General features: G+C 50.8%; 4 protein-coding genes and 1 long non-coding RNA gene across 5 annotated transcripts; all 5 read left to right on the top strand.

Moving 5' to 3' along the window:
• Positions 1-1,315: 1,315 nt before the first annotated feature.
• Positions 1,316-9,050, top strand: LOC137161241 (adhesion G protein-coupled receptor E1-like). Its single transcript, XM_067560344.1, has 5 exons — positions 1,316-1,409; positions 4,691-4,741; positions 5,033-5,176; positions 8,702-8,845; positions 8,992-9,050. The coding sequence occupies exons 1-5, from the start codon at positions 1,379-1,381 to the stop codon at positions 9,048-9,050; spliced, it is 429 nt and encodes a 142-aa protein (XP_067416445.1). The 5' UTR covers positions 1,316-1,378.
• A 49-nt stretch (positions 9,051-9,099) lies between these two features.
• Positions 9,100-30,821, top strand: LOC137161240 (adhesion G protein-coupled receptor E1-like). The gene is made up of 26 exons (XM_067560343.1): positions 9,100-9,234; positions 10,095-10,241; positions 10,411-10,548; positions 11,229-11,366; positions 12,202-12,354; positions 13,387-13,533; positions 13,702-13,839; positions 14,672-14,824; positions 15,782-15,928; positions 16,097-16,234; positions 17,068-17,220; positions 18,164-18,310; positions 18,480-18,617; positions 20,017-20,120; positions 21,042-21,125; positions 21,691-21,868; positions 22,695-22,814; positions 24,066-24,256; positions 25,282-25,452; positions 25,886-26,080; positions 26,755-26,990; positions 27,171-27,237; positions 27,642-27,733; positions 28,626-28,794; positions 29,548-29,640; positions 30,266-30,821. Exons 1-26 carry the CDS (start codon positions 9,213-9,215, stop codon positions 30,269-30,271), a joined length of 3,465 nt encoding a protein of 1,154 aa, XP_067416444.1. The 5' UTR covers positions 9,100-9,212; the 3' UTR covers positions 30,272-30,821.
• Positions 30,822-36,311: 5,490 nt separating this feature from the next.
• Positions 36,312-51,892, top strand: LOC137161239 (adhesion G protein-coupled receptor E1-like). Its single transcript, XM_067560342.1, has 17 exons — positions 36,312-36,411; positions 37,753-37,803; positions 39,275-39,421; positions 39,591-39,728; positions 40,520-40,623; positions 41,538-41,621; positions 42,040-42,217; positions 42,977-43,096; positions 44,344-44,534; positions 45,562-45,732; positions 46,178-46,372; positions 46,621-46,856; positions 47,816-47,882; positions 48,287-48,378; positions 49,281-49,449; positions 49,937-50,029; positions 50,660-51,892. The coding sequence occupies exons 1-17, from the start codon at positions 36,312-36,314 to the stop codon at positions 50,663-50,665; spliced, it is 2,142 nt and encodes a 713-aa protein (XP_067416443.1). The 3' UTR covers positions 50,666-51,892.
• Positions 51,893-68,510: 16,618 nt separating this feature from the next.
• Positions 68,511-95,103, top strand: LOC137161238 (adhesion G protein-coupled receptor E3-like). The gene is made up of 17 exons (XM_067560341.1): positions 68,511-68,616; positions 69,019-69,112; positions 73,615-73,670; positions 74,355-74,510; positions 75,203-75,279; positions 75,671-75,775; positions 76,306-76,480; positions 77,022-77,138; positions 78,090-78,283; positions 81,956-82,126; positions 82,622-82,816; positions 84,639-84,874; positions 86,298-86,364; positions 87,175-87,266; positions 90,712-90,880; positions 91,647-91,769; positions 92,920-95,103. The coding sequence occupies exons 1-17, from the start codon at positions 68,511-68,513 to the stop codon at positions 92,938-92,940; spliced, it is 2,154 nt and encodes a 717-aa protein (XP_067416442.1). The 3' UTR covers positions 92,941-95,103.
• Positions 69,883-72,228, top strand: LOC137161282 (uncharacterized). Its single transcript, XR_010922058.1, has 3 exons — positions 69,883-70,008; positions 71,271-71,420; positions 72,105-72,228. It is a non-coding gene; the product is annotated as an uncharacterized lncRNA (long non-coding RNA).
• Positions 95,104-101,938: the final 6,835 nt, after the last annotated feature.

Genomic DNA, 101,938 nt, shown 5'->3' with positions numbered 1-101,938 from the left:
GCCACTCTGAGGCACAGCGTGTCACAGCTGGTGCTTCTCATCCAAAGATATCAAAGCACTTTTAAAAAGCAGCATCGCCCCATTTCACAGCTGGGGAAACTGAGGTACGGCGCAGCAGTGACTTGCCCAAGTCACACAGCAAGAGATGGGAATAACGAGCAAATCACAGGATTCCCAGTCTAGTACTCAGACCTAGCCCATGCTCTCAAAGTTAATAACAAGCCCCAAGAGACTTAGAATTATAGAATATTAGGGTTGGAAGGGACCTCAGGAGATCACCTAGTCCAACCCCCTGCTCAAAGCAGGACCAACTCAGATAACTAGAGTATAGTGTCAGCAAAGGGCTTTTGGGTTCCTTTCCTTGAGTCCCAGTCGTGCTCTGATCACTAGGTAATACTCTCCTCCTATAACTGGGAAGATATCCCAGGAGTTCTAACTCCTAGCCGCCCTCCCTCAGCTGGGGATACAACCCAAGAGAAGAACTGAATGGATAAACTCCAGTGGAAAATGGTTCCGCTGTTCTTTCTAAATGGAAACTTTTGGATTCTGCTGAAATTTTGTCTTGGAACTAAAGCAAAAAAAAGACCTAACAATGTTTCGTGTTAACATTTTTGGAACCAAAAGTTTCCAGTTTTCTTTTCAAAATGACTTTGCTTTTAGACGTTTTTATTTTGTGTTACGGTGCGTATCGCAATGCAACATGACATTTTAAAAGAAGCATGCCAAACAAAACCCTGTGTCGAAATGAAATATTTTGATCAACCCCCACCCCCCAAATGATTTTTTTTCCCAATTTTTTTTTTCACAGAGAATTCAGAAAGCTTTGGGTTTCATTCCTAGGTGGAATGAAAACGAATTTTGAACTCATCACCTCCTCCATTAAATGGAATGTTCCTTCTCCACAATGCGCTGCCAGGAAGCTTGACTCCCACTCACGTGCTCTAACCACTAGAGAGCATTGCCCTGGGAAGAGAACCCAGGTGTCCCTATTCCAGTTTCCTGCTCTACCCATTAGATCACATGCCCTTTCCAGAGCTCGGAAGAGAACCAGGAGTCCAGTCTCCTAGGTCCATACAGGTCCAAACCCCCCATATCCCACTTTCAGTTCCTGAACAGACAAGATCGCAACTTCCCCTGTTGTTTCCTGTCAACTGCAGGGGGTGATATTCGGGAACAATTAATAAACTTATGTTAGCTATCCAGAGACCAGCTTGGGCAAAGGGAACGGCTCTGTTGCAAGAGAAACAGCGCTCAAATAAAGATCTGTGATAAGAAGACCCAACAAGAACTGTCACCCTGTAAACTTCCTCTGAGCAAGATCACAACGGTATTAAGTAGCTGCAGTTCCCTTGCCTGGTAGGAGAAGGCAGTTGCCATAATGGGGAAGCAGCTTATTATCCACTTTGTAGGTAAGTTTGCAAGGAATTGGATTATTTTCTTTCAATGGGGGCTTGGCAAAAAAAAAAATCTTAAGCTCTTTGGACCACGGACTGTCTTTTTGTTCTGAATTTGTACAGCACCTAGCACAGCAGGGCCCAATCCATGATTGAGGCTCTTGGGTGCAATAAAATTGCATTAGGGGTTGAGTTAAAAATCTCATGGAAACTGAGGTGTGAACACGCTCTTCACTTAACCTAATTGTAAAACAAGTTTAGGGGGTGCCGCCTAAAACAAGGCAAGCTGGAATCTGCCCAAAAACTAGCACCATGTGGGCACAGGTTGCCACCTGGGTATTATTCTGACCTGGTGTGTGTGTGTGTGTGTGTGTGTGTCAGGTGTGAAAGTAGTCTAGCTGCAGGAAGGGTTCAGAGAAGAGCCACAGAGGATTGGAAGACTTGCCGTAGAATGAAAGACTCCAGGAGCTTGATCTATCAAAGAGAAGGTGAAATGGCGACCTGATCTTTTCAGTCTAGCAGCCAAAGGTCTAACAAGATCCAACGGCTGGAAGTTGAAGCTGGGTACATGCAGGCTGGAAATGAGGTGCACATTCTAGAAGTGAGGGCAATTAACCACTGGAAGAACTTACCAAGGGTTATGGTGGATTCTCCAACACTAGAAATCTTGAAATCAAGGTTGGATGTTTTTCTAAAAGATCTGCTCTTCTTCAAACACGAATTCGTTCAGGGACGTTCTGTAGCCAGCATGACGCAGGAAGTCAGACTAGATGCTCACAGGCGCCTCAAAATCTATTCATACACCAGCGACTAGCTACCCTGGCTATCCCTAGTGTATTTTTGTTACTCACAAATGACTAATAATGCAGGATTTTTGTAGTGAAGGTGTTCGTAGCGGGCTGACTTGATTATTAGTTTATTATTCATGGTTGCATGTTGATTATGAATGGTTTGTATCGGATAGCTGCCAATCAGAACGTTATTAAGGTTATTGTCACGGCTTTACCTAGCCGATCAGGCCCTGTTAGGCTAGGTGCTGTGTAGCGAAATAGCAAAAGACACTTCCTGCCCAAAAATCTTGCACTCTTTAAACCCTGATTCTCCATTCCCAGTCCCACTGACTTCAACAGGCATTGGGGGGGGGGTGGGGGGGGGGGAGGTAGGGGTCTGCTTGCATGAAGATTACTGGAGGATCGGGGCCTCAGTTTAAGAGAAGGAGGGTAAAGAGAACTGAGCACAAGGGTGGGGATAAGAGTGACACAAGCACGCTGAGTTGTGTGCCCGCTTTCTGGGAACAGGGTATTGGTTTGTTAATGGGGGAGGAGAAAATCTCCAGTCTCAGCTCAACACCTGCTTCGCCCTTAGCTGCTGGAAGCGTCATCAGTCCTGGGTCCCCAGTGCTGCTGAGCAGGCGTTGGGTGGATTGCAGCACCCCTTTGTTGATCTGGGCTCCTACCAGACTCTCTGTTCTTCTCAGTGCCGTGATTATAGATGTGTACATAAGAATGGCCACACTGGGTCAGTCCAATGGTCCAGTTAGCCCAGTGTCCTGGCTTCTGACAGTGCCAGGTGCTTCTGAGGGAATGAACAGAGCAGGCAATTGTCAAGTGATCCACCCCGTCCCCCATTCCCAGCTTCTGGCAAAGAGACTCAGGACACTTCAGGGCATGGTTTTGCATCCCTGCCCATCCTGGCTAAGAGCCATTGATGGACCTATCCTCCATGAACTTCTCTAGTTCTTCTTTGAACCCTGTTATAGTTTTGGCCTTCGCAACATCCTGTGGCGAGGAGTTCCACAGGTTGACTGTGCATTGTGTGAAGAAATACTTCCTTCTGTTTTGTTTTAAACCTGCTGCCAATTAATTTCATCAGTGACCTCTAGTTCTTGTGTTATGAGAAGGAGTAAATAACACTTCCTTATTTACCTTTTTCACATCAGTCATGATTGTATAGACCTCTCTCATCTCCCCTCTTAGTCGGCTCTTTTCCAAGCCAAAAAGTCCCAGTCTTATTAATCTCTTCTCTTATGGAAGCTGTTCCATACCCCTGGTCATTTTTGTTGCCTTTTTCTGTCCTGGGGTGCCTGAGAGCAGACTCTCCCGCAGAGCCTCGTGGTAACTTAGGATGCTACTTGAAGCAACCACTTAATGAATAGAAGGTCAGGTGAGTACAGGCGTGTGTAGATGCAGCGCTGCAGCAGTGCCAATGCAGCATGTCTGGTGGAGAGGCTCTTTAATAAAACCACCTCCAGGAACGGCAGAAGCTGCGTCGGCTGGAGAAGCGACATGGCACTGCGCACCCAAGCGCTTATGTCGGTGTAAATTATGTGGCTCTACATTCCTGAGCGACGTTAAGTTATGCCGCCGTAGGCCACAGTGTAGAGAGAGCCTCAGATTGTCTTGGGACATAGGAGTGGAAGGGATTCCCAGGTAACCCAGTCCAGGCCCGGGGCATAGCCCCACCCCACCCAGGTCTGAGTCTGTGTGAATGCAGAAGCTGATATTGGCATGGGAGTGGATCAGGAATTCCTGGCTGAAGACCAGGGCCGGTCCCAAACAAACGGGGGGGACCCCATGCAAATTTCTACTCTGTGTTTTGTCCCACAAATGGGCAAAGATTTTCTCCACAGCCCGAGGAACGCCATGGCCAGCTGGGAGCAGTAAATTTATCCTGCAGCTCAGCCAGTCCCAAACTCCCTCTGCCCAGCACTGGGGCTGGATCCTGAGCGAAATGCCTGGGGTTTGGCCCACAGAAGATTCATTTATCTGATTATCTGTAGGTTCTGGTCCAGTAGTTCTTAGGGGTCTCAGCCAGAGCCAATACGTGGGGGGAGGGCATGCAGGGTCATGTGCCTCTCACCTCACATTTCTGTCTCCCATTTAGCCCAGAGACTTTCAAACTGTGGGGTGCATCCCAGTTTGAGACCCGTCGTGTCCTGCCAGGCACCGGGGGATGGGAAGCTGGTGCAAGCCGCCGAGCCTGTTTGGGCCCCTGGCTCTCTGCACCGTCCAGCAGCCCTCCCTGCCCTGCTCCCCCACCTGCAAGATCAGCTGTATGGACACACAGTCTGCTCCGACCAGCGTATCATCTCAATGGAAAAGCTGGACCAAGGGGAAACAGAGAGCGGGGGGTGGTGTGTGTGACTTGGCCAAGGTCAACTAGCAAAGCCAGGAATAGAACCCACATCTCCTGAGGCTGAGCAATGCTCCACCCACTAGGTTACACAGCCACCTACAGGGTAACCACACTAAAACCCAGTGCAGTAAGAGAATCCTTCATTGTTTCTTCTCTTTCAGGCTTTTGCTGGCTCACTGGCTTCAAGGGGACTTGTCAGCTCTCCAGTGCTTGTAAGTTGGTGCCTAGAAATGTGGACAAAATCCCCAGATCGGAACCCCGGTGTGTCCTGTCGCTGGAAGGGGGCTTTGACTGGCCAAAGAACTGCTCATCCTTTTTCCTCCTCCTGTTCCCCCTTGTTTCTGGTGATTTTCTCTCTTATTTCTCATTCTCTTCTGCTCTTTTTGCTCCATGTCTCTGCCCCCCTCTTCCCCACTTGCCAGAAAGCCACTGGCAGCGTGTGAAGCTAAGTAGGGTGGTGTTTTTATTAAATGATCAGAGCTGGTTCCGGCTTCATTTCACAGATAGCAGGTGTGACAATCCATTGTTGTGCCCCGAGCATGCAACGTGCACCAATACCGGCCAGGACTACTACTGCACCTGCCGACCTGGGTTCCTATCCACTTCAGGGGACACAAACTTCACCGATCCAACCATCCGCTGCAATGGTGAGAGTGACTCTGGAGCTAAGCTAAGGGAGGGGAAGCTTTGGGCTTTGTCGTGCCGTAGCTCTGGGGCATGTGATGACGTCATACAGCAAGTACTAGAGAAAAGAGTATTAAGAACAGGAAAGTGGGAGGCAGCCGACTTTCCTCCTCCATGTGTCCAGAGAGATCTTTGGCAAGTGCAGAGGGGAGGAGCATACTAAGGCCCCGCCCCTTTCCGTGCACCGTGAACCACTGGGAGAAGCACAGAGGAAGCAATGATGAGCCTCATACAGCTTGTGGGGAGACATAGGGGACACTCTGCTCCCCCAGTCACAATCCAGCCCCTAAAATGGAAATTCTTATGTTTTATGGAGTGCAGTGTTAACCTGTGGAATTCACTGCTGGAGACTGAGACCTGGGGAAGGGTGTGTGTGTGTGTGTGTGTGTACACTAAGCACCGGGTGTTGGTGGAAGAGACTGGAATTGGGGTGAGAAACCTGAGGATGGCAGATTGAGAAGGGGGACAAGGAGCCGGAGCCAGGGAAAGACATCACTGGGACAGGGAGAGATTGGATGGGGTCGGGCGGAAGTAGACAGGCTTGGGGAGAATGGGCAGAAGGGTCTGCACCCACTAGATCATGCTTCCTCTGGAGCCTGAAATGGAAGCCAAGCTTCCAGCGTCTCCCCATTCCCCTGCTATCCGCAGGTATCTGTGGAACTCCCTGGCAAAGTGCCTCATCCCTCACACAGATATTGACAAGTGACTGCCGCTCTCAGTTCCTCCCTCCGCTCCAGTGGCCGAGGTCTGTGTGCTGGATAGAATCATAGGGCTGGAAGGGACCTCGAGAGTTTGTCTAGTCCAGTCCCCTGCACTCAAGACAGGACTAAGTAATATCTAGACCATCCCTGCCAGGTGTTTGTCTAACCTGCTCTTAAAAATCTCCAATGATGGAGATTCCACAACCTTCTTAGGCAATTTATTCAGTGGTTAGGAAAAGCTTCCTGTCAGGGCGGTTAAAGTCCAACCTAAACCTTCCTTGCTGCAGTTTAAGCCCATTGCTTCTCGTCCTGTCCTCAGAGGTTAAGAAGAACAATTTTTCTCCCTCCTCCTTGTAACAACCTTTTATGTATTTGGAAGCTGTTATCATGTCCCCCTCGGTCTTCTCTTCTCCAGGCTAAACAAACCCAGTTCTTTCAGTCTTGCCGCATAGATCATGTTTCCTAGACCTTTCATCATTTTTGTTGCTCTTCTCTGGACTTTCTCCAATTTGTCCCCATCTTCCCTGAAATGTGACACCAAGACCTGGACACAATCCTCCAGCTGAGGCCTAATCAGTGTGGCGTAGAGCGGGAAGAATTACTTCACATGTGTTGCTTACAACGCTCCTGCTAATACAGCCCAGAATCATGTTTGCTTTTTTTGCAACAGCATTAACGGTTGACTCATGTTTAGCTTGTGATCCACTGTGACCCTCTGATCCCATTCCACAGTCATTGTCCATTGTGTATGTGTGCAACTGATTGTTCCTTCCTAAGAGGAGCACTCTGCATTTGTCCTTATTGAATTTCATCCTATTTACCTAGGGCTTGTTACCCTGCCAAAGAAAGCTCTCAGCTTGGTCTGACGTGATTTGTTCTTGACAAATCCGTGCTGACTGTTACGTATTACTTTGTCATCTTCTAGGTGTTTGCAAATTGATTGTTTAATTATTTGCTCCATTATCTTTCCGGGTACAGACATTAAGCTGCCTGGTCTGTAATTCCCCGGATCGTCCGTATTTCTCTTTTTGTAGATGGGCACAATATTTGCCCTTTTCCAATCCTCTGGAATCTCTCCCGTCTTTCAAGACTTTTCAAAGATAATCGCTACTGGCTCAGATATCTCCTCAGTCAGCTCCTTGAATATTCCAGGATGCATTTCATCAGGCCCTGGTGACTTGAAGACATCAAATTTGTCTAAGTAGTTTTTAACTTCTTCTTTCCCTATTTTAGCTTCTGATCCTGCCTCAGTTTCACTGGCATTCACTGTTAGATCACCAATTGCACCAACTTCGTTTCTTGGTGAAAACAAAACAAAGAAGTCGTTTAGCACCACTGCATTTTCTGTTGGTGTTTTTCCCCCCTTATTGAGTAATGGGCCTACCCTGTCCTTGGTTTTCCTCTTGCTTCTAATGTATTTGTAGAATATTTTCTTCTTACGCTTTATGTCTCTAGCTAGTTTAATCTTGTTTTGTGCCTTGGCCTTTCTAATTTTGTCCCTGCAAACTTGTGTTGTTTGTTTATATTTGTCCTTTGTAATTTGACCTAGTTCCCACTTTTTGTAGGACTCTTTTTTGACTTTTAGATCACTTAAGATCTCCTGGGTAAGCCAGGGTGGTCTCTTGCCATACTGCCTATGCGAAGGTTCAAACCCGATTGCTGACCTGTGTGAATGTTCATATGGCGCCGCGTGATGGAGTTTCTGCTTCCCTCTCCCCTCCTCCCCCAGTTTGCTTTTCAAAAAACCTAGGAAAATACCCGCACAAAAAACCACTGTGTGAAAAGAACATTGCAACCTTTAGAAAGTCGAGCACTCGGAAGCTAGGAAGCGCCAGAATTTGGGTGGGCCGTGCCCCCTTGTGTGTGCGCATTATGCTACAGTCTTTCATTACACGATCACATGCTATTTTCCCAGGGGTCCCCTGCCTCATTCAGTGCGCAGCCTCAATCTGCTCTGGGCCTGAATCAGGGTCACGGAGTGAAGGAAACTGCTGTCGGTGGGGCCCCTGCCTCGTTTGTGTTGCAATAGTTGGAAGGCGTGTAGAGAATGAGGCAGGGGCTTTGAGGAAGAGCAAGGATGATCTGACGGTTAAGGCAGTTGAGTGCTGCCTGGTGAACTGGATTCTACCCCTGCCTCTGCCACTGACTGGCCATGTGGTGCTGGACAAGTCGCTTACACCAGTTTTTTTCAGAGGCGGTCACTAGCTGTGTGGTGCTTATTTTCTGGGTCCCTGACTTGAGACCCTGAGTCCTGATCTGCAGAAGCGCTGAGTGCTCACAGCTGTCTGTGAGGTCGCTGGGAGCTGTGCTCTGAATATAGAAGGTGCTCTATAATGCTAAGTACTCGGGGGGGGGAAATCAGGTCCTGGGTGTCCCAAACGAGCGACCCCAAATTAATGCATTTGACCTAATCTCTCTGTGCCTCCATTTCCCATCAGCAAAACAGGGAAATAGCCCGATACTTCACAGAGCTACTTCACAGGATTGAAACACCCACACTCATCCTTCATTCCCCCTCTCTGCGCCTCCGGCTTTTCCTTTCTTGGCTTCAGAGGTGGGGGATGGAGGCCTTTTCTTGCTTCTTCACTTGATGCTTTCAGAAAAGTGGCCATCTGCCTTGATCCCCTCTCCCCGCCCAGTCACCGAGGCCAGCCACTCTTCCTCACTCGCTATGGAGTTGATAGGGTTAATGAATGAATTTGAAGAACATTGAAGACATAAGACCAAAGGTGCAAAGGGTTAAGTGCTGTGTTATTTTAATGACATTCTTCCCTCTTTGTTTCACAGAGGACGTATGTACAGATGCATCCTCCTGTCCTGCTTTTTCAGACTGTAAAAACATCCCTGGGGGCTACCACTGCACCTGCAAAAGCGGGTTTGTGTCTAGCTCTGGGGAGCAACACTTCCGTGATCGAACAGTGAAGTGCAACGGTGAGTGTGAGCGCCTGAGCCTGGCAAGAAGCAATGTGTGGTGGCAATTGTTCTGTAGCTTGCACTAATGTCACGGGGAGAGGCACTGACCAGGGCTGTATAGCCAGGGGTTATATAACTGCGTGTCCTCTTGCCTTCTGGCACAGAGGGGGACCATCACACCCATCCTCCAGTGGGTAACACAAGCAGCTCCCGGAGTGACTGAATGGTGACAGCTTCTGTCTTCTCTTGTCTAGATGTGGATGAATGCAAGCAGGACCCCACGCTCTGCGGCCCGAACGCCAGCTGCTCAAACATCAAAAGAAGTTTTCTCTGCAAGTGTTTCAATGGGTACAAGCCGCTCACCGGAGACTCAGGGCAACGTGGCATGGCCCATCTGAACTGCACAGGTAACCGCTGCTGTGAATGCTCAGGCCAGGACCACTCCTGTGCATGTGACGATGCAGTAACTCCTGGTTTACACCAGAATCTAGGGCAGGCTTTGAGACCAGTATCCCCTGGGGATTGCGGCTGTATCAGCACGTTGGGTTTACTGGCACTTCTCCCAGCCTTTCCTCTCAGGAGTGCCCGTTGGCAAGGCACCAGGGCGATTCGCTGTTCATCACCAGGTACTTTAACGCCCTGGAGTATAGGTTAACACACATGGGGCCGGATCCTCGGCTAGGGTAAAGGGGCAGAGTCAAGGGGGCCAGATGCCCAGCTGCTGTCAATGGGTCAGATTCCCAGAAGGTGGAAATCCGCACTGCTCCTTGAACGTCAATGAAACAACACCAGTTTGACATAAGCTGGGGAAACTGAGGCATTTGGAAGGGAAATTTGTAGCAGAGCTGGGGATAGAAAGGCTTCTGCTTTAACTACTAGTTCTCACTCCCCTTCTGGAGCTGGGACTAGAACCCAGCAGTCCTGCCTGTATCCCTCTCCAGCTACGAGCAGTACACCACCTCCCTGTACTCCAGCCATCAGTGGAACCCAGGAGTCCTGATTCCTCCCTGCTCCAACTACCAGACCTCACTCTCCTCACAAAGCTGAGAAGAGAACCCAGGAGTCCTGGCTCCCACTTCTCAGGCCACGAGCACCCACAGCCTCTTGGAGATGGGCAGCATATTGCACACCCGCTGGGAACCCTATTCCTGGCATGGTGCCCCTCCAAGACCTGCTGGTGGGACCTGCCTTCTCCCCACCCATCCCCCCATCAAGGGAAAGCGCCGCAGTGCAGAGCTGGGCCCATCGCTCCTTCCCCCTGTCACAGATATCGACGAGTGTCTGAATCCGACAACGTGTCCGGCATATGCCACCTGCACCAACACCCCAGGAGGCTACTACTGCAGCTGCAATGAAGGCCTTGCATCCAGTTCTGGGGAGCAACACTTCACTGACCCAGCAGCGCAGTGCACCGGTGAGTGCTGGTTCCGGCACGGAGCCGAGCAACTGATCCAAAAGGCCACTGAGTCTGGAAAGATTCCCCCTGACTCGGATGGGCTTTGGATGGGGGCGTGCGTGGCCTGTGGCAGTAAAACACCGGTGTGCTAGCACCATGCTTAGCCACCCTGGATTCTCCCCCTTAGATATTGACGAATGCTCCCGGGATTCATCGCTCTGTGGTAACAATTCCAACTGCACCAACACGCTGGGCAGTTACATCTGCACCTGCCACTCAGGCTACCTTCCCCGCAGCCGGCCCGGTGTCCCGTTTAACTGCACAGGTGAGCATCCCGCGCGGGGGCTGCGGGTGGGGCTCTGCATGTGAGGGGCTCTCTCAGTCGCCCTGCAGATGAGAGCACGCGTACAAGGGGCTCCGCCTGCACATCCCGGATTCTGACCGTCTGTAAAGCTCTGGGAGCTGCCACTGCAGCCAGAGAGGTTTCCTGGGGATGGTGCCGGGGAGGAGGTAGGGGGGGAGTCTCTTCCCAGCCTGCCTGAATAGGTCCAGGATTAGCTGCCACTCAGCCATCATCCTCTGGCGCTCTGCCCACTAACCCTCACTGCCACCTTGTCCGCGGAGCCCCCTCCCCTCCATTAGAGCCTCGTCCCACAATCAGAGGATGCACTGCGCTGGGGTCAGTCAGACTCCAAAGTGCATGCCCGCGGGTACTGAAGAACCCATGTGTGGGAGTCTAACCCGGGTCCTTCCGGCCTGGCATTGTGACGTTTCTGACTTTTTCTAAATGAAACATTTTGGCTTTTAGTTTCCAAGTGAGGTTTCCTTTTGAAATTCAACTGATTTTAGCCCACAGGGAACTGAGCAACTGATCCCAAAGGCCAGTGAGTCTGGAAAGATTCCCCCTGACTCCGATGGGCTTTGGATGGGGGCGTGCGTGGCCTGTGGCAGTAAAAGACCAGTGTGACAGCACCACGTTTAGCCACCCTGGATTCTCCCCCTTAGATATTGACGAATGCTCCCAGGACCCATCGCCCTGTGGTAACAGCTCCCACTGCATCAACACGCCGGGCAGTTACACCTGCACCTGCCACTCGGGCTACCTTCCCCCCAGCCAGGCTGGCGTCCCGTTCAACTGCACAGGTGAGCGTCCCACGCGGGGGCTGTGGGTGGGGCTCTGTCTGCGAGAGGCTAACGCCGGCTCCCCTGATCGCCACGCAGACGAGAGCGAGGGGCCCTGCCTGCCCGTTCCGGATTCTGAGTGTGTCCAGAGCCCTGCGAGCCGGGACAAGCTGGCCGCCTCTTCGCTGGCAGCTCAAGAGTGCAGCTCAGTGGGCAGGGCAAGCGCCTGGGAATGACGAGATGGGCGTTATCGTGCCAGTGCTGGCGCTGACCTACTGAGTCTCTGCCCCTCTCCTGGCCTCTGGCCTTCTCCCACCATTTGCCTTGTTAGGCTCTCATCTCCCTTTGTCTGTGCAGCGCCTAGCGCAATGGGCCCTCTAGGTGCGACCGTAATGCATGTAATAAACACACAACCCAATTCCAACATCTGAAATGCTGTTAGCGAGAAAAAGATCCTCTGAAGCGTGTAGCACCAGCTGCCGTTGAAAGCCGGAGTCTGGGCTAGATGGGCCACTCGGCTGAACCAGCTTGTACATCCCTGTGTTCCTAAATGAGAGAGGGTTTCAGACGTGAATGCTAAACGTTCCATTCATGATTTCCGTGCACTAACCTGCAATAAATGTGGTTCATGAACCATCTCCCCCAGTGTGACAGCCACTGTCCGGCTCCTTCCCAAACGGGGGATCTCTGCAGCTTCAGCTAAAGACGTGGGGCTGTATAGCCAGGGCTTGTAACAACTGCGTGTCCTCTTGCCGTCTGGCACAGAGGGGCACCTGTCACACCCGCCCTCCAGTGGGTCACACAAGCCGCTCCCGGAGTGACTGAATGGCGACAGCTTCTGTCTTCTCCTGTCTAGATATCGATGAATGCACGCAGGACCCCACGCTCTGCGGCCCGAACGCCAGCTGCTCAAACACCGTAGGGAGTTTTGTCTGCAAGTGTTTCAATGGGTACAAGCCGTTCACTGGAGCCTCAGGGCAACGTGGCACGGCCCATCTGAACTGCACAGGTAACCGCTGCTGTGAATTCTCAGGCCAGGACCGCTCCTGCACACGCGACTGTTAACACATACGGGGCCGGATCCTCAGATAGGGTGAAGGGGCAGAGTCAAGGGGGCCAGATGCCCAGCTGGTGTCAATTGGCATAGTCCTTTTGGAGTCAATGGGCCAGATTCCCAGAAGGTGGAAATCTGCACTGTTCCTTCAATGTCAATGAAACGACACCAGTTTGACATTAGCAGGGGCCGTGGCCAGGGATGTGGACTCCCGTTAGACGTAGAGGGGCTGGGTCTTGCACTGGGGTTGGGACGTTTAATTACCCAATGAATTAAAACTCCTGAAGCACATGGGAAATCTTAGGAAAAAAGGTGAACCAGATGCACCTGTGGATGTGTTGATGGAGACCAATGCCTGAGAGGTGCTGAGTCACAACTGAGCAGCTTCCATGGAAGGCAGCGGGGTTGTGGGGGCTCCGCCCATCCTGATGTGGCCCTACAATAATAGGAAAGCAGATCTGGAGAGAGACAATGGTGTTGTCTCCATTGTACGTCTGGGGAGACTGAGGCATTTGGAAGGGAAAAGACTTGGTGAAGGTCACCCGGGGAGTCTGTAGCAGAGCTGGGGATAGAAATGCCTCTGCTTTAACTACTAGACATCACTCCCCTTCTGAAGCTGGGGCTAGAACCCAGGAGTCCTGCCTGTATCGCTATCCTGCTATGTGCAGTACACCACCTCCCTGTACTACAGCCATCAGTGGAACCCAGGAGTCCTGACTCCTCCTCCCTGCTCCAACTACCAGACCTCACTCTCCTCACAAAGCTGAGAAGAGAACCCAGGAGTCCTGGCTCCCACTTCTCAGGCCATGAGCACCAGCAGCCTCTTGGAGATGGGCAGCATATTGCACACCCGCTGGGAACCCTATTCCTGGCATGGTGCCCCTCCAAGACCTGCTGGTGGGACCTGCCTTCTCCCCACCCATCCTCCCATCAAGGGAAAGCGCCGCGGTGCAGAGCCGGGCCCATCGCTCCTTCCCCCTGTCACAGATATCGATGAGTGTCTGAATTCGACAACGTGTCCGATGCATGCCACCTGCACCAACACCCCAGGAGGCTACTACTGCAGCTGCAATGATGGCCTTGCATCCAGTTCTGGGGAGCAACACTTCACTGACCCAGCAGCGCAGTGCACCGGTGAGTGCTGGTTCCGGCACGGAGCCGAGCGACTGATCCAAAAGGCCACTGAGTCTGGAAAGATTCCCTCTGACTCCGATGGGCTTTGGATGGGGGCCTGTGTGGCCTGTGGCAGTAAAAGACCTTGTGATGGCACCACGCTTAGCCACCCTGGATTGTCCCCCTTAGATATTGACGAATGCTCCCGGGACCCATCGCCCTGTGGCAACAACTCCCACTGCATCAACACGCCGGGCAGTTACACCTGTAAGTGCTTCCCAGGCTTCCTTCCCCGCAGCCAGCCCGGCGTCCCGTTCAGCTGCGCAGGTGAGTGTCCCACGCGGGGGCTGTGGGTGGGGCTCTGTCTGCGAGAGGCTAACGCCGGCTCCCCTGATCGCCCTACAAACGAGAGCGAGGGGCCCTGCCTGCCCGTTCCGGATTCTCAGTTTGCCCAGAGCCTGCGAGCCAGGACAAGCTGGCCGCCTCTTCGCTGGCAGCTGAAAAGTGCAGCTCATGGGCAGGGCAAGCGCCTGGGAATGACGAGACGGGCGTTATCGTGCCAGTGCTGGCGCTGACCTACTGAGTCTCTGCCCCTCTCCTGGCCTCTGGCCTCCTCCCACCATTTGCCTTGTTAGGCTCTCATCTCCCTTTGTCTGTGCAGCGCCTAGCGCAATGGGCCCTCTAGGTGCGACCATAATGCATGTAATAAACACACAACCTAATTCCAACATCTGAAATGCTGTTAGAGAGAAAAAGATCCTCTGAAGCATGTAGCACCAGCTGCCGTTGAAAGCCGGAGTCTGGGCTAGATGGGCCACTCGGCTGAACCAGCTTGTACATCCCTGTGTTCCTAAATGAGAGAGGGTTTCAGACGTGAATGCTAAACGTTCCATTCATGATTTCTGTGCACTAACCTGCAATAAATGTGGTTCATGAACCATCTCCCCCAGTGTGACAGCCACTGTCCGGCTCCTTCCCAAACGGGGGATCTCTGCAGCTTCAGCTAAAGACGTGGGGCTGTTAGCCAGGGCTTGTAACAACTGCGTGTCCTCTTGCCGTCTGGCACAGAGGGGCACCTGTCACACCCGCCCTCCAGTGGGTCACACAAGCCGCTCCCGGAGTAACTGAATGGCGACAGCTTCTGTCTTCTCCTGTCTAGATATCGATGAATGCACGCAGGACCCCACGCTCTGCGGCCCGAACGCCAGCTGCTCAAACACCGTAGGGAGTTTTGTCTGCAAGTGTTTCAATGGGTACAAGCCGTTCACTGGAGCCTCAGGGCAACGTGGCACGGCCCATCTGAACTGCACAGGTAACCGCTGCTGTGAATTCTCAGGCCAGGACCGCTCCTGCACACGCGACTGTTAACACATACGGGGCCGGATCCTCAGATAGGGTGAAGGGGCAGAGTCAAGGGGGCCAGATGCCCAGCTGGTGTCAATTGGCATAGCCCCTTTGGAGTCAATGGGCCAGATTCCCAGAAGGTGGAAATCTGCACTGCTCCTTCAATGTCAATGAAACGACACCAGTTTGACATTAGCAGGGGCCGTGGCCAGGGATGTGGACTCCCGTTAGACGTAGAGGGGCTGGGTCTTGCTCTGGGGTTGGGACATTTAATTACCCAATGAATTAAAACTCCTGAAGCACATGGGAAATCTTAGGAAAAAAGGTGAACCAGATGCACCTGTGGATGTGTTGATGGAGACCAACGCCTGAGAGGTGCTGAGTCACAACTGAGCAGCTTCCATGGAAGGCAGCAGGGTTGTGGGGGCTCCGCCCATCCTGATGTGGCCCTACAATAATAGGAAAGCAGATCTGGAGAGAGACAATGGTGTTGTCTCCATTGTACGTCTGGGGAGACTGAGGCATTTGGAAGGGAAAAGACTTGGTGAAGGTCACCCGGGGAGTCTGTAGCAGAGTTGGGGATAGAAATGCCTCTGCTTTAACTACTAGACCTCATTCCCCTTCTGAAGCTGGGGCTAGAACCCAGGAGTCCTGACTCCTCCTCCCTGCTCCAACTACCAGACCTCACTCTCCTCACAAAGCTGACAAGAGAACCCAGGAGTCCTGGCTCCCACTTCTCAGGCCATGAGCACCAGCAGCCTCTTGGAGATGGGCAGCATATTGCACACCCGCTGGGAACCCTATTCCTGGCATGGTGCCCCTCCAAGACCTGCTGGTGGGACCTGCCTTCTCCCCACCCATCCTCCCATCAAGGGAAAGCGCCGCGGTGCAGAGCCGGGCCCATCACTCCTTCCCCCTGTCACAGATATCGACGAGTGTCTGAATTCGACAACGTGTCCGATGCATGCCACCTGCACCAACACCCCAGGAGGCTACTACTGCAGCTGCAATGATGGCCTTGCATCCAGTTCTGGGGAGCAACACTTCACTGACCCAGCAGCGCAGTGCACCGGTGAGTGCTGGTTCCGGCACGGAGCCGAGCGACTGATCCAAAAGGCCACTGAGTCTGGAAAGATTCCCTCTGACTCCGATGGGCTTTGGATGGGGGCCTGTGTGGCCTGTGGCAGTAAAAGACCTTGTGATGGCACCACGCTTAGCCACCCTGGATTGTCCCCCTTAGATATTGACGAATGCTCCCGGGACCCATCGCCCTGTGGCAACAACTCCCACTGCATCAACACGCCGGGCAGTTACACCTGCACCTGCCACTCGGGCTACCTTCCCCCCAGCCAGCCCGGCGTCCCGTTCAACTGCACAGGTGAGCGTCCCACGCGGGGGCTGTGGGTGGGGCTCTGTCTGCGAGAGGCTAACGCCGGCTCCCCTGATCGCCCTACAAACGAGAGCGAGGGGCCCTGCCTGCCCGTTCCGGATTCTCAGTTTGCCCAGAGCCTGCGAGCCAGGACAAGCTGGCCGCCTCTTCGCTGGCAGCTGAAAAGTGCAGCTCATGGGCAGGGCAAGCGCCTGGGAATGACGAGACGGGCGTTATCGTGCCAGTGCTGGCGCTGACCTACTGAGTCTCTGCCCCTCTCCTGGCCTCTGGCCTCCTCCCACCATTTGCCTTGTTAGGCTCTCATCTCCCTTTGTCTGTGCAGCGCCTAGCGCAATGGGCCCTCTAGGTGCGACCATAATGCATGTAATAAACACACAACCTAATTCCAACATCTGAAATGCTGTTAGAGAGAAAAAGATCCTCTGAAGCGTGTAGCACCAGCTGCCGTTGAAAGCCGGAGTCTGGGCTAGATGGGCCACTCGGCTGAACCAGCTTGTACATCCCTGTGTTCCTAAATGAGAGAGGGTTTCAGACGTGAATGCTAAACGTTCCATTCATGATTTCCGTGCACTAACCTGCAATAAATGTGGTTCATGAACCATCTCCCCCAGTGTGACAGCCACTGTCCGGCTCCTTCCCAAACGGGGGATCTCTGCAGCTTCAGCTAAAGACGTGGGGCTGTATAGCCAGGGCTTGTAACAACTGCGTGTCCTCTTGCCGTCTGGCACAGAGGGGCACCTGTCACACCCGCCCTCCAGTGGGTCACACAAGCCGCTCCCGGAGTAACTGAATGGCGACAGCTTCTGTCTTCTCCTGTCTAGATATCGATGAATGCACGCAGGACCCCACGCTCTGCGGCCCGAACGCCAGCTGCTCAAACACCGTAGGGAGTTTTGTCTGCAAGTGTTTCAATGGGTACAAGCCGTTCACTGGAGCCTCAGGGCAACGTGGCACGGCCCATCTGAACTGCACAGGTAACCGCTGCTGTGAATTCTCAGGCCAGGACCGCTCCTGCACACGCGACTGTTAACACATACGGGGCCGGATCCTCAGATAGGGTGAAGGGGCAGAGTCAAGGGGGCCAGATGCCCAGCTGGTGTCAATTGGCATAGCCCCTTTGGAGTCAATGGGCCAGATTCCCAGAAGGTGGAAATCTGCACTGCTCCTTCAATGTCAATGAAACGACACCAGTTTGACATTAGCAGGGGCCGTGGCCAGGGATGTGGACTCCCGTTAGACGTAGAGGGGCTGGGTCTTGCTCTGGGGTTGGGACATTTAATTACCCAATGAATTAAAACTCCTGAAGCACATGGGAAATCTTAGGAAAAAAGGTGAACCAGATGCACCTGTGGATGTGTTGATGGAGACCAACGCCTGAGAGGTGCTGAGTCACAACTGAGCAGCTTCCATGGAAGGCAGCAGGGTTGTGGGGGCTCCGCCCATCCTGATGTGGCCCTACAATAATAGGAAAGCAGATCTGGAGAGAGACAATGGTGTTGTCTCCATTGTACGTCTGGGGAGACTGAGGCATTTGGAAGGGAAAAGACTTGGTGAAGGTCACCCGGGGAGTCTGTAGCAGAGTTGGGGATAGAAATGCCTCTGCTTTAACTACTAGACCTCATTCCCCTTCTGAAGCTGGGGCTAGAACCCAGGAGTCCTGACTCCTCCTCCCTGCTCCAACTACCAGACCTCACTCTCCTCACAAAGCTGACAAGAGAACCCAGGAGTCCTGGCTCCCACTTCTCAGGCCATGAGCACCAGCAGCCTCTTGGAGATGGGCAGCATATTGCACACCCGCTGGGAACCCTATTCCTGGCATGGTGCCCCTCCAAGACCTGCTTTCTCCCCACCCATCCCCCCATCAAGGGAAAGCGCCGCGGTGCAGAGCCGGGCCCATCGCTCCTTCCCCCGTCACAGATATCGACGAGTGTCTGAATTCGACAACGTGTCCGATGCATGCCACCTGCACCAACACCCCGGGAGGCTACTACTGCAGCTGCAATGATGGCCTTGCATCCAGTTCTGGGGAGCAACACTTCACTGACCCAGCAGGGCAGTGCACCGGTGAGTGCTGGTTCTGGCACGGAGCCGAGCAACTGATCCAAAAGGCCACTGAGTCTGGAAATATTCCCCCTGACTCTGATGGGCTTTGGATGGGAGCGTGCGTGGCCTGTGGCAGTAAAACACCGGTGTGATAGCACCACGCTTAGCCGCCCTGGATTCTCCCCCTTAGATATTGACGAATGCTCCCAGGACCCATCGCCCTGTGGCAACAACTCCGACTGCACCAACACGCTGGGCAGTTACGCCTGCACCTGCCACTCAGGCTACCTTCCCCGCAGCCAGCCCGGCGTCCCATTCAGCTGCACAGGTGAGCGTCCCACGCAGGGGCTGTGGGTGGGGCTCTGTCTGCGAGAGGCTAACGCCGGCTTCCCTGATCGCCCCGCAGACAAGTGTGAGGAGCTGAGGGGCCCTGCCTGCCCGTTTCCGGAGCTGCGAGCTGGGACAAACTGGCTGCCTCTTCGCTGGCAGTTCAACAGTGCAGCTCAGTGGGCAGGGCAAGCGCCTGGGAATGACGAGACGGGCGTTATCGTGCCAGTGCTGGCGCTGACCTAATGAGTCTCTGCCCCTCTCCTGGCCTCTGTCCTTCTCCCACCCTTTGTCTTGTTAGGCTCTCATCTCGCTCTGTCTGTACAGCGCCTAGCGCAATGGGCCCTCTAGGTGCAACCGTAATGCATGTAATAAATACACAAGACAACTCCAAGTCTTCTCCTGAATGTGCCCTTACCTCTGCCAGCTGCCAGCCCACTGCCTCCTGCATCAACATACCTGGGAATGGCACCTGCCAGGGCTCCCCAGGGCTCTTTCCCTCCACACCAGGGCTTTGGGTACCGAGAATAACACGCTGCACAGTAACCGTCGAAGCAAGCTTCCCTGGCCTCTCCCCGTAGCCCTTGCTCACAAGAAGGACAAAATCTGAGCCTGCAGCCAGGTTTTAAACAGCCTCTTCAACCTGGAAGGGTGGGATTCACTAGGGGACTTGGCCTGGAATATTTCTTAGGCCAGCGAGTGACTCTGTATAGTGGCCCGGTGAACGCTAAACGGTAAGATAACGTTTAGCCACGAGGCGGCGCCACGTGTAACAGCTGTAGCTGGCTCTGTATTAAAATACCTTGGGAACACAGCTGAGGGCCTCTCTCTGTAATGGAGCCCATCCGTAGCTGTTTCGGGAGCCTGGCCTGCGCGCAGAAGCCCTGCAACCTACCCGGGTGACCCAGGTTCCCAGTCCCCCGGTTCTACTGACTGGAAGCACGTTCCGCCCAAGGGTGACAGCTTGAGAGAGAGCGCAGCTTTGTAGCTGAGCGGTCCCGGAGCTCTCCTGCGAGGTTGGAGACCCAGGGCTTCCCAGCAGGCAGAGGTGGGAATTAACCCACGTCTCCGATGAGTGCTCCAACCACTAGGCTACTGGTTAGAAGGGTTTTTTGGGGGGGAAGCTGGCACCCCCCCACTCCAGTTCTTGAAAAGGGGTGCCGTGACTCTAGGAGACAGTTCACGGCCGTGACTCTAGGAGTGGAAATAGGCCCCTCCCTCCGACCCAGTGGGACTGGCATAGATAGTAACCCCTAGGTCTGGTAGTCATTGGTTTTACAAGCAGGGTTTTTTAACCCTTCGAATCCCAGATGGGAAAGCCCAGGGATATGTTAATTTCCCAGACCACTTTGCTTATTAAGTCTGTGCATTTGATTTTTTTTGGGTTCATTTCCTCCTAGAGGTCACTATGAAGTGTCCGTCCGATTTCTCACGAGAGAACAATCTGGTGAGGAAATGCCAGGACCCGGCGCTAGACGCGGCTCATGGATCATCCACAAACGACGTAGGTACCCCAGCATGCTTGACACAGCCCAATGACCTCAGGATGCTCACAGCAGAGGCAATGTGGGGAAACCTCCATGGCTGAAATTCTTGAAAGCGACTCAGTGATTTTATGGGGGGGGGTTGCCTGACCTGAGATGCCTTCTTAGGGGCCTGAGTTTGCAGAGGGCGGGTGCTCGCTGCTTCCTGGCATCTTTAAGAGACTTCCCATTAGGGTGGCCAAAATTGAGTTGCTTTGGAGAATTTCAGTCCAGGTCAATTTCATCTGCAGTGTAGCCCTCAGCCGCCACAGGAAAACCACTCGCAGCTAGCATTTTTGGCACTGGAGGTTTTAATCCCTGGGGGGAAACGTTGCCATTCAAACCCGCAAACCAGCAGGAAAGTGCAGGTTGCTGGAAGTTGGCAAAAATCCTCAAATCTTTAGTGGGTGGAAAATCCCTGTGTAGGAAGCCATAGCTCCCGTGCCCTCCCCGCAGTGCCGGTCTCGATCCCCCCTGGTACCATCAGCAGAACGTCTGGCACCCCAAACCTCCCTTGTTCCTTCCTGCCACCCACAATCCTTTGCAATAGCACTCCATCTCCAATCAGGGTGTTGCAGAGACACTCCCTCCCTGGACCAAGACTGGGGCCCCCTTTGTGCCAGCTGCTGCATTGACACATAGTAAGAGATGGTCCATGCCCCCAGGATTACAGTCTAAGCAGACAAGGCAGGATTATTATCCCCACTGTGCAGATGGGGACCTGAAGGCACGAGCAATAAAGTGACTTCCCCACGGGACCCGGTGGCCATATGGCAATTTGAACCCCGCTCTGTTGGGTCCCAGCCCCGTGCCTTATCCGCAAGACCAACCTTCCTCTGTACGACTGCACGTGTGTTGTACTCAGCGTTTCCTTCTGCTCCGGCTCCTTCCACTCTGCACAGGCCACCTTCTGCACTTTACTGAACTCCACCTTCAGCGTCTTTGCAGACCCCTGCGAGAGGAAGAACTCCACCGTCTCTCTGCAGGTAAGACACACCTGGGTGTTTTATCTCTGCTTTTAGTCTTAGACCCTCCTGCATCCCGCTGGCCACAGAATCCCACACACTGACCCCTGCATCCAGCCCTATAAGGTGTGTGTGGGGGACGGGGGGCGTGTGACTTAGAAATCCTTGGAGGAGGACAGGGCTGATGGCCGTCCGCAGCAGGGTGTCATTTTACAGCCAGCGCTTGGGCCAACTTCCCCCTTCTGAAGGGCACAGATGGCCTCTGACTTCGGACCTTACCCCGAGCTGTGTTTTCGTTTCTCCTTTTCTATCCCTTTGCACAGTCTGAGAGCTCTTTGGTGCAGGGGGGGATGGGACGCCCTTCGGAGCCCATCAATGCAGCTGCAGAAGGGCTCGGGCCACCAATCCTCTGCCGAGGCCTGTTGCCTCCCACCCCCTGCTCTTGGCTCACCAGGATCTTGCTATAGAGAGAGGGAACCTGTGCCACCCAGGCCTTCCCCCCTGCCTGGCAGCTCTTGAGACAGCCCAGCAATGGTTGGCCAAACGCAGTACAGCCGCTTGGAGCTCTCTCCGTTGTCTCCTGTAGAATGTCAGTGAGGGAATTACCTCCATCCTAGAGCAGACGCGCTCATGGTCCGACCTGAGCCCGGAGCAGCTTGCCACCACAGCCACTGTCTTCCTGCAGAGTGTGGAGAGCATCGTGCTGGCTGCCTTCGCCAACCCCGCTGGGAACAAGAGCAAGACGATCCAGACGGAGCGCTTGGGTAGGGGGGCTGGGGTGGGGGGGATAAGACTGAGCACCAGAGGAGGGAGGAGCTACACATAACAAGCAGCGTGACTCTACCCCATGGAGGTGAAGTCTACCTGGTGACTGATCAACTGGTGCTACATCTAGTTAGTTCATTTCTCCATGACCTCCCTATTATGAACATTACGGTAGCACCAATTTCTCTATGGCCTCCCTATTATGAACATTACGGTAGCAACTAGAAACCCCCCGCCCCCACTGAGGTGGTTGCCCTCGGCACAGATCTAGACCCCACAGACACGAAGCAAGAGGCAGTCACTGCCGCGAAGAGCTTATAATCTAGACAGACAAAGGGAGGATCATTATCCTTATTTTACATATGAGGGAAACTGAGGCAGGGAGCTGCAGTGACTTGCCCAAGGTGTCACAGGGAGTCGGTGGCAGAACTGGGAATTCAGCTCGGATCTTCCGAGTCCCAGGTGATTGCTTTAACCACAGGGCCATACCCCTAGATCCTAGCTCTCGGGTTCCGGCTAGCATGGGCCGAAGGCTGCAATTCATATTCTCAAGCAAGGCCACATCCTCCCACCCCATCTATAGCTCCCCAGGCCCCCCCTTGTTCTTAAACCCCTCGAGGGAGGCTTGTTTCAATGGCCTCATGAATTTCCTGCATTTCTCTTTACTGTGGGCACAAAAGACTCTTCCCCTCTCGGCTGTGAACGACTCTCCATTTCCACCCCTCTCTGCCGTCACCCATGGCTCGGCTCTGCAGAGCGAGTGACGGCCCCTGCCCGAGGAGCCGCTGTGCTGTATCACACTGTGCTCTTTCCCCCTCTCCTTAGAGATCCAGACCAAAGTTGTCAAGGATGGCTGCAACGTGGAGGATGCTGTCTTCAGCCTGGCGGCCATAGGCGAGACCATGGAGATTAGTTGCAGAACGATCCAGGGATCAATGGCACAAGGTACGTCACCACCACCCAAGGGTGTTTGCTGGGGGGAGACAGACTCCCAAGGCTTGCTTCTCAGCTCCCCCATTCGGGCTCCCCTAGCCCTCGCCACTAAGGGGCAGTATTGTGCGCACAAAGTACGGGAGGTTTTATACCCCTTGGAGCATCTCTGACAAGAGCAGGAGATACCAGCTTAAATGGACCATTGGTCTATGCTGAGACAGAGAGTTGGGCAACTGAACTAGCTGGCCCACTGATCTGATTTGGAATGGGTGTTATGGGGCTCACGGAACAGGGCTCGGTGGTGGAGTGGCAAATCCTGCATTCTTAAGTCCTAGAAATATCAATTCCTTCTGTGCTGGCCACGTTTGCTTGAATAAAGGGACCTAGAAAACGAAAGAATTGAGGGCTGATTGAAACTTCCATCTAAACTGTTCTGCAGTGGAAAATTGGGTCCTTGGAAAATGCAACTTTTCACAGTGTTTGATTTCTGTAGAAAACTTAGATTGTGTCAAAAACTGACAGCCCGAAATGCCCCAAACTGGAACATTTTTCTGCTTTTGGCTGGAGAGCTAAAATATTTTGATTCTGAACTCATGTTCCTGGGGCCTCATCTTCCCATTCCCCTCAATGAGCCTGGCTCCTCAGCCAGACTTCATCTCCCACAATGCACTATGGATATATGGTCACCATGGTGCATCATGGGAGATGTAGTCCAGCCCCGAAGTCTGGAGGAGACACACAAACCACAACTCCCATGAGGCATTGCGGTAGTATTTAAAAAAAAAATTGGTTTCAATTGTTTTTGCCAAAAACTGAAGATTTTCAGCAGGGGAAAAAGCATTTTCCAACTAGCTCCGTTAGTAGCAGTTGTTTTGAGAAAACAGCCCTTAGGGGTGATTCAAAAACTGTCACAGTTTGGAGGGATTCTCAAAATCCACCTACCCCTTGTAACACTTTGCAGCACTGGAGCAAACACATACAATTATGCCTCCTAATGCGCTCCATAATTTATGGACAGCCCCTTCACCTTGTTGCCAGTGCCACCCGAGCTGCGGTTCTGGGTAGAAGTCTGGATATCAGGAGACCTGGGTTCTCTTACTTTTCTGCGCCTCGTTGTACCTATCTGGGGGTCTGAAGCAATATGTTACTCAGCCTCTGGAGTGTGGCTGTGGGGCCTGGGTTGTACAGAGATTTGCGAGTCCCTGGGTGGCATGGAGTAAAGAAGCCACTAACCACGTGATTGCTCCTCGGGCATACTTGCAGGCCTGGCTGGAGTGGCTTTTGCCTCCTACGTGGGTATGGAATCCATCCTGAACAGCAACTTCTTCCAAGGCCAAAACGCCACCTCGAACTCGACCACCCAGATGAATTCCCGGGTGGTGGGTGCTTTCCTGACCACCCAGACCAGGACCAATTTCACCGATCCAGTCAACTACACCTTCAAGAACACCCTGGTAAGGCTGGCTTGCCCACCCTGGCCCTGCTGTAAGGCATCAGCTGGTGGGGTGTCTATGGGACAGGGCTTCTCCCCTCCTATGGTGGGTGCTGCAACAAGTTAACTCTTGTGGGGGGGAGGGGAAGAATTCTTGTGTTCTCCCCCAACGTGGGAGTGCCCTGGCGGGGGGATTGAACTCAGGATCTCTTGAGCTAGAAGCTTGAATCTCTTCTCCTGCAGCTAAAGGACCAACTCCATTAACACAGAGTCAGTGCAAGACTCATAAATCTCCAGCCACTGGGGCTGGGGAGCAGGGGAAGAGGGCAAAGAGGAACACAGGGGGGCGGTGTGTCCTGGTGGATAAAGCAGCAGTGGGGGAGCTGCGTTCTTCCCCTGGTTCTGCCACTGGTCTGCTGGCTGACCTTGACCTTTTCCTCTCGCTCTGTGCCTCAGTTTCCCCATTTGTAAAATGGGGATAATGATACTGCCCTCCTTTGTAAAGCGCTTAGATTTGCTGGTGGAAAGCACTGAAGAGGAGCTAGGTATTAAGACAAGCAGCAGGGACAGGTCTGTTTCCATTTTATTAAGGCAGATGCACAGGCTGGAAGCACTTCAGAACTCTCCTGTGTGTGCTCTCTGGCCCACTTTCTGTGCGGGGTGGTCAAAGGTGTTTTTAACATCTCTGCCTTGCTATTAAGTATTTGTGCTAATGCACGGGCTGAAATCAGCACCTCCTTTATGGCAGGCTGGGTCCATAGCATGAGATGGTCCTTGTCCCCAAGAGCTTAGTCCGGCTAGACAAAGGGTGGGAGGGGAAACTAAGGCACAGAGCAGGAGCGTGACTAAGTCAAGGTCACACATCAGCCAGGACTTAAAAGTCAGGTCTCCTGAGTCCTGCTCTAATACCCCATCCACTGAACCACACGGTCTCTGCTGGGCTGCCTCTCAAGCTCTCACCTGGGGTCCCTGGCCTGCTCCCCTGGCATCATGTTTTTTCCTTCCCACGTTATTCCTTCCTCCTTTGATGTATTTATTCTTTTGCAGCCCGTCAACAACCCTAATAAGCTCATCTGCGTCTCGTGGGAAGCCAAGGCCCAGCACAGCAGCTGGTCTGGGGAAGGGTGCAGCGTCCTGCGTGCCAACACCACGCACACAAAGTGTAGCTGCAATCACGTCTCCAACCTGGCCGTCCTCCTGGCGTTGGGGGAGATAACGGTAACGGGGCTGTGTCCGCGCTCAGCCCGGGGCTTGCAGGACCCGGCTGGGCGGGTGGGAGCCGGGCATCCTTTCGGCAAAGGGGAGAAGGAAGAAAGAGAAGGAGGCAACTCTGGGGATGTGTATGGGGAGCCTCTCCCAGAGCCGGCGGGCTGCACTTTAGAAACACAGAGTCTTGTGTGGAAATGTAGCGAGTGGGCAATGGAGGCAGGCGGCCGGGGTTCTCCAGGCCATGGTTCCCTCCAGGCGCTCAGAGGAGGTGGAGGGCTGTATGGTTAAAATACAGACCGCTGTACAGTTCAGTTCGCCTCTGTCCAGGCTCCCATGTAACCGGTCACTGGTCCATGATCCTTCAGCCGATCAGCTGTGTTAACTGCCCCGCATGGGACAACTCGCGGCCTCCAAGGTGCCATCTGCCCTTCCTCTCCGACAGGCAGATTTCCCGCTGTTCCTCCTCTCCCACATCGGGCTGACCCTATCTCTGCTGTGCCTCTTCCTCGCCATCCTCACCTTCCTGCTGTGCCGCTCCATCCACAACGTCAGCACCTCCATCCACCTGCAGCTCTGCCTCTGCCTCTTCCTGGCCGACCTGCTCTTCCTCACCGGGATGAACAGCACCAGCCACGAGGTAAAGCACTCCCTACCCCTAGCAGCGCGGGCATTATGGTAGACAGATGGAGCCCTGTTGGGGGGGACTCTGGAGTCCTGAGTTCTAGTCCCGGCTCTGCTGGTGATTTCGGACAAGTCGCTGCCCTGTGCCGCAGTTTCCCTGTCTCTAAAATGGAGATCATGAGACTGACCTACTTTGAAGAGTGAGGGATTACTGGGCCTGTGGTACTGGTTCCCCTTTAGGGCAGAGATGAGACCCTGGGGCAAACACTTTCTTTCAATTGCAACTCCTGGGGGATGTTTGACGTGGGTAGTGGACCAAGCCCAGGGATGCTCAGTAGAGGCTGTCAAATGACAGAAGTGCCCCCAGCATCCCTGTTCAGACAGCTGAAGGCCCCTGACTTTGAGCCGGCAGGAAAAGGTGGGGTGCTTTCAAATGCCCCCGTGAGTCGGGGTTTATGGGGCAGAAGATGTTGGTGGCTACAGTGCCCCTAGTGGTCAGGTGAAGGCAACGCACAAATGTTCTTTAGCCAGGCTGCTGGACGCAGACCCCGTGGTTCTCTCTGGCTCGCCAGCTCCTGCCCTTGCTGTGTTAGTGTCACCGCTGGGGGTTGCCCTTCGTGCTGGCCTGCCCCAAGCAACCAAGCAGAGCCTTGGATCTCTGCGCCCATCCGGGCGTTCTTCCCTCTCCAGCTGGGGTGCGCCGTCATTGCTGGCCTGCTGCACTACCTCTTCCTGGCCTGCTTCGCCTGGATGTTCCTGGAGGCCGTGGTCCTCTTCCTCACCGTCCGGAACCTCGGCGTCGTCAACTACTTCAGCACCCGCAGCCTCAAGACTTGGCAGCTGAGCCTCTTCGGCTACGGATTCCCCGCCTTGGTGGTGGCCGTCTCGGCGGCGGTTGTGCCCGAGGGCTACGGCAGGCAGGAGAAGTGAGCGCTGGCGCTGGGGAACCGGCCTTCTGTCCGTCGGTGGCTGTGCACAGGGGGAGCCTGGTGTCCGGGAGGGGGCGGGGGCGAGACTCTTAGGCTAGCACTAATATCAATGCTGAGCATCGCGGCACCAGGCTGCTGCTGACCAGTGAATGTTGCACTAACCTTTTGTTCTCGTAGCTGCTGGCTCAGCGTGGAGAGGGGCTTCATCTGGAGTTTCCTGGGGCCGGTGTGTGCCATCATCGGGGTAGGTATCCCCTGCAGCTTGACATCCGCCTGGCTTCCCTTGTTACTGACCGCGGAGGAGCATACGCCAAGGAGGGTTCTGGCCCAATGCGGGAGTGAGGTGATAAGACCCACCGGATTGATTCTGCGAAAGCCCCTTTGTGCGATGAGGCGTCGTAGACGTCCGGGTGGGACTTTAAATCCTGGGGCCAGATCCTCAGCTGGTGTCAATCAGTATTGCTCAGTTGATTTCAATGAGGCCGTGCCGATTTGCACTAGCCAAATAACCGTACCGAATAGCAGTACGCTTGGTTGGACGGTGACCATGTCTGCATCCTGTCCTATAGAGACCCACCTGCCCGTCCCATCCGCTCCCTGGAGCCCGAGGTAGATCGGGGTCAGTGACCCTCTCTGCTTTGATTCCAGATTAATTCCATCCTTTTCGCCTTAACCCTCTGGATGCTGCAGAGAAAGCTTGCCAGCCTCAATGCTGAAGTGTCCACCCTCAAAGACACCAGGTAAAGGCGTGTTAAAAGCAGGGTCGGAAAGTGGAATTTAATGGTAAGGGGGCGGGGGCAGGGTCGGAGTCAGGACTCCTGGGTCCTATCCCAGCTCTGGGAGTGGTGTGGGGTCTAGTGGCTAGAACTGGGAGTCAGGACTCCTGGGCTTCTATTCCCAGCTCTGCTACTCTCACGGTAACTTTGGACACGTCACTATGCCTCAGTTTCCCTCTCTTTAAAACGGGGACGGTACCGGCCTCCCTGAAACGGGAGCTGTGAGCTTTCCTGAGTGCCGAGACAGCCCTTGGAGATCCTCAGTCTGGCAGACGGTCCCCCAAGGGCAGTGCTGGACGCCCCGCTGTTTGTGTCCCTCAGCTGTGGAGCAGCCAAGGCGCTAGAACGCACCCTGTGCGGACGTGATGCCTAGATAGACAGATCCTCGCCTGGCGGGTGCTGGTCTCTCTCTGTGGGACTCTGCCGATTGAAACCAGCTGGAAACTTTGCTTCCTCCCCCGTCTCCAACACCCCTGATTTACAAACCGGCTCTGCTCCTTGCCATGCAGCTCCCACTGCCGCCTTCCTCGCCCCGTCCCCACCTGCCCTGCGCACGGATGGGAGAAACCCCGAAAGCCGGGTCACCTAGACGCAGAGACCTCTCTGTGTCTATCGGTGTCTACCGCCACCACCCCCGGGGAGCGTATTACAGGGCTCCCTTGGCCTGCTCCACAGAGGATCTGAATCCATCACAGCCCCTCTTTAGCTCAGGCTGTAGCAGCTTTGGCACTATAGAGGGCGATGATGGACAGCGGTTACCTGGAGGTATTGGCCATTTCAGTCCCAGCCCCTCTCCTGACGCAGCCACCCTCCAGAGGGCTGTTATCATGGGATCCCCCTTCTGCCTTTCTTCCAGGCTATTGACTTTTAAAGCCATCGCCCAGGTCTTCATTCTGGGCTGCACGTGGATTTTCGGTCTCTTCCAATTCGGCCCGGCGGCCGCGGTCATGGCGTATTTGTTCACCATCGTCAACAGCCTGCAGGGATCCTTCATCTTCCTGGTGCATTGTCTCCTCAATCGCCAGGTACCGCCCGGGCCCTTCGTCCCCAGATGGGCTACGCGGCTCCTCCCCCCCCCCTGCTGGAGGGGAGCAGGGTGGGCGAATGATGCTTCACTGAACATGCTGGGCAATAGCCCCCAGCTTTTCACCCAGGGCGTCCCCCAATAACAGAGCAATGGAGCAGCCCCTCGTTTAGAGAGGAAGGCTGGAGCCCAAGCTTAGCATTTAGGAGACCTGGGTGTAAGGCCATGCTGTGCTGTAGTGTAGACCCCTTGGGCAAGTCACTCAGCCTCTGAGTTCCCCCGAGACCTTTCTTAAAAGAATCCATCTGGCACCCCACAGGGCTGTTAAAGTGGGTGGAAATGGCCTCCTGAGAATCCCCTTCCATGCATAGCTCCCGCAAAAGGCTCCGCCTCCGGTGCAGGGGGGTGGGATGCGTGTAGGGCTAGGGTGCACTGCACTATGGGTATTCTCAGCTGCCACAGGAGTGTTAGAGCAGCCCTGAGGTTACTCTAACTTGTTACCGGGGCACAGAGTCGGGGGAGCATAAATAGCTTTAAGTCTCCCCATGGGTAACTGAGAACGAGCCCAATGACTGCTTCAGGGGCTCAGGTCCTCTTTATCAGGCAGAATTAGGTGCGTCTCATTTATTTGCATAACACCCAGACGCTGAAGCTGAGGGGCACTTTAGAGACAGAGATAAGAGAGCACAGAGATGAGAGATCTTCTCCTGTGTGTTAGCAGCGTGGCACCACCGATCTCTCTCTGCATCTCCAGGTGCGGAAGGAGTACAAGAGATGGTTCACCTGGAAACGCAAGTTCTACATTTCCGAGGTCTCCATGTCTACGTTAGCCACCAGCAGCAAAGCGGTAAGAGGGCCAATGGTGCTGAGCCATCACCAGATGCGTCCAGAACGCAGGTTGGATCTGGGCAGGGTCTCAACACTGGACTTGGGCGTCAGTGTTGAATAGAACTCCTGGGTCCGACTCCTGGCTCTGGAAGTGGGGTGGGGCGGGCTAGTGGTTAGAGCAAAGGGGCCTGGGAGTCGGGACTCCCCGGCACAGGGAGGGCGTGGGGGGTCTAGGCTGTTGTAGCTAAATTGTATAAAAGCTGTGTGCAGACCAGCCCTCAGGGACTTAGGAGCACAAGCCATTGGAAGTCTGAGATGCCTGCTCTTAACTCATGTCACTGTTCTGGAAAGCCCCATCCCTTGTCTGTATTTGGGCTTAGCCTGGATTCAGCTGTTGCAGACAGAAGAGACCTCGACTGGCACGGGTGCAACTGGCTGCAGGGTTTGACACGGGGGGTGGGCGGGGAAGCTCCAGCGACACAAATAGACATGGAAATCTGCTACACCAGGTGCTCGAAGTCACGGTTACATTTGAGTGTACAGAAGGCCTGAGTCCAGCCCACCTGGTATCAAAACGCTCCTGGAAGCTTGTGTTTTCCCTTCTGCCCCTCCGGAACCATCCCGGTATCTCTCGTTCCTTGCAGGGATGACGTTCTGGCCAGGACACAGGAGACACCATTGCCCCGCAGGACAAGGAAGAGCTTGAATCCGCCTTCATTTAAAGCGCTTGCAGGATCAGAACTTCGAAACCAACCTCCCAGCTGTTTTTGGGGGCAGAGTGATGTGGGGGGTTAAATCAGTGGGCTGGGGAGGGGTGATTAGAGTTGAGGGTGGTGGCAGTCAGGACTCCTGGGTTCTTCTCTCCCTGGCTGTAGGAAAGGAGCGGGACCTAGTGGTGCCGACAGTTACACTCCTGCCACGTTTTCAGGTTTACTCTTTGCACCCACAAGAACGAGAGCCATTTTTAAAAAAACATGAGATCTGAGCTTCCGATCTCGCGCTGGGATCCAAGAGCCGGAGACAGAACTCCAGGGAGGGGCCGGTAGCACCTATTGCTTCATCCAGCCCCACTGTGCTGCTGCTTTTCTGAGATGCCTTTTCTCCATATTTATAATTTTTTCTTGCCAATCCTTCCTTTCCCCTGAAATCCAAGCCGGTTTTGCAGGCCTGTTGTATTTTAACAAGGACTTTTATTTTGAACGTGCGACTTCGTGGTGTCTTTTAAAACTCCTTCTCGGGTGGTTTTGGTTCTACTGGCCAAATGGTTTCTCCCTCAGGAGATCACCTAGTCCAACCCCCTGCTCAAAGCAGGACCAACTCAGGACTTACTCAGATAACTAGAGTATAGTGTCAGCAAAGGGCTTTTGGGTTCCTTTCCTTGAGTCCCAATCATGTGCTCTGATCACTAGGTAATACTCTTCTCCTAGAACTGGGAAGATATCCCAGGAGTTCTAACTCCTAGCCTCCCTCCCTCAGCTGGGGATACAACCCAAGAGACGAACTGAATGGATAAACTCCAGTGGAAAATGGTTCCGCTGTTCTTTCTAAATGGAAACTTTTGGATTCTGCTGAAATTTTGTCTTAGAACTAAAGCAAAAAAAAGACCTAACAATGTTAAATGGAATGTTCCTTCTCCACAATGCGCTGCCAGGAAGCTTGACTCCCACTCACGTGCTCTAACCACTAGAGAGCATTGCCCTGGGAGGAGAACCCAGGTGTCCCTATTCCAGTTTTCTGCTCTACCCATTAGATCACACGCCCACTTCCAGAGCTCGGAAGAGAACCAGGAGTCCAGTCTCCTAGGCCCATACAGGTCCAAACCCCCCATATCCCACTTTCAGTTCCTGAACAGACAAGATCACGACTTCCCCTGTTGTTTCCTGTCAACTGCAGGGGGTGATATTCGGGAACAATTAATAAACATATGTTAGCTATCCAGAGACCAGCTTGGGCAAAGGGAACGGCTCTGTTGCAAGAGAAACAGCGCTCAGATAAAGATCTGTGATAAGAAGATCCAACAAGAACTGTCACCCTGTAAACTTCCTCTGAGCAAGATCACAACGGTATAAAGTAGCTGCAGTTCCCTTGCCTGGTAGCAGAAGGCAGTTGCCATAATGGGGAAGCAGCTTATTATCCACTTTGTAGGTAAGTTTGCAAGGAATTGGATTATTTTCTTTCAATGGGGGCTTGGCAAAAAAAAAAAAAAAATCTTAAGCTCTTTGGACCACGGGCTGTCTTTTTGTTCTGAATTTGTACAGCACCTAGCACAGCAGGGCCCAATCCATGATTGAGGCTCTTGGGTGCAATAAAATTGCATTAGGGGTTGAGTTAAAAATCTCATGGAAACTGAGGTGTGAACACGCTCTTCACTTAAGATAATTGTAACACAGTTTAGGGGGTGCCGCCTAAAACAAGGCATGCTGGAATCTGCCCGAAAACTAGCACTGTGTGTGTGTGTGTGTGTGTGTGTGTCAGGTGTGAAAGTAGTCTAGCTGCAGGGGGACTGGCAGACAAGAGACTGGGGGAGACTCAGAGACAGAGGAAGAAAGCCAAACCGGAGCTGCATAGGCATGGTTTGAATGATCCTGGCAGAAGACGAGAGAGAGAGCTTTTGAGTCAGGTGCTGGCTAAGGAGGCTTGGGACTGTAAGCAAAGAAGTTTTCCCTGGTTTTTGGTCCCTCTTGCATTTGGAGAGCAGGACTTGTAAATAAACCAGATTGGATCAAAGAAAATACCAGACGCCAGCATCCGTTTCTACTCCCAGTTGGAACTTTTCCCAGGCCAAGACTTTTGACTAGCTGCTCAGGTTACAAAGGGGCAATAATAATAATAATAATAATAATAATTGTGCGGACTTTTGAACTAAGTATTTATTTTATTAATGACCGGGACACGCACACAGAATCATTACTGAGAAAGTGTGCAGAAGACCTGCAGATTGGGGAAGTGGCTGTAAGGAAGAGGCCAGGTCATGCACACAGAGCAATCTGGATCCCTTGGTGAGCTGGGTGCAATCAAACTCGAAGCACTGCAGTGTGGTCAAATATGCGGATATACGTCTATGAACAAGGAATGTCGGCCGTACTTACAAGATGCGGGGGGCTCCGTCCTGGGGGATAATCAGCTGCACGTGAGCTCTCAGTGCGACGCTGTGACTAAGGGTAGGTCTACACTAGAAACGTACGTCGATGTATATGAGCCACCGCAGCGATTCTGCAGAGATTCATATCCATATTGCCCTCCTTATGTCAGTGGTGTGTGCCCTCGCCCACGTAAGAGGCGCAGTGGAGAGCCTGGTCTCCCAGCTTTCCTGGCAGCTCCCTGCCAGGAACCAGGCTGCCCGCCCCTTCATTTCGTGCAGGGAGCTGAGGAAGTTGCCGGGGCTTCTCTCTTCCCTCTTCCTTGCCAGGAACTGGGGGAAGCCCCTGGGGCCTTCTCAACCCCCTGGGGAGCCGGATCCAGCTGCCCCAGCTTCTTGCCCCCTCCGCACGCTCCCCGCCGGGAACCAGGCAGCATTGTCAATTTCACGGTTCACTAAGTGTGGTCCAAAGCTGCCAAGCTGGGAGCGGGGTCCAGCCGCCCAGTTCTCTATGGGACCATGGGGCAGCTGGGCTCTAGCTGCCTGTCTTTCTTGTCTGTTTCACGGCTTCTGCTATGAGATTGACAAGACAACCAACAGCTGACATAAGGGAGGCGGTGTCTACATCTTAAAAACACCACATAAGCCTTACGCCTCTCATGGAGGCAGTGTTACTATGTTGGTGTAGTAGGGCGCTTACCTCAGGGGGAGGAAGGCTGTAGTGTAGACACTGCTACTGTTAGGTCAATGTCAGCTGCCTGGTGTGGACCTCACTGTGTAGGGCTGACCAGCCCCAAAAGGGGGAATGCGATCCTGGGATGCACGAACAAGGGGAACCTCGAGTAAGAACAGAGAGGGCATTTTTCCGGTGTATTTGGCACTGGTACAACCGCTGCTGGAATCCTGTGCCCACTTCGGGGGCCCCCAGGTCAAGAAGGGTTCAGAGAAGAGCCACAGAGGATTGGAAGACTTGCCGTAGAGTGAAAGACTCCAGGAGCTTGGTCTAACAAAGAGAAGGTGAAATGACGACCTGATCTTTTCAGTCTAGCAGCCAAAGGTCTAACAAGATCCAGCGGCTGGAAGTTGAAGCTGGGTACATTCAGGCTGGAAATGAGGTGCACATTCTAGAAGTGAGGGCAATTAACCACTGGAAGAACTTACCAAGGGTTATGGTGGATTCTCCAATACTAGAAATCTTGAAATCAAGGTTGGATGTTTTTCTAAAAGATCTGCTCTTCTTCAAACACGAATTCGTTCAGGGACGTTCTGTAGCCAGCATGACGCAGGAAGTCAGACTAGATGCTCACAGGCGCCTCAAAATCTATTCATACACCAGCGACTAGCTACCCTGGCTATCCCTAGTGTATTTTTGTTACTCACAAATGACTAATAATGCAGGATTTTTGTAGTGAAGGTGTTCGTAGCGGGCTGACTTGATTATTAGTTTATTATTCATTGTTGCATGTTGATTATGAATGGTTTGTATCGGATGGCTGCCAATCAGAACGTTATTAAGGTTATTGTCACGGCATTACCTAGCCGATCAGGCCCTGTTAGGCTAGGTGCTGTGTAGCGAAATAGCAAAAGACACTTCCTGCCCTAAAACGCTTGCACTCTTTAAGCCCCGATTCTCCACTCCCAGTCCCACTGACTTCAACAGGCGTGGGGGGGGGGAGGGGAGTCTGCTTGCATGAAGGTTACTGGAGGATCGGGGCCTCAGCTTAAGAGAAGGAGGGTAAAGAGAACTGAGCACAAGGGTGGGGATAAGAGTGACACAAGCACGCTGAGTTGTGTGCCCGCTTTCTGGGAACAGGGTATTGGTTTGTTAATGGGGGGAGGAGAAAATCTCCAGTCTCAGCTCAACACCTGCTTCGCCCTTAGCTGCTGGAAGCGTCAGCAATCCTGGGTCCCCAGTGCTGCTGAGCAGGCGTTGGGTGGATTGCAGCACCCCTTTGTTGATCTGGGCTCCTGCCAGACCCCCTGTTCTTCTCAGTGCCATGATTATAGATGCGTACATAAGAACGGCCACACTGGGTCAGACCAATGGTCCAGTTAGCCCAGTGTCCTGGCTTCCGACAATGGCCAAAGCCAGTTGCTTCCGAGGGAATGAACAGAGCAGGCAATCGTCAAGTGATCCACCCCGTCCCCCATTACCAGCTTCTGGCAAAGAGACTCAGGACACTTCAGGGCATGGCTTTGCATCCCTGCCCATCCTAGCTAATAGCCATTGATGGGCCTATCCTCTATGAACTTCTCTAGTTCTTCTTTGAACCCTGTTATAGTTTTGGCCTTCGCAACATCCTGTGGCGAGGAGTTCCACAGGTTGACTGTGCAATGTCGGAAGAAACACTTCCTTCTGTTTTGTTTTAAACCTGCTGCCAATTAATTTAATCAGTGACCCCTAGTTCTTGTGTTATGAGAAGGAGTAAATAACACTTCCTTATTTACCACCTTCACACCAGTCATGACTGTATAGACCTCTCTCATCTCCCCTCTTAGTTGGCTCTTTTCCAAACTGAAAAGTCCCAGTCTTATTAATCTCTTCTCATATGGAAGCTGTTCCATACTCCTGGTCATTTTTGTTGCCCTTTTCTATTCTGGGGTGCCTGAGAGCAGACTCTCCCGCAGAGCCTCGTGGTAACTTAGGATGCTACTTGAAGCAACCACTTAATGAATAGAAGGTCAGGTGAGTACAGGCGTGTGTAGATGCAGCGCTGCAGCAGTGCCACTGCAGCATGTCTGGTGAAGAGGCTCTTTAATAAAACCACCTCCAGGAACGGCAGAAGCTGCGTCGGCTGGAGAAGCGACATGGCACTGCACACCCAAGCGCTTATGTCGGTGTAAATTATGTGGCTCTACATTCCTGAGCGATGTTAAGTTATGCCACCGTAGGCCACAGTGTAGAGAGAGCCTCAGACTGTCTTGGGACATAGGAGTGGAAGGGATTCCCAGGTCACCCAGTCCAGGCCCGGGGCATAGCCCCACCCCACCCAGGTCTGAGTCTGTGTGAATGCAGTAGCTGATATTGGCATGGGAGTGGATCAGGAATTCCTGGCTGAAGACCGGGGCCGGTCTAGGAACGCCATGGCCAGCTGTGAACAGAGCAGCTCGGCCAGTCCCAAACTCCCTCTGCCCAGCACTGTAAATTTATCCTGGGCCCCGTGCAGATGCCAATTAGCCCCCTTGGGTTAACCTGTGCTTGCCTGTGGGGTTGTGGGGATGGACCCCTCCACTGGCCAGCCCAGCCCCCCAGCTCCGTGCACTCGGCTACCCAGCCCCCCCTTCCAATCCTGCCCCAGCAATCAAATATAACATGCAAGAATATAACAACAGGCAATATAAAGGATTTACTGTGACCTCAGACCTTTGGTCATTGCCCATCCACCACAAACGGGGGACCCCACACAAATTTCTACTCTGTGTTTTGTCTCCACAAACGGGCAAAGATTTTCTCCACAGCACCGAGGGGTGGGGGGAACAGAGGCAGGGGGTGCCTGTCCTGTGTGAGAGAGGGAAAGGCCTTTCCCAGCAATCAGGTGTAGAAGATAAAGATGGAAGGGGAGAGAGCCTCACCTGTGACTGATCAGCTGCCGCCCAGCTGAAACTGAGCAATGGGGGGAGGGGATCAGGTGATTATAAAAGCCGGCCAGCAGCTCAGCTGGGGCTGGCTGGAGAATTGCAGGAGCCAGGAGGTCGGGGGAGCCATAGACAGTAGGTTGGTTCCTGAGTTAGGCTTTTGTAGCAGGGGGATTGGAGATCTGCTCGGCGCAGGGAAAGTGTGTTAAGGGAACCCCCTGGGTCAGGAGAAAAGGAGGGGCTTGAGGGGGGGGTCCTGTCCCCTGCTACTGCACAGAACCTTGCCATATAACCCCCTTTATAAACATTTCCTGCTCTACCTTAAACCTAGCTCGGTTGTTCGCCCCCCACTAGTCCTTAAATAACTGATGGGAACTGGGGTAATGAGGGCTCAGCCTGATATTTTTTTGATTCAACACAGTTGGCTCCCTGGCTTTTTAAATCCGACATCCCTGGTGCTGCAGCCTCTCTTAGTTCTCGCTGAGTGTGGAGGAGGCAGCCCCAAAACAGTCACTCTGTGGCCGGAGCTGCAGGGCAAATAACAGCAGAAGCCTTTGGAGGCGTTCACCTCCCTTCCCAGCGTCAAAGGGGTTTAGACGCAGCAGCTGTGCTGTGGGTTGGCTCAGCCAAGCCATGCTTTTCAGGCTCCGCTGTCCCTGGAGTTGGCTGACTGGGTTAACGCGCACAGCTTTCTGGGTGACAAAGGGACCGGTTTGATCACTGTGCGGTGCTGCCACTGAGGCAGAGAACGTCTCCCTTGCGAAGGGGCCAACAGAAATACCTCATCTCACGTGTCCTTTCCTGGCGTTTGCTCGGGATAAACTCCTGCTGGGTTTTAAGGGCTTTAAGGGCATCCTCAGCCGCTGTAACACCACTGAAGTCAAAAGTGCCTCGCTGATTTACACAGCCTGGGGCTGGATCCTGAGCGAAATGCCTGGGGTTTGGCCCACAGAAGATTCATTTCTCTGATTATCTGTAGGTTCTGGTCCAATAGTGCTTAGGGGTCTCAGCCAGAGCCAATACGTAGGGGGAGGGCATGCAGGGTCATGTGCCTCCCACCCCGCATTTCTGTCTCCCATTTAGCCCAGAGACTTTCAAACTGTGGGGTGCATCCCAGTTTGAGACCCGTCGTGTCCTGCCAGGCACCGGGGGATGGGAAGCTGCTGCAAGCCGCTGAGCCTGTTTGGGCCCCTGGCTCTCTGCGCTGTCCAGCCGCCCTCCCTGCCCTGCTCCCCCACCCGCAAGATCAGCTGTATGGACACACAGTCTGCTCCGACCAGCGTATCATCTCAAGGGAAAAGCTGGACCAAGGGGAAACAGAGACTTGGCCCAAGTCAACTAGCAAAGCTAGGAATAGAACCTACATCTTCTGAGGCCTAGTAATGCTCTACCCACTAGGTTACACAGCCGCCTTCAGGGTAACCGCACTAAAACCCAGTGCAGTAAAAGAATCCTTCGTTGTTTCTTCTCTTTCAGGCTTTTGCTGGCTCATCGGCTTCAAGGGGACTTGTCAGTTCTCCAGTGCTCGTAAGTTGGTGCCTAGAAATGTGGACAAAATCCCCAGATCGGAACCCCGGTGTGTCCTGTCGCTGGAAGGGGGCTTTGACTGGCCAAAGAACTGCTCATCCGTTTTCCTCCTCCCTTTCCCCCTCGTTTCTGGGGATTTTCTCTCTTATTTCTCATTCTCTTCTGCTCTTTTTGCTCCATGTCTCTGCCCCCCTCTTCCCCACTTGCCAGAAAACTTCACACGCTGCCGGTGGCTAAGTAGGGTGGTGTTTTTATTAAATGATCAGAGCTGGTTCCGGCTTCATTTCACAGATAGCAGGTGTGACAATCCATTGTCGTGCCCCGAGCATGCAACGTGCACCGATACCGGCCAGGACTACTACTGCACCTGCCGACCTGGGTTCCTATCCACTTCAGGGGACACAAACTTCACCGATCCAACCATCCGCTGAGTGACTCTGGAGCTAAGCTAAGGGAGGGGAAGCTTTGGGCTTTGTCATGCCCTAGCTCTGGGGCATGTGATGATGTCATACAGCAAGTACTAGAGAAAAGAGTATTAAGAACAGGAAAGTGGGAGGCAGCCGACTTTCCTCCTCCATGTGGCCAGAGGATTGAAACACCCACACTCATCCTTCATTCCTCCTCTCTGCGCCTCTGACTTTTCCTTTCCTGGCTTCAGGGGTGGGGGATGGAGGTCTTTTCTTGCTTCTTCACTTGATGCTTTCAGAAAAGTGGCCATCTGCCTTGATTCCTGCTCTCCCCGCCCAGTCACCGAGGCCAGCCACTCTTCCTCACTTGCTATGGAGTTGGTAGGGTTAATGAATGAATATGAAGCACATTGAAGACATAAGACCAAAGGTGCAAAGGGTTATTTGCTGTTTTATTTTAATTACATTCTTCCCTCTTTGTTTCACAGCGGACACGTGACGGTTAAAACATACGGGGCCAGATCCTCAGGGTAAAGGGGCGGAGTCAAGGGGGCCAGATGCCCAGCTGGTGTCAATGGAAACTGAGGCATTTGGAAGGGAAAAGACTTGGTGAAGGTCACCCGGGGAGTCTGTAGCAGAGCTGGGGATAGAAAGACCGCTGCTTTAACACTAGACCTCACTCCCCTTCTGGAGCTGGAACTAGAACCCAGCAGTCCTGCCTGTATCCCTCTCCGGCTACGTGCAGTACACCACCTCCCTGTCCTCCAGCCATCAGTGGAACCCAGGAGTCCTGACTCCTCCTCCCTGCTCCAACTACCAGACCTCACTCTCGTCACAAAGCTGAGAAGAGAACCCAGGAGTCCTGGCTCCCATTTCTCAGGCCATGAGCACCAGCAGCCTCTTGGAGATGGGCAGCATATTGCACACCCGCTGGGAACCCTATTCCTGGCATGGTGCCCCTCCAAGACCTGCTGGTGGGACCTGCCTTCTCCCCACCCATCCCCCCATCAAGGGAAAGCGCCGTGGTGCAGAGCCGGGCCCATCACTCCTTCTCCCTGTCACAGATATCGACGAGTGTCTGAATCCGACAACGTGTCCGGCGTATGCCACCTGGATCAACATCACGGGAGGCTACTACTGCAGCTGCAATGATGGCCTTGCATCCAGTTCTGGGGAGCAACACTTCACTGACCTAGCAGGGCAGTGCACCGGTGAGTGCTGGTTCTGGCACGGAGCCGAGCGACTGATCCAAAAGGCCACTGAGTCTGGAAAGATTCCCCCTGACTCTGATGGGCTTTGGATGGGGGCGTGCGTGGCCTGTGGCAGTAAAACACCGGTGTGAATGCACCACGCTTAGCCACCCTGGATTCTCCCCCTTAGATGTTGACGAATGCTCCCGGGACATATCGCCGTGTGGCAACAACTCCCACTGCATCAACACGCCGGGCAGTTACACCTGTAAGTGCTTCCCAGGCTTCCTTCCCCGCAGCTGGCCCGACGTCCCGTTCAGCTGCGCAGGTGAGCGTCCCACAGCCTCTTCGCCCTGGAAGGGTGGGATTCACTAGGGGACTTGGACTGGAATATTTCTTAGGCCAGCGAGTGACTCTGTATAGTGGCCCGGTGAACGCTAAACGGTAAGATAACGTTTAGCCATGAGGCGGCGCCCCGCATAACAGCTGTAGCTGGCTCTGTATTAAAATACCTTGGGAACACAGCTGAGGGCCTCTCTCTGTGATGGAGCCCATCCGTAGCTGTTTCGGGAGCTTGGCCTGCGCACAGAAGCCCTGCAACCTTACCCGGGTGACCCAGGTTCCCAGTCCCCCGGTTCTAATGACTGGAAGTACGTTCCCCCCAAGGGTAATAGCTTCGACAGGACAGCTTGAGAGAGAGCGCAGCTTTGTAGCTGAGTGGTCCCGGAGCTCTCCTGCGAGGTTGTAGATCCAGGGCTTCCCAGCAGGCAGAGGTGGGAATTAACCCATGTCTCCGATGAGTGCTCCAACCACTAGCTACTGGTTAGAAGGGTTTTTTTGGGGGGAAGCTGGCACCCCCCCACTCCAGTTCTTGAAAAGGGGTGCCATGACTCCTGGAGACGGTTCACGGATGTGACTCCTGAGTGGAAATAGGCCCCTCCCTCCGACCCAGTGGGACTTACTTAGATAGTAACCCCTAGGTCTGGAAGTCACTGGTTTTACAAGCAGGGTTTTTTAACCCTTCGAATCCCAGATGGGAAAGCCCAGGGATATGTGAATTTCCCAGATCACTTTGTTTATTAAATGCATTTGATTTTTTGGGGGTTCATTTCCTCCTAGAGGTCACTATGAAGTGTCCGTCCGATTTCTCACGAGAGAACGAACTGGTGAGGAAATGCCAGGAACCGGGGCTAGACGCGGCTAATGAATCATCCACAAACGACGTAGGTATCCCAGCATGCTTGACACAGCCCGATGACCTCAGGATGCTCACAGCAGAGGCAGTGTGGGGAACCTCCATGGCTGAAATTCTTGAAAGCGACTCAGTGATTTTATGGGGGGGTTGCCTGACCTGAGATGCCTTCTTAGGGGCCTGAGTTTGCAGAGGGCGGGTGCTCGCTGCTTCCTGGCATCTTTAAGAGACTTCCCATTAGGGCGGCCAAAATTGAGGTGCTTTGGGGAATTTCAGTCCAGGTCAATTTCATCTGCAGTGTAGCCCTCAGTCACCACAGGAAAACCACCCGGAACTTTTTGGCACTGGAGGTTTTAATCCCTGGGGGGAAACGTTGCCATTCAAACCCGCAAACCAGCAGGAAAGTGCAGGTTGCTGGAAGTTGGCAAAAATCTTCAAATCTTTAGTGGGTGGAAAATCCCTGTGTAGGAAGCCACAGCTCCCGTGCCCTCCCCGCAGTGCCAGTCTCGATCCCCCCCTGGTACCATCAGCAGAACGTCTGGCACCCCAAACCTCCCTTGTTCCTTTCTGCCACCCACAATCCTTTGCAATAGCACTCGGTCTCCAATCAGGGTGTTGCAGAGACACTCCCTCCCTGGACCAAGATTGGGGCCCCCTTTGTGCCAGCTGCTGCATTGACACATAGTAAGAGATGGTCCATGCCCCCAGGATTACAGTCTAAGCAGACAAGGCAGGATTATTATCCCCACTGTGCAGATGGGGACCTGAAGGCACGAGCAATAAAGTGACTTCCCCACGGGACCCGGTGGCCATATGGCAATTTGAACCCCGCTCTGTTGGGTCCCAGCCCCGTGCCTTACCCGCAAGACCAACCTTCCTCTGTACGACTGCACGTGTGTTGTACTCAGCGTTTCCTTCTGCTCCGGGTCCTTCCACTCTGCACAGGCCACCTTCTGCACTTTACTGAACTCCACCTTCAGCGTCTTTGCAGACCCCTGCGAGAGGAAGAACTCCACCGTCTCTCTGCAGGTAAGAGACACCTGGGTGTTTTATCTCTGCTTTTAGTCTTAGACCCTCCTGCATCCCGCTGGCCACAGAATCCCACACACTGACCCCTGCATCCAGCCCTATAAGGTGTGTGTCGGGGGTGGGGGGTGTGTCTTAGAATTCCTTGGAGGAGAACAGGGCTGATGGCCGTCCGTAGCAGGGTGTCATTTTACAGCCAGCGCTTGGGCCAACTTCCCCCTTCTGAAGGACACAGATGGCCTCTGACTTCGGACCTTACCCCGAGCTGTGATTTCGCTTCTCCTTTTCTATCCCTTTCTACAGTCTGAGAGCTCTTTGGTGCAGGGGGGATGGGACGCCCTTCAGAGCTCATCAATGCAGCCCAGCAACGGTCGGCCAAATGCAGCACAGTGGTTGGAGCTCTCTCCGTTTTCTCCCGTAGAATGTGACTGAGGGAATTACCTCCATCCTAGAGCAGACGCGCTCATGGTCCGACCTGAGCCCGGAGCAGCTTGCCACCACAGCCACCGTCTTCCTGCAGAGCGTGGAGAGCATCGTGCTGGCCGCCTTCGCCAACCCTGCTGGGAACAGGAGCCAGACGATCCAGACGAAGCGCCTGGGTAGGGGGGATAAGACCGAGTACCAGAGGAGGGAGGAGCTGCACATCACAAGCAGCATGACTCAACCCCATGGGGGGGAAGCCTGCCTGGTGACTGATCAGCTGGTGCTATATCTAGTTAGGTCATTTCTCCATGACCGCCCTATTATAAACATTACGGTAGCACCTAGAAACCCCCCCTACTGAGGTGGTTGCCCTCAGCACAGATCTGGACCCCACAGACACGAAGCAAGAGGCAGTCACTGCTGCGAAGAGCTTATAATCTAGACAGACAAAGGGAGGATCATTATCTTTATTTTACATATGAGGGACACTGAGGCAGGGAGCTGCAGTGACTTGCCCAAGGTGTCACAGGGGGCAGAGCTGGGAATTCAGCTCGAATCTTCCGAGTCCCAGGTGATTGCCTTAACCACAGGGCCATACCCCTAGATCCTAGCTCTCGGGTTCCAGCTAGCATGGGCCGAAGGCTGCAATTCATATTCTCAAGCAAGGCCACGTCCTCCCCTCCCCATCTATAGCTCCCCATTGTCCTCCTTGCTCTTAAACCCCTCGGGGGAGGCTTGTTTCAATGGCCTCATGAATTTCCTGCATTTCTCTTTACTGTGGGCACAAAAGACTCTTCCCCTCTCGGCTGCAAGTGACTCTGCATTTCCACCCCTCTCTGCCGTCACCCATGGCTCGGCTCTGCAGAGCGAGTGATGGCCCCTGCCCGAGGAGCCGCTGTGCTGTATCGCACTGTGCTCTTTCCCCCTCTCCTTAGAGATCCAGAACAAAGTCGTCAAGGATGGCTGCAACACGAAGGATGCTGTCTTCAGCCTGGCGGCCAAAGACGAGACCATGGAAATTAGTTGCAGAACGATCCAGGGATCAATGGCACAAGGTACGTCACCACCACCCAAGGGTGTTTGCTGGGGGGAGACAGACTCCCAAGGCTTGCTTCTCAGCCTTCTTGCTCCCCTAGCCCTCGCCACTAAGGGGCAGTATTGTGCGCACAAGGTACGGGAGGTTTTATACCCCTTGGAGCATCTCTGACAAGAGCAGGAGATACCAGCTTAAATGGACCATTGGTCTGTGCTGAGACAGAGAGTTGGGCAACTGAACTAGCTGGCCCACTGATCTGATTTGGAATGGGTGTTATGGGGCTCACGGAACAGGGCTCGGTGGTGGAGTGGCAAATCCTGCATTCTTAAGTCCTAGAAATATCAATTCCTTCTGTGCTGGCCACGTTTGCTTGAATAAAGGGACCTAGAAAACGAAAGAATTGAGGGCTGATTGAAACTTCCATCTAAACTGTTCTGCAGTGGAAAATTGGGTCCTTGGAAAATGCAACTTTTCACAGTGTTTGATTTCTGTAGAAAACTTAGATTGTGTCAAAAACTGACAGCCCGAAATGCCCCAAACTGGAACATTTTTCTGCTTTTGGCTGGAGAGCTAAAATATTTTGATTCTGAACTCATGTTCCTGGGGCCTCATCTTCCCATTCCCCTCAATGAGCCTGGCTCCTCAGTCAGACTTCATCTCCCACAATGCACTATGGATATATGGTCGCCATGGTGCATCATGGGAGATGTAGTCCAGCCCCGAAGTCTGGAGGAGACACACAAACCACAACTCCCATGAGGCATTGTGGTAGCATTTAAAAAAAAAAAATTGGTTTAAATTGTTTTTGCCAAAAACTCAAGATTTTCAGCAGGGGAAAAAACATTTTCCAACTAGCTCTGTTAACAGCAGATGTTTTGAGAAAACAGCCCTTAGGGGTGATTCAAAAACTGTCACACAGTTTGGAGGGATTTTCAAAATCCACCTACCCCTTGTAACACTTTGCAGCACTGGAGCAAACACACGCAATTATGCCTCCTAATGCGCTCCATAATTTATGGACAGCCCCATCACCTTGTTGCCAGTGCCACCCGAGCTGCGGTTCTGGGTAGAAGTCTGGATATCAGGAGACTTGGGTTCTCTTACTTTGCTGCACCTCGTTGTATCCATCTGGGGGTCTGAAGTAACGTTACTCAGCCTCTGGAGTGTGGCTGTGGGGCCTGGGCTGTACAGAGATTTGCGAGTCCCTCGGTGGCATGGAGTAAAGAAGCCACTAACCACGTGATTGCTTCTCGGGCATACTTGCAGGCCTGGCTGGAGTGGCTTTTGCCTCCTACGTGGGTATGGAATCCATCCTGAACAGCAACTTCTTCCAAGGCCAAAACGCCACCTCTAACTCGACCACCCAGATGAATTCCCGGGTGGTGGGTGCCTTCCTGACCACCCAGACCAGGACCAACTTCACCGATCCAGTCAACTACACCTTCAAGAACACCCTGGTAAGGCTGGCTTGCCCACCCTGGCCCTGCCGTAAGAAATCAGCTGATGGGGTGTCTATGGGACAGGGCTTCTCCCCTCCTATGGTGGGTGCTGCAACAAGTTAACTCTTGTGGGGAGGAGGGGAGGAATTCTTGTGTTCTCCCCCAAGTGTGGGAGTGCCCTGGCGGGGGGATTGAACTCAGGATCTCTTGAGCTAGAAGCTTGAATCTCTTCTCCTGCAGCTAAAGGACCAACTCCATTAACACAGAGTCAGTGCAAGACTCATAAATCTCCAGCCACTGGGGCTGAGGAGCAGGGGAAGAGGGCAAAGAGGAAGACAGGGGGGCGGTGTGTCCTGGTGGATAAAGCAGCAGTGGGGGACATGCGTTCTTCCCCTGGTTCTGCCACTGGTCTGCTGGCTGACCTTGACCTTTTCCTCTCGCTCTGTGCCTCAGTTTCCCCATTTGTAAAATGGGGATAATGATACTGCCCTCCTTTGTAAAGCGCTTAGATTTGCTGGTAGAAAGCACTGAAGAGGAGCTAGGTATTAATGCAAGCAGCAGGGACAGGTCTTTTTCTGCTTTATTAAGGCAGATGAACAGGGCTGGAAGCACTTCAGAACTCTCCTGTGTGTGCTCTCTGGCCCACTTTCTGTGCAGGGTGGTCAAAGGTGTTTTTAACATCTCTGCCTTGCTATCAAGTATTTGTGCTAATGCACGGGGTGAGATCAGCACCTCCATTCTGGCAGGCTGGGTCCATAGCATGAGATGGTCCTTGTCCCCAAGAGCTTAGTCCGGCTAGACAAAGGGTGGGAGGGGAAACTAAGGCACAGAGCAGGAGCGTGACTAAGTCAAGGTCACACATCAGCCAGGACTTAAAAGTCAGGTCTCCTGAGTCCTGCTCTAATACCCCATCCACCGAACCACACGGTCTCTGCTGGGCTGCCTCTCAAGCCCTCACCGGGTGTCCCTGGCCTGCTCCCCTGGCATCATGTTTTTTCCTTCCCACGTTATTCCTTCCTCCTTTGATGTATTTATTCTTTTGCAGCCCGTCAACAACCCTAATAAGCTCATCTGCGTCTCGTGGGAAGCCAAGGCCCAGCACAGCAGCTGGTCTGGGGAAGGGTGCAGGGTCCTGCGTGCCAACACCACGCACACAAAGTGTAGCTGCAATCACGTCTCCAACCTGGCCGTCCTCCTGGCGTTGGGGGAGATAACGGTAACAGGGCTGTGTCCGCGCTCAGCCCGGGGCTTGCAGGACCCGGCTGGGCGGGTGGGAGCCGGGCATCCTTTCGGCAAAGGGGAGAAGGAAGAAAGAGAAGGAGGCAACTCTGGGGATGTGTATGGGGAGCCTCTCCCAGAGCCGGCGGGCTGCACTTTAGAAACACAGAGTCTTGTGTGGAAATGTAGCGAGTGGGCAATGGAGGCAGGCGGCTGGGGTTCTCCAGGCCATGGTTCCCTCCAGGCGCTCAGAGGAGGTGGAGGGCTGTATGGTTAAAATACAGACCGCTGTACAGTTCAGTTCGCCTCTGTCCAGGCTCCCATGTAACCGGTCACCGGTCCATCATCCTTCATCTGATCATGGGCAGGATCAGCTGTGTTAACTGCCCCGCATGGGACAACTCGCGGCCTCCAAGTTGCCATCTGCCCTTCCTCTCCGACAGGCAGGTTTCCCGCTGTTCCTCCTCTCCCACATCGGGATGGTCCTATCTCTGCTGTGCCTCTTCCTTGCCATCCTCACCTTCCTGCTGTGCCGCTCCATCCACAACGTCAGCACCTCCATCCACCTGCAGCTCTGCCTCTGCCTCTTCCTGGCCGACCTGCTCTTCCTCACCGGGATGAACAGCACCAGCCACGAGGTAAAGCACTCCCTACCCCTAGCAGCACGGGCATTATGGGAGACAGTGTGGCCTGGTGGCTGGAGCCCTGTTGAGTGTTCTTTAGCCAGGCTGCTGGACGCAGACCCCGTGGTTCTCTCTGGCTCGCCAGCTCCTGCCCTTGCTGTGTTAGTGTCACCGCTGGGGGTTGCCCTTCGTGCTGGCCTGCCCCAAGCAACCAAGCAGAGCCTTGGATCTCTGCGCCCATCCGGGCGTTCTTCCCTCTCCAGCTGGGGTGCGCCATCATTGCTGGCCTGCTGCACTACCTCTTCCTGGCCTGCTTCGCCTGGATGTTCCTGGAGGCCGTGGTCCTCTTCCTCACCGTCCGGAACCTCGGCGTCGTCAACTACTTCAGCACCCGCAGCCTCAAGACTTGGCAGCTGAGCCTCTTCGGCTACGGATTCCCCGCCTTGGTGGTGGCCGTCTCGGCGGCGGTTGTGCCCGAGGGCTACGGCAGGCAGGAGAAGTGAGCGCCGGCGCTGGGGAACCGGCCCTTTGTGAGCCCAGCCTTGGAAGCGGCAATCGCTCGCCGTGCCCGTCCGCTGTGGGGTGAAATGAGGGACGCCCTGCTGTCCTTGGATGGCAGGGAGTAGGGTGCAGTGGTTAGGGCGCTAGCCTGTGGTAGGGGAGACCCCAGGTTCAAGTCCCAGCTCTACCACAGGCTTGGTGTGGGGCAAGCCATTTAGCTGCTCTGTGCCTCGGTTTCCCCATGTGTAAAATGGCAATAATGCCCTACCTGCTGCACTGGGGGGTTGTGAGGCTAAGTTGATTAAATAGTGTCAGGTGAGCAGGCTGTATAGGCACCTAGGAGAGCAGAGGGTGAGCCAGCAGCAAACCCAATCTCTCGGCATTAGGGAAAGCTGATGTGCTGTGGTTAGACCTGTAGGCTACATACGCTGTCTGAGCTCAAAAAGGGGGGTGAAGAGAGTAGGGGCCTGTCGTATGCCAGCACATTGCGTGCGGGCATCTCTCCCAGCGCTCCCCAGTGACAGACGCTCTGGACCAGTGTCTGGAGGAAAGAATGAATCAACTTCTAGCGACTTGTCGCCAGGGGCGCAGGACGCCTGGGTTCTGTTTCTGGCTCTGCTCCCGCCCCTGGTGCATGACCCTGAGTGAAATGAATAGATTCCGTGACCAGACGGGACCAACCACTCAGATCGCCTAGTCTGACCTGCTGTGTAAAGCAGGCCAGAGAACTCCTGCCGAAATGAGTCTCCTCCTCCTCCTCTGCCTCAGTTTCCCTTCCCTGCCCTCTGTCTGTCTAATCTATTGAGACTGTGCCTCTGTCCGTCGGTGGCTGTGCACAGGGGGAGCCTGGTGTCTGGGTGGGGGGGCACTCAGGCTAGCACTAATATCAATGCTGAGCATCGCGGCACCAGGCTGCTGCTGATCAGTGAATGTTGCACTAACCTTTTGTTCTCGTAGCTGCTGGCTCAGCGTGGAGAGGGGCTTCATCTGGAGTTTCCTGGGGCCGGTGTGTGCCATCATCGGGGTAGGTATCCCCTGCAGCTTGACATCCGCCTGGCTTCCCTTGTTACCGACCGCGGAGGAGCATATGCCAAGGAGGGTTCTGGCCCAATGGGGGAGTGGGGTGACAAGACCCACCGGATTGATTCTGCGAAAGCCCCTTTGTGCGATGAGGCGTCGTAGACGTCCGGGTGGGACTTTAAATCCTGGGGCCAGATCCTCAGCTGGTGTCAATCAGTATTGCTCAGTTGATTTCAATGAGGCCGTGCCGATTTGCACTAGCCAAATAACCGTACCGAATAGCAGTACGCTTGGTTGGACGGTGACCATGTCTGCATCCTCTCCTATAAAGACCCACCTGCCCGTCCCATCTGCTCCATGGAGCCCGAGGTAGATCGGGGTCAGTGACTCTCTCTGCTTTGATTCCAGATTAATTCCATCCTTTTCGCCTTAACCCTCTGGATGCTGCAGAGAAAGCTTGCCAGCCTCAACGCTGAAGTGTCCACCCTCAAAGACACCAGGTAAAGGCGTGTTAAAAGCAGGGTCCGGAAAGTGGAATTTAATGGTAAGGGGGCAGGGGCAGGGTGGGAGTCAGGACTCCTGGGTCCTATCCCAGCTCTGGGAGTGGCGTGGGGTCTAGTGGCTAGAACTGGAAGTCGGGACTCCTGGGCTTCTATTCCCAGCTCTGCTACTCTCACGGTAACTTTGGACACGTCACTATGCCTCAGTTTCCCTCTCTTTAAAACGGGGACAGTACCGGCCTCCCTGAAACGGGAGCTGTGAGCTTTCCTGAGTGCCGAGACAGCCCTTGGAGATCCTCAGTCTGGCAGACGGTCCCCCAAGGGCAGTGCTGGATGCCCTCTGTTTGTGTCCCTCAGCTGTGGAGCAGCCAAGGCACTAGAACGCACCCTGTGCGGACGTGATGCCTAGATAGACAGATCCTCGCCTGGCGGGTGCTGGCCTCTCTCTGTGGGACTCTGCTGATTGAAACCAGCTGGAAACTTTGCTTCCTTCCCCATCTCCAACACCCCTGCTTTACAAACCAGCTCTGCTCCTTGCCGTGCAGCTCCCACTGCCGCCTTCCTCGCCCCGTCCCCACCTGCCCTGCGCGCGGATGGGAGAAACCCCGAAAGCCGGGTCACCTAGACGCAGAGACCTCTCTGTGTCTATCAGTGTCTACCGCCACCACCCCTGGGGAGCGTATTACAGGGCTCCCTTGGCCTGCTCCACAGAGGATCTGAATCCATCACAGCCCCTCTTTAGCTCAGGCTGTAGCAGCTTTGGCACTATAGAGGGCGATGATGGACAGCAGCTACCTGGAGGTATTTGCCATTTCAGCCCCAGCCCAGCCCAGCCCCCCTCCCGATGCAGCCCCCCTCCAGAGTGCTGTTATCATGGGATCCCCCTTCTGCCTTTCTTCCAGGCTATTGACCTTTAAAGCCATCGCCCAGGTCTTCATTCTGGGCTGCACGTGGATTTTCGGTCTCTTCCAATTCGGCCCAGCGGCCGCGGTCATGGCGTATTTGTTCACCATCGTCAACAGCCTGCAGGGAGCCTTCATCTTCCTGGTGCATTGTCTCCTCAATCGCCAGGTACCGCCCGGGCCCTTCGTCCCCGGATGGGCTCAGCCTCTGAGTTCCCCTGAGACCTTCCTTAAAAGAATCCATCTGACACCCCACAGAGCTGTTAAAGTGGGTGGAAATGGTCTCCTGAGAATCCCCTCCGGTGCAGGGGGGTGGGATGCGTGTAGGGCTAGGGTGCACTGCACTATGGGTATTCTCTGCTGCCACAGGAGTGTTAGAGCAGCCCTGAGGTTGCTCTAACTTGTTACCGGGGCACAGAGTGGTGGGGAGCATAAATAGCTTTAAGTCTCCCCATGGGCAACTGAGAACGAGCCCCAAAGACTGCTTCAGGGGCTCAGGTCCTTTTTATCAGGCAGAATTCGGTGCGTCTCATTTATTTGCATAACACTCAGATGCTGAAGGTGAGGGGCACTTTAGAAACAGAGATGAGAGAGACGACAGATCTTCTCCCGTGTGTTAGCAGCGTGGCACCACCGATCTCTCTCTGCATCTCCAGGTGCGGAAGGAGTACAAGAGATTGTTCACCTGGAAACGCAAGTTCTACGTTTCCGAGGTCTCCATGTCTACGTTAGCCACCAGCAGCAAAGCGGTAAGAGGGCCAATGGTGCTGAGCCATCACCAGATGCGTCCAGAATGCAGGCTGGATCTGGGCAGGGTCTCAACACTGGACCTGGGTGTCAGTGTTGAATAGAACTCCTGGGTCCGACTCCTGGCTCTAGAAGTGGGGTGGGGCGGGCTAGTGGTTAGAGCAAAGCGACCTGGGAGTCGGGAGTGCCCGGCACAGGGAGGGTGTGGGGGGTCTAGACTGTTGTAGCTAAATTGTATAAAAGCTGTGTGCAGACCAGCCCTCAGGGACTTAGGAGCACAAGCCATTGGAAGTCTGAGATGCCTGCTCTTAACTCATGTCACTGTTCTGGAAAGCCCCATCCCTTGTCTGTATTTGGGCTTAGCCTGGATTCAGCTGTTGCAGACAGAAGAGACCTCGACTGGCACGGGTGCAACTGGCTTTGACGCAGGGTTTGACGCAGGGGGTGGGCGGGGAAGCTCCAGCGACACAAATAGACATGGAAATCTGCTACACCAGGTGCTCGAAGTCACGGTTACATTTGAGTGTACAGAAGGCCTGAGTCCAGCCCACCTGGTATCAAAACGCTCCTGGAAGCTTGTGTTTTCCCTTCTGCCCCTCCGGAACCATCCCGGTATCTCTCGTTCCTTGCAGGGATGACGTTCTGGCCAGGAGGCAGGAGACACCATTGCCCCGCAGGACAAGGAAGAGCTTGAATCCGCCTTCATTTAAAGCGCTTGCAGGATCAGAACTTCGAAACCAACCTCCCAGCTGTTTCTGGGGGCAGAGTGATGCGGGGGGTTAAATCAGTGGGCTGGGGAGGGATGATTAGAGTTGAGAGTGGTGGCAGTCAGGACTCCTGGGTTCTTCTCTCCCTGGCTGTGGGAAAGGAGCGGGACCTAGTGGTGCCGACAGTTATACTCCTGCCGCGTTTTCAGGTTTACTCTTTGCACCCACAAGAACGAGAGCCATTTTTTAAAAAAACATGAGATCTGAGCTTCCGATCTCGCGCTGGGATCCAAGAGCCGGAGACAGAACTCCAGGGAGGGGCCGGTAGCACCTATTGCTTCATCCAGCCCCACTGTGCTGCTGCTTTTCTGAGATGCCTTTTCTCCATATTTATAATTTTTTTCTTGCCAATTCTTCCTTTCCCCTGAAATCCAAGCCGGTTCTGCAGGCCTGTTGTATTTTAACAAGGACTTTTATTTTGAACGTGCGACTTCGTGGTGTCTTTTAAAACTCCTTCTCCGGTGGTTTTGGTTCTACTGGCCAAATGGTTTCTCCCTCCAGTGGCTGGAACTCGGGGACAAGTCCCGGCACCCTAATGCTCAGTCTAAATGCAGTTCCTAGTGCCCCTGATGGCGAGGAGGCGCCGTCTAGCATAACCAGCCGTGCTGCCCCATCACTTCAGCGTAGCCAGGCCTCCCTGCTCCATGACTGCTTAATGCAAGCCAGAATTTGGAGAGACGCCTAGTGATGACATCGGGAAGTGCAGCCTGGGAGCTAGAGGGCCCAAGGGAACCAGTGGGTCTGGATCCGCCAGCCTCAAGACAGGACCCCTTTTATAGTCATCCCAGCAGAGTCCTGTCTCTGCTCTGCTACGGGGACGCCCCGCCCCTGGAGGCCGTGAGCCAGAGCTCGGTTCTTTGGTCCATGGTTTTGTTGGGGCCAATGCGCGCCTGCCCCCCGCACACCACATGTGCAATTGCCCCACTGCTTTGCAGCTGCCTGCCGCTGTCCCTCTGCGGTCGACAGGGTATGACGGGGCCCAGATCTCCCCCTTTCAAGCCTCATCTCTCCGGCTGTCTGGGGCATGGGCTTAGTTCCCCAGCCAGCTCTCCGGCTCCCATGCGGCCACCAGTCCCCTCCCCACCTCAGGATATGATTGCCATAAGAGCAGCCAGAGGGGTCAGACCAACCGTCCATCTAGCTCACATCCTATCTTCCGCCAGTGCCAGATGCTTCCGCGGGAATGAACAGAACAGGGCAATTATCGCGTGATCCGTCCCTTGTCATCTAGTCCCAGCACCTGGCAGTCAAAGGCTTAGCCATCTTGCCAATAGCCAGCGATGGACTCACCCAGTTCTTTTTGGAACCCAGTTATGCCTTCCCTGCGCTGCGGTGGCTTATGGCTCTGAGATCTGCTGCTAAAAAAGCACTGTGTAAGGGCTAAGTATTAGCTCTGCCTAGGTCCTTCCCTCCAGCGCAGGGACCCAGCAGTGATCTCCAATGGGCCAGCAAAGAGACGTGCGTACCTACCTTAGAGCTTAGGTATGTCTAAGCCACAGTTGAGGATGTGCAGACGTGCAAGAGCTTGCTGTACGGCGGCTGTTGGGGCTGGCCCTGCTCGCCCAGGACCTCGGGTACCTGCTTGAGCAGCTGCCATCCACACTGCTGGGACATCACTGCTCTCATTTCTCCAGCTAGCCGCGATCTAGCTAGATAAAGCTAGCTTAGCTGAGGGGCTAACGGAGCACACGAGCCGTGCTGGAAGGCAAGAACTGGAAGTATCGCCAGACGCCATCCTGCCGGAGTGTCCCAGCATGGCTCAAGCGACCGCTCCGCCATGTCTAGCTGTGCTCCGGTGGCAATGAAGACATACCCTCAGCCCCCACGAGGGGCTGCCAACCCCCATGTTTTTTGGTTCTCCTGTGCAGGGGAGCTCTTAGCACCCTGGCTTCAAAGGGGAAGTTTCTCTTTCACAAGTATCACCATCCAGCAGCAGGGCGATAAGAGGAGGCTGCTGCAAGAAACCAAGGAGGGGTGCTGAGCTCTGTCCCAGAGATAAGGCAGCGATGAAGCAGAGAGATTGGTCCTGCATGCTGTGTTAACCCTCGCAGTGCTGGGTGGATGTGGATTCGTAGTGTGTGAACTCTTGCCCTTTCCGGTGTTTTCTCCGCCGGGTTCTTGTTCTGCACAGCTGTCCCCTGGCAGCAGAGCACGGAATCAGCTGTGATGCCTTATCTCTGATCCACTGAGGCACAGGGCTGTGAACACGGTGCTTACGGCACTGCCGGGAACCATGGCCATCAGATGCTAGAGCAGTAGTTCCTAACCTTTTTAGACTCTGGGGCCACAGGTATCATTTTTACAACCCTGAAGGGCCACTGGTCTCCACCAGCATCCCCTCCCCCCCCACTGCAACCAGATGGAAGGAGTCCTTGGTGTCCTCGCTGATCTCCCGTCCCCTGGGCTGCAGCAGGGAAATCGCACGCGTCCTGTAGCCCCGCGTGCTCTACTTGGTCCTTAGGCCATTGCTCCCTGCGACAGCCAGGGGAAGAGAAGCGCTGATCTCCCCTCCCAGCAAGGAGCCAGCACCGGGCCTGTAGCCCCACAGCAACGCGCTCTGCCTGGTTCCCACGAATGCAAGAAGCCTGGGAAACAAGCAGGCAGAATTGGAAGTCTTGACACAGTCAAGCAACTCTGATGTGATTGGAATAACAGAGACTTGGTGGGGTAACTCACATGACTGGAGCACTGTCATGGGTGGGTATAAACTGTTCAGAAAGAACAGGCAGGGGAGAAAGGGGTGGAGGAGTTGCACTCTATGTAAGAGAGCTCTATGACTGCTCTGAGCTCCAGTATGAAACAGGAAAAAAGCCTGATGAGAGTCTCTGCGTTAAGTTTAGAGACGAGAGCAACAAGGGTGCTGTCGTGGTGGGCGTCTGCTATAGGCCACCAGACCAGGAGGATGTGGTAGTCGAGGCTTTCTTCAGACAGCTAACAGAAGTTTCCAGCTCACAGGCCCTGGTTCTCATGGGGGACTTCAATCACCCTGACATCAACGGGGAGAGCAATGCAGCAGAGCACAGACAATCCAAGAAGTTTTTGGAGAGTTTTGGGGACGACTTCCTGGTGTAAGTGCTGGAGGAACCATCTAGGGGCCGTGCTCCTCTTGACCTGCTGCGCACAAACGGAAGAATTGGTAGGGGAAGTAGAAATGGCTTCAAATCAAATCAGACACAAAATATGTTTTAGTCTTGCACAGGTTCTTAGGTTCAATACAGAGGGAACTTTAATGGCCTGTGGTCTTGGTCAGTGCAGATGATCTAAAGGTCACTTTTAGCCTGAAACTCTGTAAATCTGTGGATCCTTAGCCCTTGGTTTTGTGCAGCCTGGGCATTGCTAAGCTGTCTGTCACAGGCCAGCACAAGCAGCTGGGCACAGAGTTTGCTGATCTATGGGCTCTGCTGTTGAGAAATCTTCCTGAGAAATATGCCCTGATGGTGAAAAACATCGGGGACGAAATATGAATGCAGAGCTCTGAGGTAGAACCCTTCACCCTGCCAGGGAACCCCAACTCCACTCACCCTTCTCTCCCCAGGGCAGGAATCAACACCCCAAGATGGGGCTTGCTTGCCCCAGTATGCCCTCCCTTGTAAGTTATTTCCTGGTTTCCTTAGCTCTGGCTACATCCACAAAGCCTTCTCTTTTACTCCGGCAAGAAAATGCCCTGAATAACAATTCATAGCTGTTATATTGGTGCGTCTCATCCAAAGGTCTCAAAACACATTTAAAAAAGCAGCGTTTTGCCCCATTTCACAGCTGGGGAAACTGAGGCAGAACAACCCAGTGACTCACCCAAGTCACACAGCAAAGTCACTGGCAGAGCTGGGAAGAGTAGCCAAATTGCTGGACTCCCAGTCAAGTGTGGAAAAACTCAAGGCCATGCCCTCAGAATTCAGTAAAGCCCTGGGAGACCTGACTTCCAGTCCCGTGATCTAACCACTAGACCACGGTCCTGTCTGAGAGCTGGCAATAGAATCCAGGAGTGCTGACTCCCAAAACCCCCTCCTTTAACTCACTAGACCCCGCTTCCCTCCCACTGCTCAGAATAGACCCTAAGAGTCCTGTCTCCTAGTCGCGTGCTCTAAACACTAGATCCTGTTGTCTTCCGAGACCTGGGAAGAGAATCCACCCTTTCCTTAGCAGTAAAGCCAACCACTAGCTCAACAAAGAGAAGGTTAAAGGGTGACTTTATTACACCCTAGAAGTATCTACATTGGGAACAAATATTGAATAAGGGACTCTTCAATCTAGCAGAGCAAGGTATAACATGGTCTAATGGCAGGAAGTTGAAGCTAGACAAATTCAGACTAGAAATAAGGTGTACATTTTTGACAGTGAGGGTAATTACGCAGTGGAACAATTTACCAAGGGTCGTGGGGCAGTCTCTATCAGTGACAATTTTTAACTCGAGATTGGATGTTTTTCTGAATGATCTGTGCTAGGAATTATTTTGGGGCAATTCTCTGGCCTGTGCACTCCAGAAGGGCTGACCAGATGATCACAATGGTCCCTTCTGACCCACGAATTTGCCTGGACTCAGAAAAAAATGGAACTGAAAGTATTTTGCCTGATTTAGGACTTGTGCTTTACAAACTAAGATGAAAATATTCAGATTGTCCCTGCTTTGGGGTGGGTTGTGTGTGTGTGTGTGTGTGGTGGGGGGGGGGAGGGGGAGGAGGGAAGTGTACGGCTCAGTTTGGGGCTGAGCCTCCTGCAGTTCCCAATTGTGGCAACGTGATATCTTTGAAAATCAGGCCATTCATGCAGGCTTTAGGGTCATGGTAGATAATCAGCTGCACAGGGAGCTCCCGCTGTGATGCTGTAGCTAAGAGAGTGAACAAAATCCTGGGAGACAAAAGCAAGGATTATTGAGGAGGGAGTTGCCATTATCTGGCTGTATGGCCTTTGGTGACCCCACTACTGAATACGGTGTTGTAATGAAAAATTGTGAACCATCACTTTAAATTCTCAAGTGTGTTCCTGGTCCTGCTTGAAGGCAGGGGACCTCTGTAGGGAAGCCTGCGGTCAGGGCCTAGCAACAATTAGATAGCAGACAGACAGCCTAGAGTGCGGTGGGCATGACGGCTCTTGCGTGATCCCTTAGAGAGGGTGAGAGTCTTGCTTGTGCTTATCTGTGCGTTAGCTCCTGGACACCACCAGCCTGTTACCCGCCCCTCTTCTGGGCTCTGCCAGCCCCTAATTTGCCTTGCAGGTGCACCCTGATTCCTGAGTACTCTGAAGCATTCCCCTGTAGCATCCAGCCCCTGTCTCTGGATGCTCACAGAAATGACCAGGTATGCAAGCAAGGCACCAAGCTTGTTTGATTCCCCGGAGGATCAGTTCTGCTTGACCGCCACAGCACTGAGATATAGTTCTGGAGAAAACAATCGGACATTTATTATCAAAGGCAAAGATTTGAGAGATACTGAATAAGGCTAATAATGGAAACCAACATCGCTGCACACGAAACAAATTCATAAAGCACAAACCTGGTTCTACACCTCTCCGTGGTTCCTCTCCTTTGTAACCAAATAGAGTTGCCCCCAAAGTCTCAGTCTTCTGCAGAGCTGATTTCAAACAAACCAGGATCCAAGCATTCATGAAGCACCCATCTCTGACAGAGCTTTTCTGCAATGAATGGGTAACCAAAAGTCTCCTTGCATTCTATTTATATTCATATATATATATCATTCTATTTATATATATATTCTGTGTTCCTTTTTTATCTCCCAGAGACAGGAAAACTGATGGTTTAGCCACTGGTGCCTTCCTATTCTCCCGTTGACTTCATATATAAATTGGGCTCCTGCTACATTGACTTATAATACTTATTGTGTGAACTGAGACATCTGTTTGTTTGGCAAGGCCTGTTTGTTAACCCTGCCTGGGGACACAGATTCAATATTTTCCGTATATTTTTACAGTGTCTTATATATCATCCAAACACACGTTGCGGAACAGTTATGAGGACTAGTGTGGCATCAGCTTATAATTGAGACCTTTTTAGATAAATACTATGAAAGCAATGCGTTAGGTGTAGTGAGTGTGCCAGCCCTGTTCAGAATTGCTGTTATAGTGAACGCTTAGCCAATCGGCATCAAGGAGTTCTTAGGGTCACTGTGGGATGAATTGTGCCCCTCTTGTTTTCTAAGAAGCAGCCTGCTTTGTCTCTCTCTGGTTTTTGGTTCTCGTGTATTATTGTTGTGACTTCTAAGCCATAAAGTAATTTCAACCTTCCAGCAAGAGTATTTTATGTTTTTACCTAACCTCTGTGTGTATGTGTGCGTGTGTGCGTGTGTGCGCACGTGCGTGTGCGCCATGAAAGCCTGCCTGACAGCAAAAGACTTCAGGAGCTCAATTTGTTTAGTTTATCCAAGATATCTAATGGCTGGAAGCTGAAACGAGACTGATTCAAAGAAAATAAGATGCACATTTTTACCAGTGGTGGGGAGGAATTAACCATTGGGACAGCTTATCAAGAATTGTGGTGGATTCTCCATCCCTTGGAGTCTTTAAATCAAGCCTGGGTGTCCATCTAAAAGAGACACTCTAGCTGAAACAGAAGTTACAAGCTTGATGAAGAGATGATCAGGTGATGTTCTAGGGACTGTATTATGCAGGAGGTCAAACTAGAAAATCAGAATGGTCTGTAATAGGGGGTGAAGGGGAGGGGAAAGCTGCCCCTTTAAAAGCCAGAGTCCTGGGGCAAGCCACCCTTGTTCGCTATTCAAATGCAGCTGAGAAAGGGACAGGTGTTCCCTATAAAGAGCAGCAGGAAAGTGGCATGATAGAAGAAAGAAGCTGTAGGAAAGGACAGGTTCCTGGAGATGGGACACTAGGTGGGATGTCTTAGGAGCTGTAGCTGGGTAGAAAGCACCAGCCGGAAGTTTTGTTTTCCTTTTGTGAGGTTGTTGGTTGTTTGGACAACTTGGAGATGAGGGCTAAAGACTGATTTGGCTGGTAATTCGCTATCTGATAGGGCCTTAAAATCGACGGATCTATGATTTCAGGGGTGTCATGCTAGCAGAGAAGTTGACCCAAGAGCTGTAGTGTGAGAATTTTGCTGTGTGTGGTTCCTAGGAAATATCCAAGTAGTTATTTAAAGCCTTCATAGTCCACAATTATTATTAGCTAGTTTCAGTTCCTGAAAGGCAAGGAGCACAGTTTCCCCTGTTACTTTACTTCCTGTAGGTTGTGGGAAGGCAGGCAGGAGTGCTGGAACAATTTTTATGGTGGGGGTGCTGATGATGGAAACCATGCATTTGGTGTTTGTTATCACTACTTCAAGCCGGGTATGTGGCAGCACTGCTAGAACATTAGCTAGATGCTTGGAAACCATCCTGGGTAGAGGAAGTGTAGCTGGCCCAAGAGACATGCAGCTGAGCTAAGGCACTGTGGTAAGACACCCCAGTAAAAAGTGTCACTTGACAAACTTCCTCTGAGAAAGATCAGAACGGGATAAAGTAGAGGTCGTTTTCTTGCCTGGTAGCAGAAGGCAATGGTCACAATGAGGCAGTTTATCATCCACCTTCTGGGTAAGTTTGAAAGGAATTAACTTATTTTCTTCCACGGGGGCTTGGCAAAAAGAGAAATAATGTCTTCATTTCAGCTCTCTGGGGCAGGGGATCTTGTTTTCTGAGTTTGTACAGCACCTAGCGCAATGGTCCAGGACTGGGGGCTGCCATAATAATTGTGTTGGGATCTTTGTACGATCCTTCACTGATGGACATTCAGCCCCAATTTGGGTCTCTTGAAACAAACACCTCGTTTTATCAGTGACCTGACAGAAAACATAAAATCATCCCTGATCAAGTTAATAGAACCATAGATTCCAAGGCCAGAAGGGAGTAGTGTGAGCATCTAGTCTACAGAGACCATACAACTACCCCCAAAATAATTCCTAGAGCAGATCTTCTAGAAACACATCCAGTCTTGATTTTAAAATCATCAGTGATGGAGAATCCATCATGACCCTTGGTAAATTGCTGTAAGGGTTAATTACCCTCACTGTCAAAAATGTATGCCTTCTTTCCAGTCTGAATTTATCTAGCTTCAACTCCCTGCCATTGGATTTGTGCTATACCTTCCTCTGCTCAATTAAAGAGCAATTAAATATTATTAGTTATTAAATATTTGTTCCCTATGCAGATGCTTATAGATGGGAATCAAGTCACCCCTTAACCTTCTCTTTGTTCAGCTAAATAGATTGAGCTCTTTGAATCTTTCACTATAGCACATGTTTTCTAATCCTCTAATCATTCTTCTGGCTCCTTCTGAATTCTCTGCCATTTACCACCATCCTTCTTGAATTGTGGGCACCAGGATTCCAGCAGCAGCCGTACCAATTCCAAATACAGAGCTAAAACAGCCTCTCCACTCCTACTTGAGATTCCCCTCTTCATGCATCCCAGGATCGCATGAGCTCTTTTGGCCACAGCATCACAGTGGGAGCTTATGTTCAGCAGTTTACAGAAGACTCACAGATTGGGGAGCGTGGTAAATAATGAAGAGGACAGGTCACTGATACGGAGCAAACTGGATCGCTTGGTGCAGTCAAACTCTAGGTACCTAATAGGGCCAAATGTTAGGTCTTATGTATAGGCTGTGCTTACAGGGTCAGGGACTCTCTCCAGGCACTCAGTGATCTGAAGAAGACGTGACATCATGATGGATAACGAGCTGAAATGAGCTATCAGTGCAGTCCTATGCCCAAAAGGGGCTAATGTGATCCTTCGATGTGTAAACGGGACTATGGGGTAGGAGTAGAGAGGTTATTTTACCTCTGTATTTGGTGCTGGTGCAACAGCAGCTGGAATCCTGTGTCTAGTTCTGATGCCCATAAATCAAGAAGGATGTTGATAAAAGGCAGACAGTTCAGAGAAGAGCTATGAGAATGATTAGAGGAAAACATGCCATATAGAGAGAGACTCCAGCAGCTCAATCTATGTAGCTTATCAAAGGCAAGTTAAGGGGTGACCTGGTCACAGTCTTGAAATGCCTTCCTGGGGAATAGCAATTTGATAATAGAGGGCTCTTCAATCTAGCTGACAAAGGCTTACAGAGACTCAATGGCTGGGGGTTGAAGCTAAACAGCTTCAGACTGGACAGAAGGTGCAATTTTTTTTTTTAACAGTCAGGGTCTTTAACCACTGGAAGAACTCACCAAGAGCTGTGGTGGATTCTCCAGCGCTGGAACTCTTGAAATCTGGATGGGCTGTTTTTCTAACTTGACCACAGCTATTGGACTCAAAGCAGGAATTAATTCAGGAAAGTTGAATTAATCTACTACCTGAAAGGGGGTTCCAGGGAGGATGGAGCTAGGTTGTTCTCAGTGGTGGCAGATGACATAACAAGGAGCAACGGTCTCAAGTTGCAGGGCGGGAGGTCGAGGTTGGATATTAGGAAAAATGTTTTCCCTAGGAGGATGGTGAAGCACTGGAATGGGTTACCTAGGGAGGTGGTAGAATCTCCATCCTTAGCGGTTTTTAAGGTGCGGTTTGACAATGCCCTAGCTGGGATGATTTAGTTGGGGTTGGTCCTGCTTTGAGCAGGCGGTTGGACTAGATACCTCCTGAGATCCCTTCCAACCCTCATCTTCTATGATTTTATGAAGTTCTGTGGTCCAATTTATGCAGAAGGTTAGACTAGATGACCACAGTGGTTTCTTCTGGCCTCAGTCTATGGCCACACTGGTGGTTAGCTCTGGTGAAGATTTATTATCATTGTTGGCTAATAATGTAGTCCACATGTTACAAATAATACTGAATCCTTTATTTGTTGTTGCCTGTTGATTATGAATTCTTTGTTATGGCTTGTTAATCAATATATTATTGATGTTATTACAGCTGCACCTGGAAGACCAGGGTCCCTTTGCAGTAGGAGCTGTAGAGCTAAATAGCAGAAGACAATCCCTGCCCCAGACTGATTATGCTTTTGGCCCCGATTCTCCGTCTGGAGTCCCGTTGACTTTAACAGGCATAGGGATCTCCTCGGATGATGATCATCGCAGGATTGGGGCCTTAGCTAGAGAGACAGAGATTAAAGGGAACTGAGCGCAGAGGTGGGGTGGGAGGATGGAGTAAGAGGGACACAAACATGCCGAGTTGTGTGCGTGCTTTGTAAGCGTAGGCGATTTGTTTGGTAATGGGAATAGTCAGTGGGCCAGCGTTAGAATGACTCTGTAGTCCAGGGGTTAAGACATCTGCTTAGGACATGGGTGTCTCAGGGTCCAGTCTTTCGGCTCTTGCTGCTCTTCTAATTTGTATATGTAATTAAATAGGACAGACTGAGGAAACCCCCCAACAGAGTAGCTCAGTGGTTAGGGCACTCTATTGATAGGTAGGACACCCCTTGTTCAAATACTTTTTCCCCATCAGACACAAGGGGGATTTGAACCTGTATCGCCTGCATCCCAGGGGAGTGATTTAACCCCAGGCTAGAAGTTACGATAAAGGCACCACCACCCCATTTCCCCATCTCCCCATTTTGAATGGGACCCAGGCCATTCGGCATGCTCTGAGCATGGCTACCAAAGCGGGGCCTCCAGGCAAGATAAGCAGGCCAACACCTATCTTCCCTCAGTTTGTGGGGCTTAGGTGTGAAATAGGCAGTGAGAGAGAGGCAACAGGGCATGTGCCTAGAGGTAGAAACTCAGGCTCCCAGGAAAATTTTACCCTGCGAGTTTAGGCACCTGCAGTGTCAGGGAGCAGCTGAGCAGGAGTTTTGTGGATCGCAGTAGCACCTAAATCTGGAGTTTAGGCCCTTAAATTGCTTTGTAAATTTGGCCTCCTGTATCTTAATTGCAAGACCCTCATTCTTCTTGTTGAGCTCAGTGCAGTTACCGTAGATTTATACCAAGGTAACTAGTCCCCAGAGCACTTATCCTAATTCATGATGCAACTAGGAGCAGCCATATAATGAATGGAGGATTTAATTAGTAAAACTTCCTTAGGATATGGGCCTGGTAGGGACCATCTGGGTTGCTGAGTCCAGTTCCCTGCTGTCGCACGCAATCCTGTTCTCTAATCCCATTCATATAACCCTGTTCATAAACTCCACCTTCAAACCAGTTGGGTTGTTTGCCACCACTCGGCCTACTGGAAAACTGTTCCAGAACCTCCCTCCTTGGATGGTTAGAAAACCTTCCTCTAACATCCAGGCATCTGGGCCCCACAATGGAAAGAGCCTCATGAAATGCATGTTGCTGCATTGCAAATGCAAAGCAGTGAGAGTTTGGAAAAGCCCCCGGCCAAGGGTTGTGAGCTCCTCTGCTTCCACTGTGCCTGACGTGACCCGTTGTTGCATTGTAAGCTACTGAATCACTTGGGATAAAATAAGGATCGGCCCAAAATAATTTTGATCCAAAAAGGTTTGGTCCCTTTATTTTTAAATCATCATCATGGGCCTCTGTGTTTCTTAGTTCCAGCTGCGTGGGAAAAAGGAAGAACCAACAGCCATTCTGTAGGGCCACTACAGTGCAGGGAACAGAAGGAATCTTCTGTGAGAGCCACCTGCATTCCCAGCTACAGAAGGTTTTTGCAGAGCAGCTGCACTTCTGATGGTTGCATCCATTTCTGAACTTCTTGGTGCTCAGCAGTCAACGAAGTTAGCAGAGAGCTGGTTAATGATACACAGAAGTACTGTGAAAGCATGTACAAAGAAATGGCTTTCAAGGCGTGGACTGAGATGATCTGATAAATATGCGGTGGGGACACTGGGCAACAGGAGAAGTGAGAAGTGTAGTTCACAGAATGAGACAAACCCTGAGGTCCTCACTTGTTTACTCAGAAAAAACTCCCTTTCAGTTTTAAGGACTGAGACCAGATCATCAGTTGCTGTAGCTCTGCTGAAGTCAATAGACCCACACTGGTTTGTAGGCTTGGCACAACTCACTTTTTAAAGAGTTCCAGAGGGGTAGTCGTGTTAGTCTGTATACAGCAAAAACAACGAGAGTTCTGTAGCACTTCAAAGACCAACAAATCTAATTTCAGCCAGCATAAGCTTTCGTGGGCTTCCTCTGAGGAAGTGGGCTGAAGCCCACGAAAGCTTATGCCTGCTGAAATTAGATTTGTTAGTCTTTGAAGTGCTACAGAACTCTCACTTTTAAAAAAATATCATTTTGATAAGTATCGATGTTTTATTTTTAAGCATTTTTATTTTTATCCATTTAAATTTTCTCAGGTGTGGGCAATTATGAAGGGGTCAGGCAATGGGGGAGTCAGACAATATTTATTTAATGACTGTAAACCTTGAGATTCAAAAAGTTAAAACTTTCTACCTGTTAAAGCACAAATTGACAAGATCACATCAAAATATACAAAGTAAATATACTTAAATCAAACTGGAATAAGTTCTCAAGCAGCTTTTTTAATACTTTTTCTAACTTTTCCTATCTGTAAATTTCAATGGTTATTGATGGAAATATTTTTTCATCAGTTTGTATGTGTGTATAGTAAAATTGACATTTACTGATGTTTACCGACATCTACCGATACAAATTGAATCCTTCCAACCGTACCGATTTACAGATCTCCATCCTCCCCACGAGGAGGGTTTGGCCCACTGAAAACCTATAATTGCTGTGATCTATAGACTCTCTATTCCAGAAGTCCTTAGGGGTCTCCACCAGTATCAGGGCTTACTATGGTAGGTTCTGTGTGGACACAATACTTGCCTTGAATTTATAATCTAAATAGAAGAGATGGACCAAGGAAAAACTGAGAGTGGTAAGGACGTGTCCAAGCTCAACTGGCAGGTTAGTGACAAAGCCAGGAATAAAACCCTGATCTCCCAGTCCACTGCTGTATGCACCAGGCTACACTGCCTCCTATGTGGTAACAGCAATAAAACCCAGTTCAATAAGAGCATCTGTGGTTGTTTCTCTTCTTTCAGGGTTTTGCTGTCTTATTTGCTTCGAGGGGACTTGGTGTTTCTCCACCACTGGTAAGTTGATGTCTAGAAAAAAAGGACAAACCCCCAGATCAGTACCTCTGTGTGTCCTGTAGCCGGAGAGGGGCTTTGAACAGGCAAAGAACTTTCCATCCCATTTCCTCATCTCTATGGATCTTTTGCAGTCTCTTGATCTATTTCTCTGCCTCCTTTTTCCCCATGCACCAGAAAGCTCTCTGCTCCTCTAGAGGCGAAATAGGGCTGCATTTTAATTAAACGACCAGTGTTGGTTCCATGCTTCCTTCTTCAGTTAACTGGTGTGACAATCCATCCGTGTGTCCTGCTCATGCAATGTGCATCACTAATAATCAAGGCTCCTACTGCACCTGCTGACCTGGGTACTTGCCCACTTCAGGGGACCCAGACTTCACTGACCTAACTGTTCAGTGTGAAGGTGACTGGAAAGCAGCAATGTAGGGTTCAGCTTTGCAAACTGCACCCAGCCCTGAGTGGGGAAGCTGCACAGTCTGTGGGGCAGAATCCTACTGAGCCACCCTGGGAGGAGGAGTCCCCACCCGCTCTGATACTCTTCTGGGGATTCGGCATACTTCCCTCCTGCATGTGGTCGGAGAGATCTTTGGCCAGCGAAGAGGGGAGGAGCATATTGTGGCTCCGCCCATTTCCCCATCCCTTTGGGGGGGCCGTGACTCACTAGGAGGAAGCAATGAACCTTATGCAGCCCCTGGAGAGGGTGTGGCAGGGAGGTTTTCTGCATACACCCCCTCCTCCTGTGCACTGTGCTGGGGCCAGTCACAATCTGGATGAAGGTGAAGGCTTTTTGTTTTACACAATGAAGTATTAATCTGTGGAGCTCACGGGTGCAGACTGGGAAATCCATACGGGATTGATTGGTTTCTGGAAGAAAACCCTTTGGAGCCTGCTCAGATCCTCCTGGCCGCTGACATTAGTCCTCTATCCCTACCTTCCCCATCTCCTCCTGCTTTTCCTTTCATGGCTTCAGGGGTGGGGAATGTGGATTCATTCCTTCTCCTGATGCCTTCAGAAGAGCGGCCAGCTGGCTTGATCCTCCCATCCCACCCACCTACTCTGCTAGGCCCACTCTTTCTCCCTGGCTGTGTGATAAACAGGGTTAATGAATGAGTGGGAACCACACTGAGGAAGTCAAACGAAAGGTGCAAAGGAGGTTATTTGCTGCTCTCTTTAAGTGACTTGGTTCTTTCTTCATTTCACAGTTGACGGGTGTGCGAATTCGCCCTCCTGTGCTGGTTTTGCAACTTGCGAAAAAATCTCCAGGGGCTACAACTGCACATGCAAACTTGCGTCTTTTCTTAGTTCTGTGAAGCCACACTTCAATAATCAGACAGTGCAGTGCATCGGTGAGTATCCACCCTGGAACCCATCCGCAGGACTGGGAGCCCTGTAATGGGGTGACTGCAATCTAGCATGCTCTGAGGCCATTGGGAGCAGCTCTTCCATTTCCCAGAGAAGTGCTGTATCATGGATGCTACTGACTAGCAAGCATGAAACGGAATAAGGGCACGTCTACACTTCCAGCTGGGGCTGCGACTCCCAGCTTGAGGAGATGTACATGTCCTGGCTCTCACTGAGCTAGCACGCTAACAATAGAGGGTAGCCTGACCAGTGCGCGTGGAGGGATGGGCCATCTAACCCAGGGGTGTACCCAGCACGTTAGATGGGCATGCACCCAGGGCAGCTAGCAGATCACACTACCGCAGCTCCGCTCTGGTTTTCAAGCACTAGCTTGATGGGAGCTACATGGGTTGCAGTTCATTCTTCACGGGATGCAATTCCACCTTCCATGTGGCCAAACAGATCTTTTGGCCAGTGCAGAGGGGAGGAGCATCCTATGGCCCCGCCTCTTTCCCCACCCTCTTCTGGGATACCATAAACCGCTAGGAGGAGAGTGGAGGAAGCAGTGAGCCTTGTGCAGCCTGTGTGGGGTGTGAGTGCCCCTCCCCCTCTGCCCCCACGTTGGGGCCAATCACAAGCTATCCCTTAAAGCAGATCAAAGGAAATGCTTTCGTTTTGCACAATGTGGTGTTAACCTGTGGAAGTCACTGGTGGAGATTGAGCCCGGGAGCTGGGAAGGGAAATGGGTGTGAGGATGGGGTGAGCTGACAGCCTGCTTTAAGTGGAGGAGACTGAAATTGGATGGGGGAGGGAAGGGGAAACTGGGACTGGAAATCCAGGAAGTTTTTCAAGAGAGTGTTGGGGACAACTTCCTGATGCAAATGCTGGAGGAACCAACTAGGGGCCGACCTCCACTTGACCTGCTGCTCACAAACAGGGAAGAACTGGTAGGGGAAGTAGAAGTGGGTGGCAACCTGGGCAGCGGTGACCATGAGATGGTCGAATTCAGGATCCTGACAAAAGGAAAAAAGGAGAGCAGCAGAATATGGACCCTGGACTAGAGAAAAGTGGACTTTGACTCCCTCAGGGAGATGATGGGCAGGATCCCCTGGAAGGCTAATACGAGGGGGGAAAAAATCCAAGAGAGCTGGCTGTATTTTAAAGAAACCTTATTGAGGGTGCAGGAACAAACCACTCCAATGTGCAGAAAGAATAGCAAATATGGCAGGCGACCAGCTTGGCTTAAGAGAGAAATCTCCAGTAAGCTTAAACACAAAAAGGAAGCTTGCAAGAAGTGGAAGCTTGGTCAAATGACTAGGGAGGTGTATAAAAATATTGCTTGAGCATGCAGGAGTGAAATCAGGAAGGCCAAAGCACAACTGAGTTGCAGCTAGCAAGGGACATGAAGGGGAACAAGAAGGGTTTCTACAGGTATGTTAGCAACAAGAAGGAGGTCAGGGGAAGTGTGGGCCCCTTACAGAATGGGGGAGGCAACCTAGTGACAGATGATGTGGAAAATAGCTGAAGTACTCAATGCTTTTTTTGCCTCTGTCTTCACAGAGAAGGTCAGGTCCCAGACTATTGCACTGGGCAGCACAGAATGGGGAGGAGGTTAGAAGCCCTCCGTGCTAAAAGAAAGGCTGAACTATTTAGAAAGGCTGGACATGCACAAGTGCATGGGGCCAGATGCAATGCATCTGAGGGTGCTGAGGGAGTTGGCTGATGTGATTGCAGAGCCATTGGCCATTATCTTTGAGAACTCATGGTGATTGTGGAAGGTCCCAGATGATTGGAAAAAGACAAATATAGTGCCCATCTTCAAAAAAGGGAAGGAGAAGTATCCGGGGAACTACAGACCAGTCAGCCTCACCTCAGTCTCCAGAAAAAACATGAATCAGGTCTTCAAGGAATCCATTTTGAGGCACTTAGAGGAGAGGAAGGTGGTCAGGAGCAGTCAACATGGATTCACCAAGGGCAAATCATGGCTGACCAACCTGATTTCCTTCTATGAAGAGGTGACTGGCTCTGTGGATATGGGGAAAGCGGTGGACATGATATACCTTGACTTCAGCAAAGCTTTTTGTTAGTCTCCCACTATATTCTTGCCAGCAAGTTACAGAGTATGAGTTGAATGAATGGACTGTAGGGTGGATAAAAATCTGGCTAGATCATTGGGCTCAAGGGATCGTGATCAACAGCTCAATGTCTACTTGGCAGCCAGCAAAAAGTGGAGTGCCCGAGGGGTTGGTGCTGGAGCCAGATTCATTAAACATCTTCATTAATGATCTGGAGCAGCGGTTCTCAACCTTTTTTTCCCAGTACCACTCCGGTCACGTAGAGTCAGGTCAAGTACCACTTCACCTGACTCTACCTGGCCAGAGTACTACTCGGAAAATAAGCGCAGTAAGCACTTTCAATTAATACCCTCCGCCGAAACCATTTGCCCGTTTTCGGCGGCAGCAGGGGGACATGATTCAGCAGGGGGAGGGAAGAATGGCAGCAGGCGGGGAAGCAGTGGTGGCAGGTTTTCTCGGCGGCAGGGGGAGGGAGGGGAACGGCGGCTGCAGGGGGAGAATCGGCGGCAGCGTTTGTAGGCGGGGGGGGGATCGGCAGCTGCAGAGGGAGAATCGGCAGCAGCGTTTGTCAGCGGGAGGGGGATCGGCGGCAGCGTTTGTCGGCAGTGGCGGGGGGGGATCGGCGGCAGCAGGGTTTCTTGGTGGCAGGGGGGGATTCGGCGGCGGAATCGGCGGCGCGGTTTGCCTCGCGTACCACCGAGCCGGCTTCCGCGTACCACCGGTTGAGAACCCCTGATCTGGAGGATGGGGTGGATGCACCCTCAGCAACTTTTCAGATGACACTAATCTGGGGGGAGTGGTAGATATGCTGGAGGGCGGGGATAGGATACAGAGTGACCTTAACAAACTGGAGGATTGGGCCAAAAGAATTCTGATGAGGTTTAACAAAGACAAGTGCAAAGTCCTGCACTTAGGATGGAAGATTCCCAGGCACAGCTACAGACTGGGGACTGACTGGCTAGGCAGCAGTTCTGCAGAAAAGAACTTGAGGGTTACAATGGACAAGAAGCTGGATATGAGTCAACAGTGTGCCCTTTTTGCCAAGAAGACTAATGGCATATTGGCTGCAACCAGTGTAGTGTGTACCCGCTGCTGCGACTTCTGAAAATTGGCTGATGAAAGTCGACTTAAAGTCGACTCGGCAGTGTAGACACGTAGTAGATAGTGTTAGACCTTGCTTACAGTAAAAGCATTGCCAGCAAATCGAGGGAAGTGATTATTCCCTTTTATTCGGCACTGGTGAGGCCACATTTGGAGTACTGTCTCCAGTTTTGGACCCACCACGACGGGAAGGATGTGAACAAATTGGAGAGAGTCCAGTAGAGGGCAAGAAAAAAGATTAGGGATGGGGTTTGGAGCACATGACTTATGAGGAGAGGCTGAGGGAACTGGGCTTGTTTAGTGTGCAGAAGAGAAGAGTGAAGCGGGATTTGATAGTGGCCTTCAACTACCTAAAGCTGACTTCCAGTGAGGGTGGAGCTAGGCTGTTCTCAGTGGTGGCAGATGATGGAACAAAGAGAAATGATCTCAAGTTGCAGTGGGGGAGATCTAGTTTGGATAGAAGGAAAACTTTTTCACTAGGAGGGTGGTGAAGCATTGGAATGGGTTTATCTAGGGAGGTGGTGGAATCTTCATCCTTAAAGGTCTTTAAGGCCTGGCATGACAAAGCAATGACTGGGATGATTTAGTTGGGGTGGGTCCTGCTTTGATCTGTGGGTTGGATTAGATACCTCCTGAGGTCCCTTACATACCTAATCTTCTATGATTCTATGAACTATAATTGGCATGCCATAGCAAGCATAGCATTTCATATCCATGTGCTTCCCTACAGTGACTGTACAATGATAGTTTCCATGTTTTCCGGCATAGACATTAACGAATGCACTCAAGAGACCTCACCCTGTGGCGCTAACTCCACCTGCAACAACACCGAAGGGACATTCACCTGCGAATGTTTACCAGGGTACGATTCTGCCACCGGTAACTGTTGGATACCTGGCTCCTCCCTGAATTGTACAGGTAACAATTACTGTGAATGGCCTAACGGTATTTGCTGGACCAGATGCTCAGGGCTGATCCAGGAGGTACTTCCCATGGGGTGTCCTCAATGTCATCTGAGCAATCTACCTCAACGTCTCATCTGGAGATCATAGTCTGTCTTGTCTATATAGATTCAAAGCTCTTTGGGGCAGGGATTGTCTCTCACTCTGGGTATGTCTCCACTGCACGCTAAGCCCAGTTCTGTGGGGCCCAGGCTTGTGGACAAAGTGTTTCTAAGCCTGCACTTGTGCATCCAGACTGTATTGTTAACCTGTGCTTGGAATTGCTGGACCCAGGTCTCCCTGCCATGCTCACGCATCCACACGGCACTACGCAGACCTTCTGACTTCGGTCTGCTGGTGGAGCTGTGTTCACACTGCAAAATGACAAGGCTTGGACCTGAGTCACAGCAGGTCCCAGGCTCTGACCCACCCCTCTAGCAGGATCCTAGGACCCCGGGTCCTGAGTGCTTGCTGACCAAAGTCAGATTGATTTGGATGTGATCGGATGCGGGGCTTGGACTCAAACCTGAGCCCAGGTTTAGTGTGCAGTGTAGACATCCCCTCTGTGTCTGTGTATGCCTGGCACAATGGGGCCATGATCTTGGTTTGAGCCTGTAAGTGCTACTGTGATAAAGAATTGATTCCATGTTCTTCTGTTTAGATGTTGATGAATGTTCTAGGGGCTCTTCACGCTGTGGCCCTCACAGCAACTGCACCAACACCCCAGGGAGTTTCACCTGCCAATGTTCTCCAGGTTACTCTTCCCTCAATGGGACTTTTTGGAAACCTGGCGACTCCAACACCTTCAACTGCACAGGTACCAGTCACTATAAACCATCTTGGGAAACGCTTGGCATATACATCAGGCCCTGACAGTCTCAAAGACTAACACCAGTCTGTGAGCCCTCTTCTGTTGTTTGCTGTGGTCCATGATGGAGAAGCTGCCAGCAAACCAGTGTGTATGTAGCTAGGCCTTTGCATGTTTGTGTACATTTGTGTTGGCCATGGCTGACCAACCTGATTGCCTTCTCTGATGAGACAACCGGCTCTGTGGATGTGGGGAAAGCGGTGGATGTGATATACCTTGACTTCTGCAAAGCTTTTTGTTACGGTCTCCCACAGTATTCTTGCTAGCAAGTTACAGAAGTATGAGTTGGATGAATGGACTATAAGGTGGATAGAAAGCTGGCTAGATCATTGGGCTCAATGGGTAGTGATCAACGGCTTGATGTCTTGTTGGCAGCTGGTAAAAAGTGGAGTGCCCCGGGGTCGGTGCTGGGGCCGGTTTTCTTGAACATCTTCATTAATGATCTTGAGGATGGGGTGGATTGCACCCTCAGCAACTTAGCAGATGTTACGAAGCTGGGGGGAGTGGTAGATACTGGGCTGTATTCGTAGAAGCATTGCCAGCAGATCAAGGGAAGTGATTATTCCCTTCTATTTGGCACTGGTGTGGCCATATTTGAAATATTGTGTCTAGTTTTGGACCCCCCACTATGGGAAGGATGTGCATAAATTGGAGGGAGTCCAGTGGAGGGCAAGAAAAATGATTGGGGGTGGGGGCTGGAGCACATCTTATGAGGAGAGGCTGAGGGAACTGGGGTTGTTTAGTCTGCAGAAGAGAAGAGTGAGGGAGCTTTTGATAGTGGCCTTCAACTACCTGAAGGTGGGTTCCAGGGAGGATGGAGCTAGGCTGTTCTCAGTGGTGGCAGATGATGGAACAAAGAAGAATGGTCTCAATTTGCAGTGGGGGAAATCTAGTTTGAATATTAGGAAAATCTTTTTCACTAGAGGGGTGGTGAAGCACAGGAATTGGTTACCTAGGGAGGTTGTGTAATCTTAATCTTTAGAAGTCTTTAAGGCCCAGCTTGACAAAGCAGTGGCTGGGATGATTAAATTGGAATTGGTCCTGCTTTGGGCAGTGGGTTAGATTAGATGATCTCTTGAGGTCTCTTCCGAATCTAATCTTCTATGATTCTATGAACTATAATTGGTATACCATAGCAAGCATAGCATTTCATATCCATGTGCTTCCCTACAGTGACTGTACAATAATAGTTTCCATGTTTTCCGGCATAGACATTAACGAATGCACTCAAGAGCCCTCACTCTGTGGAGCTAACTCCACCTGCAACAACACCGAAGGGACATTCACCTGCGAATGTTTACCAGGGTACGAGCCTGCCACCAGTGGCTATTGGATACCTGGCTCCCCCCTGAATTGCACAGGTAACAATTACTGTGAATAGCCTAACGGTATTTGCTGGACCAGATGTTCAGGGCTCATCAGAGAGGCACTTCCCACAGGGTGTCCTCAGTGCCATCTGAGCAATCTGCCTCAACATCTCATCTGGAGATCATAGTCTGTCTTGTCTATTTAGATTCAAAGCTCTTGGGGGCAGGGATTGTCTCTCACTCTGGGTGTGTCTCCACTGCACGCTAAGCCCAGTTCTGTGGGGCCCAGGCTTGTGGACAAAGTGTTTCTAAGCCTGCACTTGTGCATCCAGACTGCATTCTTAACCTGTGCTTGGAATTGCTGGACCCAGGTCTCCCTGCCGTGCTAAAGCATCCACACGGCACTATGCAGACCTTCTAACTTCGGTCTGCTGGTGGAGCTGTGTTCACACTGCAAAATGACAAGGCTTGGACCTGAGGCACAGCAGGTCCCAGGCTCTGACCCACCCCTCTAGCAGGATCCTAGGACCCCGGGTCCTGAGTGCTTGCTGACCAAAGTCAGATTGATTTGGATGTGATCGGATGCGGGGCTTGGACTCAAACCTGAGCCCAGGTTTAGTGTGCAGTGTAGACATCCCCTCTGTGTCTGTGCATGCCTGGCACAATGGGGCCATGATCTTGGTTTGAGCCTGTAAGTGCTACTGTGATAAAGAATTGATTCCATGTTCTTCTGTTTAGATGTTGATGAATGTTCTAGGGGCTCTTCACGCTGTGGCCCTCACAGCAACTGCACCAACACCCCAGGGAGTTTCACCTGCCAATGTTCTCCAGGTTACTCTTCCCTCAATGGGACTTTTGGAAACCTGGCGACTCCAACACCTTCAACTGCACAGGTACCAGTTACTATAAACCATCTTGGGAAACGCTTGGCATATACATCAGGCCCTGACAGTCTCAAAGACTAACACCAGTCTGTGAGCCCTCTTCTGTTGTTTGCTGTGGTCCATGATGGAGAAGCTGCCAGCAAACCAGTGTGTAGGTAGCTAGGCCTTTGCATGTTTGTGTACATTTGTGTTGGCCATGGCTGACCAACCTGATTGCCTTCTCTGATGAGACAACCGGCTCTGTGGATGTGGGGAAAGCGGTGGATGTGATATACCTTGACTTCTGCAAAGCTTTTTGTTACGGTCTCCCACAGTATTCTTGCTAGCAAGTTACAGAAGTATGAGTTGGATGAATGGACTATAAGGTGGATAGAAAGCTGGCTAGATCATTGGGCTCAATGGGTAGTGATCAACGGCTTGATGTCTTGTTGGCAGCTGGTAAAAAGTGGAGTGCCCCGCGGTCGGTGCTGGGGCCGGTTTTCTTGAACATCTTCATTAATGATCTTGAGGCTGGGATGGATTGCACCCTCAGCAACTTAGCAGATGTTACGAAGCTGGGGGGAGTGGTAGATACTGGGCTGTATTCGTAGAAGCATTGCCAGCAGATCAAGGGAAGTGATTATTCCCTTCTATTTGGCACTGGTGTGGCCATATTTGAAATATTGTGTCTAGTTTTGGACCCCCCACTATGGGAAGGATGTGCATAAATTGGAGGGAGTCCAGTGGAGGGCAAGAAAAATGATTGGGGGTGGGGGCTGGAGCACATCTTATGAGGAGAGGCTGAGGGAACTGGGGTTGTTTAGTCTGCAGAAGAGAAGAGTGAGGGAGCTTTTGATAGTGGCCTTCAACTACCTGAAGGTGGGTTCCAGGGAGGATGGAGCTAGGCTGTTCTCAGTGGTGGCAGATGATGGAACAAAGAAGAATGGTCTCAATTTGCAGTGGGGGAAATCTAGTTTGAATATTAGGAAAATCTTTTTCACTAGAGGGGTGGTGAAGCACAGGAATTGGTTACCTAGGGAGGTTGTGTAATCTTAATCTTTAGAGGTCTTTAAGGCCCAGCTTGACAAAGCAGTGGCTGGGATGATTACATTGGAAGTGGTCCTGCTTTGGGCAGTGGGTTAGATTAGATGATCTCTTGAGGTCTCTTCCGAATCTAATCTTCTATGATTCTATGAACTATAATTGGTATACCATAGCAAGCATAGCATTTCATATCCATGTGCTTCCCTACAGTGACTGTACAATAATAGTTTCTATGTTTTCCGGCATAGACATTAACGAATGCACTCAAGAGCCCTCACTCTGTGGAGCTAACTCCACCTGCAACAACACCGAAGGGACATTCACCTGCGAATGTTTACCAGGGTACGAGCCTGCCACCAGTGGCTATTGGATACCTGGCTCCCCCTGAATTGCACAGGTAACAATTACTGTGAATAGCCTAACGGTATTTGCTGGACCAGATGTTCAGGGCTCATCAGAGAGGCACTTCCCACAGGGTGTCCTCAGTGCCATCTGAGCAATCTGCCTCAACATCTCATCTGGAGATCATAGTCTGTCTTGTCTATTTAGATTCAAAGCTCTTGGGGGCAGGGATTGTCTCTCACTCTGGGTGTGTCTCCACTGCACGCTAAGCCCAGTTCTGTGGGGCCCAGGCTTGTGGACAAAGTGTTTCTAAGCCTGCACTTGTGCATCCAGACTGCATTCTTAACCTGTGCTTGGAATTGCTGGACCCAGGTCTCCCTGCCGTGCTAAAGCATCCACATGGCACTCTGCAGACCTTCTAACTTCGGTCTGCTGGTGGAGCTGTGTTCACACTGCAAAATGACAAGGCTTGGACCTGAGGCACAGCAGGTCCCAGGCTCTGACCCACCCCTCTAGCAGGATCCTAGGACCCCGGGTCCTGAGTGCTTGCTGACCAAAGTCAGATTGATTTGGATGTGATCGGATGCGGGGCTTGGACTCAAACCTGAGCCCAGGTTTAGTGTGCAGTGTAGACATCCCCTCTGTGTCTGTGCATGCCTGGCACAATGGGGCCGTGATCTTGGTTTGAGCCTGTAAGTGCTACTGTGATAAAGAATTGATTCCATGTTCTTCTGTTTAGATGTTGATGAATGTTCTAGGGGCTCTTCACGCTGTGGCCCTCACAGCAACTGCACCAACACCCCAGGGAGTTTCACCTGCCAATGTTCTCCAGGTTACTCTTCCCTCAATGGGACTTTTTGGAAACCTGGCGACTCCAACACCTTCAACTGCACAGGTACCAGTTACTATAAACCATCTTGGGAAACGCTTGGCATATACATCAGGCCCTGACAGTCTGTGAGCCCTCTTCTGTTGTTTGCTGTGGTCCATGATGGAGAAGCTGCCAGCAAACCAGTGTGTATGTAGCTAGGCCTTTGCATGTTTGTGTACATTTGTGTTGGCCATGGCTGACCAACCTGATTGCCTTCCCTGATGGGACAACCGGCTCTGTGGATGTGGGGAAAGCGGTGGACGTGATGTACCTTGACTTCTGCAAAGCTTTTTGTTACGGTCTCCCATGGTATTCTTGCCAGCAAGTTACAGAAATATGATGCATGGTATGATGCATACATGGTATGATGCATGGTATGATGCATGGTTGAGAAGCTGCCAGCAAACCAGTGTGTATGTAGCTAGGCTCTTGCACGTTTGTTTTTATTTTCTAAGCACTATTTTATGGGAGCCAAATGCGCCCATGCAATTCTTCATATTATTGTTGTATGGATAATTGAATCTGGGGTCGTGCCACCTTCTTGGGCCCCATAAACCATCCTTTTTGCTTTATCACCAGCTTTGCTGTCAGTTGGACTTTGCCTTTGGCCTGGTTTCGTTTCTGTACTGAGAAGTGCAATGATGCTTTGATCCTATCATAAAGATTTGTTCCTTATAAGAAAGGCTCCAATGTTGGCTCCATGCTTCCTTCCCTAGAAATATCAGTCAGCTGCCAGTCCAGGACCTTGGAAGAAACTGGTTTAAAAAACCAGTGCGACAACACCAGCCAGCACGTATGTGTCAAGTGATTCTGAATTTGGTCATCTTTGTATTCAAGAAAGGAGGGAAAAAGAAAGCGAATGGATGTGTGTGTGCGTGCGTAGAGTTTGTACACTAAGATGCATTGCTTCTGGGTTGTGTAGTATGGATGGACAGAGATGGAGAGGATGGATGGATGGACTAGAATTGGTAGCTAGAGAACAGTGGAGAAAAATGGGTGGATGGAGGTGGAGAAGACGGGTGGATGGAGAAATAGCCAGAGGTAGAGAGAGAGGATGGATGGAAAGATACAGTAGGTTGAGAGGGACAGAATAGATGGATGGAGATGGATATCCATCCTCCACCCCACAATAAGTAGATAGGTATGTTACAGCGTTAACTCCTTTTTCCATGATTTGCCTTCAGGGAAACCAGCAAAGTGAAAGACATTGCGCCCTCCTGAATCAGACCTCAAAGAGCCTGGAATCTGCATGTGGAAATGGAAACAGAAACAAGACAGTATTATTAAAGGTCAGAGCCTCTGTGTCTGTATTTGCCATTCCTTGCCTTTCCCTGCCAAAACAAGGTACCACTTCTTCATTCCCAACTGGTTCAACCATCTTCAGATGGTTCATTGCAAAGACGAACCTGGGGGAGTCCTTGCAAGTTGCTGAAAATAAGGCTTAGTTGCCTCTACTGTAGACGAGGAGACTGGAGTCAACAGCGAGTGGCATTTGGGCTGCCAGCCAAGAGAGGGTGATGTATGACTTGGGGGAGGGAAGTGGGGGGAAGGGAATGAGGCTGTATCTTGATGGGAGCCAGTACCTGGCCAGCATGGGAACCACATATCAAGGAATCCTGTGGAGCAGAGGGCCAGACAATAAGAAGCATGTGGTGGGGGAGGGGACCCTAACATCACCCATCCATGTAAGCAGTTGTAGCTGCCTGGGGATGTTCTATGATGGTGAAGGAGGAGCCGTGGCGGCTCCATGGGACCATCACTCTGTTGATGAGTGGGCCGTTATTTGGCACTTTACATAGGGTGTCTTTTTAAATTCCAGGAAATCTCCACGGCTGTCAATTTGCTTTCCAATGGCTTTTCCCAGTTTTCTCATGAGAGCAAGGAGGTCGCGTTGATAGCCACTGTCTTTCTGGAGATGGTCGAATCGCTCGTCTTTAAAACTGCTCTGAAATACCCCGGGAATGGGACACAGATGGACAAAACAGAGACTATGAGTAAGAAAAAGGGAAAAACCCCGCACAGCTCTGAGCACCATCTTAGCATCTTTCTGTGATGGAGGGTGGCCTGGTGGCTAGGGAGCTGGGCTAACGCATAAGACAGCTGGGCGCCCTTCCTGCCTGTGCTGCAGCTTCTTTGTGTGACCTTGGCAAATCGCTTGCTCGCGTTGTGCTTGCGTTTCCCTATGTGTAAAATGGGGACGTTAACCCTTCGTGCTATTTGGGGCAGGAGGGGTCTCTTGCTACTGGTACCCATTGCAACAGGGCTCTGATCTCGGCTAGTAGTAAGATTGTGTTAGTGCTTCTGAGCCCGTTATGTTGCATCAGGGCCCCATTGTGCCAGGTGCTGCACAAACAAATGACATAAACACAGTCCGGGGTCCTGATTCTTCTCTCACCTCTGCTGGCTTGGCTACGGCATCGCTCCCTTAGAGTCAGTGGCATGTCGTCACATGACTGGGAGGAGACTCAGGTTCTGGGCTATAGGGAAGGTTGTTTCCAAAGCATCACAGTGAAGAACTTGTCTTTCCATCCCCAGGCATCGCGACCCAGTCCATTAAGGACAACTGCACTTCGGTGAAGATCATCAGTCTGAACGCGGAAGGGGAGTTGATGAACATTGACTGCAGTACAGTGGTTGGCGCCATCACACCAGGTGCTAGCCGGGAGTTGTGTGGATGGGCAATGGAAGGAATGAAACCACTCCAACACCTCCTACAAATCCCGCTCTGGGGCCAGATCTTCCACCCGGAGCTGCTTTAAGGTTCCTCTGCAAACCTCCAGGTGCTGGGGCTCTGAACTGCCATGCCTAGCGGTGCCGCAGCTCAGCCCGGGCACAGATTAAGCATGGCCCTTGTGGCTACCCCGCTGCTGAGAGCACGTCAGGGGTGGAGGGTTTAGACAGACCAGGACAGGGGTGGATTTTCCAGGACTAGAGGCAGTGGAGCTGGAGTGCAACACACTCTGCTGGGTCCTGCTTGGCTAGTGCAGGAGGGGCTGGGAGTAAGGAGTCCTAGGGCCTCGTCCCAATTTTACCACTGACACCCTGTGTCGGGTGAAAGGGTTTCCAAAGGGAAAATAGGGCACCGTGTGGGGCTAGCCTCAGCTCTTGTCCCCCACCCCCGCTGCGTGTGGGGGCAGCCCGCTTCCCCACACGGGGCTGGCCTGAGCTGCTTGCCTGAGCCCTGCCCTCTCTATCCACATGAGGGGCTGGCATTGCTACTTGTTCGAGCCCTGCCCACTGCCTGTCTAAGCTCTGAGTCCACCCCCCCCCCCCCACCCCATGCAGGGCTGGCATCTCCCTTCCCCTTCACACACATCCCTCCACACCCGACTGCTTGTTTTTGACAAAAGTGGGCATTTGTCCCAAAGAAGTTGGGACAGCCGGGTCAGGGCTTAAAAAAAGAGACTGTCCCAGCCAAAATGGGACATATGGTCACCTTGATTCTGTGTACCTTGGGGAAGCTGTTCCATCGCTCTGTACCTATCCTTCTCATCTGCGGTTCGGCTGCGCCCATCAGCTCCCAGCTCTTCCAGCTCATTGCCATGTGCAGGGGCTAGGACACAGGCTGTTCTGAAATCACCTCTTGCATCTTTGCTCCTGCAGGCTCCGGAGCTGTTGCCTTCATCTCCTATGCCACTCTCGCGTCTGTTCTGAGCCCCGCCTCTATCAACCAGCAAAACCTGACCAGTGGCGACACACTTGGTAGTGCTGAGCTGATTTCCAAGGTAGTGAGTGGGACCATTGGGAGACACGGCCACCTCTCCAAACCTTTCAACTTCACCTTGCAGCATAAACAGGTGAGTTGCAATCTCTTCCCTGGTGCCGCGCAGTCTGCTTGAAATGGGAGGGGGGCCCCCTCTTGGCCATTGGCTTGTCTCCATTGTGCTCTTTCCTTGCTTGGTGTTGTCAACATCACAACCTTCGCTCAGTCAGCCTCACTGCGGCAGGTCATCTTCAACTCCTGATCATCTCTCATCTTTCTCCTGCAGCCTCCACTCTGGGACCCCTCCCCCCACTAACCATAACACCCCCCTTCACTCCTGCTAAAAAAAGCCAAAATTAATTCAAGGAAGATAAGGCCATTGTGGAGAAACTAAATGAATTATTTGCATTGGTCTTTACGGCTGAGGATGTGAGGGAGATTCCCAAAACAAAGCCATTCTTTTTAGGTGACAAATCTGAGGAACTGTCCAAGATTGAGGTGTCAGGAGAGGAGATTTTGAAACAAAGTGATAAATTAAACAATAAGAAATCACCAGGACCAGATGGTATTCACCTAAGAGTTCTGAAGGAACCTAAGTGTGAAACTGCAGAATTATTAACTGTGGTATGTAATCTATCATTTAAATCAGCTTCTGTACCAGATGACTGGAGGATAGCTAATGTGACAGCAGTGTTTTAAAAAGGCTCCAGAGGCGATCCTGGCAATTACAAGCTGGTGATCTTAACTTCAGTAGCAGGTAAATTGGTTGAAACTATAGTAAAGAACAGAATTATCAGACACATAGCCGAACACAATTTGTTGGGGGAAGAGTCAACACGGTTTTTGTAAAGGGAAATCATGCCTCACTACTAAAATTATTTGAAGGAGTCAACAAGCATGTGGCCAAGGGTGATCCAGTGGATATAGTGTACTTAGATTTTCAGAAAGCCTTTCACAAGGTCCCTCACCAAAGGCTTTTAAGCAAAGTAAGCAGTCATGGGATAAGAGGGAAGATCCTCTCCTGGATCAGTAACTGTTTAAAAGATAGGAAGGAAATGGTAGGAATAAATGGTCAGTTTTCAGAATGGAAAGGTAAATAGTGGTATCCCCCAGGGTTTTCTATTGGCACCAGTACTGTTCAACATATTAATCATCTGGACAAAGGGGTAAACAGTCAGGTGGCAAAATTTGCAGATGATACAAAACTACTTAAGATAGTTAAGTCCAAAGTGGATTGCAAAGAGTTATAGAGGTATCTTACACATCTGGGTGACTGGGCAACAAAATGGCAAATGAAATTCAATATTGATAAATGTAAAGTAATGCATATTGGAAAATATAATCCCAACTATACATGTATAACGATGGGGTCTAAATTGGCCATTACCACTCAAGAAAGAGATCTTGGAGTCATTGTGGATAATTCTCTGAAAACATCCACTCAATGTGCAGTGGCAGTCAAAAAAGCTAATCATTAGGAATCATTAGGTAAGGAACAGACAATAAGACAGGAAATATCATATTGCCTCTTTATAAATCCACATCTTGACTACTGCGTGCTGATCTGATCGCTCCATCTCAAAAAAGATATATTGGATTTGGAAAAGATATGGAAAAGATATTGGAAACATATGGAAAAGGGCAACAAAAATGATTAGGAGTATGGAAAAGCTTCCATATGAGGAGAGATTAATAAGACTGAGAGTTTTCAGCTTGGAAAACAGACGACTAAGGGGGGGATATGATAAAAGTCTATAAAATCATGACTGGTGTGGAGAAAGTAAACAAGGAAGTGTTATTTATTAACTGTCATAACTCAAGAATTAAGGGGTCACCAAATGAAATCAATTGGCAGCAGATTTAAAACAAACAAAAGGAAGTATTTCTTCACACAACGCACAGTCAGCCTGTGGAACTCCTTGCCAGAGGATGTTGTGAGGGCCAAGACTATAATGGGTTTCAAAAAAGAACTAGATAAGTTCATGGAAGAAGGGTCCATCAATGACTATTAGCCAGATGGGCAGGGATTGCTGTTTGCTAGAAGCTGGGAAAGGGCGACGGGATGGATCACTTGATGATTACTTGTTGTGTTCAGTCCCTCTGAAGCACCTGGCATTGGCCACTGTCGGAAGATGGGTACTGGGCTAGATGGACCATTGGTCTGACCCACTATGGCCATTCTTGTGTTCTGATATTTTTATGACCTTCCTTGCCCGTCAATCTGACCAGAGATCCCCTACAATTTGAATCCTTTCACTGGCTCCCCTTTGTCTCCCACATCAAGCTTAAATGAGGACGTGTAGAAGATCCCCTGTAGGGGGCGGCACTGGTGGCTCTCCCACTGCATCAATCTCAGAGGGAGGCCACACCTCCCGGCGCCTACTCCCTTCAGGGAGTTCGAATTAAAAGGGCCACCTCCGGCCCTCAGTAGGGTGAGCCTTGGTTCAGGTCGCTCCTTTGGGGGAGTAGTCTCTTGCCCCACGAGGCGTGCCGGCAGTGTATGGCCCGGCCCTCGGCCAGGGCCGGGCCAGCAGCGGGAAGCAGGGCGAGGAAGTAGTCTCTAGCCTAGCCGCTCTGGAGGACAGGCAAACACAGTCTTGAGCCCCAGGCAGGGCGAGTAAGCAGTCTGTGGCCTGGCCCTTCTGTAGGGCAGTCAGACAAACACACACAGGCTCAAGCCCTTGGCAGGGCGAGCAGTAGTCTATGGCCTGAGGGGACGAGGAAATGGTCCAAGGCCCGGGTCCTTGGGCAGGGCAGGGCAGAGGGACCAGTGGCAGGTCTGGAAACTGTGTGGGGTCCTCTGCGGAGGGCAGTTCCTCTAAGTCCTCAGGCCCCCAAGCAGTCGGCAGCACCGGCAGGTCCTCAGGGTCCCAGGCAGTAGGCAGCTCGGGCAGGCCTTCCTCCGGGTCGTAGGATCCAGGGCTCTCCCTCCACGTGTACGGTTCAGGCAGCTCCTCCGGATCCGCAGGGCCCCACGCCATGGGCAAATCTGGCAGCTTCTCCTCTGGATTGACGTGGGGTGGCCCGAGGCTTGAGCACCAAGGGAGAGGAGTCCTTCTCCCTCGGCCACCGGCCCCTGACTGAGCGAGCAGGCCTGGGTTTTAAAGGCCTAGCCCCGCCTACCTGCTTCTGGTCAGGTGTTGCCTTCCTCGGTTCCCACCCCCACGGGGGGTTTGGCTCTCCCTGTGCGTCAATCTCAGAGGGAGGCCACACCTCCCGGCTACAGGAAGCAATTCAACTTAAAAATGAAAATGGCAGGACACTGAGGGTCCCCTAATGCCCACCCTTAGGCCTACAGAAAGCATGAAAATTCCCAGGTAAGGCCCTAAACATCATGATCTAGTGCCACAGGGGCATCGACTGGGAAGCCTGATTGTGCTCTCGTCCACCCCTGTGCAGATCGATGGACTTACCCCGCTGTGAAACCAATATCCATTATTACAGTGGCACCTGGAGACCCACTGAGACGGGGGTCTCATGGTACCAGGCACTGCACAAATACAGAGATGACCCTTTCCCAAAGGAGCTGACGGTCTAAATATGAGACGGAGAATGGGTGGGAGTGGAAACAGAAGCACAGAAATGTCTCAAAAGATTGCACTTCGGGTCAATGGCAGAGCCAGGAATAGACCCCCTGTTCTCTGAGACCCAGGCCAGGGTCCTGTCTGTCAAACTCTGGAGTTTCTCTGGTCTTGTTTGGGCTAAACTAGCTCTTGGCTCTTTAAAAGACAAGGATGATAAGTTGGTGCTGCCATTCTATTTCCAGAGACAGGAAATGGGAAACAAGGCCATCTGCGTCTTCTGGAATTTCACTGGCCAGGATGGCCGTTGGTCTACAGAAGGCTGTACTCGTCTCTTTGCCAACAGCACTCACACCACGTGCTCCTGTGACCACCTGTCCAGCTTTGGCATCCTGATGGCCTCACATGCTGTTGAGGTATTTTCAGCTGCAGGTGCACGTGTAACACGCGGGGGTTGCACTCACAGACACTGGGGTAGTTTGCGAGAACAAACCTGAGATCCTCAACCTGAGATCCTCTGCCACTTAAGCGAAAATAGTAATGCCTCTGGCTGTAAGTATAGTTACAATGGCTGGAGCTAGCCATTCGGAGAGTCATGATCATGTGCCCTTGGCCAGCATGTTAGATTTGATAGGTTGCACGAGGCATGAGTCAGCACGGTATTTGGTCCAATTTGATTACAGTCAGCATGAGATCCCGCGATCCAAATAGTCATCTGGGGGCTGCAAACTCAACACACGTGTTGTCTGCTCCTCTGAGTTTCCTAGTGAAAGGGGCGGGGAGCAGATGTGTCCCCACGTTCACCAGCAATGGGGATACAGAGCTGGGAAATTATCCAGTTATTTCTAAGCCCTCTGTTTTCCCAGCGTGATTTGCAGATTTTTCTCTTCCTTTAATTTTTCTCTTTGCAGGACAGTTACGCACTGACCGTCGTCACCAACGTGGGACTGACCCTCTCCCTGCTGTGCCTCTTCCTCGCCATCCTCACCTTCCTGCTGTGCCGCTCCATCCACAACGTCAGCACCTCCATCCACCTGCAGCTCTGCCTCTGCCTCTTCCTGGCCGACCTGCTCTTCCTCACCGCCGTGGACAGCCACTCCAATGAGGTAGAGACATCGGCCAAAATCAATCCCTCCCTCATATATCTATTCTGTCTTTTTAGATTGCAAGTTCTTCAGAGCAGGGACTGTCCTCAAAGGCACGTCTATGCTGCAGCTGGGGGGTGGGTGCCTCCCAGAGGGGGCAGACTGACACGAGCTAGTGCACTCAAAATAGCAGTGCGGCCTCGGCCGCTTGGGCCAGCCGCCGGAGTATGTACCCAGAGGGTCTGACGTGATTGTACTTCGGGGGCTAGCCTGAGCTGCTGCCTGCGGACCCGTGCTCCCAGCTGCAGTGTAGACATGACAATACTGCCTATGTGGACAGCGCTGAACACGACGGGTCCTTGAACTCGTTTGGGGCCCCTAAGTGCTCCCATAATGAAATAAGAAGGGAGGGGGACTGGAGGACACATGGAGCCCCTGAGAAGGAGGAAGAGGGAGCATAGGGGACCACACAGAGCTCCTTCCAGGGGAGGATGGGGGAACAGCGAATAAGAGACAATGGGATGGGGGTGGGGTGGGACACAGCCCTAGGACTTAGGCCAGGAGATGTGGACTTGAAGGGTGTCTTTGAAGAAGAGGACCATGGGAGGATGGCACAGGGAGCTTGTGGGTAGGAGGGATGGAGGAATACAAGGAACCTCTGATGTGTGCAATGTGTTCAGACTGCAAGCTACGTCGTGTGCAACACTTTCGATGGGTTGGTTTGGCCCTTGGGACCCCTCCACATGCCTGGTATCATGATGCCCAGAACAAATTCAGTGGTCCAGATTCGGATCTTGCTTACACTGGTTTGACAACACTGACCTCAGTGGAGATACCCCAGATTTACACCAGCATCAGTAAAATCAGAATGTGGCCCCAGAGTTTAATTATCCCCTTAGACTTGGCTTCCCAGCCGTAGGAGGGACCCTAGACTGAGCAACTTAGGAAATCAACTCCACAACCACGAACAGCTGAAGATGTACATTTGGACCAATGCATGTTCCCTAAGGTTAAAAAATACCTTATGCCTCCGTGTGGAATCCATATAGCCATCAATATGAGCTGGCACACAGAGTGAGGAAAGTGCATATGTTTTAGTGTGTGTTTCCATTGTTTATTTAAGAAAACACTCTTTGCCCTGAGTCCTTGCCAGGAAAAATAAGTATTAATATTGTAACCTCGTATCTGGTGTGTATGAAACACCACTGCCGTTCACTGGATGGGGTCAGAGCTGCCTCAACTATTATAATCGTTTATTTGTTTTATAATAGCTGACAAGACCCAATAGAGATCTGAGCTCCATTGTGCTATGTCCAGCACATATCGCAAGAGACAACTGCTACCCCGAAGAGCTTGTAGTCTAAGCAGATGAGACAAAGTGTGGGGGACAGAATTCTATTATCCCCATTTTACAGATGAGGATCAGAGGCACAGGAGATTCATTGACTTTCCCAAGGTCACACATGAAGTTGGTGGTAGGGTGGGGAACTGAACTCAGCTTTCTCAAGCCTGTCCAGTGCCTTGATCAAAGGAGCAGCCTATCTCACTATGTGTCATGAGCTCTATACTGTTGACCACTAATGAAGATTCTCTTTTAGCTCATGAGGTCGGGGCCAGTGCTTTTAGACCAGGAGGATCTGAGTTCTGTTCCGCCGGTACTGTGATGGAGTTGCATGGCCACGATATGCAGCGTGTAGTCCTAGATGGCCTATGGGTTTGTTAAACATTTCACCTTGGATGCCATTGTTTCCTCCCAGCTTGTGGGGACACATCAAATAACTGACACTTCCCCTATCACATAGAGCTAGATGATTGGGGTCCCTGAGCTCTCTGTCTCCCCCAGGTGGCGTGTGCTGTCATTGCTGGCTTCCTACACTACCTCTTCCTGGCCTGCTTCACCTGGATGTTCCTGGAGGGGCTGCATCTCTTCCTCACCGTCAGGAACCTGAAGGTCGTGAATTACACCAGCGCTGGCAGGTTCAAGAAGAGATACATGTACCCGTTCGGCTACGGATTCCCCGCCCTGGTGGTGATTATTTCTGCAGCCGTGAATCGCGAAGGCTACAGAACATCAAAACCGTAAGTGCAGAGCCTGCCCCAGGGAAAGAACTGACATCTCATTGCCCACTCCACTCATTGGATGAGTTACCAAGAGGAAATATATTCTATCATCCCCGTTTCTTCACATGTTCCACAAGAGACTGGTTTCTCCAAGATTGTTACAAAGGGAAGCAGGCAGAGTTCATTCCGGATTTGCTGGGGAAGACAAAAAACTTTTGTATACCTATTATTAATGAATTCTGCTCTCACATTCCTAGCTGACAGTCTGCAGGCCCTAGGGTTGTTGAGACAGCACAATTATAACTGCCCACAACCCAAACTGAGGCTCAGAGGGGAAGTGACAGGCCAAGATCAGTCGGCGGCAGAGTGAGGAATAGAACTTGGGTCCCTGATTCCCACAGTGCTGCTCCACCCCAAGAACTGTCCTTTATCTCAGTGGGGGAAATGGAGGGGTTAGCAAGGCCCTGCATACCTCCTATTTCACGCTTCCTCTCCCAGGTCCCCATTCAGGAATGCATTCAAGTACTTGCTTAAGTGCTTTTCTGAATTAGGACCTGGGTTTTTAATGTTTCCATCTATGACAAAGTGGGAATGTTCGTAATGTTTTCTCTGAATACTCTGTGTGAGCCTCTCTTTCCCTATGGGTCACTCCAGTATATAGGTGGTGGGTTAAGGGTGTGTGATAGTTGCAGAGACCCCTCGAGGGCAGGTGAGTTTGCCGACTGGCTGCCTGGGCACAGACAATGGCCGACGCTCTATAACCTGGCAGCGGACCACGGGGGCTCATCCTAAACAAGAGCCAGCTGGCTCCGACCAGTTGGAACAGAGAGAGAGGCGGAGAGGTCAGGTGACCCCTTTGCCTGGGAAAGAGACCTTGGACTGAGGAGGGGCAAAGGGGTGTGTCTGAGGATGGGCGTCTGGAAGGAGTTAGTCCCCATTTTGGGGGTTCCAGGGGCACAGCCCAAGGCTGGGGCTCTGGTCCCCCTAAAATGAAGTTTGCTGTAACTTCCTGATTCCAGTGCTAACAAGTTCTGTTCTACGCCGTGCTCCTGTTGGCTAATGAACCCTGCTGTTTCCAAGCTGGCTGAGAATCATTTCTGACTGTGAGGTGGGGTGCATGGCTCCTTTGGGGGTGTGCAAGACTTCCCCAGGCATCCCATCCAGGGGGACTCACTGCGGGGAGCTCACGGTGGAACCGGGGTGTTGAACACTCCGAGGTCAGACCCAGGAGGCGGCTGCACTGGTGAGAATGTGTCCTGAGGGGAATCACACCTCACCAGAGTCCTGATTGGTTTCATTAAGAGTGGTCCCAAGAGCATGGAGCCTGTAACTCCGTGACACCACCCCACCCAGATATCAACTCTGACAACCACAACGAGAACATTCATTTCATTTTAATGCCAGGGATAATCTGTTACCCTTTTTTCTTCTTTCCCTTTAGTTGCTGGCTCAAATTAGACGGGGGCTTTATCTGGAGTTTCCTTGGACCAGTCTGTTTTATTATTGTGGTGGGTATATTACTTTTCGTCTCCTCTCTTTGAGAGATAATGGAAAATAATTTAATTATGCTTACACCATAAAAAAAGAACTTTGATAGTGAAATGAGCCAGACATTGGGATAGTTGCTTAATGAGTTAGTTGTGGGCTAAGTACTGGGGATTTCCTCTCTGAAAAGTGGCTAGATAAAAATGTCACCTTCACTGTATTACAGTAAACACGTAAATAATCAGTACATCTCACAATATTTATTTACAATGAACTGGAATGAATTTATACCAAATGCTAAGATTTGTCAGAGTTCAACAGCTCCTTATCTCCAAAGTTATCCAGAAGAGAAGATGGAAATATCCTGGACTAGGTGTTGGGAATGAAGTCAGAGCTTCGGCTTCAACACAAAGGACAGAGAGAGTAGCTCAGGATAAAGAGGGACGGAGCCTTGTTAATGCTCTAAGAGTTGTCTGGCTGTGCAGGAAGGGTTCAGATGTCAATAGCACCTAAAGGCTTTGATCTGGGGTCAAAGTACCATCGTGCAAGGAACTGTGAACACACAAAGAATTCACAAAGAGATTGGGCATTTATATGAATAGGAAGAATAATACCTAGAGTTTTTCTAATCAGTGCTAACAAAAGATCAGGCAGAGATATTAAACTCCAGCATTTAAATCAGTCTGTAACTACCAACGACCAAGAGGAGACCCACTATAGAGAGCAGATTATCTCCTCCTCTGAAGCATCTGGTATTGACCACTGTCAGGCAGGATACTGGACTAGAAGGACCTGGGGTCTGATCCACTAAAGTTGTTGTGTTGTTTCCACAGATTAATTTATCATTTTTTATCACAACCCTCTGGATCCTGAGAAACAAAATCTCCTCCCTCAATAGAGACATCTCCACCGTCAAAAACACAAGGTATGAAAGCACTAAACCTGCCTGAAAGGTCCAGTTAGCCTTCTGCACGAGGACTTGCTACAGCCACTCTTGGCTCAGTTAAACTGAGGAAATACCAATGTGATACAGGCTTGGTGTCAGAAAGTCGTGGAGAACATTGAATATCTGATCCCGCAAGCTGCTGAGAACCTTCACTGCCTGTTGACTTAGGTGGAAAACGAGGGTACGCAGCACTTTTTAGGAGGTGCTGAGCCTCGGTTTGTATGATAGCTCTTACATACCACTTTTCACCAGTAGATCTCCGAGCACTTCACAATCTTTAATGCAGTTATCCTCCAACTCCCCTGTGATGCAGGACAGGGCTGTTATCCCCATTGTACCAACGGGGAACTGAGGCACAGAAAGGCTAGGTGACTTGCCCAAGATCACACATGAAGTCTGTGGCAGAGCATAGAATTAAACCCGTGATCTCCCGAGTATGAGGCTAGGACCCTAACCACTACACCATCCTTCCTCTATAATCAAGGGAATTTTTCATGTAATTAACAAATTGGGGGGAGTACCTCCTTGTTCTGCATGACTGAAGTATGGATAATCAAGATGTCTTGTATAGAGTTTCTTGTTAGCTCCTCCTGAATCTTCTCTTTTGGCTAGTGTAAGAACTCTAAGCCCTTTCAGTCAACCATATCATCATAGATATCAGTGACGGACAAGATGTGTTAAATCATCAAGTTCCATTTTCCTCATTCAGTGCAAGATTCTGTCCTCCAGCAATGACTAGTGTTTTGCTAGTGTTTTGTTCAGCCTAGTTGGGTGCCTTTTGCTATGCACAACTGAGAGAGTGTTTGGAAAACTGCATTGTTATCTAATTTCTCGTTATCTAATTTCTAAATCTATGTTTTCTGGAAGAGCTGGACATATGGCCATTGTTGCTGGGATTTTTAACTGATAATGTGAGAAGAGACCTGATTTGAGGACTTATAAACTTGAAGTGCTGGGGACAAATTTTGCCTTCATTAACACCCGTGCAATTCTATTGATTTCAGTAAGATTGCATGATGGAAGTGAGGGAAAAATTTGGCCCTCATTTTTAAATGGAAGGGTGGTCTTGCAGTTATGGCAGGGGCAGAGGAATCAGATTTGACTTCTATTCCTCAATTTGTCATTATTAATATTATTTCTATCACAATAGTGCCTAAAGGACCCAATCAAAATTTGTGCTGGGAGCTGTACAAACATGTAGTGACAGACAGTCCCTGCCCCAAAGAGTTTACAATCAAACTGGCAGCAACGATGTCTTGCCTGACTTATTGATTAGTTTATTAGATTGATTTAGTTTGCCCAATTAACCCTGTGCAATTGGGTAAGTTTTTGTTTAAGATTCGGCCTGGTGTTATTAGAGTTATTGCGCTGGGAGCCTCGTCCGGTACAGCAGTGACAACATTTACACTTAGGGAAGACCTTCTGTAACTGGAAAAAATTTATTATCACATTGACTAGTGTAAGTAAAACAATTTAAACAAGTGAGATTGTATAACACTGTAAGAGTGACCAGCATGAATACATGTATACTCTTACTTTATTTTGGGGGAGATCTTTAAGGTTTTAAGCTCTAAGATTTTAGTTTGACTTTGGCATGCCAATGAAGAATTTTAATGGCTGTGGCTGAGGCTAGATGTTTTATAGGCCTTAGTGGGTTTTATGCATGTATATGCAGAGCTTCTTTTTTTTTTTTTTTTTTAAATCATATTTTAAGGTTTTTACCTTTACAGTGTTGGGCTGTTCTTATTCTATTGGTTAGTATATTAACTAGGTTAAGATCATTAACATATATGGTAATCGGATTACTATAGTTACCTGCTTTTAGGCATTTGCTGATGGTCCCCCTTTAAAGATACTTCCAGTTGGTACAAACTGACTTTCGCAATTACCTATCCGCAGTTTGCAACTCTTGTGGTTATTACAAAACAATAAATAAAAAGCCTTGTGCCATTTTGTGACTTGTGATTACTGTTTGTTTACTTACGTGTGCCATCTTATTGAGCAACTATTTCTACTTAGAATAATTGCAAGGCCTCACAGTCTAACTGCTCAAGCTGTTTTTGTAAGTGTCAAACTACAGGTTTCTTTGTATTTTTGCTACTCATTCCTTAGCCCTTTGCCCTTTTTCCTTACTATGTAAGTATTATTACTGCATGGCTACATGCCCATTGTGTGGGCTATTAAAGAATGTGAAGGGAAACAGAGGGAAATTGACTTGGTCAGGTTAAACCTGTGTTCTGTTCCTAGCTCCAGCACTGATCTGTGGTGTAAGTCAGATATTACAATGCCGGGTGCGATACAAATATCTTTAAATGAATTAATCTTAGGTCAAATTTGGAACTCTGCTGAAACCAATGAAGTTACACAAAGGTTGAATCTGCTTGGTATGGCCATGACAGCTTCTGCTGTCAGCTGATTTTAGAAACTGGTTTTATCAATCTGTATTGCGCTCTCATGTGCTACAGCAATTGGCACACAACAAACCCTTAAATAATTTAGCTACCTATTCCATAACATAAGTGCTGTGTAATGACTAAATCAACCCAATCTTTAATGGCAATCCATGGTTTCTATCAAATGTGGTGGTTTCCTTGCCAAGTGTAATGGTTTCGAAATCAATCTCTGAAGGAGAGGAAGGACAGTTCAGTGGTTAGGGTGCTGATTTGGGAGATTTAGGTTCAACTCCCTGCTCTGGCACAGACTGCCTATGTGATCTTGGGCTTCATCTCTCTGACTTGGTTCTCCGTCTTTAAAACGAGGATAAAAGCTTTGTCCTACCTCACCGAGTGGTTCAGAGGATGAATTAATTAAAGACTGCTGTAAATAGAAGGAAAACTGTTATGATTAAGGCCAGATCCCTTGCAGTTAATGCGATAACTTGAATAGGCCCTAGGTGTATCTATAAATCAGAATTAAGACTTGGCTTAATTAACAACGCACATGGGGGGTAACAAACACTCACGTGAAGCTATGGCAGAAATGGTAGCCTAAAGTATCAGGAATGAAAATTGGGGAGAAATAGCAATCTGGTACAGGTAAAACTTCCACTGGCCCGGCTCATTTAAATGAGAATTGCCTCCAAATGTGTGGTACTGATGGCCAGATCCTGTTTGCTGCAAAAGATGCGGTAGGGATGGCAAGGTAGGGCCTGATCCAAAACATAGTGAAGTCACTGGAAGTGTCTCTTGACTTCAGTGGGCTTTAGGAGCAGGCCCACAGAGAGTAGGATGGTGTGGTGTGAGCCCTTCTACCCCGGTTTGTATAGTGCCTCTTTGCAGAGTCCCTATTTAGAAGCATTACCCACTAGTGTCTATAGAGGAATTTGGCATAGTCTCACGTGGAGGGCATTAGCCGTTTGAAGGCCCACTGACTCTGTCACTCTGCACAGGGTTATAATGGGATCTCCCCATCTGCTTTAATCCAGGTTACTGACATTTAAAGCAATTGCCCAGCTTTTCATCCTGGGCTGCACTTGGAGTTTTGGTCTGTTGCAAACTAAATCGGACGGTAATGTCATGGAATATATATTCACCATCATCAACAGCCTGCAGGGAACCTTCATCTTCCTGGTGCACTGTCTCCTCAATCGCCAGGTAAAGCCAATGAACGTCCTGTGACTTGTTCAGCTCATCAGTAGCTTTAATGTGCAGCCGGCAGAGCTGCTTTCTTCACGTTTGTCTTGCTTTCGTTCTTTTCAGGTCTCAGGCATCTGTCATCTCCTGAAGCCACCCCTCGGATTTGCTCCTTTCACTATTTTGCGATTCTGCCTTTCTCCTCCAATCTTTCATTTTAAGGCTAGAAAGGACCATTATAATCTGATGCTATGTCAGCACTACAGACCTTACAGAGGCACAGCTGTACCAATGCAGCTGTGCCTCTGTAAGATCTCTCATGTAGTCACTCTATGCTGACAGGAGAGAGCTCTCCCATCGATAGTGCTATGCACACTACCACATATGTTGGCGAAACTATGTCACTCAGGGGTGTGTAACAAAGGTCATAGAATTTCCCCAAGTAATTCCTGCAATGAGCCCATTAACATGTAGTTTGGTGATAGCTGCATCAACTTGCATTTGCTAGGCTCAGTTCCCGTCCTCACTTACACCCTTTTCAACCTGATGGAGTCAGTGATGTTGCCTGGGTGTAACTGAAGGCAGAATTTGGCTCATTGCAACTAGGGGACTGAGGGTTGCTCCTTTCCCATCCCTTTCCGCGTGGGAATTCGCAGTGGGGAAGTGGTCACAAGAATTTCAGTTCTTTCGCTTTGTTCAAATTGAGAACCGAATGGTGTAAAACTGTCCGCGTTTCTCATTGGGCATAGGTTTCTTGAGCCAATGAGTGTGTCCCTTATTTTTCTAGGTGAGAGAGGAGTACAAGAGATGGATTAGAAGGACTGCAAAATCCAGTACCAAATCTCAGAGTTCCGGGCTAGTGATGTCAATTTTCTCCAATCCCACCACCAGTCCCTCCATCACCGGAATTGTAAGTGGTGCTGATCTCTCTTCCAATACTGGCATGTGACACCCATCCATCAAACAGGGTCTAGTTTTAGCAGCCTCTCTGCTATGTATCTATCTACTGTAATAAATGGCCAAAATTATTATAGATCAACACAACAATATTTATTTATTCTGTATCTATATCTAGCTACTGTAGCGATTATAAACAGATACCTACTGTATCTTCTGTATTTATTAGCTCTGTATGATAGAGGGTTGATGGGACTGAGGGATCAAAGTCGTTGCTATGGAGAAGCTGGGTTATTTTTAATTTTCATTCTGGCTGGTTATCTTTAGACTGTTGGGTTTATATTATTGGATTGCATTTAATGATTGTTTAAGGCACCTTGAGAATAGAATTGAGTGCTCTTTTATTTTCTATAAATCAAAATAATTATAACAATTCCTAGTTCTCTTTTTATAAGATGGTCAGTGCAATTATTCCCATTTTACAGAGGGGAAACTGAGGCACAGAGGGGGCGTGACTTGTTGGAGGTCACCCACCGAACCGGTGGTAGACAGGGGAATTGAACAAACCCAGGTCTTGAGTCCCAGACCAGTGCCCTAGGCCACACTGTCTTCCCTTAAATATATAAATCTATCTAATAAATATCTTTCTACTTTTTCCAGCTATGCTTTTCTAGTGGGCCCATTATCATAGGACGTAGCTTGCTTTGTCCCCCAAGCGATTGGTGCCTTATCATAGTCCAGCTGAGAACAGCACTGAGACTATTAGAGTGGGTGTTAGTCACATCCAGACTTGGGGGAATCCCATGTGCCCTGGGTTCCCATTCTGAACAGTAGAGAAATCATTTTTAATAGGACCCTCCACCTTTCCTTCCCTGGGTTCTCTTGTGAGCTCCAGCATGGCATGGGCAGACACTGAGTTTTGAAACGTTGTACCATAAATTACTGGATGGATCAGGATTGTTTACTGAGCAAGATTGGGACTGTAGCTTTGTTAGTGCAGCTGCACTAGCCCCAGCAAGGAGTCAGCACTGCAAGGACCTAGTTCTTTATCCCTGGAGGGAAAGAATGCAAGAGCTTTGTCTATTGCCTTCCAGAGAGCCCCCGTTTTCAACATTAAACCCTCAGCTGGCCTTGACTGTGACACATCTTTGCTTTCTTTTCAGTTGTGGGAAAAGACCTCCTGAAAAAGTGGAGACTACTGTATGTGGAGAAAAATAAAGCCCTGCTCCATTCCCAACACCCGAAGTCACCTCCTTTACCTGGAAGTGGAACCTGCTGACCTCCAATATCCTCTGATAGCTGCTACTCTATGGCTTTTCCTTGTAGGGGGTAGGCGAAGACTGTGTCTCACATGCTTAATTGTTTTAATACCTTTGACTTCACCCAAAGGGTTGCAGTCTCCACGTTAAAGTCTTGAATGAGAGCCTGATTCTGCTCCAGTTGAAGTCAACTGGAATTTTTCCCCTGACTTCAGTGAGAGTGGGATTGGGAGCGGAAATCCAAAAAATAAGCAAATCCATCCAGTTAATAAAAGCTGGAAAAAATGACTTCATTTTGCTGTCCTTCCCCAATACCCTGTGGCCTGGCATTTCCCAATCTGGGAGAATTTAGACCAGCTTCTCATCTCCATTTCGACTGATACAAATCCATAATTACTGAAATCAGTGGAGTTACTCCAGATTCACCCCAGGAAAGCTGCAAGCAAAGTCTGGCCCCTTGTGCATCTTTCTTTCTGTTGTGTTTGATGTGCAATCAAAAACTGTGGGGATAGCTTACCTGTTCCTATTCAGCATTAATAACCAAGTGAGATCCTCGCCCGGTACGGAATTGCTTAGCATCTGCCTAGGTTGAAACAAGGACTTGCATTTTCAGAAATTACTGTCAGCTGGACATTTGTGCCGATGAACTCTGTGAAGAGGAATATGGAAACAAGCCTGGGTTAGAGAGTCGAAATCCATCTCCATTTAAGTGTAAAAGCTCATCTGTGTTCCCCATGTGGGAGAGTTCCTTATAAACATCTGAGAGTCTTATTAGAGCTGAGTGGATAATACACAGCCAATCATTTACTCATCAAATTTTGCCTCTGTTTCTGAAAAAATATATTGTATTACTTGCTAAGGGAAAAGTGCAGGAGGAGTCAGAGGTGAAATGCAGGGTTTGCCATGGGGAAGATGGAAGGGTGTTGCAGGTGCGGGATACAATGGAGGAACTGCTTGTGTGGGTAGGGTTCCATGGGTGGCTGTTGTGGGAATATGTTGTGATAATTGGGCCTACAAATGTACCCTTATTGTGAGCTCAGTGTGAAAAGTGAGGGAAAGTTCATAAAGTCTCTCAATGCCCTAGGACAACAAAGTTGATGGGAAAAGTTGCAAAAGGGAGACAGACTGACTTAATCCAAACCAAAAGACCTCCTGATCTAAAGTAAGGACTGGGTTAAGATCATGCTTGGTAAACAAGACAGCATGAGACTGAAAACTGGTGTGTTGGAAATTAAGCTTGACATGTCAGACAAAATAATGGTGGAATGGGCAGTTCCATCCATCACCCCCTTTTGGGCCCTTAACAAGTTTGGGGAGAAATATTAGCTACTGGAGTGAGTTTCAATATTGACTGCCACCCCCACCATCTTCTGGGACCCAGACCCTTCTTTGTCCTAATCCTGAGATGTCCTGATCAGACTGGACCAGAGAGAGGGACTTGGATGACATGGCCACTTCCGTCAGCTCTGGCTGAATCCCAGACACCAGCAAGGATGTAAGACTCTCCTCCCTCCATGTGTCCTTTTCCTTGACCTTATTTCTTCTCTTTCCTATCTCTCTCTCCTTTTGCTTTTTCTCTGATAAGTGTCTGGCTGGCTTAGCCAGCCAAGCCTGTATATTTTGCAACACTGCTATAAACCTCTGACCAGAAAGAAGCAGCTAAGTGCAATGCCGTAAACAGCCTGATGCTGCTCCAAGTGTCCCAGGTCTTGGAGTGGCTGATTAGACCCTGTGCTCTGTCTTTTTTTCCACCAGGGATGTTGCAAGTAGTCAGTGCCAGAGGCAGAAGCTGCATTTTCTCTTTTTGCTGTTCTTTTCTCTTTTCTTTTGTGTATGTTTTGTATTCTTAGGAAACAGGATCAGACTTTAACAACTACTCCAGCCCATCTCCGCTAACTTCTTCTCTTTTCCCAAAAAGAACCATCTTTGATACCATCTAAGAGAGTGTCAAACAAGGGGATTTTTCCTTCTAAAAAACTCTCTCCAGCTAAAGGGAAAAGGGAACAAGGGATATTGTTAAAATGAAAGCTTTATTCAGTATTTTTCATTTAAGATATTTTAAATGTTTTCCTTTTTCTGTATCTGTAATACAATGTTTTAAAAGGATTTTTGATGTTGTGTTTGACATTGGTAATAAGCAGGCTGAAGTCTCTGGAGACTAAACCCCAAACCTGGTTTAGAACTGTTTAATGTTGTACAGCGGCAGGGTTATGTTAACACTTTTGGCCCCTACATTCCCTCTAAATGAAGACAGCAGGGGGATGGGGTTGTGTGGGAGGCGACTTCTATGGGAGTATTAAAGGGGTGCCATGTGGGAATTGTAGTGGGAGCAGGGGTGTGCTGCAGTGGAGGAAAGCTGTGGAGGGATGTTGTGCAGATGTTGAAAAGAATGAGGCATTGGAGGCACCATGAGGATTGTAGGGCGGGGAGTGGAGGTACTGGGGGGGTCATGAGGTTTGTGTGGGGGGGAGCAGAGTATTGAGGGTGGAGGGGCCATGGGGTACCGTTGTACAGTAAAATTGTTGTGGGGAGGTGCTATGAGGGTTTTTGAGTGGGGAGGGGGGTTTTGGGGTAGCAGTAACCATGGGGGGGCAGTTGTGGGAATGGAGTGTTGCCGGACTGGGCTGTCAAGTGGGTGTGTGGTAAGGAAGTGTAGGTGTGGTTGTGAGAAGGGTCTACCATGCGTGTAGTTCTGGGGTGCCATGGAGGGGGGGAGTGCAGGATCATGTCCCTCATACAGGTCAGCAGAGATTTCTGCTGAACCTTGCACATAGGGTATCCTACAGGGGATGGATAGGTGCAAAGAGGCAGGTGTAGGTGGAACCAGGGCTCTCCTGCTGCTACAGAACCAACCCCCTCTCGCACACACTGCAGACATTCCACTAGTGTCACAAGAGGATGTTTAAACAAAAACTACTAAAGTTAGGCATTTCTAAATCACCAGATCCAGAAGAATTGCATCCAAGAGTTTTAAAAGAGCTGGCCAAGGAGTCATGGACTATTAATGTGGATTTTCAAAAAGTCCTTGACTTTGGGGAAGTTCCAGAAGACTGAAAGAAAAGTAAGGTTGTGCCAATTTTTGAAAAGGGTAAATGGGATAACCCAGATAATTATAGGCCTGTCAGCCTGCCATCAATTTGGGGCAAGATAATGAAGTGGCTTATATGGGACTCAATTAATATTGAATTAAGAGGGCAATGTAATTCATGCAAGTCAACATGGGTTTAAGGAAAATAGATGCTGTCAGACTAACTTGATATCTTTTTTGGGGGAGGGGGAGAGATTACTGTTAGAAATAGTCAAACAGGTTGTCCTGGGGGTGGATTGGGGAGACAGAACCCTTTATTGCCTGCTCGTTGCACCTTGACGCTGCGAGTGAGCAACAAGGGGGTTACTTTACAATTCTTTTATCCATACCAGTATGTAAATGTGTACATTTTCAGCAACTCCCCACAGACCTTTATTTAGTTACATTGACACCTATAAAATGAATATTAACAACTACATAATGAATATAATTATACCCGCCCCGGTTTGTTGTTTGCAGGATTACCATACAGAGGTCAGGCACATCACCTTAAAACCTATACATTTTACACTAACATTCTTTGAAGTAAAGGCATGCCACAGAGAGAAGGAAGATAATGCTTTTTTCCCACCAAGGCCTTACTTAGAAGTGGTGATAATGATTTTATTAGCCTTATTCCCAGCACAGATAGCCAGGAAGGGAAGAAAAGAAGAAAAAGATAACAGACTTACTAAAATTCACACCAATTAACAGAAACAAAATTTGCCCTTGCCATGACCCCATTCCCTGTAATTTAAGCCTGGCCACTTGTCCAGTTTTTAACTCTTTACTCTCCTACAATTACAAAATAATAGTGCTGATGTAATGTACTTAGATGTTTGTGAGATATTTAACTTGGTGCCACATAAGATTTTAATTAAAAAAAAACCCTAGAATGATATAAAATTAATATGGAACACATTAAATAGATTAAAAACTAGCTAACTGATAGGTCTGAAAATGTAACTATAAATAGGGAATCGGCATCTGTTGCCATTGGGGGCCTGCAGAGATCAGTTCTTGGCCTGACACTATTTAACATTTGTATCAATGACCTGGAAGAAAATATAAAATCATCACTGATAAAATTTGCAAATGCCACAAAAACTGAGGGAGTGACAAATAACAAAGCGGACAAGGTTTTGATGCAGAGTGATCTAGATCGCTTGGTAAACTGGGCGCAAGAGACAATATACGATTTAATACAGCTAAATGTAAAGGTAAATATAGCAAGAAAGAATGTTGGCCATACTAACAGCATGGGGGACTCTGTCCTTGGAAGCTGTGACTTTGAAAGAGATGTGGAGGCGAGGTGGATAACCAGCTGAACACAAACTCTCAGTGTGACGCCGTGGCCAAAAGAGTTCCTACTATCTGGGGATGCATAAACAGGGGAATCTCATGTAGGAACAGACAGGTTATTTGACCTGTGAATTTGGCACTGGTGTGACTGCTGCAGGAATCCTATGTGCAGTTCTGGTGCCCCTGCTTCAGGAAGGATGTTGATAAATGAGAGAGGGTTCGGAGAAGAACCATGAGAATAATTAAAGTATTAGACAACTTGCTTTAAAGTGATAAACTCAGAGAGCTCAATCTATTTAGCTTAGCAAAGAAAAGTTTAAGGGGTGACTCGCTCAGTCTATAAAGTATCGACCTGGTGAATAAATAATAAGGGGGCTCTTTAACCTAGCAAAGCAAAGTAGAACACGCTCCAATGGCTGAACGCTGTGGCTAGACAAATTCAAATGGGAAATAAGATATTAATTTTGAATGGTGGGAGTAATTAAGCATTGGAACAATTTACCAAGGGTCGTGGTGGAGTCTCCATCACTGACCATTTTTAAATGAAGATGAGAGTTTTGTTTTTAAAGATCTGCCCTCATGCCAACAGGAATTATTTTGGGGAGGTTCTCTGGCCTGTGTTATCCAGGAGGTCAGACTCGATGATCACAATGGAGCCTTCTGGACTCAGAATCTGTTGGGCCTGTCATTGCACCCCTAGCTGAGGAAAGGGGGACGGGGAGTTTGATCCAGATACAGTGTGTGAAGCTGCCGGGGGCCTGAGCAGTAGCTGGGGCACCATGTGGGGTGCTGGGTGGAACGGGAGATAAATCCCGCCTGTTGAGGCAGGGACAAATTAGCTTCTTGATGAACCTTGATTGACAGCTAAGTGGAGCAAGCAGGTGGAGTGACAGGAGGGTTAGCCAGGGGGATTGGTAAGAATGAGGTGCCCTCCCCCGCTCCTTCACTGTATGGAGCCCTGCCCACTAATCCTAGGAAAGGTCATGACTGGCAGAGAGTGGGAGATGGACAGGGGTTGCAGCCTATGGGGCGTCGAGTAGGGGAAGGCGTGTTGCTGAGGTGATGGGGAAGTGGACCTTGCAACCTCACCCTGGGGGAATTGGAGGGGGCCCAGTAGGGACTGGTTCCGAGGGCCCATCTCTCTTAAAATGAAGCAGGGGCCAGGCGGGCACATCCCACAGGAACAAAGAGGAAGCTGAAGGAAGGTTGTGTAGTGGCAGGCGCTATAAAACCTGCCTCTTTCCAGGGCATCCAATAGACTAAGTGAAAAGACATGATTGACAGCGAGAGTCACCTATGCGCTGTAGGGTGGTGATGGAGTGGCAGGCAGATGGCCAATGGCAGTGACAGGCGTGAGCTATCCTTTGCAGCCCTGCTCTCCCGCCCCTTCCCCCACCCCAGGCATGGAACTCTGAAGTGAATCCCCAACCTGGCGAGCTGTGGGGAGATCCTGATTGGCAGAGAGCAGGAGATGGACAAGCAGGCTCAGCCTATGGGGCGTCGAGTAGCGGGAAAGCTTGAAGCACCTTTCTGAGGTGAGCGGGGGTGGTGCCAGTGTGATGTGTGGAGGGGCGCCCATAGCCCTGGAAGCAGTGCGGGGGGAGGGGGCGGGGAGCAGCGCCAAAGGCCTGAGGAGATGGGAACAGTGCTAAGGATGGGTGTGGGAACAGAGCTAGAGGGAGAGCATACAGTCCTGAGTGTGGGGGGCAGTGCTGAGGGGGTGCACAGTCCTGAGTGTGGGGGACGGTGCTGAGGGGGTGCACAGTCTTGAGTGGGGAGGGGGCCGGTGCTGAGGGGGCGCACAGTCCTGAGGGGGAAGGTGCTGAGGGGGCACAGGGTCCTGAGGGGGGAAGGTGCTGAGGGGGCACAGGGTCCTGAGGGGGGAGGGGGCCGGTGCTGAGGGGGCACACGGTCCTGAGGGGGGAGGGGGCCGGTGCTGAGGGGGCACACGGTCCTGAGTGGCGAGGGGGGCCGGTGCTGAGGGGGCACACGGTCCTGAGTGGCGAGGGGGGCCGGTGCTGAGGGGGCACACGGTCCTGAGTGGCGAGGGGGGCCGGTGCTGAGGGGGCACACGGTCCTGAGTGGCGAGGGGGCCGGTGCTGAGGGGGCACACGGTCCTGAGTGGCGAGGGGGGCCGGTGCTGAGGGGGCACACGGTCCTGAGTGGCGAGGGGGCCGGTGCTGAGGGGGCACACGGTCCTGAGTGGCGAGGGGGGCCGGTGCTGAGGGGGCACACGGTCCTGAGTGGCGAGGGGGCCGGTGCTGAGGGAGCACACGGTCCTGAGTGGCGAGGGGGGCCGGTGCTGAGGGAGCACACGGTCCTGAGTGGCGAGGGGGGCCGGTGCTGAGGGAGCACACGGTCCTGAGGCGAGGGGGGCCGGTGCTGAGGGAGCACACGGTCCTGAGTGGCGAGGGGGGCCGATGCTGAGGGAGCACACGGTCCTGAGTGGCGAGGGGGCCGGTGCTGAGGGGGCACAGGGTCCTGAGTGGGGAGGGGGCCGGTGCTGAGGGAGCACATGGTCCTGAGTGGCGAGTGCTGCGGGGGCAGATGGTCCTGAGTTGGAGGAGGCAGTGCTGAGGGGGCACACAGGCCTGAGGGTAAGAGCAGTGCTTGGGGACTGCATTGTGAAGGAGGAGGATAACCTGGGTAGGAGCATTACAGGTGGTGGAGGAGCACAGTGTCCTGAGTACGGATGAGCACTAAGAAGCCTGCTGTGCAGGGTAAGGTGAGACATGCTGGGTGAGGAAGGAGCTGGCAGGAATTAGCAGTGCTGGGTAGAGGAGGTACTCACACTCCTTTGCTGGGTGTGGGGAGTTCCCCATCCCTGGAGGGATTCCCAGGGGAGGGTGGGTAGTGGGGCAGAGAAGCTGTGGCACCTCGAACCTCAAATCTTCAGACTGCTACAAGCCATGATCTTACACCTCCATTTCCTAAAGCAAGGGGAGCACAATGGATTAGCTGGGAGGCGAGTGTCCTCTCAGTTGTTCTTCATTATCTCAGTTTGCATTTTTAAAAAAGGTAAACCCGAAACAGTAGCTCTGAGGGGAGGAACTGCTCCATTCATTTCAACAGGTGCGAACTCCAGTGACCATACTTTAAATGGCAATATTATTAACTCTTCACTGCTTCTCAGAGCCGTGGAAGAAAAGAGGGGTTAGTCACCCATTCCAAATATCTGTACAAGCTACTCTAAGTGACCTCTCCTTTGGGGGAAGCCTTTAACAGCACATGGCAAAAGGGGTACAAATGAGTTCAGTATCCAGAAAATGGAGGCTGGGTTCTACTTTCAAAGGTGGGGAAATGCTGCTTTATACATAGCGGTGAACCAGCGACAAGTATTTGCAAACCGTTTTTGTGTTATTTGACCATCTCTATAGTCATGTAATCGAAGATGTAGTACTGCATATGCAGGGATAACTTTCAGTTTTAATTTTTCCTGGTTTTTTGAACACTTAACTGTATACTCTTAACACTCTCTTACCGTCAAATTTTGTAATCCAAAATGCCCTGTTCATGCCGGGTAAAAGTGCAGTTTCAAAATAAAGCTGTTAATCAGTGATAGTCAGAGAATCATGACCTGCACCTCCACTGTACATTAATGCAGTATTTTGCAATTTACATTCTTTGGAGATTGTCCAGACTAATCGATCCAAATATTTTGGCCATTGCTAGTTAAACAAACATTTTACTGGAAACCTGCTGATACCTGCTTTCTTCATTAACCCTTTTTTGGTACTGAAATGGGGAGATCTTTGAACTTTGGTATTTGATTCACCATTTACCCCTAAACAGAATTAGCTGTGGAAGAAAGAAAACATATTTGCATCTTGTTGGTCAATATTAGCATTTAGTATACCAGTAACTGGATATCCTCTCTGCCCTATCACTTAGTAGTTCAGCATTCTTGTTGGTATGACATAAATTTAAAACCCGATGATGAGCTGAGGAACCATTTCAGCCGCAAATAAAGTACAAGTCTTATGACTATTTATTGAAGCTAGCTGAAAAAATTTGGACAGAAGAGTTTTCTGTTGGAAAATGCAGTTTCATCAAAATCTAAATGTTTCATGGGAAACATCGACTTTGGCAATATTTTTGAGAGAAAGGTCTCAAAATGAATTATTTTGACTTTCTCGTTTCAATAATGTCAAAACATTTTGTTTTAAAAAGGTAAAAAGTTTTGTTTCAAATTTATGGTTTAATTTCCTTTCCTTTTGATGTATTATAGTATAATTTAAATGTAATATACTTATGTTATTATTTATATACTATTTGATATTATCATCTTTTGACATTATCAAAACATTTCAATGTTTTCAGATCAAATTTTTCACAATTCACATTCCATGAGAAATTTGAAATTTGGAATTTTTGTTCCAATTTAGAATTAAAACAGATTTTAAAATCTTGGGATTTCCTGTGGGATGGAAATTCCATATCTGACCAGCTCCAGTATTTAGTCCGATTTCCCCACTGCCTCTATATAGATCCATGGTATGCCTGCATCTTGAATACTGTGTGCAGATCTGGTCACCCCATCTCAGAAGAGATATA

This window comes from Emydura macquarii, unplaced genomic scaffold (genome assembly GCF_026122565.2).
Source record: "Emydura macquarii macquarii isolate MOO-44397 ecotype Brisbane River unplaced genomic scaffold, CSIRO-AGI_Emac_v2 contig_2292, whole genome shotgun sequence".
Lineage (NCBI taxonomy): Eukaryota > Metazoa > Chordata > Testudines > Chelidae > Emydura > Emydura macquarii.
The sequence above is the reverse complement of the archived record's forward strand: the minus strand, read 5'-3'. Positions and strand labels throughout refer to the sequence as shown.

Coding starts and splice junctions, on each gene's coding strand:
- LOC137161241 (XM_067560344.1), top strand. CDS start 1,379: ATGGGGAAGCAGCTTATTATCCACTTTGTAG. Junction 5,177..8,701: donor TCCAACCATCCGCTGCAATG/GTGAGAGTGACT, acceptor TTTGTTTCACAG/AGGACGTATGTACAGATGCA. Junction 8,846..8,991: donor TCGAACAGTGAAGTGCAACG/GTGAGTGTGAGC, acceptor CTTCTGGCACAG/AGGGGGACCATCACACCCAT.
- LOC137161240 (XM_067560343.1), top strand. CDS start 9,213: ATGGCCCATCTGAACTGCACAG. Junction 17,221..18,163: donor GGCCCATCTGAACTGCACAG/GTAACCGCTGCT, acceptor CCCCCGTCACAG/ATATCGACGAGTGTCTGAAT. Junction 27,238..27,641: donor CGGTGTGTGCCATCATCGGG/GTAGGTATCCCC, acceptor CTTTGATTCCAG/ATTAATTCCATCCTTTTCGC.
- LOC137161239 (XM_067560342.1), top strand. CDS start 36,312: ATGGGGGGAGGGGATCAGGTGATTATAAAAGCCGGCCAGCAGCTCAGC. Junction 42,218..42,976: donor GATCCAGACGAAGCGCCTGG/GTAGGGGGGATA, acceptor CCCTCTCCTTAG/AGATCCAGAACAAAGTCGTC. Junction 45,733..46,177: donor TGGCGTTGGGGGAGATAACG/GTAACAGGGCTG, acceptor CCTCTCCGACAG/GCAGGTTTCCCGCTGTTCCT.
- LOC137161238 (XM_067560341.1), top strand. CDS start 68,511: ATGACTTATGAGGAGAGGCTGAGGGAACTGGGCTTGTTTAGTGTGCAG. Junction 69,113..73,614: donor ACCTGCGAATGTTTACCAGG/GTACGATTCTGC, acceptor AATGTTTACCAG/GGTACGAGCCTGCCACCAGT. Junction 87,267..90,711: donor TCCACCGTCAAAAACACAAG/GTATGAAAGCAC, acceptor GCTTTAATCCAG/GTTACTGACATTTAAAGCAA.